At 45.2% G+C, this 144,179-nt stretch overlaps 1 protein-coding gene across 3 annotated transcripts; it reads right to left on the bottom strand.

Moving 5' to 3' along the window:
• Positions 1-2,444: 2,444 nt before the first annotated feature.
• Positions 2,445-86,312, bottom strand: LOC119171667 (serine/threonine-protein kinase SIK3 homolog). Of its 3 annotated transcripts, none has more exons than XM_037422462.2 (15): positions 85,963-86,312; positions 38,535-38,651; positions 38,039-38,102; positions 37,100-37,261; positions 36,059-36,183; positions 30,552-30,675; positions 28,613-28,839; positions 27,118-27,268; positions 23,024-23,166; positions 22,261-22,525; positions 20,608-20,723; positions 19,079-19,185; positions 12,066-12,196; positions 6,599-6,732; positions 2,445-3,962 (listed from the first exon to the last, which is right to left on the bottom strand). In XM_037422462.2, the coding sequence occupies exons 1-15, from the start codon at positions 86,164-86,166 to the stop codon at positions 2,790-2,792; spliced, it is 3,243 nt and encodes a 1,080-aa protein (XP_037278359.2). In that variant the 5' UTR covers positions 86,167-86,312; the 3' UTR covers positions 2,445-2,789. The 3 variants fall into 3 exon arrangements, with proteins under 3 accessions (XP_037278359.2, XP_037278358.2, XP_075748358.1); XM_037422461.2 differs by having other exon boundaries at positions 19,079-19,188; XM_075892243.1 differs by lacking the exons at positions 38,039-38,102; positions 85,963-86,312 and having other exon boundaries at positions 19,079-19,188.
• Between the last annotated feature and the right edge of the window lie 57,867 nt (positions 86,313-144,179).

Consider the following 144,179-nt stretch of genomic DNA (forward strand, 5'->3'; position numbering starts at 1 on the left):
CACTCTAGGAGGACGACTGTTTTGCCTACTCATGAAGTGTTCCTGGATAAAGAGTGGAACAACAATATTCACTTTGAAGCAAGGCTTACTAGTGATTCAGCGACAGACACAAATCCATGTCTTTCAACAAAGTAATTTTCATTTGATAACTTCTAGGCGCCATTGGCATCTTCACTTAATAGCTTTTCTGATGGCTGGCAAGACATAAGACAAAATCTTTGTCACATGGTTTTGCTGTGGTACCATTTTCTATGCCCTGTGAGTTGTAGTTTGTCCTTGAATGCCCCAGTGGCAACAAATGTACTGCCAACCTTACAAACTTCCAGAATACACCTAAAAAGGATGACTACTGCTAAATGAAGCTACCAGAAAATTTTTGAAATTTTTTAAAAGTTCTCTCTATATACCAATGTTACTGCCAAATAACCACTTAGAAATGACATATGTCACCTTATGTAGGCAAACAAACAGTCAAAAACTACAGGATTTGCATGTCACGGCTTGCATCAATGGTATAGCTAAACGCTAGTCTGAAGGTGGGCAGATACTAGATAATGTGGCGCAATCATTCAACGCTGTAAATGCCAGAAAATGGCAAACGAAATCTAGTCACTTTGGTTGCAAACTATACACATCTGAAAGGCGGGAATACATTGCAAATTTCGTGGGAACTTGAACCAATATATCCGACACAGGTTTTTCAACTGACAAGTCTAATGTTGCATCTGGATGCTCAGAGACATCAATTGTTTACCATATTCTTTCGTGCAACATCTCGCCTACCTATAAAACAACTCGTGGACTGCAACATTTGTCAAAATCCCACGGACATGACACTGCGGACGCTTAATTATGGGTGGAAGAGATAGTGTGCACTTCTTGAAGCCCAAGTTCTAGCAAACAATAAAAGAGCTTTGAAAGCCGATTCTGATGGTGCTACGCAATTTCTAAATGAGGCAGGTGCTGCACAGAAAGACGGGACCCAGTGTATCAGCAAGCCACAAGTAGAGTAATCCAGTGATTTATCATTTACTGTCCACCCTTGCTAGACTTGGTGATCATTTTGCTTGCCTTTGATCTTGCTTCTTAGACATGAGAACCTTCTGTTAAAAGTTGAATGCATCATTCTACAAACAAAATTTTAGAGAGCTTACACTTATCCTATCATTGTTCTCGAGTTTGTTACATTCATTTGCAATTTTTTTTCTCAATACGCTGTACCAACTTAAAAACTCTTCTTATGTAGAATATTAAAATGTATAATCTTCCCATTAAGTAACAATAACATATATGAATAGCACTCATAAAACTGAGTTTAGACAATAAGTAACTGTTGATGCTGATTCCCACACAAGTGACCAACATATATCTTCCTGGCCATTGAAAGATCCTTAGATTACTCAAACAACATTCTTCTCTGAATGAAAAAAAAGTAAACACATTTTACAAAAACAATGATGATATTGTCATCTATGCAGTCCACAACAAATCTACATGACTTAGGTTATTATTAATTGCCTTTCACTTTCAAGGGATTGCTTTATAAAATTTAAGAACACGGCTGTGTTCATGGCAAAACATATTTAAAAATGCTTCATTCTTCTCGTCCACAATTAATAGCCCAAATTAATTCTCTTTCTTTGTTGGCCTAATGCAGGTTTCATGCAAACATTACGATTCCTATACCATGCGGCAACATTGCACAGAGGTTTGGTCTCAACACTCGGTAACAAGGCACAAATAAAACAAGTTTGCAAAAGAGCAATGACAAAGCAGAATTAGCCCAGCAGATTTTAAAGCATTATCAAGGGGTCTTTAAACAGAGCTAGACTTGCTCGTAAATTCTGGTAGCTAAAGGTTGCTAAAGAAAATGCAAACATAAAATTTGAACATAGGCATTCATCAGTTTTGGCATATGCCCTAAAGTCTGTTGCTCTGTCACTGTCGATTTAACCTTTCTCAATTCAGAAGAGTTTATAAACAGTCAAAATGTAGCTTTCACTTACCCATTCATCCACACTACTTGCTACAGTGAGGGTTGTATTGCATATGCCCTTTGCTAGTATGGCTCGGATCAAACTTACATTTTTTTTCACTGAGTTTACTGCGCTAATGGGCTTTCCCACACTGCCTTGGACTGTATCACAAAAGGGAAGAAAAACTGTACAGAATCACAAAAAGAATTCACAAATGCAATGAAGAAACATATGTTGAATGTCACATGGTTATTTCCACACTACCCTAACAATAACGTGATACTTCTTGTTCGCTTACTTAATTCAGCAAAGCAAATAATGTATGTCCAATAAAAGATACAGCTTTGTCCTCATTGTCAGTCATATTAACTGACACTAAAACAACAAAAATCAAGCTAATCCACACCAAAAGGGCTCCTTTTGCATTCACATTTACAGACACACACACACACACACGTACCCCTGAGCACACACATACAAAAATGAAAACACAGGAAAGCTTATTCGGCATTCTTCTGACACCACATAGCAATCTTCAGGTGAGGGGCCATATCAACAGGCTGGTTCACTATCGTCAAAAAGAAGCCTTTCAGACTCAAATGGTGATCCCACAGGGTGGCCATGGAAGAAAAAGGTTGGCCAGAGAGGACGCGACAAACGGCAGACCCATCTAATCAAGCCAAGGGCCCAGCACCCAGTCTCGAAAAGTTTGGTGCTGGTGCAACCGCTGTAACGGAGGGCAGGCACAGACGAGCACAGACACGCACAGAGGCACTGGCAGCGCCGCTAAACTGGCGGCAGGCTGTCCCGAGATCACAAGTTCATGCACGCCACGAGCCGCTGGCACAGCTCACTGTACTGAAGACTGTCGCCCGAAATGCGGCGCATCTTAAGGCCACACTCATCGGGGTGCGGTCCATCGCAGAGTTCCAGCTCGATCTGAACACCGGCTGCTGGGTGCTTGAGTGCCAGCCCGCGCTCTGACGGTTGTAGAACGAGTGGCAGCTCGGGCGCATGTGCATCCAAGCGCCGCTGGATGTCCAGCAGAAGGTCGCCACCTGTTCCTCGATAGGGCGAGATGCCCCGACCAAGCAGGAGGCAAAGCGAACCACTGGGACTTTTTTGAAGGGGGGCTTCGCCGCAGCATGCATGCAACGGTGACGGCGGGAGTGCCCAGGCCGTTGCGGGCAGCTCGTCGAGGGGTGTCGCCTGCCAACGTACAGGCGAGTAGGCCAAGTCGAGGGGCAGCAGCGAGGCCTCCGAGTAGGCCGTCGCGGACGAGCATGACGAGGGAGATGTGGTGGACGACGAAGACGACGTCAGGACCTCCTTGCCTAGCTCGTCAGTCACGCTGATGTGTGGCGGGAAGCATCGGCCAATGCCCGGGAATGGCTCAAACACGGCAGGGCTAACCACGATCTCTGGCCGCAGGCCAGGCACCCGCAGCGGACCGCCACCGATGCCACCATTCTCAGTGGCGTCTTCACGGATCATGCCCAGGTTGGGGAGGTTGGGAAACACTGGTGGAGGGCTGTTTCGCGCCAGCTGCTGGGCAACGAGGCTCTGTAGTCGTGGGTGGGCGGCATCCGAGAAAGGGGGTGGCGAAGCACCGGCTGCATTTTGCGGGGACGTACCGCCACAAGGGTATGGCGGCGACGCACTAGGAGACGTGCCTCCGGTGTCTAAAGGTGGCGACCCACCGGGACCCAGTGGATCCGGAGAATATGGATCAGGGCAGAAACCAACGGGGCTTCCCTGACGCTGCAGGTGAAGCCGCTGCAAGTGCTGTGACAGGGTGGCTGCGGGGCTTGGTGGCCCAGCTCCGTGTGATGGACTCTGGTGTATCGGTGAACCAGCTATAGAGGGTGGCGATGAAACTGACGAAGCCATCAAGGATGGCTGCAGATGTGCCATCTGCTGAACATGCAGTGAATGTCGCCGCTGTATTTCAGCTTGCTGCTGGGCATCCATTGGACAGCAATGCCTCTGGAAAGTTGTCAACACAGATGTGCAGGTGTTTACATTTTTTATACACTACCAATAACTAACTCGATGACATACACAGAAGACAACTAGCCAAGTTAGTGCAAGTGCTGCAGGTTTCTTTGATTTGGACTATGTGTACAGTCAGTATCGAAGGAACAGTAAACGGCACTAGCACCAATTCATCTTTATTGCTGAAGCTGAACGTATCTTTATGAATGAAATTTACCATTGCAAACATTTTTGAGTTGGTACACACAGTTTTTAGGTGACGTCACATCCAGATTGCTTGACCTTTGTTTTGCAGCCGCCGCCATAGCATGGCGCCTTCGAATCGTAGTCAGAAAAGCAGTGAACGTAGTGTGTGTTCCAACGGTGCTTTCACAGGTTGAAGAAGTGACAAAGTTGGGATTTTGCTGAAATTAGTTCGACATGCTTGTAATACCAACCAGAGCATGGTTTGAAGCAAGATTAACGATGTGCAGCAGTGTGGACATGTTGCACCTCACAAAAAATGCAACCACTGACCTGGAGTTACTACTACAAATTACCAATGTACATTTTAATTAGGGGTGTGCAAATATTCAGAATTTGCAATATATTTCGAATAGTGTACGCTACTCGACTGCATTCGCACTGGAATTTTACTATTCTAAGAACTGGAACTTCCGAGTGACGAACGCTGTCAACATCCATCTCACAGAGGCCCCTTCAGATTTTCAGTAAGCTTCACCCAATGAAGCCTCGTACTGCGGCAAAGCCGTCTTCCAGCTTTGCTATGGTCGCATATGTATTGACTCGAAAAAAGCTGGTTCCAATTAGAGATGACATATGTGGCCGAGGTGGGGCTCGATTAATACCGTTTTAGACCTGCAGTTCAGGCAGCAAGTTCGAAAAAAAAAAATCAGACGCCAAAGTCTTTTAGCATCCAGAACTTCTGATGTTCTTTCTTTCATATTAACATCTAAGAGGCAGACTTAGAACACCGGACTCTGAGGGAGCACGCCTTTGTCTGTCATATCAGTTGGGCTTTCACAAAATCAACCTTGTCAAAAGAAACACCTTCACAGTTCTATCTCTGAAGAATATGCTTAGGAATTCCATCCAACTTTTCTTTCTGCAATTTTGCTTCAAAGTATTCGAAAAATATTCTAGAAATATTCCTGAAACATTGTATTCGATTGAGTGAAACATTGTATTCGATTCACACTCATACTTCGATATTCGAGTTCACTTTGCACTCAAACTTTTGCTATTCGCACAGACCTATTCATAATCACTTATTTCTGTCAACGAGCTACAATTCTTTGAAACAAATAAAAGCTTAAGAGGCACTGGATGGTCACAATTACTTCATGAGTGTGTTCGTTATGCATACAGCAGCGAAGCAGTTGTCACAATGTGCCATCGAGTGTGAACCACGAGCAGATTAGAACAACTTCCTGCCAGTTAGCACATGCTTATATTTAAAAAAGAAGTGAGATAGTTTCCAATTTTTTTTTTTACTTTGGGGAAAATGTTTTACACACAATCCGCGACAGTTCTACTGTAAGTTCGCAAGGCATGCACAGAAGTGTACCCCAATTTACCATCTAGTGAGTGTAAGCATGAAGAAATTTAAAAGAATCAACAGCATACATATCATAAATATATGTCTCAAGCTGAGTGCTTTAGCAGAAATTCGAGTGACAATTAACATCCGACATATCCCGTCTGCACAAAAAAACAGTCCGTGAATAATTGTAAATGTGCAGACAATGCCGTCTAGCTGTCAATCTATAAAGCCACAAACGAACAATTTAGAATACAGATTATTTGTTATGCGGTTTATTTTTACATAAAGCACTTTCAGCGTTTTCCGGAACCACCTTTATCTCTTATAGAATAGCGACCAGAGATGAAGAGATATTGTTTAAGTCTCCCCTATCAATGCGAGCCAGCCGAACGCATCGCCAATTTTTTGAGTACCTGCATTCTCTCGCATTGTCACTTTATCATTTTAGGCGTACAAAACATGTCGATGTCACACTATTTGTGAGTACACTTCCAACAATATTGCTTCTTCTATGACAGCTGAACTCACCACAAATCAGCACGGCTGTCCCACTTGGTAAAGCACAGAAAAATGTGTATGCACAAACTGCAGCAGAAGGTAGCCGAGACCAGCAAGGAGCCTGATTGATTGATTGAATTGTGGGGTTTAACGTCCCAAAACCACCATATGATTATGAGAGACGCCGTAGTGGAGGGCTCCAGAAATTTTGACCACCTGGGGTTCTTTAACGTGCGCCCAAATCTGAGCACACGGGCCTACAACATTTCCGCCTCCATCGGAAATGGCCAGCAAGGAGCCTAGCTAAGGCGGCTGTGTTCACCGAGAGTGGCTTTGGCGACATGTTGTTACATCCGCAAAACTATGCACTGAATAGCTCCCCTCCCCCCCAGCCCAAAGAAAGGGTGACAAAGAAATAAGCAATGTAGGTTTTGTCTATATTCCGCGTTTCTCTGATTTTACCCATGTTTCAAAACACTGCCACAGTTACGAATGTACATGTGGTTACTTAACTACACTAACACTCCTCTGCTCACCAAATGTAAATACAAGTGTGTGGTGCATACAACACAACAAAAATTTGTACCTGCAGCTGCTGACACTCCTGTTGAAGGGCCTTGATTATGCACTTGTGGTCACCAATGGTCTGATTGTAGATCCTCTCAAGCTGTGTCCGGTGGGGGCTGACTGAGGGGCAGCCGTCACTTGCTCTCCTGGGCACTGAAATGTACATCAATGCAAGCATGACCCAACAAATTTTAATTAAGGTTATCATTCAATATGCCATTGGGGCTCTATCCAGAGTGCATTGGAATTGAATGAATGTATGAAGCTGAATTTCTACTGAACAGTCGAACAGTGGAGGAGGGTGAAAAAAAAAAGGTAATGGAATAATGGCTTGAGAAACCGCAACCTTATTATCCAGCAGCGAAAGAGGTGAGCAATGTGCTCGGTTGCGATGCCCAATGTTTCAAGATACGTCGTGCTTGATTGCAACCAGTCGTCTCATGATAGTCTTCATCATGAGGTCTGAAGTGCTGATAAGCACAACCTTTTGGTGCAGTCAATGTCATATACAGCTGGTCCGAGACACGCTTTGTCATGCTTGATTGCAACCAGTCGTCTCATGATAGTCTTCATCATGAGCAATGTGCTCGGTTGCGATGCCCAATGTTTCAAGATACGTCATGCTTGAATGCAAGCAGTCGTCTCATGACAGTCTTCATCATGAGGCCTGAAGTGCAGATAAGCACAACCTTTTGGCGCAGTCAATGTCATATACAGCTGGTTCGAGACATGCTTCAGCGATGTTCACGACAAGCATGGCGCACAATCGTAATCTGATTACTCAGGTTTCACTTACAGCTGCCAGACTGAAGTGTAAATATACTCTACATGATCGTCGACCCATGCACACAAAAAAAGGGCAAACACGTCACTAAGCAGCACAAATGTCGACAGCTCTGACCTCATGATGCGCAAGCCACAGACGGGGTTCTTTCACAGCGAAGATCGGACCAATGGCGAGGATTTGCTGGAGCATCATGGCTGATGTGGCTAATCGAACGTCTAAGAATGAACTTCAAAACACTCGCTTTTTGTAGGCTTGTTTGTGAATGGAGGACCTAGCTAAAGCGGGAAATTCATGGACGAAAAAATGCTGTAACGAGCTCAAAATGATGGAACACGTTTGCGCCGTAGCAGAGCTCCAACTTTTTTAGAACATAATTCAAAATATGCTAAGAGATCCTCTGCATTTTTTTCTGTATTTTTACTTCAAAGTATTTGAAGATTATTTCAATTCAATTTGCACTCAAACTTTATTATTTGAATTTGCTTCACACCAAGATTTCACTATTTGCACACTTCTAGTTTTATCGAATGCAGCAACCACAAACTTGAGCTGCCAGAACAAGTGGTGCGATCTAATGGCAGAATGTGCAACCAAGCGAATACACTGAGAAGCAGCTGTGGTCTACTTCATCAAAGACGAATGGTGATTCTAGTCTACTCACAAATGCGTTGAAATAGCAGCTATCACTGACCAGAGCTCCAAAGAACATATGCAGGTTGCAACTTCACCCACACGCATGATATGGCTGCTGCGGCATGGTCAACTTTTCCTGGAGTGTCTACTCTTTGGTTCTTTCACACTCCACCCTGGTGGGACTAACCTATCTTGCGCGATTTCCCATTTTTTACCAACTTTTACACCATGCGATCCTTAATGACCAGCAGTTATCTTGCCTTCTCACTTCATGCCCTGTCCATGACCGTTTCTTTTTGATTTCGACTATGATATCCTTAACACCCCTTTGTTACCCGATACATTCTGCTCTCTTCTTGTCCCTTAGTGTACCCATCATTTTCCTTTCCATAGCTAGCTGGGTCCTCCTCAACTTAAGTTGAACCCTCCTTGTAATTCTCCAGGTTTGACTTGCAGAACATGGGAGAGGCCTTTGTCCTGCAGTGGGCGTAGTCAAGCTGATGATGACATCGTGCGTAGAAAGTACTGCTAGGCTGAGTTTCAGTTTCGGTTTTTTTTTCCAATTATTTCAAATTATTTAGCAGTTTGCCAGGTGTTTCTACTGCTGGGCCTATCACAGGAGCGTGTCACCATTACTTTGACATGGTAAAAAAATCACTAAAGTTGTCCCTCAAGCAACATTTTTGTACTATGCTTAATGTTTAATTTCTAGAGCACGTCTTCTAATAATCTTCAATTGACAACAACTACCCAGCACATATTCAAGTAGGCTCTTATGTATAGGCTGTGATTCGGTGCAGAATGTTCTGGAAAATTACCCGTCCAAGTATGACAAGTTTGTGTAGAAGTACACTGAGAGCCGTCACACTGGAATGATAAAGCAGATGCTTAGGCACACTATTTAGGAAAATGAAAGTCAATTTTGTCTTTATATTGTTGAAATTCACCATTCCATTTTTTACAGATAATGTTTCTTATACTTTAACAGTCTCAACCAGTTCATTGTTGTATTAGAAGTTTCCTTTTCTGAATGAACGCTTTTTTCCCACAGAGCTTGACTCCTTCGAATCCAAAGTGCACCCAGTATGAAAGACAGCAAGATATAATACTTTAGCATCAAAACCGCATAGAGCTAGGAAGTAAAAAAAAATGGCAGGTCCCACGAACAGTGGGAATTGATTATATGCGAAGCACGAATGAGGAAGGTGGATATGCCACTCTAAAATCAGCACAATGTTACGAAGTGGAGGTAAATGATGTCGTACATGACTTACGTGCCATGATAATCATGTTCGGATGTGTCGTTTACTGTGGTCTATTCACGTCACGTGATACCAAATTTAGTATACGTGGAGCTAGCGAAACGGCCGCGATCACGCTATTAGAATGGTATGTTGTCATTTTCTTAAACTACACGCTTGTCAGGATTAACATGTTTGCACCAGTCATATACTTTCGTCATCCATTGACGTCACGGAACACCAAATTCGATATATGTGGAGTTAGCGAAACGACCTCGAGCGCAGCATGAAGGGCCCAATATACTACAATGTAGCGTTGACACACACGCACGCTGGGCACAGCGACGCTACGTTAGCAAAACGCAGGCACTCTATAGTCTGACGCCAGGAACGACCGGCGCGACCAGCGTCCGTTGGCGCGGCCCGACAGCAAACAGCGCAAAATGCGACGTGCTGCATTTCGCGTCAAGGCGTTACCCAGACAGCACTGCGTCTCCCTCTTTTCGTGACGGAGGGATACCGGACGCGCTGAAACGCGCATGCGTCAAAGAAATGCAGTGCGGCGCGTGTCTGCGAGTATATGGCAAGACCGGCATCTGGCGTGGAAACACCCGCGTGACACGACAAAATGAACGCTGGCAAGCACGCGCACCGCACCACGTCGAAATGCATTGGCGCCTTGACTGTGGTATGTAGTCATGTCCTCACATGACATGCATCTCATGATTATCTTGTTTGCACCAGTCACATATCTTCTTCATCCGTTGAAGTCACGTAATACAAAATTTGGCATATGTGAAGCTAGCGAAACGGACGCGAGCACATCATTAGTGTGGCATGTAGTCATGTTGTTACACGGCACGCATATCGTGATTATTAGGTTTGGATGTGTCATTTACTTATGCCGTCCGTTCGGGTCACATAATACCGAGTTTGGTACATGTGAAGCTAAAGAAACGGCCGTGAGCCCATCATGAGGGTCGCATATAGTTATGTTGTTACATGACACGCATCTCATGTTTATCATGTTTGCACCACTATCACACCTTCGTCATCCATTCATGTCCCGTAATACCAAGTTTGGTATAAGTGACGTTAGCGAAACGGCCGAGAGCGCCTCACGAGCGTGGCATGTAGTCATGTTGTTACATGACACGCATGTCATAATTTTCATGTTAGGGTCAGTCGCTTGTGTTCATCATGCAAACATGTCATACCATACCAGTTTTGCAACATGCCATGTGAACGAAACCACCACAAGAGCTGCAAGACCACGAAACGTTAATTATGACATTCATGACATACATGTAATGATTTTAATGTCATGACTAGTCAAATATGTTCTTCATACAGTCATGTTATGCCATACCAAGTTTAGTATCAATACCAGTATTGGACCGGCCAGGAGAACTAAAAGTCGTGGACAGACGGACGGACGGACGGACGGACGGATGGATGGATGGATGGATGGATGGATGGATGGATGGATGGATGGATGGATGGATGGATCTGGCTTTTACAGTTTGTTGGTATTCAAATCTGGAATGTTATTCCTTTTGAAATAAAAATGTGTTCCGATTTCACTAAGGCACTAGAAAAACATTATTTAGAGGAATGTACTCATTCATTATTGTTCTGTCATAATCAGTCTGATGACTGTCTTGATTTCAATATGTAAGTAGGTGTTTATTCCGTTTTTGTTCTCTTGTGCATTGTAACGGTTTAGTGCAGTTATTTCATGCACTGTAATGTTTCTTTGCCGATTATTTATTACATTAGATTGTAAAAACTTTAGTTAATTCTTTATTGATATTGTATAACTTCCTAGTTACACTTTTCCGAAGTGCCTTTATAAAATCTTCCTTTTTTGGATTTTGGACCCAAACTAGCCTATGGCTATGGGTCCACGCAGTGTATGCAAATTTTTTGTAAAAAGTGTGACCAATAAAATTCAAATTCAAATTCAGGTAGGTAGGTAGGTAGGTAGGTAGGTAGGTAGGCAGGTAGGTAGGTAGGTAGGTAGGTAGGTAGGTAGGTAGGTAGGTAGGTAGGTAGGTAGGTAGGTAGGTAGGTAAATAGGTAGGTAAATAGGTAGGTAGGTAGGTAGGTAGGTAGGTAGGTAGGTAGGTAGGTAGGTAGGTAGGTAGGTAGGTAGGTAGGTAGGTAGGCAGGCAGGTAGGTAGGTAGATACGCCAAAAGTCGCCGAAGTTCGCTAAGAAATGCTTCACATCTTAAAAAACTAGGTAGTCCACGAGTGCACAGGAACTGTCATCGGCAGGAACCCGTATGTTCCACAGAAATTGGGCAAGCCCTACTACTCGCCAGTAATACACTAAAGAGAGAAGAAGCAATGCGAGCATACACTACCTTCCTCAAGGGCCTCCATGCTTGCACTAGTTTCTCTTCAGGTTTTCTCAGCTTATACGGCTGGGAACACTGTACCCTCCGTACCATATTCCCAGCCGTACAAATAATTCAAGTGCTCTTAGTATCCTCTTAATCAACGCCACCAAACACGAATTTCAAAGCGTGAATCTCCTAGCTGTGGCCATAAAGGAATAAAAAGCTAAACAGAAGATACTTCAACAGATCCCAACTCATGATAAACACTGGGACTGCATTTTTCAGCTTATTTCTTAGCTTTACTGGTTAGCCATCGGTAGGTATGCTTGAGCAGCGTTTTTTCTATGCTCGTAGATGCTCAGCGTAGAAGCTCAGCATTCAGTAAACATAGGCAGGCAGATGTTCAAAGCACCGATTCACATGCAGGAATACTATTGGCCAGCTAAACAATGCTGAATGTGAATGCTGGAATGTATTTCTACCTGGCTGTTTTTCCATGACGGTCAACAGACCAGACCTTCGTTGCCGAGGCTTCCACTGGGCATCCTGCACTTCCTCTGCGTTGCCCATGGCAACCGTATGCCTCCTGCCATGGCCTCGTGCTTGAAGATTCCTGCATAAGGAAAGCCGAAAATGTTGAACTTTCAGAGCATGCCAGCCAACAGCAAAGTTTTTAAAACTTTGCTAAGAGCTCCACAAAACCAGTTCTGACTAATAAAGTGCATATTTCTTCAACATTGTATTTGAGGCGATTCAAATTCTACAGCTGAACCCCTTTATAAGAGACATCCACTTGGGAACAGTTGTTGTCCCTTATGAGGCGACTGTTATAAGAAAGGTACAACCCTCTTTTTTCTAATGAACTCTTATTTTAATATAGGCACACCAACAGAGTCTTCCCTGCTTTCTCTTACGTAAGCGTCTCTTATAGAGACGATCAACTTTATCTTCGCGTTAAAGGGGCCTTGCAATGCTTTTAAATGTATTCATAAGTAGCTTCATTCAAGGTGTCTACCAATATGCTGTTTCAAAATTCCCTGACTTTTCCAGGTTTTCTATGATGATTTGAAGCAAATTCCATGACCTTTACATCTAATGCTTGGAAAGCTCTGTGCACTAGAAACAGACCCTCAAGTGACAGAAAAAAATCAGGTGCGCCTATAAAATAAGTAAATAAATGTACCACAAGTACTCGAAATGTTCCAAGCTGTAAATATGAAAAAAATATGTATATCTGGCCAAAATGAGACCTCCGAGTGAGAGAGCAAGTAAGTTGCCTGTTTAATGTTTGGAAGAACCAGAAAACAAACACACCAGTTAAGGGGAGATGCTACTCGAAGACACTTTTTCTTCAATATTCACCCTAGAGCAATGAAGCTTGAGCTGTTTATGGAACTTTTTATGCTGATTTCAAATATATAATTAGTTTTCTTGCAAGTTTCACACTTTTAGCTCTGCAACATGACAAAGTGAAAACCTTAACCCTTTTGCCACTCCTCTTTTCATCCCTAAAATTCTGTAATTTTTTACCATTCATAGTTTGTAATGCATCAAATAAAGTGCAGAGTGCAAATAACTAATTAGGAAGCACATACAAAATATGTAATACGCATGAAAAATAATAGACATAAAAAGTCCATATTTCACCTACCCTAGTAAAGGCATACATACAATTTTTTTATTATACAATAAAATATTAAAATTTAATCTAGATAATTGCATTTGTCATACTTTGAAAAAAAGTTGGGCAAAATTTCATGCAGATCCGAGCCCTATCAGTGCCCGAAAAAAGAGGGGCACATTGAAAAAAATGGCAAAATTTGTGTTTTGAGAAAAACGAGTTTTGAAGTTAAAATTGAGTTTTTATTTATGAAAGATATTATTAATTCAGATAAATTTGCACACCAAAAAAAAAACAATCTTTTTGTATTGGCCACTGCGGCTAAAATACGCCAGCACCACGAGTTTGTCCCTCTCGGCGTTTTCGAGCCTTCTTCTCACAGACAGGGCCATGAAACGCTTGACAAACTTCCGCTCCATCTGGCAGGCGTTGTGTCTACTGCACGCTAGGAAGAAGTTCGACGGGAGTGCGAAATCCAAACTAAGTCCAGGGTCATGCCATTTTGCAGCCATGTTTGTGCCACATACCGTCGTACATAATGGCAATGTCGTCCCTGCTAAGTTCTCTCACTGTGAGCTCTTTCGACCTCTCAAGATTGGCGCTGACGTCATCCATTGCTACATCACGAACTTTCCGGCTGACGGGTGTGAATGACTTTGATGCATTGGCTTTTGCAAGCCAACAACTGCCGCAAATCGGACCAGCTGCTCGTAGCCTGTTCCTACAGAGCGTGCTGCACAACGGCTTCCACTTGCGAGCAATGCCTTTTTTCATTCAAAACGGAGATAATTACACAAGAAAAGCATTGTTCAGCTGCGCTGCTCGACAAGACATGGACCCCGCAAATACCATATAAACCGGAATATAAGTCAAGATTTTTTCAATAAAATAATAAGCTAAAGTCGCCCCTCGTCTTATATAGCGGTGTCTAGCCGAAAGTTCGACGCTGTCGGGCAACATATGGCTTGCACGTTCTTGTGAAGCCACACACGGTCATATCCGCATCCAAATCTAATCGCAGTCTGTTTTTTTTTTGTGTGTGTTCGTGATTTGCTTCCGATCTGTTCTGAGTTTTCGCTCCGCTTGACATTGCGCTGCATATTTAGTGGCTTTTTTTTTTTTTTTCTTCACTGAATATGTCTAGCGGTGTGAGAAGGCAGTACTCAGCCGTGTTTAAACTAGGTGTTGTTAAGTTCGCAGAAGCGAACGGGAATATGGCTGCTCAGCGTCGCTTTGGTGTATCAGAAAAAAGCGTGCGCTATTGGAGGGCACAGAAAGGGAAGCTGCAGATGTGCAATCCTCGAAAAATGTCGTTTCGTGGACGAAGTGCTGTTCATCCGCAGCTGGAGGATAAGCTAGCGGACTTTGTGCGGGAAGTTCGTGCGCGCTCGCTGCCAGTGACCGTGAATACCATTCTCAAGAAAGCGGAGCAACTCGCTCGGGAAGCTGGGCTCACGAGAGAAGAGTTTCGTGCACCGAACTCTTGGGTGCGTCGATTTATGCGACGCAAAAAATTTTATCTCCGGCGGCACACATCTATCTGTCAAAAGTTGCCGGAGGAGTTCGAGGACAAGCTCATAAACTTTCAGCGCTTCGTAAACCGGCTTGAGCAGAACGACTACATGATGGGGCAGATTGGCAACGCCGATGAGACCCCCGTGTGGTTTGACATGCCTTCGTCGACCACGATCACGCAGCGTGGCGCCAAGGATGTGAAGCTGCTGTCCACTGGCAACGAGCACTCGCGCTTCACCGTCATGCTGGCATGCACGGCAGATGGTAGAAAGCTTCCGCCCTTCGTCATTTTCAAACGCAAGACAATGCCGAAGGAAGTGTTCCCGCCCGGTGTTGTCGCTCGCGTCACAAAAAGGGATACATGGACGAGGCCATGATGCTCGAATGAATACGAGTGGTGTGGAACCGTTGGCCAGGTGCACTGCTGCGTCTTCGCAGCATGCTGGTGTTGGATGCGTTTCGTGGCCACTTGACGGACGCAGTGAAACGCGCACTCGGCAACGGGAAAACGGACCTCGTTGTGATACCAGGTGGTATGAAGTCCACCCTCCAGCCGCTCGACGTTGTATTAAACAAGCCGTTCAAGGACCAAGTGCGGCTGGAATACCAAGAGTGGATGTCCGGCGACAACTCCAAGACACCGACGGGCCGCATATAGAGGCCTCCGCTTGCGACTGTTTGTGGCTGGGTGCTTTCCACCTGGCGCTCCTTGCGGGATTCCATGGTGGAAAATTCTTTCAAGAAATGTTGCATCAGCAACTCGCTGGATGGCACTGAAGACGACGCACTGTGGGAGGCGGCCAGCGACAAACTCTCGTCTCGAGAAGACAGTGGTGCTTCGTCGGACGAATAGGAGCAGTTGCGATAGTGGTAGAGAGGATCTCCGACGATGGGGATGCAGTGCGCCCAATTCGCAAATAAATAAGGTTCGGCAGTTTTGGGTTGTTTTCCTTTTTTTTTCGGTAACCTGAACTTGGGAGGTCGACCTATATTTCCACTCGACCTATAGTCCGGTTTATACGGTAGGCTTCGCAGCACATACAGGCGCGCAGCGGCCACTGGCGGTCCGCGATTTGTACCATGTGATAAGCCAGTCGCGGCGCTCAAAAAACACGCAGAAGAGTGATTCTTTTTATTATTTCTTGCGCTGCATCAGCGAGAGAAACTGTTGTTATTTGTAGAGTGAGGCTCGAATCTTCGACTCATGCGATCAACAATGGCTAGCCGCGGCGCATCATCGGCGGCAAGGTGCTCGAAGACTGCACACTTTCGACCTTTTAACAGGCACCTTGCGCTCTTTAGATGAAATTTTAAAGCATTTCCAGTTAAGTCTCGATTAAGTCTGTATTATATTTTCATAACAGTAGAGGTACTAATCTTATCATAACAGGCGAAAATAAAAAATCGGTAATTTTGAAAAAAAAACTCGCGTTTGTCAACCCACATCTCCCCTTAAAATTAACTTCAGCTAAAAGTTTAAAGGAGCCCTTGATAGTCCTACAATGCAGCCATGGCTGCAAGAATAGGTAGAAGTTGCACTATCTCATGGCATCTGTGTAAAAGGAGGACGCCGGAGCCCGGTCGGTTCTGCCACTGGAATATATTCTAGTTCACTATAATGGTTATGGCCCAGGCCACTTAGGATGTGGATTGGATTGAATCTGATGCAAAATGGACTGCTGTATTTACTGTTGATTTGCATCCCCTCCTAAATTGCACACCTTTTGCATATACTTTTCAGAAAAAAAAAAAAAAGAAACTACCACTCGCGTATTTTATGCACCTTGTATTGAACAATGACTACCGTATTTACTCGTATAATCCTCACACTTTTTTTGACGGAAAACCAATGCAAAGTTGGGGGGTGCGAAAATTAGGCGGGGAAGACTTTCCACGAAAACGTACAGAGCGAAAAAAAAAACGAAGTGGTCGCAAATCGGGATTCTCACACCAGCAACTAACAGCAAGCTTTGAGAAGTACTAATTAAAACTTACCTCAACAGTAAAGGCACAGGTTGAACACAAGGCAAGATTTATTTGAGACACAAAAAGTATGATCAAATAGTCGAGAATTAGAATACCATACGCAAAGCTTGTGGGCGTTACGGGCGTAGCGGTAGCGTTTGTCGCTCAACAGGAGCCCTCAAAAGGTAAGCGTAGAACGTCAGTATTGGGCTGATGGCTGTTTAACAGAATCGTCCGCAGTTTCCTTCTGAAGAAATAAAGTTTACCATCAATCCCAGTTTTAGGCACACGGCAGGCCCAACGCATCTTGGTAGCTTTCAGCTGCCGTCACCAGTAGCGAACACAAAACTCGTAGACTCTGAAGGGCCTACCGGCGATTCTGTTGCCGTTGTTTAGTGCATGATCTATCACTTTGAACTTGAAAGCAGCGTTGTAGCTTCAGTATCGCCCCATAACGTGACAAGATTACCAACACAACATACAAAACACGCCGCAATGCGCACTTTCCACTTTGGCTTGGCTTGGATTGGATCGAATCTCCCTGCAATAATAGTACGATTGATGCTTAAGAGATGGCACGCACTATCATCATCAGTGACTGGAACAAGCAGATGACATTATTGCGGCAGTTTTTGGGGGTGCGATAATTACTCGAGGAAAAAAAAGAAATTGTATTTTTGTTGGGCGATATGGGGGGTGCGAGAATTATGCCAGTGCGAGGATTACGTGAGTAAATACGGTAACAACGTCGCAAGAACGCAGCCTTACTCCATAACTTTCTTTCTTTCATTCTTTTCTTTTCCGCAATGGGCACATGCATGTAGATGTTTTATTTCTCTGGGCTCTGACACTTAGAATTCGACAAAGTCATCAGATGTCTGCAATGAAAGCTAAGGGTACCGTTTACAGTGATGATGTTTGGACATGGACCGGCAAAAAGAAATCTGTCAGGGCGCAACAGCCCCCTCAATTCCATAGATTTATCACAGATGCCAACGATTTAATTTCGTTTGTGTACTCTTTTTCAATTTATTTCGAATAGAATATTGATGTACAATGAAAAATGGGCATATTTATCATGACCTTACTAACCTGCACAATATTTTTTTTAATTGAAATAAGACCACTATGCAAGTGCTTTATTATGTTTTTTTTTCCTGTTGAAAGGAAGTCGAAACAGCTTTGATAAGTGGCAGTATTTGACTTTCAGTAGAGTGCAAGTGATAGCCTGTAAAGTACGTAACATTATTAATTACAGTTAGAGTGTACAAGTCAGTAAAATAAGCTTTTAAGCTTAAAAAATGATCAATGAATTTGAGAATCATATGTTCATTTAAAGGGTTTTTCAACAGCTTTTCAAGTAGTTATGGAATGGATTCACTAAAGAAGCTTATTGCCTCATGAAATAACCCCCGCCAAAGCTTTTATAATCTGTCCAGTATAAGTGGAGTTTTGCGATTTGCCACATGCTGCAATTGCATTCTCTTTTCTTGTACCACAAAAGCACTTAAAGCAAAGCCGGGAGAGATTGCCCGGCGTTCAATATATCTGAGGGCGGCTAAAAATACCGTTCGATATAAACGTGTGAATTTCTATACTTCTACAAAGGAATTTCAAGGGGTTAACTTGCAAGTTCAATATACCCAGAAATTCAATATATCCGGGTTCGATATAACCATGTTAGACTGTATTAGCTTACTGCTTCTGGTCTTACTAATATCCATGTTGCTGTTGGCATTGTTACGCAACTGTAAACAACTGGTTATATCAAACATATGTATAGCTGTTTAATGTATGTCTGTGTGTGAATTTGTACAAATCTGTAGCACCACTTTGCAATTTTTCGTTCAGGAAAACAATTACAACACAGTCACCTTCCCTCCGCATGCTTTGCATAGCATTGATTCCCAAAGTACGTAGGATCTGCTGAATTGTTTTATTACTGGCTGTGTAACACACACATGGACAAGAAAGAAATGGACACCATAGGCACCATTGCACTCATGGTGTCCATTTCTTTCTAGTCCGTGTGCATGTGTTGCACAGCCAGTCAAGAAGCGGTACCAACCAGCCCAATCGTCAGGAATGTTGCAGGTAATTTTTCCATATTTGAGGCCTGCAAAGCTTGATAAATATTAAATGTAGATACTGTGCCCAATTTGACTGTCAAACGAACGAGAATGAAGGCTGTGCTGTGAGGAGGCAAGCAAGATTCACCACCCCTTTCTTCTTCTTGCTGCAAACTTCTGTCAAAGAAATGAAATTAGCAAGCAAGAGCATGACAACTGGCAACATGCTACAAGAAAGCTGAATGAAGTGCCTTTACCAGCGATAAGCCATTGTGTAATAACTCAAGCAGATCAACATTAAGTATTAAAGCAAGCCACTACCAACCATGAGATGGCATTGCTGTCCATCTGCTCTTCCAGATCCTTGCCTTCGTCGCCAAGTGTAGACAGCGGATGAAGAGACTGCGGTACAGCAGAACTCACGGCAGACAGCTTCTGGTTGTAAGAAAGAAGACAGTAATCTGAGAAAAGGAAGTTCAACAACCTCCTTTTCATTTTCACAAGCGCATGCCACGACAAAGACTGCAAATGCATGACTACTGAAGAAGTGCCCACATTCAATTTGCTGAATGGTACTGAGGTATAAGCTTCAGCTATTTAATTTGTACTAATAATAATGAACAACACAAAGGCTTGCACCCAGAAGGCAAGAGAATAGGTGCTTTGTTTTGCTGTTCATGCTGTTCAAGTAGTTCATAACGCTAAATGAGATGTAAAACAAGATGAAGCTATTGTACTTCCCCTACAGCTACCATTCATTGCACATCGTATTTTCTTGTAACTTTTGTAGGAAGCTTTATGAGTAGTTTTGCATGTACAGAAAAACAGACTCGCTATACAGAAACAATTTTATAGAAGTGACTTTTTTGTGTCCTCATGTTTCATGTAATGCATAATAAAATATCACCCATCCAATGTCTTCTCATGGTTGTCCATGAATTTCATATTCTGCACCTCTGACTCTTTGCAGTCATATGCCAAACCATTCCTTATGTACGAAAATAATATGTTCAGATATCTGAAAGTCTTTAAGACATGTACTTGCTTGCACCCACCTATTGTTTTTTTTTTTTTTGCTGATTGTGGTGTTTTGTGGTAGCTCTGTTTCACCCAAATCAAGCTCAACATATTTCTCTAAACCTTTCACATGTGTTTTTCAAGTTGAAAACTTTGATCTGATATGAATAGTAATCGCTGATGCGATTGTTAATAATCAACAATTTTGTTAACTACATCTGCTACACTGTACAGTGGCAGCACTTATACGGAAGCATACACAAAGACATTCGTACACGATTTTCATGACGTGATTGAAGAACCAGAAGGCAGTGCTCTTCCCATGTGCAGCATTTAACCAAAATAATATGCATAAATTTATCGATTATGAGGGCGATTTTAATCTCAAAAAGAAATACATGTCATATTATTTGCATGAGTGGCAAATATCTTTGTTAGTGAACACTGGATAAGAAAGCAAGAATAAAAAAGGAAAAAAAGAATAAAAAATAAAAAATAAAAAGAATAAAAAAAGAAAATGACACCTAGGATAATCGCACATGAGTGCTGCTCATTAAAAATCACTCCCGAGAGAAAATCTCAGCAATAATGAACGCTTTTAAAAATATATGATTAGCAACATGGTTGTTCCCCGCAATGCTCTTACTTTTAAAGGTGATACCTTTCAATTGATACTCGATACAATCTCTATTGTCTGTTTCTGATGCCGGTGTCCATGCATTCAAGCACCTTCCTTCTTTTTGCCATGGATCCCTACAAACTAAGATCCACTTTATGCCACATTCTCAACAAAGAATACTGTTGCACAGCTAGGTGCAGTGCAGCTTTCAGACTTACAGGTGAGAGGAGCTCCTTGCTTGGAGGGTGGCCATACTGCCCTTGACACATATGACGTTGGAAGAACATCTGTATGTTGGCACCACCATCGGAGGCACGCCGGCCAAAGCCCATGACTGTTGGGAGTTGAGAAAGACAAAACACCCGCAGAAAATTTCACGTGAAACATCCAAGAGATTCACTGTGCACAATAAACATGGCTCGCTTCATTCGCATCACAGAAATTTTCATTATTAAAATAAACATGCTTTTTGGCAGTTGACTCCCACCACCAAAAAATCAAGCTTCACGCAATGAAATAATCAGCAGTTAGTGAACAAGGAAAGCTGTAGCCGAGATTACATATGATTAACCAGGGAACTTGTCATATTGTCATAATGCCCTTGTGGGAATGTTGCCTCCAGACTTTTTTTTCTCAGAGGCCACTGAAGATCGCTTCCATGTCTTTATCGACCTGTGATTCCTTCGTATCATAACATCAAATTGCACAATTTATATGCCACGTGAAATGAAATTCAGCATCAATGTACAAGGCTTTCGGGGTACACAAACTATTTCAATGTGATTATCGCACTTTTTCAATTTTTATCTTCGAGAGGCCATTCAGCTAACTGCATTTTACTTGGTTATCATGTTTGGAGCATTTTATAATGTTGTATGATCCCATTAGAATTAACACAATACAATTTTGCTCGTCTCTGTTGTTGCACTGAGTTTGTTTTCTATACTCTTTGATTTCCACATTCTAAACACTGCAGCTACAATGAACAGCACATGATTTCTACATCCTAAACACTACAGCTACAATAGACAGCACACGCAAAGGCTCCTCATTAGTTTTGACCAGTGCTCTTTTAGTATGCAACTACATCAAAGTTGTACATGCTTAGAGCAGCAGGAACCACAGTGACTGTGTTTTCAAGCTTGAAAATCACAGTGTGCTTCGAAATCACTGCTTGTACTCTTATGCCAGCAGCTAGCACAGCTCTGCCCCAACTGAGATTTCTTTGTCATCGTTACTGGTCTCTTCGTTCACGCTGCCTATCCACCACAGCCTACCACAATTGCATAGATTCACTGCTTCTAATTTCACAGCATCACACTTAACAACATTAAGTCACTGTAGCTCCCCAGAAAGTACAGCACAAAATCACTGCAAATTGTAATAGCTTAACATGCTTCCCATGTATACTAGTTGGAGCTATGTTACATTCAGTATTAGAATGCTGTCATTTGCCATTGTAATATACTCAATACTAGTTGGAGCTATGTTACATTCAGTATTAAAATGCTGTCATTTGCCATTGTAATATACTCAGTACAGTTGAACACCTCTACAATGCATGTCTTTGAAATGAAATAGCCTGTATAATGAAGGATTCCTTAAACTGAAAATGAAGCTATACTAAGAGTGTTGCAAGGTGCAACCTTAGAGAATAAACCAACACTCGAAACAAAGTACTATTTCAAATGGACCAAGCGCTTACTCATACACTTAATGAATTTGATTGCAATAATTATTTTGCCAGTCATTGCATATTTCTTCCTGTTAACCAGCTGGGACACCCTCTATAAGCTACAATAATAAAGTGAACAAACATCTTGCATGCAGTGCAGCTAGACACAATGCAGTGCTGATGTGTAATTACTCACATGCTCCCATGGCAGGTGGTGGCTTGAGCAGGTGCTGGTCCTTGACAGAGAAGTTGTGTGGCGGGTGGTGCTGGACACGGGGCAGGTTCTGCGGTAGGTTGGTGTGGGGCAGGGCACTGACAGGCATGGCCCCCACAGGGGGCGGAGGGGGGCACTCTCCCTCGGGGGGATCCCCAGGCCCCACCGTGTGCCGCCGGACCACTGCCGGCTGCTGGTGGTCAGGCCACAGCTCCTCACTGTCGGACTCCAATTCGATCTCCCCAAACTGTGAGTGAGCAGAAAAGGGGCAAGAAGAAGCAATTGACAGCAATCTTAGGGCAAAGTGGCACAAGGACAAGAAGGGAGCGCACAACATGTGCGCTAAATATTGCCTAACGTCTTACTAACAAGGCCGAATTTCTCTGCTTGTGAAGCAATTACTTATGTCTATTCCCATCATTACATAGCAATACAGAATACGATAACAGCATCACATACACCTCTCAATATAGTTGAAATAAGGTGCTAAAGCCACAAGTTGTTTTCCCACGTTCATTCAGATGTAACACTAGGAGAGCGAGATATGATGAACACCTGTTTTACATGTCATATAAATCTATTTTTCATATGCTATTACTAATTGGTTAGTCCTCACGCTTTCTTTAGGGTAGAAAGGGGGGCATCATTTGTGTTGATGCCATGCCAGTACACCTAATTTTTTTACTCACGAGACTAAAGGTTTTCACCCTCAAAAATACAAGAAAGTTATGATTCAATCATGTACCTTCTCTAGCGACTGGTCACCACTCAGCATGGGCTGCAGTTCTGGCATGGGGCTCACGGTCAGCACAGGACTTGGCATCAGGTTTGGCTGTGGTTGCTGCTGCGGCTCCGCATCCCTTTCAACAGGCTGTGGGTTCTTTTCAACTACAAAACACCCAAAGTTGGCAAAATGGTCAAAGGCAGCACAGTAAGCGAATAAGCACCTAAATGTTCACCAGTGGCGGTGTTACAAATATTTACTGCTGTAATTGTGCACATTGCAAAGGCATGTGCTAAAACTAGCAAAAAAAAAAAGACTCCCAGTCATAAAAGAATCTACACTACCCTATGTGGTAAACTTCATGCTGTTTCATTCTAAATTTTGTACGAGAGTTGTAAATGGAAATATTTTAGAGCTAAAATGTGCATTGCAGTCTTATCCTTACGTTAACGGCCAAAAATCTAGTACAATTTCATGTTGTGTAACTAGGAAACAATGGTGTCATGCAGTAGTTCTGTAGGACAGTCTTCCTTTACTGCGGAGCTACAGCCTGAGCATAAATTAGCAACAGTAGATGACTTACATATGTGCGTGAGATCAAGAGAATCCAATTTAACTGGGTCAGTTGTCTAATTCAGACAGTAGCTAACTGGTCATCTATATTCAAGTAAGAGTTTGCTGCCATGAAAGAACTACAAAGTTTTTATTTATTTATTTTATTTATTTATTAATACTGTAACTCTCACTTGAGGGTCATTACAGAGAGGAATATAAACACAAAACAAAAACAATACACAATGACAAAACAGACATTACGTTTCATGTTGCCCGTAGTACAATTCTAGCGAACACTCAAACGCTTTGACATTTGCGCTAGTAACAGCGTACTCTGGAAGTCTATTCCACACTTCTATACTATACGGAAAAAAAGAATTTTTAAAGCCATCCAGACGCGCCCAAAAAGGCCTTATTGGGTGACTATGGTTCAACCGAGCTCCTCGTTTGGGTCCACGTTGTATGTATGTGTCTTTATTTATTCTATATCTGAGCTAAGTCCTAGTTGCTGAAGCTTAAAAATTAATTTGCTATGAGGAACTTTATCAAATGCTTTGGCGAAATCTACACAAATGACGTCTATTTGTTGTTGACCTTGGAGAGATAAATAAAAATCATGAACTGTTTCTACCAGTTGAGTAACAGCTGACAACGCCTTCCTGAATCTGTGTTGATGGGGATAAAAAAACTCTTTTGACTCAAGAAAAATAATAATGTGCCTTGCTATGAAATGTTCTATGATTTTGCAACACACAGAGGACAGTGAAACGGGGCGATAATAGTTCACATGAAGCCGATTGCCAGCTTTGTATATAGGCTTTACAATTGCAGTGCGCCAGTCTTGCAGTAATGAGGACGTTTCAAGAGATTTTCTGAAAATGATTGTTAAATAAAAGGACGACCATTCGGCATACCGTCGTAAGATTTCTCTGGGAATTTCGTCTGGTCCGGTTGCCTTTTTAGTGTCAAGCCCTAGCAAGTGACTGAACACCCCTTCCTGGATGATAGCAAAGGGCTCCATTGCGCAGGCGCGCGGGCAGGCCTGGTCAGCATCCACCTGATCGGTTTCATCTCTAGTGAAGACCGACTGAAAGAACTGGTTGAAAGAATTTGCTATCTGCAGTTTTTGCCTCACTGTCTCGGGTCCAATTTTTATCTGTTCAATTTCTTCTTTTTTATTCCTCAAGTGAAGCCAAAATTTTTGAGGAGAAGACTTCATGAAGTCAGCAAGGGTTTCAGTATAAAACTTTCGTTTGGATTCTTTTAATGCTGTCTTTAACTGTCCACGCAATTGTACGATTGCTACCGAGTTGGTTTTGTTTTTCCGCATGCGTTTTGTTTTTCGTTTGATATGGAAGATTTCCCGGGTTATCCACGGACTGCGGTGTTTCGTTTTCTTTTTACGAGTTGGAACAAATTTATCCGTACAATGCTTTATAATGATTTTGAAATGTTGCCATAACTCTTCTACAGATTCTGAGACAGAAGCAAGTTCAAACTCCTGAAGGGACAATTCTAATTAATCAAGTATAGACGTGTCATCGGCCCGTGCAAAATTTTTAATCTGAACCGGGATAAATGGCCGCTTCTGCGGCTTTGCGTCTAGTTGGATATTAACAGTTATCAGTTTGTGGTCCGATATTCCCTCTTCGACCGATGAAGTGCTATGTGTCACTCTGCGTGATAGGAACACTAAGTCGAGCAATGTTTCTGAATTAGCAGTTACTCGCGTATATTCTTTTACAAACTGTGTTAAGTTATGAGAGAACATTATTTCCAACATTTTATCACCACTCAGAGTATCTATATGTCCAGGTGTGACACTTTCCCAATTTATATGCGGTAAATTAAAATCGCCAGTCAGTATCAACCTCGTGTTGCCATTCTGAAATTTGCACAAGAAACTGTTCAGTTGGTCTAGGAAATCAGGCGTGGTACCAGGGGGCCTGTAAATCGCTCCGACAATAAAAACCACTTTTTCAACGAATATTTTGCACCAAACCGTTTTGGAGAGGGAGCAATCAATTCTTTCTGTCGTAATAGGCGACTTCACAAGAATGGCCACTCCACCACCCCGTGAATCCCTATCCCACCTGTGTACAAGATATCCGGGGGGAATAATACAATCGTTGGGAATTGAAGGGCTCAACCATGTTTCGGTTATGACAGCAATTTGTGGGCTATGTGACAGCAACAAGAATTCGAGTTCCGTGACCTTATTTACAATGCTACGAGCATTTAGTACAAGCAGGCGTAGCTACGATTTTGGTGCAGAAGTGGAAGGGGAAGTGTTTGACGCAGATGCGGCATTCGAGCGGGTAGCAGGGGCTGCTCTGCCATCCCTCTTGCCTTTGCTGTTCGAAATCGCACAACGCTCATTCTTGTTCTGATCCCAAGTGCAGAGCTTATCGTTTATTTTGAGCTTATCGTGAGGTGACGCGATGGGGTTAGGACATCTTCAGGCTTGATTAGGATGTCAGCCAATGGAAGCCATCTTGATGCAATAGCTTAGGCTGTGTTGAGGGGAGGTGCGAGTCGAAAAATGCAAGTTTTCTAGAAAATTACATAGTTTTCTTTTTGTATGCTTTCATAAGTTTAGTTTGTCTACTTTCAGGATAAACAAAAATACCCTGGGGATTAAAACTAAACACAAAGTAGTAAGCTAAAGTAACCATTAAAGGGCACAAGGCTACTAAAAACTAAGAAGAGCTCATTGTCTAGAGTCCCCTGGAAATTGTCACCTGACTCTTTGCCATTGTATTTCACATGAGGAGTTGACTAAAGCCACATGCTCAAAATAACAATGATTGCCAGACTGGAAGAAATCTTCTAGAAACTGTATTTTCTCTCCATAGATGAGCTTTCACTTATACCTTTAAAATGTATTTTTCTCAAGATATATTCTTGAGCAACACGTAAGTTGACTTTGAACATCATGTTTTTAGTACTTCTCATACATCAATTGGGATCAAACAGTGGCCACGTATTTCTTAACATGTGAAGAGTGCAAGCACTTTGTTTGAAACTTGATATCACGTGTATAATTATTTCGAATTTAGAAAGTATTATGGTTTGACGATTTCAAGAATTTTCATGCTACAAATTTTCTTGTCTATTAAAATGTGTTATATGCACTTTCTGAATACTCATTTGCATTTTAAAGTTGATTTGGAGCAATATGAGCCATTAATGGCTCGGAACCATAAGAGCTTATGTCCAAAACGACCTATAACTTACACTTTGTCATGGCACAAAACAACAACTGTGCAACTTACTATGAAACTAAGTGCATATTTTAAATCCTCATAAGAACCTATATATACAGCTGAAATATCATCGACCTTGGCTACAGATTAAGGAAACTATTTTTTTTTTTTTTCAGATTGCATCTTCCCTTTAGTATATACATGTGCATTGCGCCGCCATATCCTTCTCAGCCATCATTCTTTACTTAGTTAACTACCAGCCGCAGCTGTAACAGTGCAGAGCACAAGACCACATAAAAAAAAACCTAGCTAGCACAAATCCAATTGCTTCCACACACACACAGCCTTTCTCACCAATGCCTGTAGTGATGCTCGACTTTCTTTGTGGTTGTGCAGTGAGAGGAAGGTTCTGGGGCAATAGGGCGTGCTTCTGCTGGTTCTGCAGCTTGTCATAAAGCAGGTGGTAGATGGCGCTGTAGTGGTCGAACCTCTTCTCCAGCACAGACTGAAGTGATATGGCGAATGATGAAGCAGTATGAGGGCAACGGAGTGTATATCACAATGCGGGGAATGAATATTTCGGCAGTGCAACATGCATGTGTGTACATACACACACTCAAACAGATAAAAAGATGAAAACAAAGTATGGATAGATGATACAGTGAAAAATTGACCTCCAGGTGTTAACAACACAAGTAAACTACATGGGGAAAAAAAAATCATATTGTTATGGAATCCGCCTTACACACGTGTCTGAGGAAGGCCACTGAAACAACCTTCTTTCACTTTCTATACACTTTTTGAACAAAGAGAATGAAACTTCACATCAATGTGGAACACCTTGCTGTAAAGCTGTAATGCAGTGTGAAATTCAAGCACCACCTACAAACCTTTATGTTACTATACAAGAATGATCTTATTTTTCAGGAACGCCCCATTTCTGAACACCTCGCATAATAGTGTTGCTAGTCGGGTATCCCACACATAGGTATCCTGAGGTAATCTGTAAGGCTGTTCTGCGGCATAAAATTTAGCAATGTTAGAAATTAGACGTTAACTTCAACTTTTATCATGATTGATGGAATCGTGCTGATATGGCTATTGTGAACACCTGACTACTTTGCAGCAAGGGGTGCTGCAAGAAGACTGGATTTCCTGTTGTGTGCTCTTGTGCTTGCATATGTCTATTATATCCATCAAATTGTGCCGTATCAGTGCTTGCCACACTTCATGCCTCTGTCGTTACAACTCTGGGCATGTGGCACGTGACACATGCATTACTAGGAAATGTACTTGACTCACTTAATAGTGGATACACGATATCAACACCTTACAGCTGCTAATGCAAAAAAAAAAAAAGGCTATGAGCCAAAATTTGTGTTATCAGGAAAATGGGAGGCAAGCAAAGCTTGCTGCGAGTGTGCCTCACTTGTCATTTTTCTTTCTTTCTCTATTGCTGTTGCACTGCTCTCTCCTAACTGTTTCCTTGCTTGGCAGTGCAGCTTTTCAGTTTCTGCAGGCAACAATGGCCATGCATTCATATCCAGGCAACAATCAAATATGGCAATATGAAATGAGAAGTAAGCTCAATAAAAGATCAACTTGACACATTAGAAATGGCTCATCATTGACAAGCCCATGATTGAGATAACATCAATTATTGGAAATTTGCACATATCAATGCACAAGTGAATAGCGCACCTGCGAGGGCCACATATTTCATTGTGTTTACAGGCTTCGAGTTTCATTATTTCTTTTTTTCCCCCCAATACGACACAACTGAAATCTGTGAGCTTTAACAAGTTTCGATTGAAAAAACAAGAGTGCTGCAGCAGCCATTACGACATACCTGTTCGATCTGTTCCTGCGTGACATTTGGCAGCTGAAGCATGTGCTGCACAACTACGGGGTCGAGCTTTTCATGGGTGGTGGGTGTGGCTGCCGGTATTTCCATGAGGCGGTCGAATTCGGGGTACGGTGTGCCCATGCGCATCCACCGATGGTGCACCACCTGCCGAATGGACCACCGCTTGTCGGGGTCCACCACCAACATCTGGCGAATGAGCTGCTCACACTCTGCGAGCAAAAGGCGACTACCATTAATATCTGGCACACACAGACTGCCAGGTGCTAACGGCTCTGTATGTCAAACAAAGATACGATGCAATTATCATTGAAAATTTTCTACAGCAGTAAATCTTGATATAACTAACACAGCTACAGCGAATCACTAAATATTATCATGGCAATACATTGCAAAATACTCAAGTACATTGTTAATCTGGTAAGCTGTGGTTTACTCGAATGAAAAACTGACTGCTTTAATATAACTTAAATAGCAAGTCCAAGACTCCACTGGTTACAGCAAAGCACTCGCTTGCTTACCTGTCATTCAGAGTATGCATTTTGGTAGCAAACACAACACTTGAAATGACATTTTCTAAATAGGCATATATCATTTTGTCACTGGAACAGCTTGGCTAGCATTGCTTGCAGCCAGCAAGACAACATGCCAGTAGTATTGAAGTGTGTTACAGAAAATGCGATTAACACTCCCACGCTTGTGTGTGCTTATATGCCCGATCCAAGCAAATTACAGGATGACCACTGACAATCGGTAGAGCATCGGGCACATTATGTGGAGGTTGTAGGTGCTGCCCCTGCTGGCCGTGAGTTGTCTTTTCGTCTAAGTAAACTTCTTCACATACATACCATAATTGCTACAAAACAGAAAAAAAATAATTACTAGTTCCCTACACCTTCCTTAACTTCATTGTCTGTTGGTATTCATTAAGGTTCTAACTACAAAGAAACAGGCACTAACATTCTTTTATTTAGATGCCTTAGTTGATATCTTAGAAGAATATACATCAAGCTTTAGTTAGTGTTTCTCATTTATCTTGGACCTGTGCTACTACACAATCACTATGCCTGTTTTGTCACTGCATCACTGTAAGTGAGCTTGTATTATTGCCAATAAAGATACACTAAAAACATTGTTGCAGTACAAAACTGGTATCGCCACACCTACATGCCACGTGAAATCATCCAGTTAATGTTAAGACTGGCGCCAGGGTTGAAGAGGGAGTGGCACTCTTTCTTTGTCAAAGAAGTCGCCTAAGGGCTGCTGGCCTGATGTTCATCGTGTATTGTCCTTACTAGCCAGAAAGCGAGGCGCCATGTCGTCACATGTCATAAACAGTTCCTCAAGAAGACCACAATGGTTTCCACGCAACATCTTCCTTGGAAAACACAGCGGCATCAGTCCCGACGACAACTCGCCCCGCTAATTGAGCGAGTTGCCGTGTTGCCGCTAATTGAGCGAGCAGTTCGGCAGACCCTTTTGAACTTTGTTGTGGCAGTACCTTTTGATGGACCCTGTCGTCTGAGAGTAGAACCCCTCACCCAACAACACTCTCACAAAGAGCAGCCACGTCCGTGCCGGTTTGCAGTGCAGTAACCACGCCCTAACAGGAGACGTTTACCTGGGTGGGTGAGGGCGTCACCCCCGCTAGCTGTGTGTGACATGTGATTGGACAGTGCAATCTGCACTCATTTCCCAATGTAAGGATCTGGAGAAAATGTACCTTTTATAATGATCCACCTCGTCATCTAGAAAATGAGTGCTCGTCATCTACAAAATGTAAATAAATCCTCTCTTTAAGTTCAACTTCCTCCAGCCTCTCCACCCTTTCTCCAATGTCGCCAGTGCCCCAAAGGCCGGTCGCAACAGTCGCTAATTGCAGCATGCAGAAACATTGGTGCATACGGCTAAAGGCATAACATACCTGTTGTCATGAAGTAAGGTACCCTAAATTTTCCTGAGAGAACACTTGTCCGTAGACTTTGCAGTGTTTTGCCATCAAAGGGAAGGGCACCACACACAAGTACATACAGGACCACTCCCATACTCTGTGGGCAAAGAAGATAAGCAAAGCGAAATTGCAGGAGCGGCATCAACCAACAAGTGCCAACAACAGCAGTGCACAGAGAGCAGGAAAACACAATGGTACAAAAGAATAAATCATATCTTAACTAAAAATTAAGGAATAGTACCATGTGAAATGGCCAACGTTCCACCATATAGGTCTTTAAATGTCACCACACGAAATTTCAAGAAGACGCTACATGTAATTAATAAGGAACTTGCAATGAAGCATGACATCTCTTGTCAATATAATAACAATGGTTCAGTAAAAATGTCTTTTCAAATTTCACTAGACTGAAGAAAAATGTCTGGATTAACTGAATGCCAAATTACTGATAGCAACAAGAAATCAATACATAAAGATATTTGTTAAATAAATCAGGTTCTCGACGAAAACGTAAATGTTGAATTTATTTTGCATAAGAGCAGTGAGCCATAATTTTCCTCATCTTCTGGACTCATTCTCAATGCCACCATGGGCACTACAGGGTTAAATTCGCCTGAAATGTGCTCTGCATCTAATCCTGATTACATACCACCGACACCACCATTTGATGACAGTTCCTTCACACGTAAATTGGCTGGTGACGCATGGTTCATCCATGGTGATGCAGCAAACGAGCTTTATGTCAGCATGCTAACTGCGGCTGAAAGCTTTTCATCGTCAAGAGCGTCAGCCATGTTCGAGTTTTGTGACATTATGCATGCATTGCATCAAGTTAAAACAAAGCTGCTGAGTGCTCGATCCGCGTGTGGACAAAATGTTGGTGACCAACAATAGCCTGGTTACTTAATCACCAAATATACGATGGTTGAATTAACAAGCTTTTACTGTATTCTATAAAATGGTACATGGGGGAAAAAATTCTGGGTCCGTAAAAAGAATTGAAGAATTTAATCGAGGATATATTAAGGTACAACTTGCTTTCGTGCACTTATCTAATGTTACTTACTGCTATAAGAGATGCAATCTTTATAACAATCTCATCATGTTAGCTGTAAAAACGTAAAAAATAATAAGTGCCCTGCTGACTTTGTTATAAAAGCTTTTTTATGTAAAAACAATGCTGTATCCTCCTCAGTCTCACTATTAAACATGTCCCTACACTGAAACCTCATTATAACAAAGTCGTATATTACACAAAAATAACTTTGGTATATCCTCAAATTTATTACAGAGGTTTGTTCTTATATATATATATATATATATATATATATATATATATTGCAATACTTATCTTTCAATTACTTTGTTATAACCAGTATTTCACTATATTCATGTTTGTTATACTGAGGCTTAAGTGAATGTGCATTTTAAAGACACATATTTTTATAGTCATTAAATCGCAGAACATAGTCGCTGCAGAATAAAAATACTAAAAATTGGCCTTAAGCATCAGTTACTTGCAGTTAGTCATTACCAACAGGAAGGGCCATAAAAAAATAATTGGGGGCGCTTGAGCTTCATCTTATTATTTGCAATACTGCCAGTCTCTACTGAGACCGTAGCAGGTGGGCACACTGTACAGATGCTATGATAGCTCATCATAGTATCAATCAGGAATACAGAAACAAGAGTAACATCAACTTGGCACTTTTTACATGAGCAATATTTACACAACGTAATATATAAACAAAATACAAGCGCACACAAAACGGGAAGTTCGACAATAAGGCTGGTTACACGGCTACTTACAGAACATACAAGTAGTACATACTGGTTTCATTACTGATGTCATTGGCTATTTAAAGAAGCTAAGAATTTTTTTTTTCAATTTCTGACTCAAACCAAAACAATGACTCAGTGTTAGTGATGTTAGGGGCCAACTTGTTGCACTCGCAGATGGCAACTGAAAAAAAAAAGTAAATCTTAAAGAGTAGATCGCGATAGCGTAATCGAGCGTCGTGCACGTCACCTACTGAACAGTTGACCTGCCTCAGTTCTCGGTGCATGCCTCGACTGTGCCGCAAGGAAACTAATGACTGTGCGTGCAACTTTGACCGTTTCATGGTATCATTGAATGCCTATTTTAGGTGCAGTTGTTAAGTGCCCACCAATTATTTCTTTTGTGATTCAGCGAAGGGCCCACTTCACACACGTAGGGCAAGACCCGAATCTGTGCAGCTGTTCAGTTGATGGTTCTGTTGGTTATGATGATTAAATATGTTTGAGCACTTAGTAATGGTGGGCCTTTAATACAACCACTCATTGCTCAATTCACATCTTTTGATACCTGGTGTAGTTCTATGCTTTTGCCATGCAATATATAGGTTGTTAAAAAGACTCGTGCCAAGTACATGATGTTCATATATGTAGTGTTTTTTTCTTTTCTTCCAAAGAACTTTCAAGAAATTTCGTGGCTCTGCAGTAGAACATCTGCTTGCATGCACATGGCCTGGGTTCTATCTTCACTCGAACCTGTATATTTTTATTATTGATTTTATGCGCATCTTTTTCAATCACTGACAAGATGATGATTTTTCACTCACAACCAGTGACACCGACGCCAATGCCAGAAACTCTGCAAAACAAGCTCTTTAACACTCTCGTGTTAAAAGCTGGAGTAAGTTACAACCTAAAGATAAATACAAACTCAAGCCAAATCGATTACTGTCCTGGGAGAAATTTTGCATAGATATTCCATCCTGTCACATTTGCTCATTTCTCTCAGTTGATGGTTCTCCTCGTTATGATGATTAAATATGTCTGAGCACTTAGTAATGATGCACCTTTAATACAACCCCTCATTGCTTAATTCACACCTTTTGATGCCTGGTGTAATTCTATGCCTTTGCCATGCAATATATAAGGTGTTAAAAAGACTCATGCCAAGTACATGGCATTCATATATGTAGTGTTTTTTTTTTTTCATAAAACTTCCAAGAAATTTCCAAGAAATATTTGCTTACTTTACACAGTTTTCATGCCGTCAGTGTTCCCATACAGACACACCAACATGTTGCTTGTTTTATGTCCTGGCAAATGTCATCCAAGATTCTGGTGTCACTGCTTAGCAAGAGGTCATATTTGAGGTAGGAATGATGAGCTTTCAGTTTTAGATATGTGTGGCATTCCCATTAGCCTTGAAAAAATATTTATGACTCGACAGGAAACTAACCTGCATTGCTCTCTTACATAGGCAGCTGACAAGTGCATCATAGTGATATATATTTAGAGCTTGCATTTCTTTTTAAGTTTAACTGCCTTCTATATATAGAAGCACTCAAATGAAAAGAAAGATACCGTATTTACTCGCATAATCGGCGCACTCACATAATAGGCGCACCCCTAGTTTGGTCGCGGAAAATTCGACTTTTTTTTTAATTCCGCGCATAATAGGCGCACCCCGAACTTGGCCGTGATCAGAAACGATTCTACCCCCCAGCGGTACAGTTGGAACGCGGTCCCCGTACCCTGAAGAAAAAAAGAAAACAAATCGACGAGCAAATAAAAAAAATTCGAAGTGCAACGACCTAACCAACGTGTTTGTCGAAATAAAACTTGAAAAAAAAAAAGCGTCCATGAGCGAAAAAAAAAAACGGCTGTTCCATCAATTACTGATACCCCCCAACTCGCCGCGCTTTTTGGAGGTCACGTGTACAACGCCGGGGGCTCGATCGCCATCACCACCATCAGAGAAAAAGAAAGAAACGCCATTTTGCAAGCGGTGTGCGTATGTTGTGGTCGTGTATTGAACTTTGGTTCCACCATGGGGAAATACGCGAGCTGCACGGCTGGGTTTAAACTGAAGGCAGTGCAGTACGCGCTGGAGCACGGCGACCGGGCTGCAAGCAGGCATTTCGGTGTTGGAGAAACCAGTATTCGGTACTGGAGGGACCAAGAAGAAAAACTTAAGGCGACGAAGAAGACACGGCGGGCTTTCCGCGGTGCCAAGACCGGCAGGTATCCGAACGTCGAAGAGCAACTGGTCCGGCATATACGGGAGCTACGACAAGACGGCTGTGCTGTGTCGTTGGATATTGTGCAGACTGAGGCGCACAGGATAGCCCGAGCGCAGGGAATCGAAGCAAAAGAGTTCAAAGCCAGCTCCGGATGGACAACTCGTTTCATGCGGCGCCATGGCCTCGCACTGCGAAGGCGGACCACCTTGTGCCAGCGCTTGCCCGCAGCATATGAGGACAAAGTGGTGGACTTCCACAGTTTTGTTATAAAGCTCCGACAGCAGAAAGACTTCATTTTGTCCCAGATTGGCAACGCTGATCAGACCCCCCTTTGCTTTGATATGCCATGGAACACGACAGTGGAGGAGAAAGGTGCACGGAGCGTCATCGTCAGAACGTCTGGCGCTGATAAACAACGATGCACCGTAATGCTGGCGGTGACAGCGGATGGGCGTAAGCTACCGCCTTACGTTATTTTTAAACGTAAGACGCTCCCAAAGGCGAAATTCCCTCAAGGCATCTACGTCAGAGTCCAGGAAAAAGGCTGGATGAGCGCGAAACTCATGGTGGATTGGGTGAAAACAGTCTGGGGTCGGCGGCCGGGTGGTCTGTTGTTGCCGTCCATGCTTGTCCTGGACAGTTTTCGTGGGCACCTAGTAGACCGCGTATGAGATGAGCTAAAGGAGCTGCGCACAGTTCTGGCAGTGATTCCGGGCGGCCTCACATCGATACTGCAGCCTTTGGACGTGTCCTTGAATAAACCTTTCAAGGACAATGTTCGAAGGCTGTACACCACCTGGATGGCTGGAGGACAACATCAGCTGGCTCCAGGTGGTAAGATTAAGAGGCCGCCTGTGGAAATGTTGTGCGCTTGGATCGTAGAAGCGTGGCAGGCGATCTCCGACGAAGTCGTCAGGAAAAGCTTCAAGAAGATGGGTATCTCGAACGCACTGGATGCGAGTGAGGATGACATGTTGTGGGGTGCGGATGATTCGGACACCGAAAACGAATCCCCGCTCGGCGAGGATGAATGTGTGATCTCCGACTCGGACTCCGAATAGGGAAAAGGAGGAACAGCTACGACTTTTGTGTAAATAAATTTTACGTGTGTGTGTGCAGTTGACGGCTCTCGCTTGTTCATTAAAAGGTACGTAGGTATGTTTGTTTTATGCTGAATTAATTGGTAAACGATAAAGTCGCCTTTTACTTGACAAGTGTGCAGATTTAAAGCGCGAGAACCGAATTGAAAAAATTTTCGAAAATTTTACCCCGCGTAATCGGCGCACCCCTAACTTCGAGCCGGATTTTCTGAAAAAGAAGTGCGCCTATTAAGCGAGTAAATACGGTAGTTCCTGAAGATGTCATGCATACCAAAGTGTTCAGAACCATACTGAAGTAGATGTTGTAGGTCACCCCTTGGGTCACCATTTTTTTCAATATCAAGCTTTTCTATACGAGACTCACCCAAATGTCAGCCTTGGGCCCATCATATTGTTTCCCCTCAAAAAGCTCGGGGGCTGCATAGGGGGGACTGCCACACCATGTTGACAGCTTCTTACCCGGTTCAAAGTGATTGCTGAAGCCAAAGTCTGAAATCATCAAAGAATGCATAGCTGTAGTTCCTGCCCAGCTGTAAACAAGCTAACAGGAGAAGTTCTATATGATGCTAACTTAAGGAGGTGCAGAAGAAAATAAAATAAAATTAAAAAGTGATAGCACGGAGATCGAGGTGTGCCCGTGAAAATCGAAAACATACATCTTACAGAAACACTTCCAGAATATTGAAATTTAATACAAGCCATAATACGCTGAATTAACAATGTTACAAAGAAAAAAAAAGCTGCATGAAGCTTTCAATATTTGAGTAGCTACATAATGTTGTAACAGATATAGAGCTAACATGTCCAGGGAGCAAATCATGTCTTCAAGGATGAAGACATATATAGCAGCGGTCAAAATTTTAGACATCACAAGAGCGCATAGAAAACAGCTTCGCTGAACCTCCAGATGGCAGCTTGCAATGCTAGAGAATGTGGAATGCGTCCGTGCCCGTTTTTTTATTTTTAGCTGTCAGCCTGTTAATTCACTTCCTTCAAGTACGTGCACTCTGAAACAGCTGATCAAGCGTAAAGTGCCAGTTGTGCAATAGCTGGGAAAGTTACATGGGATACTTAACAAGGTAGACCTCTTACTGAATTACTATTATTCACAAATATTTTTTGATTACTAGCACAGCTGTTTATTTAGAATAGTTAATGGTACTAGTGCTGGAAGTTTATAGAGGAAAATTTGCAAAAAAGCTGGACATTCTTACAGGATGCAATTAAGCTGCTTCACTGGCTGCAAGCACAAACTTTTTAGAAATAAGCTCCCTGGTGGAAACCATGCTTTACTTGTACTGTACATTTGGCTACATTAACTTCTTAGGTTCTGTGAATAAGAATGCTGCCAATGTATGTTTACCACAATGCTGAAGATGCAAACTAAGAGGCTGAGTGCACCCACCTGCAATCTTGATGTTCATCTCGCTGTCAAGCAGAAGGTTCTCAGCTTTCAGGTCTCTATGTACAACATGCCTCTCGTGGCAGTAATGGACAGCACTGACTATTTGCTTGAACTTCCGCCGAGCAATATCCTCCGGCATTGGACCAGTGGCCACCAAGTAGTCTGTCAATAATGTCAGCATTACGCTCAGTCACCAACAAAGCAACCATTGAACACAGGTACCTTCCAACAGCATCAATTATTACTCTGAGAAATTGACACGTCTGCTGCAGGACCAAGGCAGTATTTGCAAACGAACCAAGTATTCATATAAAGTACTGATAAGTGCAACCTTAAGGGATAAGACCAGGGAAGAGTGAGCCAAGGAACAAGCGTTCCTTAAGCCCATCATAGCTGAAGTCAAGAATGGGCCGGGCATGTAGCGAGGAAGCAAGAAAGTTGAAGCGAGAAACATAGACAAACATAAACATAGAGCAAGAAGGCTGGTCATTAAAAGTAACATGCAACAGAAGGCAAATGCACAAGGGGGAGACAGAAAGTTAGGCATGCAGGCAAGAATAAGAAGTTTGCTGTGACAATGTGTCTACGGTAAACATAGGAGCAGGTTAATTGGAAGAAACGAATAAAAGGCTTTCGCCCTGCAGTGGGCAAACTCAGTTTGCTAAGGCTACTGTGAAATGACCTTGCAATGCTGATGAACGAACTTAAATTCCTCAGAACGTTCATCATGTTTCCAGAAACTGGATTACCTAGCTAAACTGTAGCTACACTGCCACAGACAATATTAGTGTATCATAAATATTTGAACACAATATAATTACCGACTTTGAGCCCTGCAGTTTATTTCTGTAGAGATATATGCCTTGTTGGACTTACAGTAGTCTGCCAAAACATGCTATGAAAAAGGCAAGACAAATACAGGTGATTGCTACCACTTACCAAATATTTCACCTTTGTCTGCATATTCTGTGACTAAATATATCATTTTCTCTGTTTCCATTACCTGCAAAGGTACAAAGAGTCCAGGTGGCTTTATGTGTATCAAAATAATAACGGGATGGGCAACTGTCAAAATAACTCAAGTTCTCAATTATACTCAAGTTCAGGATAATAATAAACTCATCAGTAGCTATGCAATGTTTTTCACTCATAAACAGCAGTGAAACTTCTTAATTCAAGTATAGCTAATTTTCACAGGCAATAATGAGGCCTGCTATGAGTAATATTTGTAATTGAGTAATGAGTAATATTGGAAAAACCACATGCAAGGAAGTAAGCTCTCATGTATATTTAGAAACATGAACACCTCTATTTTACGGCACCCCGTGTTCCAGTTAAATTTCTTGTTCACTGCCACTAGGAGCAAGCAAGGCTACACAATCAAAACATGGTAACACTTAATTGCCTCAAGCATCAACAGTGATGTCCCCCTTACCTGATATAGCCTAATGATATGGGGATGATGTAAAAGCTTCATGATCTGGACCTCTCTGAATATCTTCTTTAGGTTCTCCTCATCTAGATGTGTCTTGTCTATAATCTTTATGGCTACCTGCAACGACAAAACAGAACAAAATATACAAAGTTGAGAAGAGGTAAATGACATGGACATTTGTAAAGTGCACTCGGAAATGAACATCAACTGTTTGTTAAGGTGGCAGTGTCATCCTGACAGTTTATTTGTATGAGGTCACAAACCTGCATTTCCATAAAAGGAAAGCTCTGCCAGTGTCAAAAGAGAGCCTGTATTTTGAGTGTCATTACGAATGCTATCTGGTTCCTGTGAATTATATTTCAATATTGTTAATTAAAAACAATTACACTACACACAGTATAGCACTAACAAAACACAAGAGTACAGCTCACATAGACAGTGAGGTGTGTCAAGCAATAAAAAGCTTTGAGAGCAAGCTTCACAATCTTTTACATATTGCACATAGTCAATGGAATTGATTCTAACCATACAAGACCTCTTGTACATGAGTGTGATCATTTCAAGCAGGACTTGACATAATCATACTAAAAGAAATCTAAAGTCAAATAACATTTTATGTGCAAGTGAAAGTTCAATCTATGACGTCTAAAACAACAATAATATCAACAGCAGTGTCCTACTTACATGAGAAATTAGTGTGAATGCACAAGAACACATGCACTACAAGTAGGACATTCAAAAAATGATCATGATGACGTCAAGAGTTACCGCCTACAATTAATCACTACTAATCAAACTAGCTGCACTGAATAAAGAACTTTGGGTGCATGAAGAGACATAATAAAATGTTCGTTTCTATTTGATTCATGGATAAAATAACCACCGGATGTTATTTTGGGGAATGGAACGAGTGGTTAAAAACTCCAATTTTGACCTGGTTAAACTGGACAGGTCGCGCCATCAAGCGGGGCCCAGTTGAACCAAAACCCGTCCGCCATCTCGGAGCCAATGGCAGGAAATTAATCAATGGCCGTTGTTGCTGCTGTGGCTCCCGCTGTTTTCGTTCTTCTGCTACTAGTGTCGGCGGCCGCGCAGTACAGCCGGGCAACGTTGTGTACGGCAACAGTGACGTGAGACGGACCGATTTCAGGCAGGGGGATTCAAGTGCGCTAACGCAACGAGGATCCCTAAAACGTGATTTTATTTCAAAATAAGCACATCCTTGGCACAAAAGTAGCACTACGAGGTTTCTGAACCGCTATTTCAGGAATCCACATCAACTGAATATTTGCCTTTAGTGTACCTTTAAGTATAAACATTATGGTGCCCCGAAGCTGTTGCAAATTAAACCTGCGCGTCTAGTATGGCTGCCGCAAATGCTTCTCAACACATAAGAAAGAAGAACATGCACACACCGACTCCACTCTCATAAAAACTCGTACTTGCACTTCGTTCAGATCGTAGAATAAGAGGGGGTGGAAAAATTAAGCAGTGCGCAGGAAATCCCACAGGAGTTTGCTTTCGACACCGCCCGGTGCTCAAGTGCACGCGCTGAAAACGTGGCCGTAGCCGCACACGCGGCTTGCATTCGGGAACATATCGCATTGTCCGCGCCATGCGACGGAACTGACAGCCTAAGTTCCTTCTACGCACGCACCTGGGCTGACAAACAAAACAATGACAGATGTGCATGCGCCCAAAAATTCGTGGCTTGGCGCACCTCTCCGAAGAATTACTTCAGGTAAACCCTCTCTGTTACGAACGATATATAATGGCGCGGAAATTGAAACCCACCCGGTCAGAAGCGTAGCCAGAAATTTTTAGAAGGGAAGAGGGGAGTGTTCAAACATACTGTGTGGGTTCAAGCATGCGTTTGTATGTGTGCAATGTACGCATGCAAAATTAAAACTGTCTGGGAGGTCAATTGACCCCCCCCCCCACCACCACCTTACCACGACTACGCCATTGCTGCCCGTGGCGCCATAGAATGTATACAGGCAGAAGGGACCAAGGAGGATAGCTAAACTAAGCGTAACTGGTGGTAAAGCGCTAATACTGTTTACTCGACGTCCCGGGAGTTTCATCACTCAGCAGCACGTGTCGAAGGTCACGGCGTCGCGATCCATACCTTCCGTGCCGAGGCGAAGGACTCACTGATGACCCACGTGCGTCCTTCATAGTAAGTCCGCGCGTGGTTCTCACATCTAACTCCGGCGCGCTCCATAAAACGCCTCGAGTCGTTCGCTGCCCATCAAACTTGTCAGAGGCGAAGAGTCGTTTTATGGCTTCGTGTTTACAACCGCGTAATGAAAGAGATAGAGTGAGCAGTCAAGCCCGCGTTGAGAAAATTAAATGATCCCGACAAGTCTTCCATATTTCCGCATTCGAAGGTGCTCACTTTTATTTAGATCCAACCGCTGATCGCCCGAAGCCATACTTTTTTCAGAAACATTTCGTTCGGGGCTCCAGCTTATCACACAGAGCGGCCGCGCTAATACGACACTCACCCTATAGATAGACACGCTAAATGGGAACGACCGCGAACTTTTTCTGGAATTTCATAAACGGTACCGAGACCCACCTAATTTGAGAAGGAAAACCACGCGCCGATATAACGGAAGAACCCTGCCGGCGATCCCGTCTCTCCCGACCTTTATCTCTCATTTAAGCATATGGGGGCTTCAATTTAAACGCGACACCCTCTCGGAGCTAGAATTCGCTCGAATTTCTCGCTGATTGGTCGGGGTTTGACGGAACAGTCCAACCAGCGAAGCCGACGTGGCGCCGCCCGCAGCGAATCCAGAGACGAGCGCGTTACATCGGGACCACGCGGTTGACTGATACCAAAACGATTCTCGGTTCTCTCAGCGGCAGCGCCGCATGACCGAAGGTCGAACAGGCAAAAAAGGTCAACTGCGAAGCCCCAGGCGATTGCGAGGAAGCCCCGCGCGAACGCGCCCATGGATGGCTTGGCGTGCTTCGAGTCACAACACGCCAACAGCGACCGACGCACTCAGTCTTTGTCCGCCTGCGGGGCAAGGTTGCACCGAAGGGGCTTCTGTCTCCTTCCGCGACCTTGCGGGAGCCGATGGCGGAAGGCGAAAGAGCGAGAACTTCCCCGCCTAGGAGCTGCAGTCAATACGGCATAACTCAGATCTGATGTGCTTCCGTTTTAAGGACACTTGTTCTAGTTTTTTTTTTTTAAATTACGTTTTGACGAACTAAACTGCACTTACTGAAAAGTTGACTCCGGGGACATTCATCGTGCAATGATTTCTCGCACGAAAGTTTTTCACTTTGTACACAGATATATGCACGCACACACACATAGGCGTGCGCGCTAGGGCAGCGGGAGGGGCGGCCCCCTGGTCACCAAAAGAGGGAGAGGCGATATTTGCTCCATACATCGACGAATGACGTAATGGGGTGGGGGGTGGTAATGCACAATCACCCTCCCTGATGGGTCGCACGCCTATACGTTCACACTTACAGACACAAGCACGATTATGCACAAAGAGGCGTCAGAAGCCCCGCACCGAATTATTGGCTACGGCCTTGATCATCCCATTTTATAGACTCAAACAAAACGTGCATTCGCACGAGATGATTGGGATGACTGCTACTGACCTTCCACTGTTCACGACAGACTCACGGTCTGTATATTGCCGTCTCATTCTTGGCCCACCCCTGTTAGCGGGAACGCGTCATGCATGCGGTTCACAATCATCATCACCGACACGTGCGCGCTCAACGAACAAGGCCGTTCAGAACAAGCAAAAGATTGTCATAGTCTAAATAGAAACACCGAACGAAAATAACGCTGCCGTGCCGTCAGTCAAGCAGACTGACAAGACGTCCGAGAAACATGTTTTTTCGCTACATGTTGTTTTTTTCTGCGTTGCGACGTCGACCACATACGGCAGCCTGCCCTTCTAAAGTGCTCCGCTCCTAGAAAATGCCTTGAAATGAAAGGCTTGTGTCAATATACAGAGAAAAGTTTATGTAGAACCATATAGTTCTCAATATATTGCTGACCTGATTGCAAGTTTTCATTTTACTGTATAGTGCTTAAGCGCTAGGGTAACTGTGACTTTAAATGGACGGACGGAAGCAAGAACGGAAGCAAGAATACAGGCCCCGTATGAATGGACGGACGAATGCTTCGCCCCACTCTCCATCACTACGTGGATATGCTGCCATTTTTTTTTCTTTTTTTCCGGTAAGTAGAGCACTGTTGTTAATAATATTGTCGTTTTAGATGGTGCCATACATTTCGCTTTCGCTGTGACTTGAATTGTTAGTTGATTTCTGTGTCCCTTTAACCTATTCTTGCAGTCTACGATTAAATATAGACACTATGGTGACGGAACTACCAGGTTCAATGAGCAGTTTGACGTTCCGATTTCCACGAGCCGCGACAAAAGTACAATTCTTCATTGTTCAGAATGCACTAAGTCGAAAACAAATTTCTCTACACTTCGAACCTATTTTATTTTATTTACGCGAAAACAGAGCATGAATGACGTCAGGATAATTATATATTCAATTACAATTTGGTTAGTAGTAATAATAACACACATTAGTCAGCGCGTTATGAAATCATGTTCGCCATAACATAATATTGAGTGTCTTAAAGTAACATTGCATCAGTTTGACGCATTCACAGGTGATTCTTCGTATAGGTGGTGTCTGAAAGAGTTAAAGGGTTTAATTACATGTCCGTGGCAATAGTAATACAGGCATGACCGCACGAAGGGCAGAAAAGCGTTTGACAACACGTGTTCGTATCCAGAACTGGCTGAAGTACTGCCGTATATCACCATTATAACGCACTGCACCCAACGGCGTCGGCAGGGGACCGGGGGCGCAAAAAGGGCAGTTGCACCTCCAAGCCACATTCTTGCTGATGATCGTGATTCAACCACGGTTGTGCCCACGACCAAGAGGAGGTCGTGGTTGTGCCAGAGCAGGAAGCTGCCGAAGGCCCCGCAGAATCATCATCGCCAGAGCAGCTTCAAACAACGGCTGACGAGGTTCCGAAGAGAACTCCCGGAGAGTCCTGGCCAGTGCCGACGTCTGACAAAGGCGGCAGCCAGCCGGACAACGACGTCGTGCCAACCATAGCCGTTTCGTTGGTCGCTTTCACGATCCCCGCATCTGTCGTCCTCTTCAAGGAACGTCCCCACGAGGCGAGACGCACTTCACCCAACGACTGCCGATACCAGTTTTAGTTGGGAGGCACGGGCTTTATACTTGGCATAAAATAAAGCGCAATAAACGGGTCAACAAAAGGTGAGACAGACGGGACGAAGCGCTTCGTCCCACCTGTCTCGCCTATTTTGCCCCATTTATTGCATTGTATTTTATATCGAGTACGCATCACTTACCGGCCCAACCTTCTATAACTTATTATACTCGTGTAAAGGCGGGTTTGTTGGTATATAGGATGTTTTGATTACGATGGTAGGGTAAAAGAAAAAAAAACACAGGACACAATAAGGCAACAAAGGTAGCGCTGCGTGCGCATTTTTGTTGCCTTCTTGTGTCTGGTGTGCAGGAAGAGAGGAGTCAATAACTATTTATGCATGTTCGTTTGTGCTTTTGTACCGTGTATTGTCCACGAGCAAAATAAAAAAAATCGAGAAGGCGGGGGGGGGGGGGGGGGGGGGACACCTGACTACGCCTATATCGAAGTAAGCAGGACGCAACAGCTTTTAACATTGCATCGCAATGTACGTGCAACGGCAAGGTAGACCTACGAAGCACGCGTGCATGTAACACTGTACCGGAACGGAAGAAGAGACGCGAAAGGAGAATCACATGTTCCAGTACACGATACCTAAGTCCTCGCCACCGGTTTCGTCTTACACATCCGAACGACAGTATAAAGAAGGTGGCTACAGTGGTCGTCTAGCTACACAAGTAAGGCGCGCTGACTCAGTAGAAGAAAATCACACAAATTCCGGCGCTTGTGTCAGCTTGTTTTCATGTCTGTAGTGTCGTGTTCGCACGCGTTAGCGCATGTTATGACGATTGTTCACCGAGAAGCTCAGTTTTCCGTTATCATACATTCGACAGTGAAAAGTAAGCTACATTTGTGTTCTGTTTTTATTGCTTTATGCACGCGTAAACTCCGTCCATACGGAATAAGTCACGTGTTCAAAAATGTTTAGGAGCGCGAAGTATCACCCGCAGAAGGGTGATATCGTTTTTTATATGGTTCTCAAGTTTCTCAAACACATCGTCCACCGTGACAGGCATCCATTGGTTCGCTGCGTAATACTTTTAGTAGGAAAACAAAAAGGGTAGCACGCACCCTTAATTACGCATTCACCTGAGGCAACTACAAAGCAAACGACATTATCTTGTACTCCGTAATTTGCATTGATCTCTCTCTCTCTATGCTCGTGTTTCCGTGTTTGACACAATATTATTGCGTTCTAACAGACAATAGTGCCAAGAAAAGGTAGTATAAAGGAAGTTATTAAACCACATTGTAAAGCAAATGTGAAGAAAGACAAGTGGGTGAAAGGTGAACTTGCCGTGAGCAGGAACCGAAGAACGCGCTCGATGCTCTACCACTGAGCTACCCCACGACACACACACACACACACACACACACACACACACACACACACACACACACACACACACACACATATATATATATATATATATATATATATATATATATATATATATATATATATATATATATATATATATATATAAGGGGAAAAGGTGCATACCTAAGGGCTCGTTTTTCCGTGTTTTAACACAATATTGATGAGATCTAACAGACAGTAATGCCAAGGAATGTACAGGGGAAGTTATTGGAACCAACGGAATGTAAATAAGAGGAAAGAAAAGTGGATGAAAAATAACCAGCCATTATTATATATATATATATATATATATATATATATATATATATATATATATATATATATATATATATATATATATATATATATATATATATATATATATATATATATATCCTGCCTATACTGTTCTGGTGTATTCTGATGGCATCACGCACTGCCTCCGTGTTCTGCCCAAGCGATGATATCGAATACGTGGCGTCATTGCGACACCGCAAATTTCGGTGATCTGTAACATGAACGTCATTTGCGATACCACGAGTTTTCGCACCTTTGCGTCGCGCCGCCAATAGTCAAGTTTAGCGCTTGACGCGGCACCCAAGCCTTCCGTCTTAATAAACTGGCAAGCAAACACCACATTGCAAACGAATCGATTGATCTCTATATGTGGGGTTTAACGTCCCAAAACCACCATATGATTATGAGAGACGCCGTAGCGAAGGGCTCCCGAAATTTCGATCACCTGGGGTTCTTTAACATGCACCCAAATCTGAGCACACGGGCCTACATTTCCGCCTCCATCGAAATTGCAGCCGCCGCAGCCGGAATTCGAACCCGCGACCTGCGGGTCAGCAGACGAGTACCTTAGCCACTAGACCACCACGGCGGGGCAGCCATAACATCGAAAAATCGCACAAAATTCTTTGCAAGTGTGTAGCGGATACCACGCTTCCCCGAAGGAGGCCGAAAGATGGCACAGTGAATGCCTCCCTACTACACAAAAATTATGATTAGTGGCGTAGTGGGTACCCTGCAAGTGTGCTTGTAGAATTTACCCATACAGTGTTTAGAAAAGGCTCTGAAAGGCCACCTTTCCAGCTTTCGTTGTGACCGTGCTGCGTGTTCCGCGCAGGCTTTGCGCTTTTTAGGGGCGAAGCTCCTTATGGCGTGGCTTGTGCGTCCCTCGTAGTACGTAACCACCAGTGGCACATACCCTAAATAGCGGTCCTTACAATGTCTGCTGGATGGGAGCACTTGTATATGATGAATACATGATGAGAAGTTGTGAGATGGCTGCGCTTGAAGTTTTCACTAGACATATGGACGGACGAACAGACTGACACACGCAGGGACGGACAGACAGAGGGATGGCCGCAAAAAAAGATGGACGGACGGACAGACAAACGAATGAACAAACGGACAGATGCACCAAGGATCACACAGATAGGCGGACGCAAGAACGAATGGACAGACAGACTGACGAACGCTGCGCCCCACCAATCATCATTCACTCTGTGGATATGCTGTGATTTTTTTTTTACCTTTCTTTGATCGCTTCAGTTCCACCTCGCGCGCGTTTCGGTGCGCCCTCTAAAGGTACTGGCCCCATGTGCTCCCATCTCGACCAAATCGTGCACGGTGTGCAATACGGCCGCGTGCGTGGAATACGCCCAAGTCTTGTCGATCACGGTGATCCGAAACATCGACGCCTATCACGACAGTCACGTCTGCAGCGGCTAGAAGCGCAGTGAGGTAAGGAAGTGGATGCGGACTGAGTAATCAACGAAGATGCTCTGTGCCTTAGAAATAAAAAGAATGTAGAGCTTAGTGAAAGTTGATTCATCATTATCAATAGGTAGCTCTAAATCACTTAGCATCTATATGTTTTTACATCGTGGCCAACGCAAGTAGTTCCGGTAGCGCGCAGCCAACTGCGGAGGCCGCGTTTAGAAGGACGAAATACAGTCGCAAGCCGCGACTCACACAAGCTTGCATAGCTTCCTCAGCGTTCCACCTGGTATAATAAAATGATTGTTCGGGTTCTACATCTAAGAACCACGATATAATTATAAGGAACACCATAGTGGACAACACCGGAAAATTCGACCATCTGCTGTTCGTTAACGTGCACCTGATTCTAAGTTCATGGGCGTTGGCCATGGTGCATTTATCTAAATGAGGCTGCTGCTGCCGGCAGAGGCGTATCCAGGAGAGGTGGGGGTCAACCTCCTTTCCCCAAAATAAATTTTCAATTTTGCTTGTGTGTATACATACCCGCGCACATATACAAACGCGCACACGAACACACATACAGTATGGTTGAGCCCTCGTCCCTTTCCCTCACCACGAAACACGTTCCTGGCTACGCTCCTGGCTGCCGCGATTCGAACCAACGACCCTCGTGGTTGACAGTCAAGCACCACAGCTAATGCACTACCATGGCGGGTGCTGCACCTGGTTTGTGAAACGGATTACGATGAGGAGCTCTTTCTGATGCGTGGAACTCTGGGTGCGCAGTCGGTGAATAGCGAGCTGCGGAGTCGCTTCTCGGCAGAGGCTGTCCTGGTGCTCAAGTCCGCGGCACAGGCTACCACAGCGGGAGCGGCGCAGAGCACGGTGCAGAAGGCTGTTCTGTTGTATTAGTCCCACGGGAAGGTCTACACCGAAGTCCGGAGTGAGCGGGACCACTTCCGGCCAATGCTAGAGGACGTCGGAGTCCGTTGTCCCAACCCGAATCCAGAAGTGCTGCGAGTGCTGCTCAGGCTCATCTCGCAGATGGCGCTACCCGTACACTTCAGCGCAGAGGTAGACACCGGCACACGTTGGCCCCCCTCCCCCTTTACTGCACTTAAGTGATCAGGCTCAAGCATGTATATAGTATACGTAAGCTTTGCAAATGAATCACGTTTTTGCGAGATCAGTACAGTGCCTATACATCTTGCACGCTCCAAGCATAGTCAATAGGTCTATCCAACATTTCGTGCGCATCGCACGCAGCTAACTGTGCGCGGCCGCAGGAGACCCGAACGGTACCGTGCTCGAAGTGCGCGCCGTGTCGCGATACCTGAACAAGGCCGAGTGGAGCCGTGGACGCAACGAGGCGAGCGGGAAGGCCAAGGGCTACTTCGGGGCCTTATTCGATGCCTTCAACGACAACGGGTCGAGTGCCAGCGTGGATTACGACACGTCTCAGAAGCTCGACAAAGAAGGACTCGCAGCGTTCGTCCTTGCTCTCGAGCGAGCGAACGGCAGCGACGACATCGACTACGCGTCACCGCTATAGGATCGGACTGGACGGCCTGACATATCCAAACAGCGCTGGGAGACCCGACTGCGACAGTACGTTTAAAACCTTTCGGCGTTGCTATATACAGTCCGGTAACCATTTAAGAAGAAATTCAAGCTCCACCTACTGTTATCAATTTCGCACCCTGAAGAGCTTGCACAAGTCCATCCAATCTCATTTGTAAATTTCTGTGAAGTGAAGCACCCTTCGCATGCATGTTTCAGACAGTTGGCAAACCATGCTGACGCACCTTACTTATTGAGAAATGGAGGCCGAGCATGCAGATGAGGTCGAGAGTAATTTTGTGCTAAGTGTGCCACGGTAAAAAGAGAAAGAAACTAAATAAAGCTGGGGGGGGGGGGGCACTGGCCCTGTGTGCCATCTCCTGGCTAAGTCACCGCGTGAAAGTGAAAACGGCAGACATGCATACAACCCACACTCTTAACGCAGATCGCTAATATAAGCGGTACTGTTTGAAAGCGTGTCTGGTGGAGTAATCGTGTCATTAAAAGCAACGCATGCACGCTGCAATCTTTGTCTCGTTGGCTCCATTATGACCACTTTGTCCCGGAAGTCAAAATAGCACGACCGCATCTATTACTTTATTCTCTCTGGGTTGTCTTCAAACACTACTGATTAGCTTGTGGGAGCCGATCAGAGTACGGAGTTGGATACACTTATTTCGTATAGCGAAAAATATTGCGAAGCAAGAAAGCAGTGTAGTACATGGCATAGGAGGTCCAGATGTGCAGTGCTCAACTCGGCTGTCTATAACGACGGAGCGTCGCGCGCGGAACAGCACGAGCGACATCTGCAGTCGCAAATACGCTGATGTGGCAAATACGCCACATCTGAACATGCGCAGCACCAAAGATGTGCCTGCCCTGCAGTTTCCACCCTTCTTTATCTCCGCGGCCGCGACGGCTGCTGTGGCCGTCGAAGCACTGTCAACATCACAAAATCGAAATAAAACAACAACAAAAAGAAATATTCTCGCTCCGTCATATCTAATCACAGCGATAACGGTTTTACTTCGTCTTTCTTTCTTTTTTTTGTTTTTTCACGAAATCGCTCTGGGCGCTTTCGACAGCCAAAGCGGTCGTTGCATCCGCGGCGATAAACAGGGATCACTATTGCAAGGCAGGCACATCACTGCTGCCGCGCATGCTCAGATGTGGCGTATTTGCGACTGCAGATGTCGCCTGTGCTGTTTCGCGCACGACGCTCCGTCGTTATAGACAGCCGAGTTGAGCACTGTATTCAACACAGCCATTTACAGCGGCACGCACATATGAGCCAACATGGATGACGTACGCTGGGTTTCCCCATTGGAGGAGGCAAAGCTTTATCGCAGCCCTCCCTATGACATAAGTGTCTCTTTATAACTGCGTGCCCTTAAATGTAGACATTCACAGCATGGTCTGTTATATGGACATCGATGCATTTGAAGTCGCTGTTTCGTGCAGGCAGGATATTCTCGCTTCGCCGTCCAACGCGACATCCGCGGTCTCCGCACCGGCGACGGCCGTGCTGGGAGCGCTTAGCGCTTTGATCAAGGCTCGTGGCTAAAAAGGACGTCGAGCTGTTCGTCGGCTGGCTCGTGCTGCAGGAGGAGGCGCCACTCACCAGCAAGGACTTCGAGGCAGCGGGGCACGTCGCCGGCCACCAGCAGCGCTGCCTGGCGTTAGCCGATATGCTTCTCGGCAGGGCCGTGCTCGCACCTTTCGCCAACAGCACTGCTTCCCACGCGGTTACACCGTACATCGAGACACGTTAACGGCACAATGCAGAGTCAAGATCATTTTGTAGACACACTCGCGAGTTCTACATAATATAGTTCCACTTGGAGCTATACAACAGACAGCAAATATTCGTTGCAATAATGTCCTCCCGACATCGTTATGAGCGGTAAATTTTAAAGTCGGAAGCTACCAAGAACGGTAATTCCTCATTGCAACAGAGTCAGCGAAGCATCTAATAAAGCTACAAGCGGTGTTTCGTTAAAAACGGAGGAGCTGCGAGAGAATTAGTGTGAACGGGGAAAATTTTGAACGCGTGAGGCCAAAAAGAAAAAAAAAAAGCAAACACTACTATCCGCTGTACAATTCTATATACACTTTCTTGTTTGATAATGCAGATGTGGTAACATAGCTGAATGCTACGGATACATGCGCGATGACACCGCGTTATCAATATATCTACGCGGACTCGGCCGCGGTCAGGGCGGCTTGCCGCACTCCACTGCCGCGTATACCGCTATTTCGTGCGCGTTAACCTTCTATCTGAGCTCGACCTTGTTCTGTGCGGTGTTTCGCCAACACAACACATGCGCGAAGCTATCTCTTCTTTCCTTCTGCGGAACCTCGTAAATAATCATTACCACCACTTCCTTCCCCAATCTGACTGCGCGCCTGAAAACGTAAACGCATATGCATACAGCTGTGTAGTTGGCAAGCGTCGCCTCGGTGCGAAAACAGTCGACGCATACGGTTCTCTTGCTTAACGAATTGCAGAAACACATGCCACATGTAGTCATGCCTAGTCATACCTGTTTGCGGATGATGAATGGGCTATGCGGCAGTAATGCTTCAAATCACACGCGAGGATGCACATAGTACAAGTGTGTCGGGAGCCCTCCCTTTAATGCTGGGAATAGGGGGCAAGCGAAGCTCAGCGTGAGCATGCCAGACGTACTTCCAATTAATTAATTAATTACTTTCTTTCACACTGCTCATTGCTCCCTCCAAACTTTTTCTTCCCTCCATGCCGGCGACTGGAGTGCACTTAGATGCACGTGGCTACCAGAGCAGCACTTCGGTTGCTTCGGGCAACAGCGACACTCATGCGTTGGTTCGCAGGCAAATATGAAATGCGGCAATGTGAAATGACGATGTGACCTCGACAAAATAGACGATTGCCGTATCAGTAACTCCTGAACGCCAACAACCCAACGATCAAGAGAACACCACTTTTAAAAAAACGGCCAATACAAACACGCATGTGGCCATACGCGCTTTCGAAACTTGTTTGTTTGTTTGCTTGTTTTTCCTTGTTTTGCGCTCGCTGGCATCGTGTTTTTTTTTTGCGTACAACACCACCCCCGAAATCCGCTATTCTTAACAAATAATTGAATTGAAAAACGAGGGGCAGCTCGCCTTAACCGCACGAAAAACAGATAGTTGCGATAGCGCGGGGAGTACGGGCTACAGTCAACGTTCACCTGACCACTTCGTTTACGCAGAATTTGACCGTATCCATCGAGAAGGCGTTGCATAACGTCATTACCGGGAGTGAACGGCTTCGCAACTTGAACGCCGGAGAATCGCCCAACGTTACTACAGGTTCCTTCCTCCAGTAAGTGCCACCCGGTGCCCATGGTGTACACTCGACACTGCACATACTCAGGCAACGCGCTCAATGGAGTCTTTCATCATCTTACAGAAGCACGGCAAATATAACGATATCACTCCTACTTTGTTGCTCGTTTGGGATTTACAGCTCCTAATTCGAGAGACGACAGCTCAACACCATAGAAGTTTTTTTTTTTTCAAAATTTACTGTGGTGTTATCACGCATGATTGTTGCTTTTCAGCCTACGCATATTAACGAGGAAGCCGTCGTTCGGGGGACGCGCACTGTCATTGGAACTGGGATCGGCTAAAACGCAACGAGCGAGAAGGGAGGTGCGGTACCGTAATACCATACCGTATTTTGCGTACCACATTTCCGTAACATGCTGAAAGACTGTATGATGACGAGATTTGCCTTGAAGAATGTGGGATGAACTGGCGATGGTAGCGACACCTTACGGTGCAGTGTTCAACTTACATATATGCAGCCTGAGAATTCGTACTGCACTACGATACATACACGCAATATTACAGTCATCAGCTGTCTTTTAGCACGCTGATGCAGGGGCATAATCATAACCATAGTCATAATCATCAGGCACGCTTTAGATGTTTTTATCCATGAGATCAGAACGTCTCCAGTGAACGAAATGGTTTCTAACGTGGAAATTGTTTTTAAATACAGGTTGGCAAGAAGTCGCCATCGTCACCTGCAGTTTCCATTGAAGCCGCGTCCGAACGTTTTCGATACCATTCGCTGTGCCATAGACTAGAACGCTCTGAAAGTTTACTTGGCTACTTAGGAACTCCGTAGCTTCATCTGATAATGCTCCGCCGCTTTTGCCCACTGTGCAATATGAAGAAGAGAGAGAGACACTGAATATGCAGCCGGTCTATACATGTTCCAGGCAAATTTTATCCTGAAAAAAAAAAAGATATTTCGTAGCCCATAAAAAATTCCTTGAAGGGACTTCAAATAAGCGAAGCTATGCGGTACTATTAAACGAATTTGCTATTTTTTTTTTTCGTTTTAAGAAATTAAAACTGAATGCCATTCTGAAGACGTATCTTCATTGTCTCATGAACAGAAAAATAAACGTTCATGTGCGTATAGGCGTTTTGTTACATCACTGTAGTGTTAACTCTCCGTATCGTCCGGCGGCGGAAAAGCAGGAAGACGGCGGAATTCGAGAGCCTGTCGCACTTGGACGCAGCGTACAGTAGGGTGACCGACACGGTCGACCACCTGAGCGAAAACTGGAATCGGTCGGTGCGCAGCCGTCGTGCCGCACCCATCAGCCTGTGGCGGCGCGTGGAAACACTACACGCAGCCAGCGACATCGAGGCGCGTTTTCGAATAAGTTCCCACGCTGGTGACCTATAAATGCTACACCGGATATTGGATAATCTTAGAGATTCAGATTCCTTTTCGGCTACGCAACAACAATCCGCAGACATCTGCATGCGCAATAGTAGACGTATGGAGTCTGCGCAAAAAAAAAAAAAGACGATCGGGAACACAAAGGGTGAGAAAAGCATAAATAAATGATTGATGTGTGGGGTTTAACGTCCCAAAACCACCATATGATTATGAGAGACGCCGTAGTGGAGGGCTCCAGAAATTTCGACCACCTGGGGTTCTTTAACGTGCACCCAAATCTGAGCACACGGGCCTACAACATTTCCGCCTCCATCGGAAATGCAGCCGCCGCAGCCGGGATACGAACCCGCGACCTGCGGGTCAGCAGCCGAGTACCTTAGCCACTAGACCACCGCGGCGGGGCAGAAAAGCATAAACAGGCGCCGGTTCATTCTCTTCTCTCCCTCTGTGTTCCCGATCGTTTTTCGCGCCGTTACAAAATGTATTATTACCAACTCGCCCGTCGTACCACTCTTCTGCCAAAGTATCCTTTCGCGCAAAAACGTTAATAAAGAAAGAAGAAAAGAACGCTATCTAAAGCACTAGTCTGTTTTCACATTTGGCACAGGAACGTCCTGTCCTGCCACTCAGTTGGAATCCGAACCCCACACCACTTGATATCCCTGGAATTCTGCGTGTTTACCCACGTCTGGTCATACATCATGCGACAAGCTCATTATGGAAGAGTACTGAAGGTAGTCGTGCTGCGAGGTAACTAGACAGCATGTTTCACGACGAGAGAACAATACAGAAGGCTTACAGAGATGACGTAATTTCCTATAAAATTGCGTATGTTGGGAACCACTGCAACGGCATAAGTGCGGTAATGAGAATCTAATTAAACAATAGAGTGCGAATCGATTAGATACTTCGCGACAATGGAAATATATGTGACGGTGAAAAACGTGGTGTCAACTTCAATATAAACTCTTGACACGTAACAAAGGGCAAAAAATGGGGGAAGAGTGTACAGACGATATTGGCAGCCATCTTGTTTTATGCAACATTGCTATCGGCTAGTTAAGAATGTGTAAGTCATCTTTTATGGTGATGCATTCGTTATTGCTGCTCTGTCACAACGTCAAAGTGGCAATGGACGGACGGTAAAAGCGGTAACGTTTCTTGACCAAGCGACTATGTCACGTGACGACATCATTATTTATTTATTTATTTATTGATATGATTGGTTTAACGTCCCAAAACCACCATATGATTATGAGCGACGCCGTAGTGTAGGGCTCCGGAAACTTCGTGCACCCAAATCTGAGCACACGGGCCTACAACATTTCCGCCTCCATCGGAAATGCAGCCGCCGCAGCCGGGATTCGATCCCGTGACCTGCGGGTCAGCAGCCGAGTACCTTCGCTACTAGACCACCACGGCTTGGCGACGGGATCATTATGTTACGTCACAATTTTGTTATATGTGACAACATGTGGTGACGTCATCAGGCGGTAATTATTTAGCCATCGCGTTGATGCCGCCGACACTCAATTTTCGCGTTTGGTGCGGAATCTAAGTTTTGTAGCCTTAATAGTCATTTTTACTTCATGGTTAGAGAGCCACAACAGCTTGCTGTTGCAACGGTAGCTGAGTTTGTGACATGTCGCTTTTGGCTACGCAGGGCGGTCACGCATGGTTGGCTATTTTGTCGCCCAGCGCATACCTGGCGTCCACTTACGTAAACGGCGCCCTGGGCTGGCTGGTATACCGCCCACCTGAGCGGAAGACTCGCTTGCTACGCGCCCTCTGGGAGACCGGAAGCGGCACTCGGTCTCGCATGGAAGGTAAACGCTGGCGCAAATCAGTGCGTATGATCCGCTCTGCACCTATACGATCATTTGCAGACCCTGCCCGACCGATAAGCACGCAGTCAACACAATGCCTCGAATCGCATCCTCCACTTAACAAAAAAAAAAAAAAAGCCGCCGGCTGGACCTTGCGCGACGATTAAGCTAGAGATAACCTCGAACTGATACGCGATAGAACACGGCTTCAGCGCTAACGAAAATTGCCTCACAAGCACACGTCGTTTGACTATTCTTTCTCCTTTTTTTATTTCCTTTTAAAAGAAAAAAAAACTTCAAGTGTTTACAGAGGTTCTGAGTATATGGCAGTTCAATTATGATTCATGTATGGTTTGCCTGATATTGTTGAATAGTTGAACATAGAATTGTATAAGGTTTTGAATTACAGTTTCTAAGCTATTTGCGTTTTGTATTAAACTGCTGTTTGTGTGATCGTGCTGCCTGGTGCTAGGGGCCTAGTCAGGCGACTTTGAATGTTGCCTTTTGCCATTGCACCAGGGCAACCTATTTAGTTGCCGAAAAAGTAAACAATCCAATACAATACAATACACGGGCCTCGAACACTTTCGTCTCCATCGAAAATGCGGAATCGCAGCGGAGATTCGATCAGCAGTCAAGCACCACAACCACCGTAGCGGGTGACACATCACGGCAGGCCCCAGACACTCGCTCTTATGTTGACCTCACGTGATCGTCGCGACCGCGTATGCAGGCGTACCGGTCGACCGCTACCAAAGACGTACGCCTCGAAGGTGTGGGGCAGATCTCAGGCGACCAGCCCTTTTTGGTCGCCTTCCTTCACTGCGCCTCCCCTGCAAGCCAGCCCGATGGCGAGTCTTCACGGCATCGTCAACTCCGCCCTGAGGAACGTGGACGGGTTCGCACACAGCTTCAACTGTAGAGTCCCGGTGTGCCTATGAACCCGGATGCACGGTGCAGCTTCTTCTCAAAAGCGCGCATCATCGGCGCGTCCTTACGTGTATACCCGGCGACAACTTTCTGTGGCAGCACGGCCAAGGCTACGTGGGCGGAGCCTATGCACATGTGCTACTGCGCCAAGTAGTCCGACCGCTTCGACGGTTGTTTCGGTTTCGATTTCACCAGCGCATACTTTATCCTTTGTGTGTCCGGTTTCGTCAAGGTAGTCAGGTTTCGTCAAGGTAGTATATGGGTCTGGAAGAATAAACAACAAAAATGAAGCATGTCATCTGCAGCGAAGCGCGGCGAATGCAGCGAAACTCGGCTCGTGTCACAATTATTAAACATTACTCGCGTTTCGGCTCGCGTTTGCTCTTTGCTCACGTTTCGCTGCAGGTTTCGCTGCTCGCGTTTCGCTGCGTTTGTTCGCGTTTCGCTGCTTTTCCTTACTTGCGCGTAAACGTTGTACGCCACCTTCTTGGCCTGTACGGACAGCTTTTGATTTGACAACGCCTGGTACGGCTGCGCAGCTGGTGGACTCGTGGCACGCGGCGGTGTTTCCTCCGTAAGCGACGTTGACGAGTTGTAACCGCCGGACGCCATCTTTGACAGTGAGGAATGCGGTGAGGTAAAAGGGCGACGGAAGCCATAAAACCCCCAAAAAACCTGAGAGAGCGTGAAACGAAATTTTTCTACTGCGCAACGTTTTTATTCACCAATTAAAAAATAAATCCGCGAAAAATGTAAGTGACGAATGGTAAAATCTTAGTTACCCAGAACAGTATACAAACGTTTTCGTTGAGGGACTACATGCTGTGGCGCAGTAAGACAAGCGTGCTTCGGCTCCGTAGCCTTGGCTGTGCTGCCACAGAAAGTTGTCGCGGGGTATAACTATATGTATATATGTGCCACCACTAAGGCCACCTTTGTAGAACACTTTTACGTTTTTTTTTTTAGGGGCGAAGCTCCTTAGGGCGTGGGCTGTGCGTCCCCTGTAGCCTGTATGTAGCCACCTCTAGTTTAGTTCTTGCAGTGTTCACTAGATGGCGGTACCGTCCCCTGTATGTGGCTGTGGAGAGTGTGGTAGAGGTCGGACGTGTTTTTGGAGAGCTCCGGAATGACAACTACAGATAAGTGTTTTTGCATGTTTCCACCTTGCCTCTGTCTGTAGCGTTATGAGCACGTAAGGCGCTAGCGTAAAGCTTGATTAGGTCTATTACGCTGTACGTTTTTTTTAGTATTTTGTACTGTGTCTTTTTTTCTCCAGCCACCACGTGGCTGAGGTCTGCGCGTAGACCGACCACGTGCATGCGCAGGTGCTGTGAAGTGTAGCGTATTTATTTATTATTGTGGTTCTTTTTGGCTTAGACCAGTGTATTTTAGTACAGTTTTCTAACACGTGGGCATCGGTAAACTGAGCTAGCCATGGTCAAAAAGACCGTAAAGTGTTCAGAGTGCGGGGTAGGTTGGAAGGTGGAAGTTAGTGCGGAGGAGAAAGCAGAAGATGACGCCAAGTGTAGACAGTGCGAGTTCGAGGAGAAAATGAAAAATATGATGGCGGTCCAGAGTGGGCTCATGGAGAAAATCGCAGCTGGAGAATGCATTGGCGAAGGAGCGAGAGAAAACGTCAGCCATGGAAGAAAGGCTCCGGTCAGCCGAGAAGGGCCTATCGAAGGTCGTGAAAGGGAACGAAGACGCAGGTGACGGCGGAAGCATTATGGCGACGACCCCCCGTGCGGGAGAGATGAAGGAAACAGGCATGACAAAGGCAGATACATTGGCCACAGGGAACAGCTACCGGGAAGTAGTTTTGAGGGAGGGAGGGAGCAAACCAGCAGCCGTGACTCACGCTAGTCACCTAGTCAGCAGCCAGGTGCAGGTTTCAGAAGGAATGTCTGAACAGGTCATCATCGCCGGTGACTCAAATTTAGTCCGATGCGCAGCGGCAATCAAAGAAAGGGTGAAAGGCGACAAGAGAGTTGCGATAGGGACGTTCCCAGGACAAACGCTGGGGACAGTAGTGAGTCACGCGGGTGAACAACTCGCAGCTAAAGCTAACAATCGTAACCTCGTTGTAATTGCGGGAGGGCTAAATGACGTCCTGAAAAAAGAATCGTCAGAACTAGCGACGACCTTGGCGAAAGGGGTGGATGACATGCGCGCCGTGTCCCCCCAGGTGCAAATTGTAGTATGCACAGTACCGGAAGTACCAGTACGCAACGTCAACCTGCAAAGAGCGGTTGTCGACGCAAACAAAGAGATATGGCGAATTAGTCGAGAGAAGGGTTTCGAGGTAGTGGATTTAAACAGGGAAGTGCACAGGTGGGGTGGATTCCAAAGAGACAAGATTCATTTCGATAAGAGGCTTGGACACGAGGTGGGCTGGCGACTGGCAGGACGCGCAGTAGCTTTTTTGGGGGGCTCACGGGCCCTTCGGAGTCCGGGGTAGCTCGTAACAGGGAAAACAACCAGGAGGACGCTTTGACAGGTAGAATTGCGAAAAACCAGAAAAAAGGTAAAAGAAAAAGGAAAAAGGCGCGTGTTGCAATTAGTTACATAAACATGCAGGGTGGCAGAAAGAAGGCAAAATGGTTAGAGATTGAGGAGCAGTTAAACAAAGAACAGATAGGCGTGTATGCGGTTACAGAAACACACCTTAGAGACTTGGAAGAGCCACCACATATTGAAAATTATGTTTGGGAAGGGTGTAACAGGACCATATCGGAAAGGAAAGGTGGGGGTGTAGGAATGCTAATTCATCGCGGAGCCAAATGGGTTAGAGTGAAACAGACGTGTTCAGAGCACCTCTGGGTTCTGGGCACAGTAGGTGGAAAGGAAACGTGGCTAGGGGTAGCATACTTGTGGACGGGGAATAACTGCAGAGAAAAGAATCAGGAGATAGTGGATTGCATGAGTGCGGATATTAAGGAATTTGGTAATGGGGCCGAAATCATCCTTCTAGGGGACATGAATGCCCACATACATGACCTTGACGGATATTCAGACACCAATGGGAAGTTATTACTTGATCTTTGCGAGCAACATAGTCTCGAGATAGTTAACACGGGGCCTAAATGTGACGGCCAGATCACATGGGAAGTCGGAAACAAGCAATCAAGTATTGATTATTGTCTCATGACTGAAGGAATTTACTACAAACTGACAGAAATTAGGATAGACGAGGAAGGCATTATCAGCTTGGGTAGTGATCATAAACGAATAACATTACAAATGGGATACGAAACTGAAAATATGAGCATGGAATCAAAGTCTGGCAGCTCGTATTTAAATGACAAACAAATAATAAATATAGCCGCAAGAGTCGAGGAAGAAGTAGGCGAAATACCAGGCAAGGACTGGGAGTATAGTGAGCTGGTACATCTAATGACGAAGGAGATAGGGAAAGAGAAGAAAACTGTTTGCTGGAAAGGAAAAAGGAAGCCAAAAAGTTGGTGGAACAAGGAAATCCGGGAGGCGATCGAGAAGCGACGCGAAGCATCACGGGAGCATAGAAAGGCAAAAAAGGAGAAGCGGCCGCAGGACGAAGTCAAAAAAATATGGGCAATATATTTAGAGAAAAAAACCCTTGTACAGAAATTGGTAGAGGCAAAAATTAAAGGTGAAAGTGAACGCTGGATGACAGAGATACACGAAAAAAAGGAGGCCGCGCCTAGGATTTTTTGGAGCCACATAAAGGCGCTAGGTAGGAAGTCTGTCACAACGCAACAACATATTCTAGATGAAGGAGGAAATCAATTGGAAGGGTACGAAGCGCTAGGTTACATCCAAAAGGTAACAGCCGATTCGTTTCAAAAGAGCATCCAGGGGATCTCCCCGGTGAGTAAAAGTGTGGCGGAGAAAGCAACAGAGGAAGAGCTAGTACTTGATAATTTCAACTGGAAAAAGGCCGAAGGAAAAATTCCAAAGCGCACTGCCGCGGGTTTAGATGGGATTCCCGTTAGCCTCATTAACGAACTAGGACATAACACTAAAGAAGCATTGTTAAAAGCAGTAGAAAAAAGCTTAAAGGACGGACAAATACCGGACAGTTGGCGACAAAGTAGAATGAACTTAATCTATAAAGGCAAGGGAGAAAAGGACAAGATTCGCTCGTATAGACCACTAACCATTACATCGGTACTATACAGGTTGGCGATGCAAGCAGTAAAAATGAAAATAGAAACATGGGCCGAACATAACGATATTTTGGGAGAACTTCAGAACGGATTTCGAGTCGACAGGCGGTTAGACGATAACCTGTTTGTTCTCACTCAGTGTATAGAAATATCTAAAATAGAGAATAGGCCCTTGTACGTGGCTTTTCTAGACATCACTGGGGCATACGACAACGTTAATCAGGAAATTTTGTGGGATATATTGAAAGGAATGGGCATGGGCGACGACTGTATACAGCTTTTGAGGGAGATATACCGAGAAAATACAGTTTGCATAGAGTGGGAAGGAATGCGTAGCAAAGAGAACGTTGAGGTTAGCAAGGGTCTGAGACAGGGATGTCCTTTGTCCCCGCTGTTATTCATGCTGTACATGGTGAGTATGGAAAAAGCGCTAGAAGGTAGCAACATTGGTTTTAATCTGTCACACAAACAGGGCGGCATGATGATTGAGCAGAAGCTTCCAGGTTTATTTTATGCGGACGATATCGTCTTATTTGCGGACAGTCGAGATGATATACAGCAGCTGGCGAATATATGCGGAAGGGAAGGTGAAGCTCTTGGACTAGGATTCAGTGTAACGAAGTGTGGATTGATGGTATTCAATGATCCCTGTGATCAGACGGTGTCCATACAAGGCCAAGAAATACCGAGGGTAAGCGAATACAAGTACCTTGGAGTATGGGTAAATGAGAGTGATAGATACATGGAGGTACAGGAAAAAGCCTCGGCAGCAAAAGGAAAGAGGAATGCGGCAATAATGAAGCACAGAGCGTTGTGGGGATACAATAGGTATGAGGTGCTTCGAGGTCTGTGGAAGGGTGTAATGGTTCCAGGGCTTACTTTTGGGAACTCAGTGGTGTGCATGAGGGCAGAGGTGCAATCGGGAATGGATGTAAATCAAAGGACTGTGGGACGCCTCGCGTTGGGTGCTCACGGGAAGACGACAAACGAGGCTGTAAAGGGCGATATGGGGTGGGCAGGTTTTGAGGCGAGGGAAGCGCAGAGCAAAATAAGGTTCGAAGAAAGGCTAAGAAATATGAAGGAGAGTAGATGGGCAGAGAAGGTGTTCCGTTATTTGTATAGGAAGAGCGTGGACACACAGTGGAGAAAAAGAACTAGAAGACTCACTAGTAAATATACGGCTGGTATTGTAAGCCATATGTCAACAAAGAGCGTTAAGGGAAAAGTCAGGGAGGCGGAGAGGATTTACTGGATGGCAGCTATGGAGAAAAAACCGGCTTTGAGTAACTACCGAAAGGGCAAAAATGAAATAAGGAGGGAGGCATTTTACGATAATTCAAGGGGAAGCGCTTTACTGTTTGAAGCGAGATCGGGTTGCCTTAGAACGCGTAGTTATAAAGCAAGATTCAGTAAAGAAGAAGAACAATGCACATGCTGCGGGAAAGATAAGGAAACGGCGGAGCATGTTCTGATTGAATGTGGAGATATCCACCCAGGTGTACGTTTGGGCACGAGCCTACAGGAAGCCTTGGGTTTTAGGGACAACAATGGAAAGCTGAACACACCCGCGATTGAAATAAGTAAGAGACGGTTAGAGTATTGGTGGCAGAAAATTAGAGAGAAAGGACAAAAATAAATATTGGAAAAATAAAATATGGACAGTGTGCCGTAAATGGCAGAGAACTTAAGCTGAAAATTTACCTTTTTTTCCATTAAGATAGAATTTATCGAAGTAGAGGCATTAGGCCAAAATCAAAAAAGAAAAAAGGTTTTTTTTTTTTTTGTCGAGCCTGGTGGCATACTTGTTACCACCCCGTTATAAAGGGGACGCTCATAGCATCCATCCATCCATCCATGTAGCCACCTCTAGTTTAGTTCTTGCAGTGTTCACTAGATGGCGGTACCGTCTCCTGTATGTAGCCACCTCTCGTTTAGTTCTTGTAGTGTTTACTGGATGGTGGTACCTGTATCTGATGATGAAAAGATGCAAGATGTTATAAACTAGAAAGCGGTACTTGTAGTTGATGAAAGACGCGAGATCTTATAAAATAGGAATGATGTCACACATGGCGCGTGTCATTGGTTGAAGGCAATCGTTCGATTTAGTGCGGCGACGTACGCTAGGGGGAGCGATGTAATAAAATCGAGTGGGCAAAATGTACAGAGGATTCATGGTTTACCAGGTTTACCAGATTTACCTCCGGAGCTTCGCCCACTCATCATCATTCACTTCGTGGATATGGCTGAATTTTTTTCTTTTTCGTGACTGTGATTGTACTATGTCATGCACGTTCATAATATCTATGGTTTCGTTCAGCAGTGAACGCAGCACGAATAATCGGACGTGGTATATGTTTGAGTGTGGTGCGTTGTGCATGGTGTGCACCCGTTGCATTTTGCCATTAACATATATGCCAGCTAAGCGGTCCTTGGTGCACAATCTCAACTTCGTCGCTTACTGTGTACTGTTGTGCAGTAACGTAGCGTGCTCATTCTCGATTTTTTTTTCGTTTTTCACTTTTACATGTGTGTATACACGCTTCTCCTACACCAAGAAATTTCTGCCTATACGCTCCTGCTGTTGTTTGATTAGCAGTGTTCACAGATGCTATAGTTAACTACACCGCCATATAAGTCAAAGAGGGAGATTACTTTCGAATACGAGTCGTCTTAGGCGATTGCGTAACACCCCCTCTGAGTTTTAATCGTATTGCTGTCGTTTGTCATTGCCTCCCAAGAGGCCACAATCTGCGCTATCGGTGAGATCGACCGCATAGAGAAGCCGACTCACACACACAAAAAAAAAAAACCCAGAGAGAGATATACATAAATCTGCAGTACTTCAACCTCGCTTTTACCCGGGTGACTGTTTACTCAGCACTTTTTTCTACGTGTTATTTTTATTTCTTGAAAAACGCACGGGACAGCGATACAGACAATCCCAGAGCACAGCTTGCGGCCTCCCCGACACGAGGAAGTTCAATGTTCAGTGCTCGAGACAACGTTCGAAACGGAAAACAGGAGATACCGGCAGCAGTCCTCGTGACCACAAGTCGGAGCCGGGGCGAGTATCCGGCGAGGGAGGGAATCGGCTCTCCTGCTGCGAACAGTGCGATAGGTGGCAGGCGTTATCTATCGAGAGCGCGCACAACCACGGCTGCAGCGCTAGTTATCTAAGCGGCGAGCTTTGGAAATCGTGGGCTCATGTCGTAACGACCTTGACTTTTGATTTCGCCGCAAGAGACAAAAGAACGCATTCCTCCACACGGCATGGAGTGATCAGGGGTCGATTCCATTATGATCCACAAGTGCCTGTAGAGCACTATATTCACTCCGCAGTCCAGGCAGATACGAACGTGAACTTGTATTGCTCATAACCGCCGCATGGTTGTCGCAATGCGTCATGCTATCAGTGAGCAACTGCGCTGCCAATACAACCGCATATTATGGCATATTCCTCTTCTCTTTCCCAACCTCAGACATCAGTCCGCACTGCTTGGCAAGAGTCGCCCGTACAAGATGGAGACTGTGGTGAAGCATGGGCAGCTAATTACCATGTACTGCAGCAAACAAAGCGGCGAAAATCTTGCTGCGTGGGTCATGCCCACAGCGAGGCCTCTTAGAACATGGTGGCAAGAAGTAATCCCTCCGCCACAAGCGTAGTTAAAAAGGAAAAAAAAGCGGAGGGGGGGGGGGACGGGGGGGGACACGATTCCTTCGCTCTAGAATTTGAAGCTCGGTGAGTTCGCTGTAATACGGAACATCCTGGTAGCACTAATTAGGCTAAAAAAATCGACGTAATCAGACGAGATAGAAGAAATACGGGAATACAAGACGTAATGACAATCGTACTGAAATGCATATAAGTAATCGGTAATGTACAGTTGTGCCCCGTGTAGAATAGGTGTAATGTCGGCGCTGAAAAGGAGTAACGAAAAAAAATCACCGTAAAAGGTGTGCGACGAATGCGCATATGCGATTCCGTCAAAAGGCGCGCAAGAATGCGAAGTTGCGTCGACTCGACGCAACCACGCGGAAAGGCGCCGCCGTTGTTTTGCAATGCACGCTTCAGCGCGCGCGCCTTCGGAGCACGTGGGAAGACTATAGTTTTCCCACGCGATTAAATTCTGTATACAAAGTGTAATCGCCGAAATTTCCGCGACAGCCGTCTTTTAACGCGATAGCATTGAAAATGCCGTGCACGCCACGTTTTCCGTTTGCGAGAAATCTCTCAGGATGCCAACAGTTAAAGCTATGGGTTGAAGCCGCAATCGAAAGCAGGCATTTTGCGTGGCAGTCAGGTACTGGACCACATGGAGAGATCGAAGCATTCCAAGCTTCGGCAGTGATGAGGATACGGGCGTCAGTGCAGCAATACAGGCGTCACGTTGAGTGATGGTTAACAATAACAGCTAGACGCATCATGTTTCGTTGCCGAAGCGTACAGAATTACCTTCGCCTTGGTGACAGTGGTTACAATGCTCAGCTGCTCACCTGAAAGTCGCTGATTCGATCCCGGCAGCGCCGGTCATATTTCGCTAAAGGCAAAATGCTATCGGGCCGTGTAGACCAGAAATTTCGAACAGATGGTCGAAATTTCTGGAGCCCTTCGTAACGGCGTCTATCATTTTACGGTAGTTTTGGCACGTAAAACCCGGCATACCTGCATAAGATTATAAGCACAGACTCGCACAAGACATCACGCCCTGTGAACTGCATTACGCAGTATACACATCACACAACGTAAGCCGCGTTACAACTGGTTTAATAAAGGTTGCCTAAAGCCGTCCACCCATTTCGAAGGGTTCAGCAATGCCTCATCATTTTCAGTCACAGTATCGACAAGGAGGCGCTACGCAGGGGCGTCTACAGTCCAAAAGCACGAAACGGTCTCTTCGTTTTTGTAATGCAAATTATCACGCGTAAGAATGAAAATAAAGAACTATAGTACTGTGCACAATGAAAGGGGCGTTGTGTCGTGATAATTACGCGTATGGCTGTGTGACTCAAGAGCACGACACGCGAGAGAGGCGATGCGAACAAGATCCTATAACGCTATTGCCTTCCACTCTTGAAGACGAATCTTAAGCGTGCTCCGATTTTTGGTGTGGTCCTGATATATGCGGTTTTTTTTTAACATGACGCACGTGCGCACGCACACACACACACGCACACACACACACACACACACACACACACACACACACACACACACACACACACACACACAGAGAGAGAGAGACAGACAAGCGGCGCTATTCAGCCGAACGACACAAACGACCTGTGCAAACGTGCCAAGGGACAGGAATATATATTCAATCATTGTCACTACCTGTTCATCGGTTTTACTTCGTTTTACTATCGCGGATTGTTCTACAACTGAGAACACCATGCACGGTGCCGAGGCGCGAGATCTGTAAGGAGTTTCTTACCGGTATTAGAAGCTAATAAACCAGGTGCGGCATATTAAGCTCAAAGGGAGCCCGTCATTTCTTTTCTAAATGAGAAAAAAAAAACTTTCCTATGATGTCGATGTAAAACAGTAAGATTAATACCGTGCATTGCGATATAAGTTCATCGCTGGCAAATAATGTTTACGTTATCGTTACTATTAAAGTTACTAGAAGTGCAACACGCGTCCCACTTTCAGAATCACCATTTGTGCTGGCTTTTGTTCTTACGGAAGCGCCTTGGGTTCTCCAATACTTGTCCTATATATGCTACTTCGAGAATGTGCGTCATACGGTACATTCTCAGTTGAATACTTCGCGGCAACCTTTTTTTTTTTCATCAAGCGCGTAAAAGTGATCGTCGGCGTCAACACGGGTCATGCAAAAAATCATAACATTCGATCCTAGAAATCTGTAACGTCATCGTGACCTCCATACATGACATCGTCGATTGGTCAAGCATGACTCAATCCAGGAGACCCTGCAAGATTACGCGAGAAGCACCAAGTTTCCAGCGTATTCGACCTCGGAGTCTACACGAAATTACATTAGGGCAAAAAGCTCTCGAGGCTGGGGATTCTGGGGAAATCAATTCAACTGACTGACAACAAAAAAAATTGCCCGCAGCTTCCCTCGGGGGAACACTGAGGAGGATGCGGAGCATATAATTGGTTAACGGGGTGTTAAAGTGCGACTTACTTGGGTCGATGGCTAAATTGGTTAACGTGGTTGTGAAATGGGGTGTTAAATTGCGACTTACTTGGGTCGATGGCTAAATTGGTTAACGTGGTTGTAGGAGGGGGTGTTAAATGAGTGAACACGTACACACGTATGCGAAAGGGCGGCGCTGGTCGAAGGGACGTCGATCATTGTGCTTGTGGATTCGTTGGAATTCATTTCACCGCGACCTTGGACGTCGACGCGCCGTACAAACCAACCGACGAGCGGCAACTGAGCGAGCGAGCGCCGACCTTGAGTATATATACAGCGCGACGGCGCATGCACTGTCAGCTGTCGAATGTTCGAGAAGGGGGAGAAGCGCAACGGCGCGTGCGCGCGCGTCAGCTGCCGATGTTCTCGAAGCGCGACGGCGCATGCGCGCGCGTCAGCTGCCGATGTTCTCGAAGCTTGACGGCGCATGCGCGCTACATTATACAGCTAGCGAATGTTCGTGAAGAGGAGAAGCGCACGCGGTGTGTAGAGGAGGAAGGGTGCACAGATGGTGGAGGAGTGAAGCGCGCGCGGTGTGTAGAGGAGGAAGGGATGCACAGATGGTGGAAGAAGGAGGAGGAAGCTTGCGGACAGCGCTGCACTACAAGCCTCGAGTATTAGATGCTCCGCATCTAAAAGAAGAAAAGCAAGAAGATAGACGCCGCCTTCGAGTCGTCTAAAGTGTGTGCATGAGGAACTGCATTTCGTAGCGATGGCAAAGCTGCACAGGCAAGCACGTGGAATGCGCGCACTGACTCAGTGATGCCGGAAAGTGCGCTCCACGGAGTCGGTGACCCGGCCAGACTTCCTCCTCAGCGCCAGTGGTTTCATTTATGTGCGCGCTCCTACCGAAGGCCGAGCGAACGCGTCACTCAGCATGCAGGTCGTAACGCCGAGATCGCATCGTGCACGATGACGTCAATACGGCCATAAGCCAAGTCACTGCACACTACGCCGACGCGTCGCCGAGCTTTTCCGTTCGCACGTCCTCTCTGCTCGGACCTGACCACGCGTTGCAGCGCGTCAGCTTGTGGACTCGGTGTCGCGCCCTCTCTACGCCCTCTCCCTAAGGAAGGAGCGAACTTGCACCTTTGTGTAGCCACTCCACTCTCCTTTCATAGGAAGAGGGCGCGGCACCGAGTCTACACACCTGGCGCTGCAAGGCGTACGTGTGGTCAGACCAAGTTTACCGCGTCTGTCTCTCGCCCTTATCCTGTGCGTGTGCGCCTTCATTGTGTCTTTGTTTTAGGGCGCTTTTACCGCCCTTAATCATAGAATACCTACGTGCCCACATGTCTACCTTGGTCAGCCTTATATGTATGGCAGTGCTTATGTCGGTCAGCTGTCCTTAGCTCACCGGTTTCCGGGGGTTAAATGGGAGTACTAGGAAGCGGTAAACAATTCTTGGAATGCTGCATCAGAATGCTGCATGGATTTATTTATTTTTTCGATCCGATATGTCACCCAAGCTCCCTCGCATTCTGTTAGAAATTGTTGTAGAACTTTCCGAGGATGCGTCCAGTAGCAGCTGTTGTATTCTGGTTCGAGGAGAGGAAAGACACTTCTGCAACCCCCCCCCCCAAAAAAAAAGGAACACGGCGCCGCGCTTTGGGGGGAAATGAAAGGGGAGAAGATAGAGGAAACAAGAGGCCACCTTGTCATTGAATCAGTATCCACAACGCCAAGTGAAGTGCCGGTGAACATCCATTGCCACTCAAAAACCCTGTGGGTGCCCGATGGCACTGGGAATCGAACCCAGTACAACCCGCTTTGGAGGCGCACGTTATCACCCCTTGACCAACGCTGCAGTCTGTGCGTCCATGCAGTGCTGCGCACGGCAATAGCTGACCTTCTCCTGAGCGGGGGGATGCCCTGGTCAAGGTATACATAGAAGGGCGACTATGACCGATTACATTCACTCAAATGACACGTTGGCTGAAAGGATGTAATGCTGCTAGACATGGCTTCCCACACGTTTTGCTGTATGTCGTGGCATTAAAGAGAGATGCTAAACTTTAGTACACTACACGTTAGCATTCTTCCGGGCAGGTATACATTGCGCTGTTGTAAAAGGAAAGAAAGCAGAATGAATATGCTTGACAATGATGGACAACTGGGCAAGCAGGCTGCGCACAGACTTACTTCAGCCCCTGCAGAGCAGTCCTTTACGCAAAAAAAAGAACAATAATGAAAGGCCCGGATGATCTATTGGAGAAAGAGAATATTGTAAGTGACGCCACGGAACCCAACTTGTCACGTACTCCGAAAACGGCTGCCTGTCGACATGGGCAGCAACACTTGTCGGCCTCTGTCATTCTTGCTCCCCGAATAGTGAAACAAACCGTAGCGCATACGTTATTCCTCTCTATTTCGTACACTCATGGCGCAGCCCACACAAGGGCGATAAAGCGCAAGTGCGTCGCAGTTAACTATTGCGCTCGCATAACTGGGTGTAAACGCTATTAAGCTTGCAAGAACGAGGCACGGATACGCAACGTCGCTACTTAGCGTGGTTCTTGTAGGCGAGAGTACGCGAGAAATCAACGTCGAGGTTTCTCTTTTTCTCTCTTTGAAATGAAGCTTGCACAGCCCGCAAGCGCATGAGGATGCGGCCTTCGATGGTGCGCCAGTCACACGCGCAATGCGGTTTTCCAATATTTCATGCTCTATCAAAGGCTTGTCGACGATCAGAAGTTTATGCTACGACGCTCCGATATTCCGCCGATATCGCATGTAATTTCACGTTGCCACATTTCATTGCTGTCTGGATACCAAAGCCTGATCGTCTCTATATACTGCACGCAATATAATATTTCAGGTTTTACGTCCCAAAACTACGACATGATTATGAGAGACGCCGTAGTGGGGGGCTCCGGAAATTTCGACCACCTGGGGTTCTTTCTCTTTGACGCGAACTGACATCGCACAGCACACGAGCCTCAAACATTTCGCCTCCACCGAAATGTGACCGCCGCGGCCGGAACCGAACCCGCGACCTCCGGGTCAGGGGCCGAGCACCATAGCGGACTCTTTGCTGCATGTAGCAATTTGAGCGTTGCGCTGCTAAGCACTTGGATGACGGTCCGATTTCCGCCATGATGGGAGGAAACAGCAACGAAGGGGCATTGCGCGATCGAAAAAAAGACAGACAGACAGACAGACAGACAGACAGACAGACAGACAGACAGACAGACAGACAGACAGACAGACAGACAGACAGACAGACAGACAGACAGACAGACAGACAGACAGACAGACAGACAGACAGACAGACAGACAGACAGACAGACAGACAGACAGACAGACAGACAGACAGACAGACAGACAGACAGACAGACAGACAGACAGACAGACAGACAGACAGACAGACAGACAGACAGACAGACAGACAGACAGACAGACAGACAGACAGACAGACAGACAGACAGACAGACAGACAGACAGACAGACAGACAGACAGACAGACAGACAGACAGACAGACAGACAGACAGACAGACAGACAGACAGACAGACAGACAGACAGACAGACAGACAGACAGACAGACAGACAGACAGACAGACAGACAGACAGACAGACAGACAGACAGACAGACAGACAGACAGACAGACAGACAGACAGACAGACAGACAGACAGACAGACAGATAGACAGACAGACAGATAGATAGATAGATAGATAGATAGATAGATAGATAGATAGATAGATAGATAGATAGATAGATAGATAGATAGATAGATAGATAGATAGATAGATAGATAGATAGATAGATAGATAGATAGATAGATAGAGCACGCGAAGCTTCACTTGCTCCCATTTTTCCGATAGGCCAAGCGCTGCCGAGTTTTTTTTCGCAACACACATTCACGCGAAGACGAATGACACGCGCGACTCAGCGGGGCACTTCCCTTCAACAATTACCGGCCCCAGCGGGAGCGAGTGTTCGCCTTATTGTTGTAAGAGCAGCCCCTTTGTTCTGGCGTAGAAATGTCGATCTCTGGCGATGATGACTTGACAAGCTGGCATGAGGAAACAATGAGTCGATACATCACACTCCGTTTCGCTGCTCCGCGGTCGTTGATAAAGCGCGCTCCCAGAGCGAGCAGGTGTCGGGGGCATTCCCCGTGCACGACTCGCAACTGCGTTCACTTAAAACACAGGTTCGCTTTCATGTGAATGGTTTTCTCCAGCTTTCCAGAAACGCCAGCCGAAGTCGAGTGACACCGTACTCGATTGAATTTCAGTCAACATAAACTGCACAATGTATTCCTTTCTTTCCTTGTTTCTTTCTTATTACCTACAGCAGGCTGACTATAGTTAGCTACCTATGCGGACGGACGGAAGCGATTATTGGATCAATGATGGATGGATCCTGTCAGAGTTCACATTGGTTACTCTGAATTTTGAAAGCTTTGACAGCGTTGTGTGCTTCGGTATTCAGCATTGTTGTATGCGAGTCACGTGAGCTGAAACGTCCCGTATGAGGTCATTAGCAGATTGTGACGTTGACGCCATTTTTTGCAGTATCGATGCTGAAAAAATAGCGAGAACTGCGAAACGGCACGACGTATAGGCTGCTATCCCATCAGTCACCCCGCCGCGGTGGTCTAGTGGCTGAGGAACTCGGCTGCTGACCCGCAGGTCGCGGTATGGAATCCCGGCTGCGGCGGCTGCATTTCCGATGGAGGCGGAAACGCTGTAGGCCCGTGTGCTCAGATTTGGGTGCACGTTAAAGAACCCCAGGTGGTCGTAATTTCCGGAGCCCTCCACTACGGCGTCTCCCATAATCATATGGTGGTTTTGGGACGTTAAACCCCACATATCAATTATACCATCCGTAATACGGGTCAACCGGCTGACACGGGCGAAATAACGTTTCCTATGAAACGCCTGAAAGAAACCTTCCTTTCGATTCATATTTTACGGCGGTGCCGTGACGCCACAAGAGGAGTTTCCGCTCAAGTCACGCATGACTCTTCCTCATGTCACGGCGGCCAAGAGTTTTACAATTCCGCTTCTTAATTTACAGAAACGCTCATGACAGTATATATGATTCGCATTAACAACGAACAGCGCTCATTAATTCATCGAAACACCTGGTAGCGCAATAGCTGCGATGGCAACGCCGTGCAGGTGCACAGGATATCTAGCCGTAAGCGATTTCACGAGACACCTGTTGGGTATGACTGCGGTAGACTATACACAAGCGCACGAGGGAGCAGCGCTCGCCAAGCACCGACGAAGAGACAATGATCGCACGTACTAGGGCTTTCTAAGAAGTAGTAAATCACGTCGAAAATGTCGCGCCTGCAAGCTCATATGGCGGGCCGCGTAATCGTGCGCGTACGCAGAGCACGCCGCGCGTGTCGCTGTGCGCCGTAACAGGTAAGCCGGCCACTACACGAGAGACGAAACGAAGGCACAGGGGCCGTAAGACAAGCCGGTCGTGCCCGCCGAGATCAAGGCCACCGATCGGAGACGATCGCCGCGCCTCGACGCACGGCGTTTCCCAGAACCGCTGCAGCGGTGGATTCGTTGAGCAACGCAACCGGCTTGCCGTACCAGCATCTAGAGTATATACACTGTCGTCAAATATGGCTGTGCATGGAAGCTTCAGCCACACGGAGTCCAGTGCGCCGAACGCCATGTCGGCCTTGAGTAAGGCATTAGTCCCGGTATGTAGCAAAACAAAGAGCACGCATTAAATTACACTAAATGCTAGGGTCCAACGCATCGAAACTAAGGCGGAATTCGCAATTTATTTGCAGGCCCTTGCATCTGTATTAAACAAACGAACCGTCGCCGATCCCTTACACAGTGGGCACGGGACGACGACGTGGACGACGACGACGACGACGACGACGACACCACCACCAACAGCAGCAGCAGCGTATATCTCTTGCCACAAAGCACGAGCATATTCAACTTAGCCAAGTCCTATGGAATGTGCAATAAAAGAAACGGCACCCACTTCTACCACACATCTCTCCGCCTCGTATACGAACAAACAGCGCTGTTTCAATTACGCGGAATCACGAACACTTGTTCATCTCTTTCGATATTGAGGCATCTACGGTGAATATCGGCGAGGCCAGCGTAACCGATCGCATGGCTGCCTTCAAGGAACACAAACACTCGCTTATTTACGTCGTCGGATAACGATAAAATCGAAAAACCGGATGCACCGACAAGAAAAGATGTTTTTCAAAGTGAGACTTTCTTGACGAACGTCGCTGCGCAGGTGCATGGTATGTATAACCACGCGGCAGCAGCTTCGGGCCGCTAACGCTTGATTTGAAAAGAGCGAATGAATGAATGAATGAATGAATGAATGAATGAATGAATGAATGAATGAATGAATGAATGAATGAATCCCGGCGTACAAAGTTGTGTAGTTTACGCATTGTATGCCTGAACCAGAGAATCAATACGAATAATTTTATAAGACGTAAACGAGGGTTTCAAAAGCTGTTTCTCGGTCAGCATCAGAAAAAAAAAGATGAAAAAGAAAGAAATTTACGCAGAGCTGCAACAGGGGAAAAAACGAAAACAACTTTAGTGATCTGAATTAGGACATAGGGACATTATAACAAGACAAATTATGTCGCACAAAAAAAAAAGCACAGCGTGAAGCTTATCGGGTTAACTTTTTTTTTTCCTAGAAGCACTCGCTAATATTGCATAAACGATGGAAAATGTTGACGACTGTTCGCTCTTCACATTTATAATAATGCATAAAAATAGGGAGATCCTAAAGCTTCGCCTTCAGGAGCTGAATGCGATAGCGACATCCTGTTCCTAGTGCGTACTTCAGACACTTAGTGGCATTAAACCTTTTCCAATTTGCTAGGCACCCACTACGTGGTCTTAAAAGAATAGGCGCAGTAGCGTGTGTGCCTTATGTATTGGGGTACCGGCTTTCAACCACGGACCCAGTATTGAAATCACATATTCTAACGCCTGCAGGCAATGGACGTTTGTACCACGTATTATTACTGCAATACTTCATGTTGCATTGTGAAGCATGTATATATAACGCATGTGTTTGTGAAGCATGAGAGCTACTTTCACTGCATGTCCAAGCAGAGGATGCTCTTTTCACCGTTTTCACAAGCAGAGGCGTGGCCGTGAAGTAGAACATCCGCTTGCCACGGAAACGACCCGGGTACGATTTTCGGGGGTGACGGTACGATCACCACTTGCAACCTAAAAACTCTGGTTCGCTCACCACTCTGCTGCAGGTTCTTTTATCATTTATCTGTTTGTTAGCATCGTTCTCGATTTTTCGGTCACGCATAAGACGACGATTTTTCGCTCACAACCAACGACACCGGTATTTCTGCGAAACGAACTCTTTAACTCTATCTGCGTTAATGGTGTAAGGCATATTTACATTTACAGCTAAGCATCTGCCTCATTCAACTGGATGTTTCGCACACTAAATCTCATCATTTCTAAAAAAAAAAACATGTCACCGCCAGTTCCTTTGCCATGGTATACAGTTAACATACGTCACTTCATCATTCCAATAACAGTTAAAAAAAAGAAATCGAAACAACCACGCGATCAGCCACGAGCTTTCGATCGCATAACAGACGACGTATTCGCTGTCACTCGCTCACACGATGATAAACAAGAAATATACATGCCAACAGACTCAGGGGCCGAAATGCGAGCTCGCAGTTCCGTTTACGTAAGCTATAACGCATTCCAAGAGCAAGTCGTAACACTTTTGTTACACAAGCACGGAACGATGAGAAGCCGGCTAAAGCTCATCGAAACAAACAATGCGCGGGGTGGGAAACGCACAGGCGGCAAAGCGCAAAAAGAGGTCAAGGGCCCAGCACGTCGTCATGGCAAATGCCAGGTGGCGTGACAGACTAAACGACGAGCACGGTTGCAGGGCTATATGTGCAATCAGCGCCCCGTGAGAGTTCGTACGTCCTCGATGTAAGCATGTAGTTTTAAGTAGCCACCTCTGGTTTAGTTATTGGAATGTCCGCTAGATGGTGGTACTTGTATATGAATATATGATGAAAAGATGCGAGATGGCGGTACTAGGAGTGTTCACTAGGTGAACGGACGGACAGACGGACGCACGATAAGACAGACAGACAGACAGACAGACAGACAGACAGACAGACAGACAGACAGACAGACAGACAGACAGACAGACAGACAGACAGACAGACAAACGGACGGACGCGGCCAGCCGAAATACGATTCACGGTTTATCGATAAAGCCCTCCGAAGCTTCGCCCCAGTCATCGTCATTCGCTCCGTGAATATGCCGCGATTTTTTCAGACGCTGCATGCCTGCGTAGCCCTTGCGAGGCAAGAGAGGGGAAGGGGAGCGACGGTTTTGCGGTTGCCCTCCTGTGCCGACACGAGACGATAGCATGCGCAGTGGGGGTGTACGGAGGGACAGCGTTACATAGGCTAGTCGAAGAGCTGCTTCGAATATAAAAATTTGACAGGTCTCACGTACCTTGGGGAATCGACGTTATGCGAAGCATGCGGAGGAATCAAGGTTGATTGATTTGATTTGTGGGGTTCAACGTCCCAAAACCACCATATGATTATGAGAGACGCTGTAGTGGAGGGCTCCGGAAATGTCGACCACCTGGGGTTCTTTAACTAGCGCCCAAATCTGAGCACACGGGCCTGCAACTTTTCCGCCTTCATCAGAAATGGAGGAATTAAGCTCTGTTTTAATGAGGTGAACGTTACGAAATCACGCTTACGATATGTACAAATGTACGCACAAACATGTTGAACAGCTCCAACTCGCACATTATCACTACAGCGCAAAGCAGTCACTGGTAAACACGGTCATCCACACAAGGCAAGGAGGGTGGAAGCACGGCACGCTGGTCAGAGACTATATACCAACATTCTCCTATAGGAAAACAATCGCGAAATATAACCACGAGAATTACACTCGCATTGAAGAACTTCGGGTGGTGGAAAATATTGGAGTTCGCCACTACAAGGCATGCCTCATGGCGATATCGCGGTTTGTCACGTAAAACCGTGCAAGAAAGAAGAAGGTCAACCAGACGCGCGTACGGTTTGTTATCCTACGCTTGGGGAAGGGCATCAAGGTTTGAAAACTGAGAAGGACGGGAAGAAAGGTATCCCGTAGTTTAAAGCAGACTGCTGCGTTCGACAGTCATGGAAGCAGGATTTCTGGCGTATCCTATATCACTGTAGACCATCCAGTTATGGTCCCTATACTGAAGGTTTGTAAGCACGGGAAATAGAGCACCCAGTACCTGCTGTACGGACTCCACGTATGGCGATTTCGGCCTGCCGACAAACACGTGAAGGGTGCTTAACAGTGATCGAATCACTACGATGATTGACTCGTCTTCTTCTGGCAACTCGCAAGCCATGCATTCAATAAATCTAACCATCAATCCAAGTACATGAGCGTTTTCTCTTCTCGTTCCCATTGATATCCGGCCGTAGTTACCGCGAACCGAACCCGCGATCTCGTGCTCGCTCCGTGGCGCAACGCCGATGTATGCGTGACAGCAGCGGATGCAATAAGCGTTACGAAGGCTGAGCGAATTTTTCTGTTGTTACGTAGAGTCTCGTTTAACAGAACTGTTCATTCTGATGCACCGAAGAAAGAAAGAAAGAAAGAAAGAAAGAAAGAAAGAAAGAAAGAAAGAAAGAAAGGAAAAGGAAGGAAGGAAGGAAAAGATAGATAGATAGATAGATAGATAGATAGATAGATAGATAGATAGATAGATAGATAGATAGATAGATAGATAGATAGATAGATAGATAGATAGATAGATAGATAGATAGATAGATAGATAGATAGATAGATAGATAGATAGATAGATAGATAGATAGATAGATAGATAGATAGATAGATAGATAGATAGATAGATAGATAGATAGATAGATAGATAGATAGATAGATAGATAGATAGATAGAAGGAAAGAAAGAAACGAGTACCACTATCCATTTCTTGTTCTCGATTGCAGAACCTCGAAAACTGTCGTGGAACTAAGTGAATTAAGTAATACACCCCAGCGCGCAATGCTCAGTGTTGAGTTTCCAAGTAGCGACGGAGATGGGGAGGGCAGTCAACCAGGAATGCACACGGTTTGCCATGTTATCACCATAGGCATCAGCACTGTTGTAGGTGGGGGTTCAGGAGGAATGCCTCCCCCCAAACTACCTAACAGAGGGAGGGCGCAAAATCTGCCCCTTGCATTGTATAATGGGGAAGAGGGGGTGAGGGAGAACCTTGTGGACGCCTATGTTTATCAGATATATGGAATGAGGAAAGAGATCTCTTTCTGTCTCAGCCTCAAGCGCTCGGATGCGTATCAATTGATTGATTGATATGTAGGGTTTAACGTCCCAAAACCACTATATGATTATGAGAGACGCCGTAGTAGAGGGCTCCGGAAATTTAGACCACCTGGGGTTCTTTAACGTGCACCCTCGGATGCGTATCAAGACTGTTGGTCTAGATGTATTTCGCGGCTAAAGTATGCCAGCAAAGGTATTTGTTACAGAAAACGCACCGGCGCTCTCATGTCACTGCTGTCGATTGGCGCCAGTGGCATCGGTCCGTGCAACTTTTACCTCGTCTACACGTTTAATCTATGCTATAGACGCGCTTTCGGACAACGGATTTGAAGAGGCGGCGCACCTTACGTTTGCGTGACTGCGGTACGTGTCGGCGTAGTAGTGGCATCGCGTATGCTGCTGCGACAGCTAGCTGCTGCTGTTGCGATGCGCGGGCGTCGCCGCACTGAACTTTACTGCTACAGCAGGAGTTGTCGCTTGCCGACAGTGACCCCGCCACGCGGCCGCGTTACCCGAAGACACGTCGTTCGTCATCGCGCGGCCGCGAGCGAGGAGGACGTTGATCCCGCCTGCACACTGCAAGGTCACCAACGCCATCGTGCCGCAGTATTCGTTCATCCAGCCACACGTTTTTTTTTTTTCTCTTTTACTGATTCATTTACTTTCTTACTGCATATGTCGTTTAGTTTTATCAGTTTCCCATACCACACTCACACTTGCGCATCAGTTATAGTTCATCGCAGCCTGGGCGCACTTGAAAATTACTGTTTGTACTTTCGTTTCTTCCTTCTCGTCCTTGGCTCGTTTTATATTTTTATTTTTTAGTGGGGCGGGCAGGAAGGAGTGATCTTGCAATCTATGCTTGGCTTTTTCGTTGTTGCTTGTCGTTGCTGTATTTTAATAGATGTCACTGCCCTAAAATGTCAATGTGACGATGATTACACAGAACCAGGCGCTTATATCTAATGCATACAGGCCAAGAAACCGGGATATTTCCGCAATGGAACGCCCGTCTTGGTGTCTACTTTCTAAGCCATATTTTCGTTTTTTTTTTCTTTCTTTACAGAGACATTCTCGTTAGCGTTTTTCGATCAGAAAGAAGTTCTCGTTTCGTTTTGTTTTGCACCTTTCCATTTTTTTTTTCAGTTTCCAACACCATACCACCACAATCATGGTGCTACATCCGCTACGGAGGTGTAGCAGTAATGGTGCCAGATCGCTGACCCGAAAAATCGCGAGGTCGAATCCCGGCCGCATTCTGATGGAGGCGGCATGCTAGAGGCCCGTGTACATGATTGACGCGCACGTTAAAGAACTACAGGTGACATAAATTTCAGGAGACCTCCATTACGTTCCGTCTCTCCTAATCATGGGTGTGTTCCAATACTCACCGTAGACAGCTAAATGGACGGCAGCCATCTCAAGTCTCATTCCAATTCTCACGTAGCCGGCAAAATAGACAGCTCCGAGAAGACCACATCGTAGACAAATACGACGCAGGCTACTTTGCTGTCTAAACAAGATGGCGGCTCAGCGAATCGCTTAGATAGATCGAATCTCGCCTGAATGGTCGTCTGCACACAAGCAGACGCTTTCCCAGACGCTCAATGAGAGTAACGTTTATTTGTTTTTGATTTCAACACGAAATAAGCCAGCAAACACAACTGTTACGTTTGTTTATTTTAGCTTTTTCTTCTCGACGCGAGGTGGCGCAGTCTGCATAGACTGGCGAGATAATTATACTAGGAGACATGAATGCGCACATAGAAGATATAGATGGGTATACCGACCCGACAGGCAAAATGATCATGGATATGTGTGAAAGGCTTCATTTCATCATTTGCAGCAGTGGCGAGAAGTGTGAAGGGCAAATAACATGGGAGGTAGGAAGGCTTCAGTCGACGATAGATTATGCACTGATGTCACATAGGATGTATGATAAGCTCAGGGGAATGCACATAGATGAAAGTGGCTCCAGAAGTCTGGGTAGCGATCACAAACGTATCAAGCTAAGTTTTGGAAGAGCAGTGAAAGTGGGAAGGAGAAAAGATGAGCAACTACAGGAAAATTTTTATCCAGAAAGGCAAATTGAAATAGCCACTAAACAAATTGAGAAAGTAATCACGGAGGATAATAAGACAGTGTGGACATACACGAATCTAATTAGACTCTTTGAGCTAGAGCTTGCTAAGACGCGTGACAAGTCACCCCGGAAAAGAAGACACAAACCCAAAAGTTGGTGGGATGAGGAAGTTAAGAGAGCCATAGCAAAGCGTCAGGAAGCCTCTAGGGAAAACCGACATGCTAAGCAGCGGGGTGAACCGACAGATGATGTTGAAAGAAAATGGGCAACCTTTCTAAGCTGTAGAAGGGATGCATCCCTTCTGATCAATGAAAAGATTAGAAGGAAGGGAGCTCAGTGGCTGGCAGAAGTACATAAAAAAAGATAGAAAGGCAGCTGCGAAATTTCGGAACCATCTAAACTCCCTAAGAAATGATACGAGCCTAGAGCAGAGTTTTATAACTACAGCCCAAGGTGCTAGGCTAGAAGGGGACGAAGCTATTGAATATATAAGAACAAGGGTGACAAAAAAATTTCAACAAAGCAGTACTTTATGCACCACAATAGAGAAGGTCGAATCAAGTGGTGCAATGGCCCCATTTTCACAAGAGTGGGAAAGGGCTGAGAAAAGGGTTCCTAGAAGTACATCAACAGGCCCAGATGGCATTCCAATTAGGCTGATAAAGACATTAGGTCCGAAGTCTAAGCAGGCTTTGAGAGAGGCAGTGAGCACAATAATAATTGATGGTGAAGTTCCCAATGGATGGAAACTTAGCAGGATGAGCATGATCTATAAAGGAAAGGGGGACAAAGCTGACATAAACAACTACCGTCCTATAACAGCGACATCAGTGGTATACAGGCTGGCGATGTAGATTAGAAAGGAAAGACTGCAGGCGTGGATAGAGGACGAAGGGGTGCTGGGGGAACTTCAGAATGGGATTCGGAAACACAGGAGGTTGGAAGACAATCTGTTCTCACTGACGCCGTGCATCGAAAAAGCAGAAAAGGAACACAGGCCCCTGTGTCTAGCATTTTTGGATATCAAGGGAGCGTACGATAGCGTGGTTTAAGAGGAATTGTGGGGAATACTGGACACACTAGGCGTGGAACATGTAGTCACTAATCTTTTAAAGGGTATCTATAAAGGTAACAAGGTAGTTATAAACTGTGAAAAACAGGTATCCAAGCCTGCAGAGATAAAACGGGGGCTTAGGCAAGGGTGCCCCCTGTCACCCTTATTATTCATGATGTACCTAGAAGGATTAGAGGCAAAATTAGAAGGAAGTGGGCAGGGCTTCAACCTCTCTTTAGTCAAACAAGGAAAACTTATTGATCAGGCACTACCAGCATTAATGTACGCGGATGATATAGTGCTAATGGCCAACAACAAGGAAGATTTGCAGAGATTGATGGACATCTGCGGTAATGAGGGAGATAGGTTAGATTTTAGATTCAGTAAGGAAAAATCAGCAGTCATGATTTTCAATGACAACGAAGGTAGTGAGCTTAGAATACAGGAAGTCACGCTAGAGATAACAGATAAATACAAATATCTGGGCGTATGGATAAGCAATGGGACCGAGTATCTGAGGGAACACGAAATATACGTGACGACTAAAGGTAACAGGAATGCAGCAGTCATGAAAAATAAGGCACTGTGGAATTACAATAGGTATGATGTTGTGAGAGGAATATGGAAAGGGGTCATGGTTCCTGGGCTGACGTTCGGCAATGCGGTCTTGTGCATGAGATCAGAAGTTCAAGCAAGACTAGAAATTAAGCAACGTGGAATAGGTAGGCTTGCTTTAGGAGCTCACGGGAATACACCAAATCAGGGAGTACAAGGTGATATGGGATGGACATCATTTGAGGGCAGGGAAGCTAGCAGCAAGATAAAATTTGAGAAGCGATTGAGAGAAATGGGGGAAGAGCGTTGGGCTAGGAAGGTTTTCAGCTACTTGTACATGAAGAATGTCGATACAAAATGGAGGAAGCGAACCAGGAAGTTGACTGGTAAATACTTAAAAAACAGCAGGTGGCCAAACCAAAAAGAACTATCGGTTAAGAAGAAAGTGAAGGAAACGGAGACTGACATGTGGAGAATGGGCATGATTAAGAAGTCCGCACTAGAGATCTATCGAACTTTTAAGCAGGAAATTGCCAAGGAAAGGATCTATGATAATACTCGGGGTAGTTCTCTACTGTTTGAGGCCAGGACGGGAGTACTGCGAACCAAGACATATCGGGCCAAATACGAAGGGGTAGACACAGTATGCAGTGCGTGTGGAGAGGAAGAAGAAACTGCCGAACACTTGATAATGTTCTGTAAAGGGCTTCACCCTATAGTTCAGGATGATGGCGCAGAGTTTTTCAAAGCACTGGGGTTTAGGGACCGGGAGGGCAAAATAAACTTTAAGCGGGTAGACTTAACTAGAAGGAGGTTATCTGATTGGTGGCTAAAGTCAAGGCACGAGTGAAAATTAAACTCTTCACTGCAAAGTACGAATCCTCAAACTCACTTTTTAAGGGAAAAATGAATATAGTTTTTGGTTCATTAGGTATTACGGCTTGGTGGCGCTAGCCACCGCCCGATCTAAAGGGTACAGCCATATCCATCCATCCGTCCGTCTAGGTGGCGTTAGCTGCCGCCCGATCTAAAGGGTACAGCCACAACAATCCATCCATCCATCGTCTATGTGCTGCCTAAGAATTGGAGCACAGCTCATATTGTGGTTTTGGAACGTTAAACAAGAACAGTTCATATTATTATCGACGCAATCGTGCAGTATGAAAGGTGAATGACACGAGTGCAATAAAGTTTGAAGAATCATCATGCCGATTCTGAATGCTTAGGGGGTGCAGTTGAGTTCTCGGGTTTTCACACGACACGTGTTCGTGCGGTGACAGTTATCACACGAGTGGAGCCGACCCTTCCATGGCCAAGTGCGGCGTGACAAATGCAGGGACGTGCGCGAGAAGCGCGTGAGTTCAGTCGCTGCTGTCACCACATGATTTCGTATAGATTTATCAGTTAATCTGAGCGCCATACATCAAGAGTGATTACGGGTAGGTATTGACGATCAGTACATGAGCAATGCGCGCAAATAACATTATCAGATAAAGTCTGTAGATTACTTAAACAAAGCGCTACATGTGCCTGCGCGTGTGCCTACGAAGCATTCGAGGAAAGTTCTAGTACATTTTATTTATTCCATACTGCGGAGTTCGCACAGGTATAGGCAATGCAAAGGAAAACAAAATAATGAACAAACGAAAAAAAAATAAACGTTAATCTCGGCGCAATGGTGTTATCGCAATGGATAAAAAATACAGCGCCTAGCTCAGTTACAAGATAAGGAAACGTGCAGAAAGTTATGTCTTACGTTGTTTCGTTCACTTTTCCGTTAGTGATTGTAATTAGAGCGTCATTAAATGTATATTTGCTTTGGAGTCAATCATGTTCCATTTTTGCACAAAAAGAGAAAAAAGGAAAGGTATATCCGAACAGAAAACAACGAAGGCTCTGCACCTCCTTTAAGCTTGACAGCAATGCCTAAATTTATTTTTTTTTACAAAGGTGCTCGTTCTATTGTTAAACACAAGAGAATAAATCCAGCAGACAGTTACGTTACGCCAGAGAGAGAGAGAGAGAGCCGATTTCATTCATTGTTAAGTTACTCTATTGTGTGTAGAAATTATAACCAATCGAAGCGAATTAAAGCGGACGAAAAATTCCGCTGGCCATCCATAGGATCCGAACCCACAACCTTTAATTTACGCGTCCGATGCTCGAAACGCAGGACTCGTGCGCTGCATTCCGGAACAAGGGCAGTCAGCTGCAGTTCGCTAGACTGAGCGTGACACTTCGTTTTTTTTTTTTCGATGTTTTATCAATTATACACTACGACGCTGCATTCATCAAGCAGATGCGTCAAAACTATATTGAGGATGCGACAAATAACAAAACGCTTAAAAAGCGAACAATCGGGAGAGTGAAAGGGCAAATGGAAACAATCTAACCAAATGTTACAACCCGCGTAGAAGTGATCAATGGGCGACAAGCGATGATTGATGCGCATCAAGCGTGCCCAGTGTTGATATATGCTCCCCATGCGAAAGCACATGACAACGTTTCCCAACCAATGTACACAACTGCTCGTGATCTACGCCTCACAGACGCAAAGCGCTGACCTTTCCAGAATAAAGCATCCAAAAACTACGTTCCCAATAAATTGCGTAATCTGTTTTATGATCAACAAACAACTCTGCAAGAGTTAAGTTGAGAGGTCATGAAAGTATTACTCGACATATCAATGTGTACTATTAGGTGAAAAATAATGAAGAAGGAAGTGGGCATTCCACAGTGCAGCCATTGGCCGCACAAACTACTATTACACACATTATAATTGGTGCTTGTGCGAGCAATTTTCAGTAAGGTATACATGTTGTTAGAGCGCACTTTCGGTTCTCGCATATGCCACGCACTGGCAGCAAATGCAACCGGCAATACACTATATGGTCACTCCTGCAACAACATTGTCGTCATTCTGGTTAGTTGGCAAATGACGCCGTAACCTTCGATGTAATAACTGAATATTACCTTGCGAGACAAAAGTGCCATACTTATTCTTACATCACACCTCAGAGCGAAAAAGGAAGGGGAACTATATGACGTCAACCGAGCCTTTTCCCCTCGACTTAGTTCCGCAACGTTCTGTACAACCGATTATAGCAACCGCTAAGCATTTTGTTCGCGGCAACATACAGATTAACAGCACAAATACAGAAAAAAAAAGTCCTAGTCAATGACCAAGTCGTATAGTTCAATGGTGGCTAACGGATTTACACTCTTCTCCTGTCGCGAATAGGGCCAGCATCCTCTTACCAGAAGATATGGTGAATGGAAGATCACTTCCAGTACAAACTGGCCATAGTAAGAGCTATCCAGCTTGCATTGGGATACAATGAGAGCGTGGTCACAGTGATGAGGTTCCCGGAAGCGTCAGACTGCACCGTGGGTTAGCCACTTAATGTTGAAGATAACGAGGGAATTGTGATTGAGGAGCACTCAGATAACATAGTGTGAAACTTCAGACCTGCACCGCAGGAATTTATGCACGATTTCCACAAAGTGGGATAGGGGTGAGGCAGGGTAACTAGATTGGGCGGAATATAATGTACACCACACACAGTGACAGCTCATTTAGATATTGAAAAAGGGGATGAAAAGGTCATATAAATAATTGGCCGACGGTCCTAGCGCAACAGGTTTAATACACCACTGCTAACTGACGTTAGCAGCAACCTGTAATGGTGGTTATCGAATCTTTGCAGTAACGCCCCCCCTCCCTCTACCAACTAGCTTCTGAATTGACACGGACGGCACATCTAGGGTAGTGGAAAATGGGAGTTCACACAGCAGCACGCGCGTGAAAATTTTCGATTATTCCGCTGAAATCTAACAAAAACCTATTTACTGTAAACACTGAGCACATAAACTTAGACCTACTATAATCCGCAGGAATTTATGCACGATTTCCACAAAGGGGGATAGGGGTGAGGCAGGGTAACTAGATTGGGCGGAATATAATGTACACCACACACAGTGACAGCTCATTTAGATATTGAAAAAGGGGATGAAAAGGTCATAAATAATTGGCCGACGGTCCCAGCGCAACAGGTTTAATACACCACTGCTAACTGACGTTAGCAGCAACCTGTAATGGTGGTTATCGAATCTTTGCAGTAACGCCCCCCCTCCCTCTACCAACTAGCTTCTGAATTGACACGGACGGCACATCTAGGGTAGTGGAAAATGGGAGTTCACACAGCAGCACGCGCGTGAAAATTTTCGATTATCCCGCTGAAATCTAACAAAAACCTACTTACTGTAAACACTGAGCACATAAACTTAGGCCTACTATAATCATAGCACAGTCTACTGTTCGCCAGACGACCGGAGAGAGGCAGACTTGAGCAGGGTCTGAGATCTCCTCGCGGTGACTAATCATGCTATCGAGTGTCATTAAATAATACCTCCGGTGGCAAGCCACTTCGGAACACACCTTCTTCCAGGAAACCTTCCGCAAGAATGTGACGCAACCGTTTAGCAAATAAACGCTGCTGCAGAACGACGGGCCGATAACCCGCTGCCGCTCTCGGCCGCGTTGCAGCAAGCACCACAACCCCAGAGAACTGCAGTTATCTCACAGATAGAAGCCCACAGATCACGGTCACTTCAGTGGCTAGACGCTGAGCGAAAAACACCGAGGAGCGGAAAAACCTTCGGGCCTTTTCACAATCGTAAGCAGCAACCAACAGACTAAAGGAAGTTGCGTCCAAAACGAATGCTCACTGCTGACACGGCGGCGCTGGTTTCGACCCCAGCTTGCAGTGGGCAAGGCGAGGAACAAGAGAAGAAAAGAAAACGAAGTTACGGTAGAGGTCACTATAGTTAAGAGGTAACTGTACATCCCAGACGACTGTACCCTGCAGTGTAACGCCGAGCGCTACATAAGTGGGGCTGTTTTTTCTGCATCCAGTGGCGATAACGAAGCCAGCTCGGGGCTTATCCTCGCCAGCGCGCCAACACTGAGCATACAAACGAGAGAAGCCGGTTGTGTTGAGTAACGCACCTGTTAAGAGTGACGCTGGTGCAAAGGGAGAGGGACAGAGTACTACGTTCTCGAATGCCTGCAGTCGAGTGCGACCGTTGCGACACGCCGACAGGTAGGCAAGTGCACGCGCGCGCGTCCACTATCGGGCGCCACTCAGTCACACACGCGGCGGACGGAATCCGATTAGTAGCCGTGCAAACCGTCTGGCAGTGTTATCGGAAGAGGCCGCGGAACATCGCCACGTCCCTGTTACGGACGAACTCGAGAGGTGGGGGATGCATACGCTAACGGCAGCCGATACAAGTCGGCGGCGGCGATCACGCGAGCTCAGCGAGGCTCGGCACAACACGGGCAACCGCGTTATCTGGCGGCGATCTCGATAGCGAGATGAGACGAGCGCACCGAAAGCATGCTGACTACCACATGCGTGTGTGTGTACGGGGAAGCTCACGAAAACAAAAACAATCTCACAATGCGCCGTCGCACTCGTCACGGCCCCACTCGCTGCATACGAAATCAGGGAAGGATGAAAGCCGCAAAACACCGCCAAGGTGGCGCGCTGGCGTGCGGAACACCTCACGGTGGGCCCACCAACGCCGCCGAAAATTAAGAAATAGCACTGGCGAGGTCAAGGACCGCCGAATCAGGTGTTCCGTCTCAGGTGCGGGGTGATGTTCCGTCATCGACCGCTATCAAAATAAATGCACCGAATGAAGCCACAGTGGGCTTACCTTCGTTTTGGTGATGACATGGTTGGCTAGACGCACCACTGCGAAGTTTCCTTTGCCGATCGTCTTTTCCAGTTCGTAAAATCCGACTCGAACCAGCCCCGCACATCCCGACGCCCTTACCCTGTCAGCCGCCATGTTGTGGCGCGCCGCACGCATGCGCCACACACTTACTCTCGTAGCCGGGCGCTGGGCGAGCTTCCCCATTCAAAGCACCTCGCTACGTCGCGACATGACGCTGGGCATGCACACTGGTCTAGCCGATGTTCGCAACACACTTTCAGCGGGTCACCCATAGTCCTGACGGAGGAGCGGTCGAGCCACCGCCGCACTGTCTGCACGATCTCAGCCGTCTCGACGCTAGCAGACGCATCCAACACATCGGCGTACTGCGACGGAGGCTAGGCGAGGAGAGCGGAAGCCGCCGAACGCGGAGGAGGAGGACGACTGCCTCCTTACGTCACGCTGTCGTGCCTACGATCCGCCAAACACACGTGATGGTCACGGCTTGCCCGGTGATGAAGCGCTGCTGCTGCCATCGCTGCTGCAGCTGCGTTAGTCCAGCAATGGTGTCCGTGACAGACTGCCATCGCATCATTGCGGAACGTTGAGCGGCCTCCGTTGCTCCACGCGACCCGGCTGGCGGACCGAATGCGCGACGAAGCCGAGCAAAAGTGCGGAGAGTCGGCCGGCCGGACGAGCTCCCCGCTGAGACCTTGAAAGCCGCGCGAATGACGTCAAACGGCGTCAGGTCTCCATGACGACCAAGCCGCCGCCGCCGCCGCGCCGTCGGCGATGCCCTCGTTCAGTTCGGGCCGTTCAGTATCGGAAGTGCACAATAGCTGAAAGCCTGCGGCTGTAGACCCAGTGGACCTCCACTATTGCAGCTGCGCAGCGCTACGCTCTTGTCGCAGACAAAGCGGCGCCCCTGGGCAGGAGGGCAAAACAAAGACCGGAAATTAGAGGGCCCGTATCGTTACGTATCATAAAGATCATAACACCGCGCTTTACTGTTATGGGCGCATCGAGAAACCCATCATTTAATGCTTTACAGAAGCCTTCTGCGCATGGCCCGGGTTAGGAGCAATGATATGCGCGTTCAAATAAATTGCGAGTATCGTTATCTCTCTCAGTCGAGGCCACAAAATGATAGTATTATGTTCTTTTGTACCTGGCGCTCCAGGAAATACATTAGGTTTCGAATAGACCATCCATTCTTCTCATATAATTTCTCTATAGTGTTTCTTCGCTACCTGACACTAACTGCATGAACAATCGTTTACATAATGCTTTGTTTGCCCGCACGCTATTCAAACGCACTTTAACGTTCTATTGGAGTAAGTGGTAATCCAGTTTGAATATTGGGAATAGTTTTAGTGGATGCCTTGTATATTTCTTTTTCTTATTACTTTAGTGACAACATAGATATATTTTAATAGTAGGTATATTATTAGGCTTCACTTAACATGACCATATTCCAAACGTGACCATACTCGTGACCGATCAATGTTGCTGAAACTGTACTGAGAAGTAGCATCGCACAAGTGCGCTTCCTGACGTAATGTTTTTTGTCTATTTCTTCTTGCTTCATGATGTGGAATAATACATCTGCGTACTGTGATTAAAGAGCTAGTGCTTTATTATAGATAGCTCTTCGGCCTAATTAAGACGAAGTAGGCTATGACAAAGACGCTGTGCTGAAACTGTGCCGTCCCCCTTCTCCTCCTTTATGCTGCCCGCCATCATTTTATTTCTTATATTACTTTGCACCCGTCTAAACAAAGCATACTGCAAAAGTGCCTACAACTCTTATATTTTATTACCTTCACTTATGTCATTGCTTTGATTACCTATGTGATACATACCAGCGCTTGAATAGTGCAAAAGTGCACCCAGTTGCGGTGGTCTAGTGGATAAGGCACTCGGCTGTTGACCCGTAGATCGCGGGATCCAATGCGGCGGCTGCATTTATATAGGTAGAGGTGGAAATGCTCTAGGCCCGTGTGCTCAGATTTGGGTGCACGTTAAAGAACTCCAGGTGGTTTAAATTTCCGTAGCCCTCTACTACGGCGTCTCTCATAATTATACGGTGGTTTTGGAACGTTCAACCCCACATATCAATCTAAGGGTGCACAAGTGTGATGCGATGTAATTATTTATCCATACTCTTAGCATACATGCCAAAACAAGAGTTCCTCAATCAGGCAAAAGTTCGTGATTTTCAAAAATCAATACATAAAGAGAAAAAATGTCGCAAATTAAAACAAAGTAAAAATTAATGCAAAATGAATTTTAGCAATCTATATACACATTACGGCACAACTCAGCAGAACACAGGTGCAAGTGAGTACATTCGCACTGCTGAGTTCATGATTGAAAGCGACATTACCTAGAACAGTAAATAGAATACAACACTGCATCCTCAAAAGCTCTAACATTGTTACACAATACAGCGTCATTCTGTAGCTTGGTCCACATGTCTACAACAGCAAAAAATAAATAAATTAAATGTAGTCATGTTATACTTAAAAGGGTTCATGGGCTTACTGCACTTTGTCCGCGGCTGTGAAGTGTTTAGGCAGAAAAATTTTGCTATCGTTGTTTTTCAAACATCATGGAATATCTGAAAGAATAATTCCAGGATGTCGACGTTCATTCTTTCGTGCAAAGCCAGGATAGCTGCTATTGTTGCAAGGCTTGCTACTGAATGCGTTTTACAATAAGAAAAATAAATGTAAAGCTCTATTTGGAACCCGTCCACATTTAGCGGTGTTGTCTTGTCTGCATGGCTTACATATCAGGCATGCGTATTCCAGTACGGAAGAACGGAAGTATTGTACATTTGTACGCTAAATGTCTTACTTCAAGAATCGTGTCACCAAGCCTCCTACGAGGCATTCATTTTTTTTTTACTTATCACAGATCATCTTTCGAGGCCTCCAATTCAAGCGATTTGTGAAGTGAACACCTGGATATTTATATTTTGACAGAGTAATGCGTATACAATAAAGATCGCATTCATTCATTCATATTCTGACATTTGGCAGAGCAGTTCATCATGTAAACCGCAACGCAAAAGGTGATGCTTAGTTTTTTAGTAATCGGCATAAAAATGGTTTTTTCCAAGGTTAAACTCCATTTGCCATGTTTTCCACCAACAGCCTATCGTGCATAAGTATTCACCAAGTTCTTTGTGGACGTAGTGAGATTCCACCATTGAGAAGATGACTGCGTCAACCGCATAATGCTTAATAAAAACACCAGGTGAGAAACAACTGTTTATATTACTAATACAAAGACAGAGCCCTGTGGAACCCCTGAACGTACCACCCGTCATGTACTAATGGAGCCTTAAATCCAAATTACCAGCTCTCTATTTGTAAAATAACCTGATTCCAACTTGTGAGCTCATCATTCTGAAAAATTGTGCAAATTTTATGCAGCAATTTCGGGTGCGGTATTTTGTCGAACGATTTTCTTAAAGCAAGAAAAATAACGTCAGACTACTTATTGCGGTGATTAGGCATTTCATTGGGGCTAGGCTATATCGCACATTAGGGCAGTGTCGCAGAGGTAAAAACCAACAGGGCGTGAAGCAAGCGAACTTTGATGAGGTGTTGACACATAAAATAGTCGGGGCCTATTTCACACTCTCTCTATTTTTGCTTTGCACCGATGCATCACAGCTGCAAATAATTTTCAGGGCAGCACCCTCAAAGAAAAGCAGAAGTCTGGCCTTAGATCATGTTTGCTAAGGAGAATAATTTTTGAGGTTTTACGAGCGATACCCCAATACAATGAGGCACGGCATGGTTGGATCTCCGATAATTTAGAGCACTTGGAGTTCTACAACGTGCCCCTAAATTCAAGAACACGGTTACTTTTTTTTTTCATTGCGAAACACACTAATCCGATGCCAGACGCATACATACACAGCAGTATTTATTTATTAATTCGTTTATTTATTTATTCATTATTTCATTCATGCTTTTATTCTTTCATTCTCACTTTCTCTCTGTTTCTTTCTTTTTTCTTTCTTTCTTTCTTTCTTTCTTTCTTGCGCGCAAATTGAAAACTGTCTTATGGAGCCTACTTGTGTAACTTGAAGCAAGCACAAAGCGATGCAAGGCGCGAAGTGTTTCTTTTGATGCGGGAATAAAACCGCGTTGAACTCGGGGATTAGTTTAAAGGCTGGGAAAAAATACCGTTTGGTATTTAATTATTGTGGAATCAGAACTCGTCTACTATGCAATGAGCGTTGATACTTGTAAACGTCTTTGAAGCTGTTCTCTTTTCCGACCATCAGGCGGGAAGTTGTGTTCCTTACACGGAAGGTCGTTCACTCCAGCTTCAATAAAGAAACGTTTATAAAGACAAAAAGAGAGCATATATTTACGCAACGTAGCGTATTTTTTTTTAAATGGGTATAAACTTTTTATGCAAAATTACATTCTGGAAACGATGTTTTTTTTTTCAGATCTGATGGTGGAAACTAGAACTATATGAACATAATCAATTAATCAATCAATAAATCATTTGTTTAACGTGCCTAGAACAACCATGAGGACTTAGTGCGGGTGCACGCAAAAATAAATAATCCAAATAAACAATTATATATAACAATAAAACAATACAAATAATACAATACAGGCACTCTTCAGAAAAAATGAAATTAACCATGAAAATATGCAGAAAAAAAGAAATCAGTACAACATGGAAAGAATAAAAAGACAAGACGAGAATAATAAAAAGGAAGTAAAAAATAAAAGGGAATATACACATCTATGCAATAACCTTCCTGAAAGACGGAAAGAGACGAATCTGCACACTGTGAAATACTTTGTTAAAACAGTGCAGAGCTAAGATAAGAAGAATGAAAGCGGACTGTGAAAAACATCAAGGTCATGAAAATTGAGCATGCTATAAAAAAGAACACCAAGATCACTGAATTCATAAACCTTAAGTAAAAAGCTGTCATTTAATATAGGTGACACGATGGACGTTTTGTGAGATATATTCATGAATTCGGTCTTCAGCGAAATGTTACTGTTGTCACAGCGTTCAGAAAAAGAACACAAATCTGACTGCCGCAGGCGAAAGTCGTTAGCTGAACGAATTCCCTCAAATATCCTAGTGTATTCAGCATATAAGAGAAAACAAACAAATACAACGAATTTCAAAAGAAACGTCGTGAACGTAAATAAAAATAAGAGTATACCTATACCGACCTTTGAGGGACTCCACAAGTGTCTTTGTACAAGGAATAATAATAATAATAATAATAATAATAATAATAATAATAATAATAATAATAATAATAATAATAATAATAATAATAATAATAATAATAATAATAATAATAATAATAATAATAATAATACTAATAATAATAATAATAATAATAATAATAATAATAATAATATCTGGTGTTTAAACGTGCCAGATCCACGATGTGGTTACGAGACGCGCCGTATACGTGGAGGGTTCCGGAAATTTTAACCACCTGCTGTCTTTGACGCGCACTGACTGGAATCGCACAGTATTATCAGCGTCAGATGAAACTCGAACAACCACAAGCCATCGCGATGCTATAGTGCGTGCCGTTAACTTATCACTATATACGAACGGCCACGCATATATGCGCAAAGCTGGATGCGTGCGCTTGTCAATGGTGATAACTGGACGACATGCACTACGCTATCGCAAAGGCTCTCCGCTGTTCGGATTTCATTTGACGCTGATAGTGCATGGTCCTTTACCATTGATAGACGTTTCAATGAAAGCAGGGAAATCCGAAAATGCGTGGAACATGCACAAACATCTTGCAAAAAAGGGGGTTTTTCGCAGGCTTGTCCATTTAGCTGAAATAAATGTTGAAATGATTAATTAGTTCACTCATTCAATTTTACTGGTTCCCCTGGGCATGCACATGGGGGTACAAGTGCCGCCGCATCCGCAATTACTTCATCTTTGCACTGAGGGCTAATCGTAACGGCCTTATTGAGAGCGAGAAGAAAAATAGAGAGATATGGGGGGGGGGGTGCACTGTGAAACTTCACCAATTTATTCATTTATTTATTTATGAATACTGCAACCCCTACTAGGGATTTTCGCAGAGTGGGTTACATGAATTACATGAATGCTCAATATGCAGACGAACAAATTTTCAAATAAGGAAGATAAAACACACAGAAACAAAAGTACGCTCAAAGCAACTCAAAATATACAAAAATTCGAACGTTTATGGGGGCAGAGCTTAATTGGCGTGCTATTTTAAACACTGTTATTGAGGCTAGAAGAAAACAATGCTAAGGATGGCTGTAAAACTTCGGTGTTGGTTAGTTTGTTCCAGTCGCTTATAGTTCGTGGAAAGAATGAATATTTACAGCAGTTGTTACGGGTTGCATAGGGTGTTATTGTGCGCTCATGCCTTTGTTGAGTTGCATATCTGGACGAAAATGAAAGAACTTCAGAAAAGTATGTCTTGTAATGTCCCTTTACTAGTTGATATAGAAATTTTAGTCTAGATAAGCGGTTTCTTTCTGTTAGTGTTGGTAGATTAGCTCGAGTTTAAAGTTCCATAATTGAGGTGCGCTTGAAGCTGCTATAAATAAAACGAATGGCCCTTTTTTGTACTCTTTCTAGTTTGTTAATATTAGTTTCGGTTTCACGACACTCCCCTTCCCCCCCTTCCCCCCCCCAAAAAAAAAATAGAGGCTGCACCCGGCTATATGCTAGCCCAGTAATTACATTGCACGTAATATGGAGTCACATAGACTGCTAGGGCTGGAATCGTTAAGGCAAATATTTGAGCGGGTTATTTTGACATGCCTATAGGGTATGCGGGAGGACTGGGCCGCAATTGCCGCTATGACGCCCGACCGCCGGCGGCTACCTATCTCCCTACACGGACCCCGCCCCGCAACTGCAGCATTTAGCGCGCTTCTCAATCGGCGAGTGAAGGCGCAGCGTGTTACGGCACCATGCAGCATACATTACGTATATTCGTCGCAGCCACCTGATGCAACGGACCAGGAAGGGCGGTCTTCGGGGCGCAACCGTTCCCATGCTTCCGGTTGCCATGCGCGCTTCTCGTCATACACTACGGGACTTGCGCAGTCGCAACAACCTCTATACGCGTGCTCAGTTGCGCCTGCGCATCAGTGGTGGTACAGACCTCGACATTTCATTCTGGAACAGTTTGATGGAATTTGTATGTTTTGCATTGCTACTCTGTTTTGAAGTTGCGGAGTTCCGCAACTTGTGAACGAGACAGTCTAATCGCTACGTCCCGTATATAAGCACATCGCCACTGAATTATCGGATTTGCAGACATCGACAGATTGTAGCACCTTCTCCATCTATAGCCACAGTGTGCTTAGTTACCATAATGATTTGTCTGCGTGATTCGAATGGTCATTCTTTCGAATTACGTGAATTGTGTTCGTCTTCCTCTCAGCTGTCTCGTTTGGGTGCGCTCTTACAGTGAGTTTACTTCAAATAGGTATTTTCTTAAAAGAAGTAAAAGAAAGAAGTCGTAAACAAAAAAGAATAACTAAACAATTAAGGTCTTGTCAATGCATGCACAACCCGTATGAAGTCACCTAAATGACTTGCTTTCGTACTTTGTCTGAACACCCTCACGTCTTAATATTCAGCCTTTCCTTACGATACATCATAGTTTAAGCCAAAGCGCTTCAAGTATATGCGTAATAATTTAACTAACTAAACTTTGGTTTGGCCGAGCTGGTTCGTGGTCAAGCTTACAGATTGCAGCGTTAAAAACAAAACAAAAAAAAACGCACGGACATTGACGTGTAATAGACACGACAGCGCTCATTGCAACCCGAGAGTTTGATCATTGACTAACAGCCCATAAGACTTCTCTCATTAGCTTGGTGTTAAAAATTTCTTAATTACCTTATGAATTAGGGCTGGCGATGTTCGAAGCTGAGATCGAAATGAGTGGTCACGTCTTCGTGCACTCGTTTTGTAATCCATCGACTAATTAACTTTCATGGGTGTTTACTCATGCAGTGATTTGTATTACGATTTATATTTCTTCATAGTATGTAAACCGAACTTAGCCATAAAATTAACAACGCACGAAAAAACTATAAGATGGAAGCATTAGATACACGTTCAAAGCATACGGCACACAAAAAAAAAAATGGCATAAGTTTGTGCCGCATTGGGCTCGGGTGAAGGAGGGCGAACGAGTCGATCACCAAAGAAGCCACCAGGAGTGTTTTAAATGCGAAGCATTTCTTAGCGAACTTCGGCGACCTTGAGCGTATCTATCTATCTATCTATCTATCTATCTATCTATCTATCTATCTATCTATCTATCTATCTATCTATCTATCTATCTATCTATCTATCTATCTATCTATCTATCTATCTATCTATCTATCTATCTATCTATCTATCTATCTATCTATCTATCTATCTATGCACTAATGTTTGGGTGCTCTCGTAGTGACCCCCGTAACTTGGCTTGAACCAAAATTAGCATAAGGTAAGATGGTTTGACGAATATGACGCACTGGTCAATACATGAATAATGTCACAATCCCGTCGCGTTCATCGCCAAACACTTCCCACAAGACAGTGGCACATACCAACAGGTGGTTATGTGCCACTGGTATGCGGGTATGTGCCACAGGTGATTGACACTTATGGCGAATTCCACTGGTAGATCCGGAGTGGCTGCCGAAATCTTGGAGCGAGCACTCGGAGTGTGCCAAACGAGATCTGCGAGTGGAACACGTGAATGCCCCGCATGAGGTCTCTCCGGAAGTCTTTTACGCATACGTCACTAAACCGGTACCGGAAACGATTTTCTTTTCTGCTCTCGACGTTTCAATGACAGCTGGGTCGCCACTGCAAAGCACGCATTTCGACGACGCAGTCTCGCGGAAAGCAGGGCTACCGCTTTTGAATTCTAGGAATGTAAACAAGAGCACAGGGTTACTAGACCGCCTCAAAAAACACTGGGGGCAACCCAGCTGCACGACTGTACCGGAAATGACGGCAACGCATTCTCGGAGTTCCGGCGAAATCCGTCTCTGCAAGACTGAGCTCGCGAAACGCTCCGTTGCGGAGTGGATTGCTCCGAATCTACCAGTGGAAAAAGCGAACTTGCTCCGAATCGACCAGCGAAACGCGGATCGTCAGCTTTGGAGCAAGAAAGCTTGCTCCCGCTCGTCGAGTGGAATTCGCCATTAATATCTACCGAGGAACGACGAGAATACACATGGACAGTTTTAACGCGCGAGCGTTAAGAAATACCCGACATCGGTAGCGTCGACCCGACGAATGAAATGAGTGAATGTCGGGGTCCCAGCTGGAATCGAAATGAAGCATTCTGCGTCGCAATGAAGCATTTTACCACGGAGGTACGCCAGGTCTCGTAACTATTTTTCAAATAGATGCTAATCGATTGAAACCTCAATAGTGGTTGCAATGCTACTTACCCAATTGTATAAACATTACGTATGCACTCCTTTGGTACAGCCGTCACGTCGGGTTAACGTCAATTGTGGTTAGTTGCCATGCGCTGAAGTTGATTTATGTAGCAGTGTCCAGGACCAGCATCCTCGCGAGCATCGGCGCTTCATATCAGCTTCTGGTGTTGCTGATACGCATGTTCTAGTTGGCATCGTTGCGCAAGTACAAACAACTGGTTATATAAACATTTGCAACACTTGAACATATGCTAGTGCGTGCAACATTGTAATTATATTTAGCTTCATTTCATGACGTGTCGCTCAATAAAAAAATTACAACACCGTCACCTTTCCTCCGCATGCTTCACATACCGTCGATTTCCTGGTACGTGGGATCTGCCGAATTTTTTTTTTTACCAAGTTTAGGCTCCAGGCTTGTTTTCGGATCGCTTCCTCGTATATAGCCTTGGCATATAACGCAGGACGGGGTCTTCCCTCAACACGAGATCCTCGGGCACAAAGACTAGCATGCAGCGAGACGAGTGAAATGCCAATGCCGTGCCCCCGAAGTCATCCATCAGTCGTGGTGCATTTCTCTTTTCTTCTTTGATCGCAAGCAGACTGGGCGCACTTCAGCGGGTTCCCGCCTGCGCACGCAACTGTTGCCCGCTCCACTACAGCAACGATGAGGCTTCCTCAGCCGGAAAGAGGATCAAAGACGGCGTAATCAATCGCAGTAGCAAGGAATTTGTTGTGTACGACATTAACGCCCAGACTTTAATTTTAGCCTTCAATTTAAATGAAGCAACTAGTGCTGTCCGGACGCTTCCTTTTGCACGACTTAAATGTGACGCTAATCTAAGCATGAAATGGAAGTGAAACCGAAAGTAAGTGCTCGACTGGAAATGTTCACGAAAGTATGCTTAGCAATCAATCAATCAATCAATCAATCAACCTACCTACCTACCTACCTACCTACCTACCTACCTACCTACCTACCTACCTACCTACCTACCTACCTACCTACCTACCTACCTACCTACCTACCTACCTACCTACCTACCTACCTACCCACGCACCCACCCACCTATCTATCTATCTATCTATCTATCTATCTATCTATCTATCTATCTATCTATCTATCTATCTATCTATCTATCTATCTATCTATCTATCTATCTATCTATCTATCTATCTATCTATCTATCTATCTATCCATGCATTGGCTTAATAAGAAGGAAGAGTGCTGCGACGAACCCTTGCCCCACCTGAAGGGGAACCATGCGCCCCTCATGCTTCCATCTTATAATAATGTTGAAGTATATGTGGGTGTAAATTCTTCAGGCACACATCCTCACGCTAGGGCTGGCTAATAATCTCGTAGTTCAAAGCAAAGTAATTAAAAATAAACGACATTTTTGTTGTTGCGTAAAATTCATTGGAATAACGATAGACCAAATCACAAATAAGTAAAACGTGCGGTGATGACATTTAAAAATGAAAATTATTTTCAAAATTGCTTACATTACAATGTGCTCAGCGTCGCCTTTTTCTGAATCTGCAGTAATTGTGAGGCTTGTGAAATTCACAAACATGTGCGCCTGTGTGGTGAGCAAAACAGCCTGCACATCACTACCAAACTCCAAGGCAGCGCTCTGAAGTCAGACGATTGTGTACGTGTGGTGCTGTCGCAAGGTAGAGCACTGATTCAATGGCGAGGCTCAGCATATTTGTTTGTGAGCGTTCACCAACTGCTGATTCAGAAAAATAGAATAATGCAAGGAGTGAGTCTAACCGTCAGCCAACGAAAAGAAGTGCTTAAAGCGGTTCTCAACTCCCCCCCCCCCCACACACACCTTTTTATTTTTCGATAGAACTGTGGCTGAGGAAAAGATGATGAAAATATTGAATGAAATTTTTTTTCCAGCTCCAGTCCTCGACCAATTTGTAGGGTAATATTAGTTTATGCGTTCCACAGTTCACTTGCTAGATCACACGTTATGATGGAGAAGTCTCAGTCATTCTTGCTGATAAACACTATGATAGTCTCAGACATTGTTGCTTCAGATCAGTGTGACGACGATGATTAATTACAACATGTATCTACTAAGAGAGAACGGCCAATAAGTGGCGGGAAGGATGAAAGATTTAGATAATATTTTTAGGAAAGAAGCAAAGGCAAGAAAGAAAAGTGTTAATACGTGCCAATGGAACGTAATATAAGAACCAACCTATAACCAAACGAAACTGTAATAGCTGAATTAGGAATAAAACACGAACAAGCACTGTATTAACGATCCGTGGAAATAAAATCAATTCACGTGAAATATTTATTGCAAGAGGAAATAGTAAGTGCCAAAGGAGAAAATTGAAGAAAAGTGGCACAGAAGACAACGTCCAAATGACTAAAGCGTATTGCGAAGGTCTCAAAGGAAAGTGGCAGTTGCATTTATAGGCATCGTCCATTTTCATAGAGGGGATCTCGAAAAAATATTTTCTTTGAATATTGCGATGCTAGGATTAATAGAAACTCGGAGTGCTTTAGGAAACTTCCATTTCTTTTGTTGGAGCCTCTGCTTTCGTGTGCGATTTCCAGGTTACCAGGAGCTTCAAGAGTGCACAATGGAAAATGGTCAGCTACTTTAGTAATTTTCCGAAATTGAAGGGGGAAAGTGTAGGAGTATGAATCCGTGCGTCTGTCCATGCATCTGTCTATGTGTCCGTTCGTTCATTTAGTCAACACTCCAAGTATCACCGTCTCGCATCTTTTCATTCCATTTTCCGCATATAGAAGCACCACCATCCAGCGGACATTCCAAGGACTAAACGAAAGGTGGCCCACGCACACTTTCTCACGGCTTGCGCTTCGGGTCTACTTTCCACATTTAACCATCTCGAGTTCATGGTATATACTAGTTCACTGTATTAATGGCACTGTGGCCCAACGCTCGCTAAACCTTTCTAAAACCAAGTAGGTTACGCCCAGCGAGTATAACGTAGCATCCCTTTCTAGTCAGAAAGTGCTCAATGTACATGCCAATGGCTGCGTATGGGGACTGAGAGACAGGAGAATTCGGCTTTTGCTTCGTGTCTACTTCCCACATTTAACCACCTCGAGTTATTGGTATATACTAGTTCATTGTATTCATGGCACTGCGGCCCAACGCTCGCTAAACCTTTCTAAAACCAAGGAGGTTACGCTCAGCGAGTATAACGAAGCAACTCTTTCTTATAGTGCTCAATGTACATGCCAGTGGCTGCTAACGGGGAATGAGAGACAGGAGAATTTGGCTTTTAGTGAACGCGCACGCTGCGAATTTTGTATTGTTCAACAACGCACAGGAGAAATCTCCCACCGGCACCACCTTGCAGGTCATAACGTTAGACTGGTTACGCACTACGACGAGGGACGAATGGGTGCCGCTTTAAGAAGCTTCGCCCCTAAAATACTCAAATACTCAAATATGTCTGGCCCAGGCGGACAGCCCCTGGGCCAGACGGTTTTCCAGTTGAATTTTACTTATCATTTTGGAATGAGCTTGGTACTGTATTAACCGCGGTTATCCGGCGATGTTTCGAAGATGGTGTCTTTCCATCAAGTTTTCGAGATGAACGCATTGTGCTTATTCCAAAAGGTGATGCTTCTTCTGTTAATCCTGAAGATTGGAGACCTATCACGCTTCTTAACGTTGACTATAAGATATTCTCGATGGTGATCGTTCAACGTTTGAAGGCTCTGTTGAACACCCTGGTGGGTCATCACCAGGCTTCATCTATGCCGGGACGGGAATTACACAGTTAGTCCTTTACCACCCGGGATAATATAGCCTATACTCTGTCGCGATCTGCGCGTGGTCTCCTTGTGTCTTTAGACCAAGAGAAAGCATTTAACCGACTAGAGCACACGTATATCTTTAAAGTGCTCACAGCCCTTGGTTTTCATACTTTTGTTGAATTAATTATACATACCTACTCTGGTATAAAAAGCACACTAGTTCTAGATGGTTGGGAGAATGCTGCCTTTTCTATTACACGTGGGGTCCGTCAAGGATGCCCTTTGTCTCCTGTTCTATTGGTCCTCAGCCTTGAGCCATTTTTGTGTGCTCTAGAAGCGCATTCGCATGTCCGGGGTCTTGCGCTTCCCGGCCGCAGTACCGTAAAAGTCACAGCTTTTGCTGCGACATAACCCTATACCTTTCAGATGAAGATAGTCTTTCTCATAGCCTGCGTTTATTCTTCCAGTATGGGGACATTTCAGGTGCCGCGCTAAACCTCTCTAAATCCCGGTATTTGTTCATCGGCTATCCCAACTCCACAATTAGGTCCACATCTCTTCTTCAGCCGGCTGCGTCTCTTCGCATTTTAGGAATTCTATACAACCACTACGGCGTTTGTAACTCTGTTTGGTCAAACGCCCTCGATTAAGTAAGACAAGAAATTCAGAACGCCCGGGAATTCGACTTCCCGCTTCTTGAGCGGAGGTACCTTGCGCAGACTGTGTTCTGCGGTCGCATTCGGTACCTTTCTCACGTGGAACAGCCGCCTTTACGCATCGTGAGGTCATTGCAGTCGGCCTTGTGTTCCTTCTTTTGGGTCTGGTGGCACTGAGTTGGTTTCTCGTGCGGCGTTAGGACAGCAGCGTTCCCAGGGAGGTTTTGCTTTCCCTTCGGTATCAATACGCAGCCGGCTATTGGCCCTGCGCTTCCTGTTGCGCCTCGTACAAGGAGAGGAATCCCCCGCCCGAACTCTGGCATATTATTTTCTAGGCACTCACCTTCGTCGGTATTTATTGCCTAATGTGCGCCTTAATCGGGGCCCACAATCAGTAGTACTTCCTTCATTTTATGCAACAGCTGTCGCGTTTTTTCGTCATATCCAGTCGACTTGCCCTGATTTAGATGTGTTAGACAAATCATATATCGTTGACACAACAGCCGCGTTCTTGCTCCCGTTAGTTCCTCCGGCACGCCGCACCCGCTCTAGTCGTGTGTTTTGTAGCACGCTGACGGCATCATTTCTACCTGGCCACTTCCGGGACTTCATGTGGCGGCTTGGGTGGGGCGTTCTTCCTACCCTTGACCGCCTAGAAAGGTGGAGAATGGTCCAGTCATCAACATGTCCGAACTGCTCCTTACGGGAAACAACTCAGCATGTTTTAAGACAATGCGTCGTTGCTCGTGTCTTCTGGAGGGCTGTGCATGCAGGGTTTCGGGGCCTCGGAGTAAACCGCTTTGTTTCTTCTGGACGTTGTTCTCGAGACCACTTTGCCTGCCTTCTCATTGTTGCTGGTGCATACTGTTTTTGGCGTAACCGTTGTGAAGCTGTTGAAGCAGGTCGTCGCCGCCGTGCTCTCTTCCCGATTTTGGAGCGACTGTACAAAGAAATACTATCTGTGTTGTCGGAGGAACTCTTCTTTCTGGGCGAGGAGGAATTCCTTCGACACTGGTCCTGCCATTTTGTGTTCGTCTGTGAGAGACGTGTAAGGCTTGTTTTCAGACCTGCCTGGTATTGGTAGGTTAATCTTTGTTTAGTACTCATACAAATACCTTGTAAATACTATGTAAACATCTGACATATAGATCTCTACATTTTGTGTGTTCTTCGTTTACCATGTATTGTGCATATGTAGACATTGTTTTTGTAACAATTCCTGTGTAGTTGTGTATGTTGTGTTCCGTTTACATATGAACACATATCTTTTTGTAAACAACTTTTGGTGTGTCTGGGGATGTTGTGTTCTGTCGCAATGTTCTGTTTGATTGTAATTGATGTTCACTGTCTGTGAGAATAAATTTCTCTAAACAAAATACTCAAAGGGGAAAATGCTGACAAAGAAACAATAGCAAAAAAGACAATCCCAATAGGATATAATGAACATGTGCAATGTACTCCTGTCTGCCCATTTACAAGTCATGATCCTAAATATGTTATTCAGCCTAACTATGACGTATTTTATGCAAGAGCCCACAACCCGTGGAGTCCAAGTGACGCCTTTATTGCTAACTTTATAAAAACTCAAATTCCCTTTTTTTTGCAAGTACGTAGCTACCTCAGGTCGCCCATAAAGCATCTATAGACGAACAATTTTATGCTGACCAAGCTCTTCTAATGAAAAAAAAAAGAAAGTAACGAGTGCCACCGCACTGATCGGCTGTATGCAGACTGAAATTCTCAGCCCCATATTTGTAAAAACGCTTTGGCAACCTACGTTTCTTCTGCACCTAGGGTATCATCCAATCGTTTTGCTGATCAGTGACGTACACACTATAAACATCATTATATTTTTCTCCCTCTCCAGCGTCATTACTATGGCCTCGTAGAAGTTACAAGTTTGATAGAAAACAATTCCAAAGTGTTGTTCGAATGCCCCAGATCCCACATCTCTCAATTAGCCCGTCAAACAAACAAAAAAAAGACCGCTCGACACACTTTACTTTTGATTATTCACACACGGGACAACTCGTCGCGCAACGCTGACAGTACGAGCGTACAGCTGCTGTTATTCCGTAGAACACGACCGGGACTGACGTCACAGAGCTGCTGACGTCGGGGTTGTTGCAAAATAGAGCCATGCGAATTATGAGAACGTGCCGTTACGAAACCGAACAAAGCCGCTTCTTGTCTGGCCCCTCTGCGGAGCCCTTTTGTCTCGCACATGAATTGTTGTCGGCATGTAAGCATTTATGCGATCCCGAAAACAAAGTCACTTCCTTCGGAATAAATTATGGCTGCACAGTTTTTGCCTCGCTCGATAGCGGCCGTTATTGCAGCATATATATCTATGCACTTAAACAAGGATATTAGCCTCGCCTGTTCCGTTTCGGCACATGTGCGAGCTGACGCGTGTGTGCGTGTAACAATAAATAATTGCTGGAGTTGTACGTGCCAAAACCTCGACATGATTATGGAAAGCACCGAAGTGGAGAGCTCGAAAATTTCGATTAACTCGGGTTCTTTAACGCACCCTTACTTTGTTTTTTATAGCATGCTACCTTGAACCTGTATATAATGTAGATAAACTCTCTGTTAACCGCACCGGCTCTCTTTTCTACATTTCACCGGACTTTTGCTGGCTCAGGTCTTTTGGGCAGACCCCCCGAACACATCAACTGGTGGCAGCGGTGGGCTAAGTGGAAGGGCTCCTGGCGTTTGGCGCCTCTTATCGAAAATGTAACCACCGCAGCCGAGTCAAACCCACAATCTTCTGGTCAGCAGCCGATTACCGTAATCGCTGCAGCACCGAGGCGCTTGCATATGTATGTATGTATGTATGTATGTATGTATGTATGTATGTATGTATGTATGTATGTATGTATGTATGTATGTATGTATGTATGTATGTATGTATGTATGTATGTATGTATGTATGTATGTATGTATGCGAGTGAGTGAGTGAGTGAGTGACAGGGTGAGTGGCTAAGGGAGTGAGCGTACTTTTAACGCTCGTCGATATATATGTACACGGGTTTCACGCATTTTGCTTTCAATCGTATGCGGCCGGCGTCGAAGGGAGTCGTACCCACGTCCTCAAGCTTAGCAGCGCAATACCTCAGCCGTTCAGCAACCACGGCAGGTAACACAACATAGAACGACGTAGGGTCTTCGGGCGACGTAGATGATAACACGTAATCATTTCCTGTGTTTCATAGTCTCCAACCCAATTACTATATACACTCGTGAAAGCGGAGTTCTTGGTATAACGGATACTATGCAGGCAAACTTGCGTAAGGAACCACATTTTCTCGCCCTTGGGGCTTTCTTACACAAGGGGTAGTTAAGGTAATGACTTGTTACGATAACAAAAAAGCTATGCACGAAGCTAGGAACACGTGTAATAATAACTTCTTTTCCGGCATTGGGCTCCGAAAACGAAGCCAAGAAGCATTTCCTCAATTTCATTGCAGTAGCCCCTCTGCACGCTGTCAAGGCAATCGAAACGAAGTTGCAGCTACCACAGCTTTGAATCCAAGTGTCGTGTAACGGCCTTGCACTTAATTACGATTGGTTATGCAGCCGCCGGTCTTCCGGTTCGGCGATTACAGCGTCCAGTCTTTTGCTTGAAATTACCACCTTGCCAGGAGCAGGGGCTTTCCCATATGAATAAAAAAGTTAAATGTACCGAACTGAAGAAAATAACAAAAAGATGAATTATATAGTTACTCTCATGTATCCCTTCAATAAAGACTCACTTTTGTTTTTATTACAACCCACCTCTCTTGACTGTTTCTAGCAATTTGCTTCCTGAGCAGCCTAAAATATGCCTGAACGGTGATTTGTTAAAGGTAATACTGGTGTTACCGGCATTACGAACATTTCCTTGCTGCAGCGATTTCTGTTGCGCTGATGCTTCTATAATGAGTTTAGATACTGCTTCAGAAATACGCGCGTAAGAATAAGTGCGTAAGAAATGCTATAACACATTTAATTGCACCTTTGGTTAAAATGAACCAGCATGACGCATGAATGGTCCAGCCAGCTTATGATTTGGAGAAATTTTTGTAGCAAGAAAACGTCTCTTTTAGAGCCGATTTGGAGCATGGAGGGACTGTGCGCTGGAGCAGGTTTGAAGTAATATACGCCTAACTTTTCAGCGAATATTCTTATTAGGTCGCATATTGGAAAGGCTGCTGCACGGTGAACAAAAAGTCAAGGCCGACATCCAGAGAGCAGTCATTAATTGAGTTCTTAGCACAAGATAGCATCATTCTGGCTTCATTTGCTTTGCCCGAGATGTGCGTGATGTGCACAAGCAAAGTGTCAGTGACTGGGAAAGCATGGCACATACGGTTTCTTCGAATGACAAGTGGCGTAAGGTCATTCCAAAAAGAAAAGAGAAATCGTCACCAGAAAGGTAGTAGTTTAACGGTTAAAAAAGAAGGCAAAATACTGGTTACAAATTAGAACACACTGTTTGAAATTTGCTGTGTAGATAGTGAATTCAGGAATTGTAGCAAGTCATTGTGGATGCTGCTGCATCATACTTAATAACTATTAGAGTCATGAGAACCAACTGCATTATCATTTAAACTTCAGGGCATTTGGGCTTAGCACTTACTTCAGGATTTTCAAATACTCAAATAAGTATTGTAAAAGATTGATTGATTGATATGTGGGGTTTAACGTCCCAAAACCACCATATAATCATGGGAGACGCTGCAGTGGAGATCACCGTAACTTTCGATTACCTGGGTTTCTTTAACATGTACCAAAATCTGAGCACACGGACATAGAGCATTTTCACCTCCATCAAAAAAAAAAAGACTTCTAAAAGATAAATTCCGTGTAATGAAAATTAGTGAGCGCGGGAGGTGGGTCACTGATGCAGCCGAGTATAAAGGGGGAGGGGGGTGCTGTGGTTCTAGACAAGTCATATTGCCGAAACGCTGGCTTTAGCGACACCACGCGTTCTCAATTTTTTCACCTTAATATGCTGCCGAGTGGTGCTTGTTAGGTATGGGAACATGAGTCTCCGTGCTATTCACATTGTTGCGGCTTCCCACGGACAGGCCTGATGACAAAGAACAACCAAAAAACCAATGGTAAGAGCGCTAACGCATTCTTTCTTTCTGCGGGGGGGGGGGGGGGGATCGAAAATTGATTTGCGAAACAACGGCGACCGCGCTCAGCACGTTCGCAAGAGTAGTTCTCAACAAGTGGAAGGGGATTAGTCGGGAATACTTGCAAACGGGTGATACGTCTTTGAATTTTTATTGTCGATTGACGACAACACAGGCTGTTGACTGTTCGAATGGCGATTTAGACGCGTGTGACCATTTGTTCCGTATTTGTGAGTGAGCGCGCGGCTCAGTTACTACGTATTCCGGCATGCCCACCACGTTAAGCCGGTTTCGCAATCAAGATGTGTGACGAGCTCTTGGATGTTCGCGAACCGCAGTTGCACCACATCGTGCGAGATGCACTGTACGTGGCAATTTACTAGTTATCGTCACGATAGCCATACCGAAGAACATTGCGCAACGCCATCAAGAGGCATCTACTTTTTGCAGAACATCGAACTTTTACCTAGCCGAATCTTCACTTGCATGAATGCACCGTGTATACAGTCCGCAGTGCTGATATCTGCTGCGCTTAGCCGCGGTGGCTACATTATGGTACGTGGAGTGACTCGCGAAAAACAACAACAAAAACTCTCTTCTTACGCGATGGGCTAAATATAATGCCATGACGTGTCTGCAGACACGTCATTCACGGCGGGTTCGCGTTCCTCCTTCAACTGCCCCAATACCGCAGAGTGCGTCAAAACGTTACGTGCGCCGCAAGGATACGCATAACGCGTATACGTCACTATACTTTATCCTTACGTAAAAAAACAACCACGGTATTCCGTCTAGAAAGTGCGAGGGTACTCGCGAGTCGACGAACGAATCGACGTCACCACTGAAGACTCACGCGGTGGGTGCTGTTACGCATTGCAAGTGCCGCATTCCATCGGCATCAAGCGGGGACATAAACGGGGGGCTCCCATTGTTCGTCGGCCTCTCGGCCTCTTCTAGACTTTGTCTTCCATATCTTTTTGCTCGCGGAAGATGTGTAAGGCTCCTTTGTGCGCTGGCGGTCCGGTAGCAGCGTCGTCGCCGTAGGACAGCTGCTGACGCAGAAATGTTCGCGTATCGTTGCATGCGTGTAATGGCACCCATGACGTATAGTCCCGCTCTGAACCACGCCTTCTACGTGCTCTCAGGCCTCGCACCCTCATGAAGGTGTCACCAAGTCTGAAGGTGTCGCTCCATTCATGACAACTTGCTGACGGAGGTTATGTGTCATGTCCATGTGTGGATACAGGACATACCTATAGGAAGAAGGGGGTGGGGGTGCTTTAACCATATAAAGTAATTTAGAGTAATCATGATTATATGGATTCCACAACCAGTGAACATCTATCTCCAATTTTCGCCCACGGATAAAGCCGATTTAGTGGCAATAATGACATACGTAGAAAATTAGAACAGACACAATGTTTATTTTTAGCCTCCATGTCAACAGATTGTCAGTTTGAATGTAGGTTACAAGTAAAAATAAAAAGAAAAGAAACACGCGAGACACTTCATTTGCACATATTGGTGCTGAACATTCTTGACTTGCAAATATTCATTTTGGGGCAGTAAACTCCAACAATTACTATTATTATCGCAAATATGGCTGTCATGGTTACTCACCGACAGGCGCACAAAGTTGTGGAGATGGAGAGAGAGAGTAGTGTTATGAGCTTGTGCGTTCGCCACATAATACGGCCTGACAGAGTGCATGCGAACCACGACGCGGGTTGCCGAGCCATATAGCGCTGACGAATGCCTAGTGTCCCAGTGATCACTTATTTGTTTGCTTTTTGTTTGCTGATTGGCTGTAATATAACTGAACTAAACCAGGACATATTAATTCCAGTTTTCATGTGACGGGTAACAAGAAATATAAAAACATACTTGAATGATATTGAAAAATCGCTTCCACGGTCGCGAAACGCTTCTGATGCGACACGAACAATCTAAGAACAGACTACGTGGCTGATTATTACATATGCGCCATGAGTTGCAATTAATACATCATTGTGTTTAGCCAAAACTTACAAAACCACGAAATCAGCGCAGTATTGTCTAATAAACTACGCAACGAGTACTGTAACGCTAGCCGAGGTACGCGTTGGCACGTTACCATCATAGAGAGGGTGTTACCTTGGCGGAAACCCTCGAGTGATAGTAATAACAAAACCAAAATCAGCTCAACGTTTGACACGAAAGAGAGGCCGCCACATTGTCGCTAAGATAAAACTCGTCGTGCCTTACAGCGGTCGGATTGTGGGCGGAGTTGTGCGTCCAGGAAACTCCTTAATCCGTAGGATCGCTATAGTTCTCACTTCAAAGCCGCTTCACCTAATGACAAAACAAACAATAAAACACAGCAGGGGAACAAGACATGCGGCGGTGTCCGGTAATCAATGTGAGCAGCCTTGACATTTTCGAGGCCCACAAATATATTTCGCGGCAATTGATCAATGGTGCCCGTCGCCCCACCCACATGTGGACTACGCACGCGGGCTTATCCGTGCAGGCTTCAAGCGTCAGAGACAGTTGTTCTCGATCACCAGCCGTTATCTCCAGTCCCGACGTGAAACTAAATAAAGAAAAAACAAGGGAAGCTTCGCGCTATAGTGAAAGGCCTCAGGGAAATGCGAAGCTGGGCAGCCTAACTCTTTGTTTCTCTTCAGTTTCCCTTTTCTCTCCTTGTTTCTCTTTGTATTTTCAAGTTTCAGATTGTGTTTTGCTGTTTCTGTCTTTTTCTTAATTTTTCGACTTTCTTTCCCCTTCTTTCAATTTCTCGCTTCCTTCCTCTTTTCTTTTTCTCAAAGCTTTGCGCGTGATTTTACTTTCTTTAAAACTCTCCGCACTTACGATCATCGTCAAGGCGCTTGAAGAACAAGCGGAAGACTTCGCGCAAGCTACAGATGGCTGCATTATTAGGGAGTTTTAGAATACCGTTTGCCAGCGCTGCGGGCGTTGCGGGCGAAGCAGGGGTTATAAGAGTTTTAGAATATAGCGTTTGCTCAGCTGCGAACCGCAACGCACGATCGCAGCGACACCGTAGCCTCGCAACCAGCGCTTGCTGGCCACATGCGGGCCGCCATCACCGCTCGCAATTTCGGATTTTCTGCGTGTGGTCCGCGAACGCCGACTTGCGTTACGACGATGCGCAGTGGCAGCGACCGCACCGCAAGGGCTCGCCGTGCGCTATTCTAAAATTTCCTACTATGAGGTTTCGCCTGCGTTACGAAAAGCCACGGCAGCATTCGAAAGCATGCTACCTGGACTGTTCTGCACGTAAAAGAAATTTAAAGCAGTGAGAGAGTGACATTGCACTGCGCATGCGCTGTGTTATTACATTGTTATTGCAGTGATCGTGAAAAAAAAATTGCCGATAGTAACCAACTGCCAGCAGACACTATAATCAACAATAGTAAGTACTAATACTTTCGCAGTAACTGTTTCCGTCACAACGAGGGAGGAAGATAAGCGAGCTTCGACAAGCGGTCTTGCTGCAGGAAACCTCTGCTACGAATTTAAGTATGTACGTTGACAGTAAATAACGATGAGAGAAACAGTGTCATGACTGAGGGCGTCTTGAAAGTTAATGGTAGGCACGCTGTTCGGTGCATCAGTTTCGGTTTCATCTGATTTATTCACCCCGCGGTTTGATTGATTTGTGGGGTTTAACGTCCCCAAACCACTATTTGATTATGAGAGACGCCGTACAGTGGAGGGCTCCGGAAATTTTGACCACCTGGGGTTCTTTAATGTGCACCCAAATCTGAGTACACGGGACTACAACATTTCCGCCTCCATCGGAAATGCAGCCGCCACAGCCGGGATTTGATCCCGCGACCTGCGGGTCAGAATCACCCCGCGGTGATTACCAGTGGCCACCTATGAGATATTTTAAAATGGCTATGAAATATTCACAAGAAGGACTCGAACTCACCTCTTTACCTCGACCGCTTATTTCAACTGCCTAAAAACCTAATTTTTACAATTACTGCCGCAATTAACGCTTAATTGTCGTCGGTTCCGTTGCAGATGGACGGCTGTAGTGAAGAGACACCACGGCGAAGCCGCATCTAAAGACCTAAAAGTGATGCCATAAGGCAGTAAAGTCAAGAAAAGTCTACCGGGAAGACATGCTTGTTGCGTTTCACCAACTACTGATGGATTCATAATGATACCTCTAAGATTAAGCGAAATGAAGCTAAAAGCGAATAAGTTACAACGAAAATGCAATTTCTTGTTCCGGATGAAACATGATTAAATAAAAAAAACAAGACATTACTCGTTGTTTGGGCTCACATACGGTAGTATTTTTACACATATAAAAGAAAAACATCAGACTTGACCAGTCTCACTTGAAAAGAAGCTCTCGTGCAGGAGCCAGAACGTCAACTTTATGTACGTATGTTGCCGTGGACACTCGTGTTCCATTTTGTCACGTGACAGTGGGCAATTAAGGATCACCTTTTCTGCTTTAGCTGGCTATGTAATATACACGAGTTTCTTTGAAACATTCATGGACAAAATCAATCAATCAATCAATCAATCAACCAATCAATCAGTGTATTAATAAATACAGGAAGGAATTGCACGTGAACGAATAAATGACCGATTCACTGAATGAAGGAATCAGTCGATGGACTACTTCATCCATACATTAAGGAATAAAGAATTGACTCAATCAGTGAATGATTAAATGACTGAATCAACGAACGATTGAATGAATGATGCTCAGAGCCGGGGGCGTGCCCCCGAGGTAAGGAACAATATAGAAACAGCGATTAGTTCCTTCTGCCTCACGAAAAGTCCGTCCCCGGGAGCTACAGAACTCTGTGTATAACGTAACCGCCCCGTGGTGTCGTGTCGTCCACTGCGGAGGTCAGCGGACGCGCACGGAATGTTCGATTCCTATCTTAGGCTTGGTGGCGCGTAACCGCGCACCGGTGTGACCCTGGGCTGCGGAGAGGGAGGGCCGGCCAGACGGCGTGTTTCTCCCTCGGCCAGTGCGGAAGCAAGGTCGCTGCCGGCGTCGCCGATCGAAGTGCGCGCCACCTGCAGGACGCCCTTGGCCGCCGAGGGCAGGCCGTCATCGAGAGCGCCCCAAGGCATTACCACCGCGAAGCGGCAGCGCTGCGGCCCCACGACGTCGCAACACAAGGCTCAATTTGTGACGAGACGGACAAGTTCGCATGCTTAAGCCCGTATTCACAAACGCTCCTCGACTCGAAACTTGACCTCAAGGGATCATCGAGGACTGTTTCCCGTTGCGATTTCTGCAACGCGAAAAGTCTCAAGCATCTCCTGAGGTCGAGTTTTGAGTCGAGGAGCGTTTGTGAATACGGGCCTTAAATCTGTGGATTGAGACAAGGTGCATATCCGAATCGATTGCGGTGACGCATAAACTTGTTCACTGATTGATTTGTGAGGTTTAACGTCCCAAAACCACCATTTGATTATGAGAGACGCCGTAGTGGAGGGCTCCGGAAATTTTGACCACCTGGGGTTCTTTAACGTGCACCCAAATCTGAGCACACGGGCCTACAACATTTCCGCCTCCATCGGAAATGCAGCCGCCGCAGCCGGGAATCGAACCCGCGACCTGCGGGTCAGCAGCCGAGTACCTTAGCCACTAGACCACCGCGGCGGGGCATATAAACTTGTTCACTAACGCTGCGGGACACTTACTCATCGTCGTTGTCATAATTTATTGATTTGATTGATTGATTGATTCCCATCTGCCCCCACATTTACAACATGGTGGTAGACGGAGGTGGATGAGGCGAAAATACCGCACAAATGCGGCTTCAGGGAAACCTCACCTTCTTCAGTGCAGTATGGCTACATTTAGTAAAGCACATGACACACTTCCTATAATACATTACTAAATGACCATAAAGTATGACAGTTATATAAATAATCAAAAAAAAGAAAAAAACAATTGTTCATTAGATCGCAGATAAAGCAGAAATAAAATAGATAAGAAAGAAATCATTAAAATTTATTGTCCCCAAAGGAGTCACGATTGGGAATTTCGTAAAGGGAGGGTAGCGAAACAGCATTGTATTCAAAGTATTTTATTGTACAGAAAAATGTCACAAACAAGAAGGCACGTTAATGCTGCATAATTTTGTGGGACTGGAAAAACAAAAAATAAAAAAACGTTGTGCGCGTAAATATTTTAGCAGTTCCAAAATACTCAGCTTAAAATGCTAATCAACTGGCAAATACCTCTTTAGTTCGGGTGACATATTGGTATAGTATTGCTGCCATAAAAGTAATAAGACAGCATTAACGAAGTATGCGCTTGACTCCGAACTTGTGTACTGTGACTGCAGAATTCCTCGGCACTGCGGACCACTTTGTTGAATCCTCTTTCCTTGCTTCTTTCTCAAGTAACTTCGTTTAACCACTGCGGATAAACGGAGACCTCGGCCCTTACTACGATGTTTTATAGTGGAGATAAGTGTGAGCACGAAAAATTTATTTCATTTGCAATAACAAAGAAGCAGCACAGCGAGAAACAATTTGTTTCACGCTGAAAAAAAAAAGACGCGGAACCCTTCTGGGCATGCGCAGCAGCTTTTGAGGGTACACGGAAATGAGACATAGACGTGAGGCCTGCGGATATCGGGCACGTGTATCTCGAATTACGATTGTCGTCTTGACGTCATCCAAACCAAAAGAGATGCTTATCAAAAGTGTTGTGGCTCGGGCGAGTTGGTTATCCATGAACTTAGCTTCTATTAGCGCGGTACATATGAAAAGGAAAGAGGAAAGAATACAGAGACGTCAAGACAGGTAGGCGCTAAACTTCCAACTGTTTATTTCATGCCCTTGACACCCATCTTATACATGCGTAGAAACACGACTCATCTTGCACGTGGTGTCATCCCAAGAAACGTCATTTCCTTATCTGTCAAAGCAATCGAAGGTGAACTCACACACAAGTTTCCCATTCTTTCTATTGCCTCGGCTTCTTTGATCTCACGTGTCAGCTGATTGCGAGACCTGCTGATAACGGTGCAGCTATACAGATCAGGGGAGCACCCACACCCCTTGCAGTGCGCCGCCAAGAACCCTCCCGCTGAAAGTTTATTTCTCGCGTTGTAAGCATGTTCCCGTAGTCTATCATTAAGACACCGCTTGGTCTGTCCTATGTAATATTTTCCACACGATAACAAGAACATGTACACAACGCAACACACACAATCTACATATCTAACCTGATGTTTCTTATCACATACTAAGCGAATAGAACTAAATGGGCGGGTCAACTTGCAAAGCTCCCCTAGTTTTTTGGGGGCTGAAAACACCACACGTACGTGAGCCCGCTGGGCTACCTTCTTCAAGTTATGAGAGACAGTGTGCATATACGGGATTACGCCTATTCTGCTGCCCGAACACTCCAACACTTGTTGCCTATCTTTCTGTGAAACTTTGAGGATACGTTCAGCTACAGAGACCTGCAGCAGAACAGGGTACCCTGCTTCGGTGAGACGCTTACACTGAGTCTCGAAACTGTGTGCCATTTTGTGATGACACGATTTTGCTAGGGCGTTTTTAAAACACAAGTTTGCGATTCCTCTCTTTATAAGCTTTGAGTGCGCCGAGACAAAAGAAAGCAGAGGCTTGTTTGCCCGTGGCTCATACGACCAGCAAGTGTGATTTTCCAGAAAAAACAACCGGATATCCAAAAACCGCAGAGAGGCACCTTGGGGAAGCTCGCAAGTAATTTCAAGGGGTGCGAGACATTCCTTAATCGCTGGTAACACTTCTTCAACCTTCGCTTCTAGGTCAACTGGTGTACAGTCCATCAAAAACAGGAAATCATCGACAAAACGAAAAGATTTGCACACTGGAGTGTCGTTTAACGTTGAGGACAAGGAAGTGCTAAGGCTGGATAAAAACAGATCACTAAGAATGGGTGCTATGCACGAGCCGATGCATACACCGTTTTTTTGCAAATACAACGCGTTGTCCCATGAGATAAAAGTAGAGGAAAGGTAAAAGGATAAAAGTTCTAAAAAATGACTCATTGATAATGAAGCTTCATTTTGAAAGCGCGTGACACCGTAATCATCTATGGCATGTTCAATAGCAGACAACAGAGCACCATGAGGTATCGAGTAATACAAGTCTTTTATGTCCACCGAGAAGGCTTGGTACCTATCATGTGTGTGGTTATTCAAGAATTCAATTACCTGATCGGAGTTCCTAATCAAGAAAGGATCACTAACGGGTAAACACGCAAGCTTGGCTTGAAGAAACAAAGCGACTGACTTTTGCCATGTGTCATTTTCTGAAAAAATTACCCTCAAAGGGACGTCTGGTTTGTGGGTCTTAGCGCTGAAGAGAACTTCAAGGTGACCTCGTCTGCTGTCATTGACACTTTTCTTTAGCTTATCAAGATTCAGCCTACTACACAGTTTCTTGGCCTGCGCCTTAACCTTTGTCGGAACGACCTGACGAAGTCAGTCGCTTTGTTTCTTCAAGCCAAGCTTGCGTGTTTACCCGTTAGTGATCCTTTCTTGATTAGGAACTCCGATCAGGTAATTGAATTCTTGAATAACCACACACATGATAGGTACCAAGCCTTCTCGGTGGACATAAAAGACTTGTATTACTCGATACCTCATGGTGCTCTGTTGTCTGCTATTGAACATGCCATAGATGATTACGGTGTCACGCGCTTTCAAAATGAAGCTTCATTATCAATGAGTCATTTTTTAGAACTTTTATCCTTTTACCTTTCCTCTACTTTTATCTCATGGGACAACGCGTTGTATTTGCAAAAAAACGGTGTATGCATCGGCTCGTGCATAGCACCCATTCTTAGTGATCTGTTTTTATCCAGCCTTAGCACTTCCTTGTCCTCAACGTTAAACGACACTCCAGTGTGCAAATCTTTTCGTTTTGTCGATGATTTCCTGTTTTTGATGGACTGTACACCAGTTGACCTAGAAGCGAAGGTTGAAGAAGTGTTACCAGCGATTAAGGAATGTCTCGCACCCCTTGAAATTACTTGCGAGCTTCCCCAAGGTGCCTCTCTGCGGTTTTTGGATATCCGGTTGTTTTTTCTGGAAAATCACACTTGCTGGTCGTATGAGCCACGGGCAAACAAGCCTCTGCTTTCTTTTGTCTCGGCGCACTCAAAGCTTATAAAGAGAGGAATCGCAAACTTGTGTTTTAAAAACGCCCTAGCAAAATCGTGTCATCACAAAATGGCACACAGTTTCGAGACTCAGTGTAAGCGTCTCACCGAAGCAGGGTACCCTGTTCTGCTGCAGGTCTCTGTAGCTGAACGTATCCTCAAAGTTTCACAGAAAGATAGGCAACAAGTGTTGGAGTGTTCGGGCAGCAGAATAGGCGTAATCCCGTATATGCACACTGTCTCTCATAACTTGAAGAAGGTAGCCCAGCGGGCTCACGTACGTGTGGTGTTTTCAGCCCCCAAAAAACTAGGGGAGCTTTGCAAGTTGACCCGCCCATTTAGTTCTATTCGCTTAGTATGTGATAAGAAACATCAGGTTAGATATGTAGATTGTGTGTGTTGCGTTGTGTACATGTTCTTGTTATCGTGTGGAAAATATTACATAGGACAGACCAAGCGGTGTCTTAATGATAGACTACGGGAACATGCTTACAACGCGAGAAATAAACTTTCAGCGGGAGGGTTCTTGGCGGCGCACTGCAAGGGGTGTGGGTGCTCCCCTGATCTGTATAGCTGCACCGTTATCAGCAGGTCTCGCAATCAGCTGACACGTGAGATCAAAGAAGCCGAGGCAATAGAAAGAATGGGAAACTTGTGTGTGAGTTCACCTTCGATTGCTTTGACAGATAAGGAAATGACGTTTCTTGGGATGACACCACGTGCAAGATGAGTCGTGTTTCTACGCATGTATAAGATGGGTGTCAAGGGCATGAAATAAACAGTTGGAAGTTTAGCGCCTACCTGTCTTGACGTCTCTGTATTCTTTCCTCTTTCCTTTTCATATGTACCGCGCTAATAGAAGCTAAGTTCAGAGATGCTTATCATCACAGTGCTGAAAAGGTATTAAATTTGGGAAATACGCCCGAAAGCGGAAGGTGGGCATGACTGCATAATCTGCACAAATATCGCTAATCGAAAAAGCCTTATCACCATTTTTACTTTACTTTAAAAAAGGAGCGTATTGCGAATACGTGCTATGCGCACATCACCATGCTGTGCACGTGGCTATTATATCAAGGTTAGTATATCACCGAGTGACATCATACAGTACGCAACTAGTAATGAGGTCACGTACAAGTACGCCCGTCGCACTGTGATGTATCGAATCACAAGGCAAGTTGGGAAGGCCGTTACAAGGCTTACGAAATCAGACTTCCGGTGACCCGACCGGGTTGATCTTAAAGATAGGGGTTGAGATCGAGCGATAGTAGCATGCGGCAACTTGAGATGTAGCCCCTTATGCGTTCGCATTCATATATCCACATCTGCGAGATAAAAAAAAATAGTTTATAAATGCAGCAAGCAAGAGATGGACACAGACCGAGAAACTCTATTTTTACGTGGAGGCCGATCAAGTTTTATGAGGCATACAGTGATTCCACTGGATCATTGAAGGTGGACAATAAAGCTGTCGCTGTTTGCATTTCATATTTCTCATTACAGTAGGAAACGCCACCATGCGGTGTTCTGTGAACAGCATCATAAACGGTAATCCTTATTTATTACATCACTTCACAGAAACATTATACTTATCTAGATTAACGGATTACGACACTGGAATCGCTAAGCGAATGGAAGTTTGTCGAGGCAATGAAGAAGCTTAATCTGAGGCCATAGGTGTACTAGAGCAACCCTGCATTTTACATCGCTGCTGGAACCTATAATTCTTAACTTCCTGTAGGTTCGGCTCGGCTTCCACTAGTTTATCATTTGTTAATTACTTCTAAAATTATTTTTGAATTACTTTGACGTACATTTTTTTTTCAGTTAGTTGTATTTGATCGTGCGGTCATCGTATTATATCTGACTTGCTGGCTCTTTTTTTTTTGCTCAGCTAATTGTCTTGGTGCATTTTTTTATATTTGGCTGCTTTTGGTTGTCTACGTTAGCATTGTCTCCCTCCTACCCGCCTACTGTAAAACCAAAAGGAGTGGAGGGTAATGAATGAATGAATGAATGAATGAATGAATGAATGAATGAATGAATTGCGTTTGAGTATAAGCCTCGGTTGCAGGCGTGAAACACTATAGGGCTTTATCGCGGACACCGTCGTCTGATTTCGGCAGAGGCGCATTGCTTGGGGCCCCCGTTCTGTGCGACGACAGCGTACGTTAAGAAACACCAAGTGGTCGAACTTTCTGCACACCTACACTACGATGTGCCTCATAATCATGTCGTGGGCTTAACACGTAAAAATACACACATTACTATCACTTATAAGCAGCAACTACCTTTAACTACCAGTGTGAGCTTTTTCAACTCAAAACGGGCCAAAATGTTTTGAAACACTATTATCACTATTGTTGTTGCGATATTGTATTACTGCCGTCATAAGTTCCCTTGTTTGGGTGAAAACTTCAATATGTGAATCTGAATGTTCATGTTCTATTGCATTACAAGACAACCAACCATTCTGCGCACCAACGAAGTTCAACTATTGCTTTAAAAAGATGACTTACAACGCAACATTGACGAAAAGGAAAAAAAGTCTATCGTCCTTTTTTTAGCACAACGCTAGAAATTAACAAAAAAGTAGCTTCGTAATTGAGAAATGATTTCTCCTGTGGCGGCATTGAAACGTGGTACCAACGTCTTTCCGAACAGAGATAATGATGGCGTTGTGATTACTTTCTTGACATCTATTTTGTTAATGCTGTCAGTGTACGAGTGGGGAATGCAAAACTTTATTTCAAATAAACTTTTCGATGGAGGTGGAGCCCTCAGTCTAGGACCGCAGTGGCCTTAGCCATCTTGCGAGCTCTGTTCTTCGGGCTTCGAACAGTACAGCGCAGCCTCACCCTGCTCCGGTGTTGGTGTGCAGTTTCTCGGCACTACCTGCGAGTGTTGTTTATCCAAAGTTTAAGGAATTTCTCTATCGAGGAGCTGACTGGTAGACCGAGGGCGCATTTGTAGCAAAGTGGGCAACTAAGACATGATCAAACTGAATGCAGAAGTGGGCTTCTCCTCGCAGAGGGTGTACTTGTAGCAAAGTCAGCTTTAATGTGCTAGTTTTGCACGTTCGGACACATTCCAAACCACGCCGTTAGCCGCTGAAAGTGTATATATATATATATATATATATATATATATATATATATTGTCACGTGCTTTTCGAAAAGAAAGACAATGACAGTTGTGCATGTGCCATGAAGTACAACGAAATGGATGAAAAAGAAGAACTCTCTTGCGCGTTCTGTTAATAGAACCTACCTGCTTCTGGCGTCTCAGTTTCTGCCGCAAGACCTCTGTTTCGACGTCGTGACACTGGTGGAGGTGCTGGAGCCTACAACCTGATGCAGGACAGTCTTGCTCGGACCCGTTCACCTAGTACAGAGACTCAGCCCCTCGTCACGACTCCAGTGCATCGATTCAGTCGGCGCCTACTAGGCCTAAGTCCAGAGTCCGCACCTGTTCCGCCTCTTTCCAGCATGGCAGCTCCTATGACATCCACGGTTATCCCGCCATCGCAGACCACTCTTCCCTCGCAGGTAACTCTTGAACATCCTCACGTTCCTGAAGTTTTCCGTGGGGAAGAGTACGAGGATGTCGAGGACTGGCTCGAACAGTTCGAACGGGTCGCTGTATCCAACCACTGGAGCAAACAGCACAAACTTGGCCGTGCATATTTCGCACTGGAAGATAGCGCTCGCACGTGGTATGAGAACCGCGAGGCTACACTCCAATCTTGGGAAGACTTCCGTCGAAAGCTCCTCGCTACATTTTTGAACTCGGACCGACGGGATCGCGCACAGCAAGTGATTGAGGCACGTGTGCGAAAACCCAATGAAACAGCCGCCATGTATATACGCAGAGGGTATGATCCGTCTGTTTCGACGAGCTGACCCTGACATGCACGAGTCGAAGAAGGTGCGTCACCTAATGCAGGCTGTTAAGGAACAAGTGTTTGCGGGCCTCGTACGAAATCCACCTACAACTGTAGATGAATTCATAATAGAGGCGACAGTCATCGAGCGCGCACTGCAACAACGACGCCGACACTTTGACCGCCTGCAGAACCACACGGCAGTAAGTGCTGCAGCTCAGAACACTGCCGTATGTGAAAGTTCCCTGCGACAAATGATTAGGGAAATACTGCGTGAGGAACTTCGGGCCCTCTGCATTCCCCCTGCCCAACCGCCAGTCGCATCTGTTGCCGAAATCGTCCGCCAGGAGTTGAGGCAAGCCATTACACCACCCGCGCCAAATCCTGAGCCACATCCAGCGAGCTACGCTGATGTGGTCCGTCGTCCTCCACCGACATTTGTGGCGACGCCCTTCCAGCCACGACCCACTGCCGTACCTTGGTGGCAACGAGATTCTACGAGACGACCACCAGTTCGCCGAACTGACTTGTGGCGCATGGCCGACCGTCGACCTATTTGCTACCGCTGCGGAGAACCTGGTCACATTGCCCTCTATTGCCGTCACGGCGATTCTGGGTTCGGGAACTTTTCTCGTCCCGCTTCTTTCCGCTCCGAAGACCATCGTGCCCACGATGCCAATCAACTATCGCCTGCTCAAGCAACCCCACCGCGTCGCTGGCGATCTCCATCACCTGCGCGTCACCGTGACTTCCCTCAGAGCTACGCGGACGTCACCAGAGGCCGTTGGCCTAGCCCGCGCCGGGGAAACTAACTGATGCGATCTCGGGGGGCAAGGTTGCCAATCGTCGACACACTGAAAAGTTCCCCCAATCATCGCAAGAAGGTATGACGACAACGACGATGAATACGACGACGAATAATAATGCTGATGAAGTTGTACGTGCCGATCTGAGCGTTCTCATTGACGGACATCACGTTACAGCACTGGTCGACACTGGCGCCGACTTCTCAATCATGCGATAAGAGCTCACCGACCGCCTCAGAAAGGTCAAGACACCGTGGACAGGGCCGCACATAAGGAGTGCTGGTGGTCAGCTGATGACACCCACGGGTAAATGCACCACTAGACTTCGCATCGGAGATTCTAGCTTCGTGGCCACTTTCGTCCTGTTGCCAGACTGCTGTAAAGAGTTAATTTTGGGCATGGATTTTCTTCAAGATCATGGCGCTGTTATCAACATCCCTCAACGTATGGTGACGTTTTGCGCTCATCCTTATGCCGACAACAGCAGTGAAGAACCGCGCGGCCGTTTGCGAATAGCCGACGATGTGACACTCCCACCGAGATCCTGCTGCCTTGTGTCGGTGTCCAGTGGGTGTCCTTGCTATAAAGATGTTATAGCGGAGCACATAGTCACTCTTTTGTTCACGCAAGGCATTTCCATCGCGAGGGGCGTCCTGGCGCTTACTGGTGGACAGGCAGAAGTGCTCCTCACAAACTTCAGCAACGAGCTCCGTCAAATCCAGAAGGGTACCGCAATTGCCTACTACGACGATGTAGACCAAGCCGGGGATTGTTTTACCTTGCAACCAGATGACGCGGCTGTCCCCGCCTCGACAGCTTTGTCGGTGGACATCTGCTCTACGCTACCGCCCTCTGATAGGAAGCGCCTGCTTGAACTTATACACCAATTGGAAGACTGCTTTTCGCGTACGTCAAAGGTACAGCAAAACACCATTGACCAAGCACCGCATCATTACTGAAGACAACACGCGACCGATTCGGCAAAACCCCTACCGTGTGTCTCCGAAAGAGCGCGAGGAGATTCAGAAGCAAGTACACAAGATGCTCGCGGATGACGTCATACAACCTTCGAAAAGTCCTTGGGCGTCCCCCGTGGTTTTGGTCAAGAAAAAAGACGGCAGCTTGCGCTTCTGTATTGATTATCGCAAGTTGAACCAAGCCACGAAGAAAGACGTCTATCCACTGCCCCGCATAGACGATTCACTCGATCGGCTGCGTCATGCGCGCTATTTCTCTTCAATGGACCTCCGAAGCGGCTACTGGCAGATAGAAGTCGACGAAAGAGATCGTGAAAAAACGGCCTTCGTGACGCCCGATGGTCTATACGAATTTAAGGTGCTTCCTTTTGGGTTGTGCTCGGCGCCAGCCACTTTTCAGCGTCTCATTGACACCGTACTATCAGGCCTGAAGTGGCAAACATGCTTGGTCTATCTGGACGATGTTATTGTATTCTCAGCAACATTCGAGGAACATCTCAGCCGTTTATTCACCGTCCCCCAAGCCATACGTTCGGCCGGCCTTACTTTAAAACCGGAAAAATCTCATTTTGGTTTTAACGAACTCGGCTTCCTAGGCCACGTCGTCAGTCACGAGGGTGTTCGACCTGACCCGGCCAAAATAGACGCCGTAGCGCAATTTCCTGCACCATGCGACAAAAAGGCCGTGAGACGCTTTTTAGGGTTGTGTGCCTATTACCGGCGATTTATTGAGGACTTTTCGTCTATTGCGGCGCCATTGACACGACCCACACGTGAGGACGTCCCCTTCTTTTGGGGTGAACAACAGCAAATGGCGTTCAATGAACTACGACAACGCCTGCAAACACCTCCAGTCCTCGCGCACTTCGACCAGGAAGCCCCTACAGCACTTCACACTGACGCCAGCAATGTAGGTCTGGGTGCCGTTCTGGTGCAGTGGCAAGACGGCTGTGAAAGAGTAATAGCCTACGCCAGCAGAACTCTCTCTCGCACGGAGGAGAACTACTCGACTACCGAGAAGGAGTGTCTCGCCGTGGTGTGGGCGGTCATCAAATTTCGTCCATATTTGTACGGCCGCTCCTTCAAGGTTGTTAGCGACCATCACTCTTTGTGCTGGCTCACCAACCTTAAAGATCCATCTGGCCGTTTGGCGCGCTGGAGCCTAAGACTTCAAGAGTTCGACATGACCATCGTCTATAAATCTGGGAAGCGGCACACCGACGCCGACTGTCTCTCACGGTCGCCAGTGGAGACTGTCGCTCGTGATGACGAAAACATCGACGCGGCATTCTTGGGAGTCGTCAACACGGCCACTATTGCACAGGAGCAGCGCAGTGACCGCGAGCTGTTACTACTCATTGAATATTTAGAAGGACGACGTAAGGACGTGCAGCGGTTATTTGCCAGAGGACTGCCATCTTTTTGCTTGCGAAACGATGTTCTCTATAAGAAAAACTTCTCACCAACCGGCAACCCGCACTTGCTCGTCGTGCCTGCCTCTCTTCGAAAAGAAATTATGGAAGCGTGCCATGATGAAGCAACTTCTGATCATCTAGGCTACACCCGAACATTGTGCCGACTGCGATGCAAGTACTACTGGCCAAAGTTACCCGCTGATGTTTACCATCACGTGCGAACTTGCACCGACTGCCAAAGACGCAAAGCACCTTTTAGCAAGCCAGCCGGTCTTTTACATCCAGTCCTAGCACCAGCGAAGCCGTTCACCCAGATTGGAATGGATTTCCTGGGCCCCTTTCCAACTTCCACAACAGGTAACAGATGGATAATCGTGGCCACCTCTCCCGTTATGCGGAGACTAAAGCTATGCAGCGCGGCACAGCAGCAGAGGCCGCTCAGTTCTTCATCGAAAACATCGTCCTTCGGCATGGCGCTCCGACAGCAGTGATCACAGACAGAGGACCTGCCTTCACCGCAGAGCTTTTGGAGTCGGTTCTCAGACTCAGCGGTACAGCTCACAGGAGAACAACTGCTTACCATCCGCAGACAAACGGACTGACAGAGCGCCTCAATAGGACCCTCACAGACATGATCAGCATGTACGTTGACACGGAACATAAAAACTGGGATCAGATATTGCCGTACGTGACCTTTGCCTATAATACCGCTCGACAAGAAACCACTGGAATGACGCCGTTCAGTCTGATCTATGGTCGCGAAGTCACGACAACGTTGGACGCTATGTTGCCGCATGAGTGTGACGACATCCATGTGGACGCCGAAGAGTTCACTCAGCACGCCGAGGAAGCCTGACAGCTCGCGCGTGTGCACATCTGTCATCAACAGCATCAAGATCAACAACGGTACGACCCCCGACACAAGTTTATTAGCTACACAACCAGGCGACAAGGTCTGGGTCTGGATTCCGATACGTCGACGTGGACTGTCGGAAAAACTGCTAAGACGATACTTTGGCCTATACAGCGTCACGCGACGCTTGAACGACGTGAACTATGAAGTTGTTCCCGACACTGACTGTAGTTCTAAGCGTCGAAATCATTTACCCGAAGTCGTACACGTCGTGCGTATGAAACCGTATTTATCCAGTTGACGCGACCACTTCATACGCCTGGTAGAGCGCCTAGGTTGCGCATCGGGACGATGCCTCTTTCGGAGGGAGGCAAATGTCACGTGCTTTTCGAAAAGAAAAACAATGACAGTTGTGCATGTGCCATGAAGTACAACGAAATGGATGAAAAAGAAGAACTCTCTTGCGCGTTCTGTTAAAAGAACCTACCTGCTTCTGGCATCTCAGTTTTTGCCGCAAGACCTCTGTTTCGACGTCGTGACAATATATATATATATATATATATATATATATATATTGTGCCCATGTGTGTGTGTGTGTATGTATGTGTGTGAGCACGGATAAGAAGTTAACGGGGCCGTCAATTGTACAACAGAAACCTTTCAGAAAAGCTACGTGGGTTTCAAAAACGAGCACAAGGATGACGTTGTACTTAGATTGAGTGATTTATTTTTGAAGCTTATACACAGCTTTCACGACACGCCCCACACGTTAGGAAGGTCGAACACCAAATGCCGTGCTCATTATAGCGCTGCAATGGAAAGGCACGATCAGTGTTGCCGGGACGAATGTTAGTCCGCAGTCCATTCGATGACACGGGTTTGAAAGTGAGCACTGTAGTCAGTTTGGCAGCTTTCACGGCCCACTCAAAAAGCCGGCTTTCTTTTGGGACAAGGTATTCACATCATCTACCCAATTCGAGCAATGTGAACAGTTTGACGAACTGGGATAGCCCGTCTTAGGCAATGTGAAATACCTGCAATTCTAGCGCGAGAAAAAAATTGCATGACAGAAACGTAATTGAATTTATTCGCATTTATGCACTTGCCGACTGCAGATAAAATGTGCCACGTGAAAACGTGACATTTGATCAAAAGCGCAATTTTACTAGAGCGCAAAATGCTCGGCACAACAAAAGTAACAGTATAGTACTACGGTGGCTAAGATTGGCTGCGCCAGTCAAAACAACCGTAATGTTCGCGAATATCTATACATAGCATCAATCTTTACATACGTATTTGCAACTAAGAGACAAAAAATAATTCAACCAGCTCCGATTGGCGGACTCCAATGATGCAGAAAAGCTGGTGCTGTTCCATTCGTCGGCACGCAAACGCACCAACGGAGAGTAATGCGATTTCTATGCTTTCTTCCAATTTCTTTCAGTTGAAGTTGCATGTAGTGGTGTTTACCCAATTTATGTGTGGGCCTTATGATGATGATGATGCTTTTTGACAGAACGCACAGATGTATGTGGCAGAAACTCGTAGGGAGTCATGGAATTTACCCGATGTGGTGGTGCATGCCCGCTGAAAATGTCCACAAGCGTTACTACGGATAGCGGACCAAGAACAACTTTACGGTTAAAAAAACGGAAAACAAAAAAACATATCGACCAAGGCATGGATTGCAATGAGCCTTTATTCTATATTCCATGCAGTGAAAAGGTTTCTTTCTGCAAGCGTAAATAATGTGAAGGAAAAATTTCTTTAAAGGGCTACCAGGTGCGCAAGCAATAAGGTTCAACAGTTATCAACGCAATTGACTAAACGGTAGCGTATAGGCAAAAACAACCGTTAACGGTGATCGTATGCGCTGCAAAAGATCTTGCAAAGCATGCCTCTCATGCTCCGCATTGTACACGCCGAGGCACGGCACTTTCGTTGACGTCACTGGGCTGTTCCGTGAATGGCGTGTATCAAAACTATCGGCTGCTTTTTAAGGGCGAATGGGGACAAGATTTCAGAGAACCCTCCGCTGCTTCTGCGAAGCCCTTTTCAGAGACGACGAATGAGAGAACGATCCGCCACTGACCACATGACGCAGGTGGCGGTGGTCAGGTACATGCGACCAGCGTGAATCGGTTTGTTTCGTCCTGCCGTGGTGGGCGTGTACATTCGCAACTCAATAATATCGAGCGTCGTCAGCGCTGACGTGGCAAGACGTCAAAACGACGTCATCGGGACATCGTGGCGCCAGCGTACACAGTACCTGGTATCCCGACCAATTTGGGTGCCCCGTGCGTTATCCTAATTGCTGCTCGGTTCGTTCATTATGCGCCAGTGTGAGCGCACTTGTCTCAAAAGTAGGGCGAACGTCACGATGATCGTACAGGCGTAGCGTGTGTTTTTGTGTGCAGCTCGAGTCAACGGGAAAGCTCGCAGTAATCGCTTCATGGTGCACTTTCCGCGTATACGTTCACTTTTTTTTTTATTATTTCAGGATATGTGCTACTTGCGAAAGAAGAATTTTTTGCTCGTCACGTTCCACAGTTCAAACGGCTGTCAAGGTGTAAAAAAAAAAAGAGAAGTGTCACCGTATACTGTAGCTTGCCCTGGAGGCACATTGCCAAAGTGATAGTGGAGTTGAGGGGCGCCTGTGTATGTAGTCCCACCTTTTGGCGTTGCTAAGTTGCGAACAATGCCTCTTTCTTTCTTCTTCAATTTTTATCTTATTTTCTCCGTTTTTTTTCTGTCTTACGTTTATTTTTATTTATTTATTTTGTTTCTTATTTTTACCTCCCTATCTATCCCTTCCGGAGGTTTTTCTACATGGGAAAATGGGAGCAGTGAATGTTCGGCGCGTACCCTTTATTGATTATTGTGCGATCATCTCCCCTGTTTCCTTCTCCTATGCCAGGAAATAAACCTTCATCCACGTGCTTATAGCAGCGCAACACTTCAGTTGCTTCAAGCAACAATGACAGTGATGCGTTAGTATTCAGGCAACAATAAAATATTAGCAAGTTTACTAATAGAAAGTTTTGTGCCATTATTTTATTGTTGCCAACTATTCCAAGCTTCCGCTCTCGTAAACAATAAAACGTGGCAACGTGAATTACCTGAAATCAACAAAAGACCGCGCCGCCGTACCGAAAATGTCCGACCGCAAACGAACACGTGCTCGAGAGAGCGTCAGTTATATTGAAAAACGGCGAGGACAAATACGCAAGCCCGACGCAGCGGAGAAGGTCGCATTCTTCTATACGCTCACCGGCGCCACGTTTTTTTTTGAGTGCGACGCCGAAATCGGTGATTAATCAGAGCGTCGCATAAAACAAGCCGTCGCTTACGCAAAAAATAAAATTTATCTCTTTACCACACGATCAACCGACCATCGGCGGTCGGTTAGTCGTGTGGTCAAGAGGGTTATGCAAGACCACGTGGCGGGTTATATAGTGTACGTTTTGGTGGGCGAAGCGAAATCATAGTTACATTCTTATCACTTTTTTTTGCCGCTGCTCCTACAGGGATTGTTGCGAAACGTACATCGCCACGATGCGACTTGGCAAACACGTGACATTTTAACGCGCCAAATGTGTAGAAAGAGCGTGCTGATCAGTTGCGCAACGGGCCGCTCGCATACAGAAGTTGCGAAGTGAGTTTAATGCGCATCGTTTCACAAGCCTCGCTCAGTACTGTTTAACCCTGCTTCTGTCAACACGCAGCAAAGTGAGGCCCAAATTCTCTTGCTTGCTACAAAACGCCGCCCATTGCGTACAGGTCGAGTTTCGGGCTTGCAGACAGCCGTCGAAACGACTGTTTCGCTGCGTGCAAATAAGATTATTACAAAACGACTCACGCGAGCATTCGATCCTGTGCGGAATGCCAGTTTGTTCTTCCGCACACGAAGCCGAGTGACCTTCGGCGCGCTGACAAAACACGCCCGTTCACCGCGGGCTCGCAAAATGAGATGAAGTTATGACGTTCGTCACAATAGGGAAATTCGACGGGCGTTTATGAGCATCTTTGCGAAATTAATGCGTGTTTTGTTACACGATTAATCGGCTTCCCCTCGCGAATAATCGTTCAGTTTCGCGGCACCCTCGCTTCAAGGTCCTCCGAGGAAATTTGAAAACACCGCGATTCAATCCTGCCTTGTGCCGTCAATGAGTTTGAGAGAGGGTAGCCATTAAGTAGACCCATCGGCTACCTTGCGCAAACGCGTATTTGTGCTTAACGGGTTGCAATATGCAGCGAGCGCTTGTCCGTACGGTTCACGACCCTGTGTTTTACAGCAAAGTTGTTCTTGTGCGAGGCTTTCATGTCCGGAAAATATTGTAGATTGCAGTGGGATTTACAAACAAGAAGTTAGCGAATTTCACTACTGATAGATGTACCCCTCCTCCTCCAACTCCTGCTTTCCACAGCTCACCACTACGCCCACTTCATTCAACTCCGCTGCAGGCCACCAGCTTCACTGTTTCACCAGTGTCCCACAAGTGAAGCTGAAGACTTTTTTTAAAGACGATAGCCTTTCTTGGGGACCTTCGATGCAAAAATTTTTGTGTGTCTGCATGTCTGTACATTTGCCTGTCCACCCTTAACGGTATCCTAAACGACACCTCAAAAGGGCTGACCCCATCCGCAGCGCCCACCAATGTTGCTCAAGATTTAGCCTTCATACTTGTGCGATTGTCAATTGAAAAGCGATTATTGCGTATATCTGATGCAGCATAACAACAGGTTGATATTCTGTATGTGTGCCTTTATTATATGCAACATGCAGAGACAAGGCCAATTTTTTTTATTGAAGCACTATCTGAGAAGCTGTACTGAAGGTCTCTCGAGATAGCACCAGCTTTCGTCAGTTTTTCAATCGACCTCAATAATAATGATAATTATAAGACCCACATCGAAATATATGTAACTCCATGTGAACGGTACACATTCATAGGCGTGCTTGCCGAAGTGGTAAGTGTCAATTTTAAGAAAAAATATATACGCGCACGGTTACCACTCCAAATTCTCAGTACACAGTATACCTTCCCGTCTAGCTAAAACTACAGGGAGCCTTCTTGCACATTGTTATGAATTTGCTCTGTCGCGATGGTAGCGGTGGCGAAGAGCGGCGAGCCGTCGAGCGGACTTCGATGACGCCTTAGCCCGAAGGTGAAACAGGGAGGCAATCCGTTTGGAAAACAGCAACAAAAGTAGCGTTTACTGTAGCAGGTTGTCGTTTGTACAGGGCCGGCCAGCACGACAACGTCGGCTGGGGCAAAATCCACTAACATGGGGCGGGCTCGGCCTTAAATAGCGTCTTTGGTCCATTCTCTCAGACCAGTTCTCGGGCTCGGAGGGGGAGACGTAGCCATACCCGGAACTGCAAAGTGGTTCGGCGGAGGAAACGACTTTATCCCCAGACTGCATGGTTCTCCTGCACAAAAGGCGGCGCTGGGAGGGGGGGGGGAGACAGTTCGTCGAAACAGGGCTAGATCTTGTGAGACGTGCTCCCGAACGAGGAACATGTCTGTGGCACAACAGCACCCCCGCCGCCAGACAATGCATCCGGAGTTTTGAGCCGTCAGCGCGGCTCGGAAGGAGGAATGCTGGTTGACCATCGATACTGTAGCCACTCCGTGGTGATCTTCAGAGCCCTGCAGGGAATCACTGGAACGACGGAGTTGAACTCAAAGCCAAAACACTTTCGTGGAAGCAAGCACCCTCTTAACGTCTCTCATAGCGCCAGACCAAGGCAGCAAAGAGATCTATTGAGTCTCTACTATTGTACGTTTTAAAAAGCACGAGAAAGGTATCCCTTAGAGACCTCAAAACGCTGGCCCTCACGAATGCTGTGATTACACTGCGCAGTCCCTATGCCAAGAAAGGCCACGCGAAACCATCCCCAATGCCATACGAGCGGGTCGGAACCCGCTGAAGCAGCCCAAAACCAATTCTGTGCAATTTTTTTTAACAATTTTACCAGAATGGTAGAGGCTGGGCTTCCTGGTAACATATCAGAGTACACTTCAAACAAAACTACATCTGTTAGTGCAATGCGACATTGTTAATACAGTTTAAATCAAAATGAAATAATAGACGCCAAAATTATGCAAAACACGTCAAACCAGAAGGATGTGCCTCAACTTGTATGAGGGAGCTGGGCTGCACTTCAATAAGCTCTGCTGAGACCATCTGCATTTGTGTGAAGCTTCCCTTTCTTATAGCGCACACTAAAGTTATGGTGCTGAAGCGTCAAGCTCCACCTAAGTAACCGACCGCTTTTAGACGACATGTTGTGCAACCAAGTCAAGGGGCAGTGATCAGTTTCTACTATGAAGCTCGACCCTGAGACGTAACATGCTAGCTTACCAATTGCCCAAACAAGGCAGGCGCACTCTTTTTCTGAAGTGCTGTAAGCTTCCTCTCTGACACTGAGCTTTCTGCTGAGATACAAAACTGGCCGCTCGTGCCCTTCGGCGTCTTTTTGGCACAAAACTGCTCCTAGGCCGCGGTCACTGGCATCACACTGAATAATAAAACTCTGAGAAAAGTCCGGTGCCGCTAGCACGGGTCGTTTTGCGAGAGCGCTCTTGAGGCTCTTGAAAGCATTCTCTTTTCTTGTGTCCCACGAAATGACGGTGGGCTCGTCCTAGCAACAGAAACACCCAGCTGCTCACAAACATCGAGAAGGTCCCTCACTCTGAGCTTCTCCATTGTGTACCGCAACTCGTGCACGTTCCTTTCTGAAATAGCTTTGTCTCAGAAGCTATGTTCTTCGACGTGAAGCAAGTCGAGAACCAGCCAAGCACTAGCCACCTAAAGATCTAAAAGAACATACTTGGCTACTCTGTGCTAACAGGGTCTGACAACAAAAGACGAACGTCAGGCACTCACCCAACTAGAGCGGGTGACTTCGGCCCTCTGGTCGTTGCCGTCGAGCGGTCTCGTGGGTGTCCTCGGGCCTGCCAAGATCCGCTCCAACTTTCCAGCCTTAGAAGTCGGCGTAGCGGGTCCCAGGGCAGCAAAACGATATCACGGTGGTCGTCCTCGGGCTTCCAGGGATCCGATCCAACTTTTCAGCCGTTGAGATCGGGGTAGCGGGTCCCAGAGCAGGAAAACGTTGAGGACAGGGGTCTGATCCGGCGTGCCAAACGTAGGATATCGTATCCCGAAGCTACCAACCACTGTTATGAATTTGCTCTGTCGCGATGGTAGCGGTGGCGAAGAGCGGCAAGCCGTCGAGCGGACTTCGCTGAAGCCTTAGCCCGAAGGTGAAACAGGGAGGCAATCCGTTTGGAAAACAGCAACAAAAGTAGCGTTTACTGTAGCAGGTTGTCGTTTGTACAGGGCCGGCCAGCACGACAACGTCGGCTGGGGCAAAATCCACTAACATGGGGCGGGCTCGGCCTTAAATAGCGTCTTTGGTCCATTCTCTCAGACCAGTTCTCGGGCTCGGAGGGGGAGACGTAGCCATACCCGGAACTGCAAAGTGGTTCGGCGGAGGAAACGACTTTATCCCCAGACTGCATGGTTCTCCTGCACAAAAGGCGGCGCTGGGAGGGGGGGGGGGGGGGGGAGACAGTTCGTCGAAACAGGGCTAGATCTTGTGAGACGTGCTCCCGAACCAGGAACATGTCTGTGGCACAACAACATCCACGTCGATGAATAACCCGTATGCGTAGGGCTTATATAAGCCAACGTACTGCATTTAGAGCCGCGAATTGCGTACAAGTGGCATTTTCCGAATTTCGCTATTTTTCCCCAGTCTTTATTATATACCACATAATTCAGCAGTTTTTTCTGTCCCTTTCTTTTTACACACTCCAGTTCCATCACACCACTGCTTTTAAGAACACGCGCGCTGCTGCGCCTCTCGCGATGAAGTCGCGCAGGCATCGCCCATCATCATCAGCCTTGGGACTCTTGCACGTCATGAGCACGCATCCTATTAGTGCAACCGGCAGCGCAGCCGCCCTTAACGAGACAAGCCCTCTCTATCTCTTTGTCCACACTCGGTAGCGCTGGCACGAACAGCCGGCGCTTTGACGCAGAGTGTTACTGAGCAAATGGCGCCACAGCCTGCGAAGGCATGAAGAGGACTTGAGCGGCGGACCCGACCATGTGTGGTTGACGATTGCCGACATACATGCGTTGTCAAACTCCTTCCTTTCACATCTGCCTGCTCCCAGCTTAGTTCCGTTTTCAGTTGGCCATTGTATACCATTCGATATTCCATCGATTATGACTCTCTCGTGCGTGCGCTTCAACTGATCTTCCTACCTCACATTGTTTCCTTCCTTACTTTTCGGCCTCTATTTACCCCCTCCCCACTTGAGGCCAAAAACCACATATTGTCTTCCAGTTGCCCTCAGTGACTTTCAGTATTACGTTTTATCTCTCTTTTTCTCGACATTCCATCACGCCAGCCATATGAATGCCTGAACGTTAGATGTGAATAACAAAAAAAAAGCTAGCCCAGCTGACATACATAACACATCTTTCAGATGGCCTCACGCGTTATGCCTATGCAAAACGCCACGCATCGGTGAATGTGCATGTTTTTTATAAGACATCATGACGCAAGATAACATGGTTTATAAAGTTTCGAGCCTTGCCAAAAAATAAATAAATAAAAATGCGTATCAGCGTAGCACCTCCCCCCCCTTCACCCCCGCCCCCAAACATGTGCAGGTGCTTACGTCGTGGAAGAAGCCCATCACTCGTAATATTTCTTACCTTCTCCTCTACCACTATACTACCCCCGCAAGGCCTCAATTCTGAGGTCAGTTATCGACACCCACGACACGCAGCATTAGAAAAGAAACAAGACACCCTATCACCACGGATTATGTATGTTATTATAGGTGGCGGGGACTGTTGTCACATCATGAGGCTAATCAAGATACTGACGAACGCATCCGGCACGTATAACAGCGAAAAGTCGTTTAAAGGACATCGCCTTTACTGAACATCGAGCGCGTACACAGGGACAGCTCGCACACGACCATGTAATCTCGTTGCTATAGGTAATTACTCGACACGCAAAACGAATTACCTGCATTTTCACACCGTGTGTTCACCTATATTGCATTTTGTGGCCTTATTATTTTGCTTACTACGTATTTTGTCTTCTAAGTGAGAAGGCGTAGCCGGCGCCACCTTAATGGTACCAACATCTCCTATTTAATCATTTCAAGGGAAAAAATAGCGAAAAAAAAACCGGCCTGTACAACAGTTTCTAGACAGACTGGAATCTGCGGCAATGGTTGTGATGCTTCACTGCTGACTCGAACGTCGCAGGAGCAAATTCCGGCCGCGGCAGCCTCATTTCGATGGAGGCGAAATTCTCAAGTCCCATGTTGTTAGATCTAGGTGCACATTAAAAAAACACCGTGTGGCCAAAATTTCCCAAGCTCTCCACTGCAGCATCTCTCATAATCATAGCGCGGTTGTGGGACGAAAAAAAACCAAGATTCGTTATTGTTATAAGTCAGTCAGGATTACCGCGTACCAATCGCGAGTGTGATTCCCAACGCCGGCAGGACGACGGGAGTGAAGTTGTAGCGGCGCTCGATATGTGGGACAGACTCGACCCTGAGCCACATGCCGTGCACCGTGTAGCGGTAACAGCCGTGCCGCGAACCGCACCACACAAAGCGGCGACCATCAGCACCCCCTCGTCCTTTGCCGCGTCCTCTTTTTCGGGAACGCGGGCCGAATTCGCGCTCCCGCCGACCCGGCCTTGACGTCAGAGGTGACGCTCGTGACGAAGGAGCAGCGCTAGATCAGCCGGCTCCATTGGGGACGTCGTTAGACGACGGGGAGAACAAAAAGGCGACGACGCGGCCTTTGTGGGTGTTTTACTGCAGAACAGTCATGTAAGAAGAAGCAGCAGACCACAAAGGATGCGGCGAGTGAAATGAGAAGTGATAAGATTTTCATCGCTTTCTGACGTAACCAGTGCATCTGCGCTGTAATGCGCAATGAAAAAAACACAGCTGAAGGGCCGGCCTATTCGAATTTCAGTTCGATGGCATTCTTTTTCCACATAACGTTGTGTTATACTACGGTGATTGATATGCTCACATACAACTTTAGTGTTCGCTTAGTAAACGAGAAATGCAACTAACGGTAAAAAATCTGCCGGGCTGGCGATCGCAAACTGGCGACGAAGCAGCTTGATGCGATTCGTGGCCCCGAATTCGTTAGGCCAAATGCACTGCTGATCGCTATTATAAGCTGTCATGATGAACTGCTCAACGATGACCGCCTCCCCGCTGCAGCTTGCGTAAAGAAGCCAACCATGATCAAGAACTTCGATCAGGATTACACTCGATCCCAAACGAAAGCGTCCGTTTCGCACCAGTGTTAAATATGTATTGGGGTAGCCTCGAATGCTCCATTGATGTAAACAATTCATCGAGAACAAAGGGACGTGGTGCGCTGTAGTGATAGTCGTGTTCGATTTTCCGTCACATTTGCTTCATTATTAGCATGCAAGCTATGTCGAATTCACAACACAACAGCCTCGTTTTGTATACCACCGAGTCATGTTCAGTTCAAAGTGTCATTGCGCCTTTTGTCCTCCATAGATTAGTCTGACAAGCGGCATGCCAATCGGACATTTTTTCGGCGTACTGTTAGCTAATTGTTATTGAGACGTGTGATCGGTGCGCAGTCCTCCGGCAGTAATCATGGCTGAGTTGGGTTCTCTATTATTTGCCAATCACGAGTCATCCTGCAGTTTTTGAACGCACAACTGGGTGTGCGTTATGAAATGCGCACACTGGTGGTTTTCTCTCTTTTTTTCTCGAGTGTCCAACATATAAATATCAGCGGCAAAATGCATATACAACTTTTAAAATCTCCACCTAGGCCTTTTAATCAGTGGTGCGAATCCTGAAAAATCACAACGGGGTACACAGATCAGACTTACGGTTAACAGCGCGATAAAAACACTATCACGGACAGGAAAAAGACGGGACAACCTCTTGTCCCGTCTGTCCCTGTCCGTGGCCGTGTTTTAGGGGCGAAGCTTCTAAAGGCGTGGGTCTGTCCATCCCTTGTATATATGCACGCGACCGCCTATAGTTCCACCTTTGCAAACTGCCCACTACTTCATCCTTGCAAACATTCCACTATGCCCCATCACCGATCCACCACTTCACCCACTACAAAGCAAATACTGTTGAGAAGTAGCCAATATGAAATGCAAGATAGTCGTGCACGTGTATCCAGGCGCGCAATAAATAACCATAGATTGTCCCACTGTGTCCATCCCTTGCTTGTACGTGACCACCTATAGTTCCACCTTTGCAAACTGTCCACTACTTCGTCTTTGGAAACATCCCACTACACCCCATCACCGATCCACCACTGGGTGAGATTCCACGAGAGATCGACAGGGGTCGAAAAGTTCATATTTCAGATTTGAGTGTTTATTTTATATTTTGTGCATATACCACCCAGTAGCCCGAAAATGCACGTCATTTTTTTATTACCTGCATAGTTTAGGAGAAAAAAATTATTCACCTTAATTTGTACAGAGGCACGAATTTCGTGTCTTGTAATTTTTGAAAGTTAACGTCGATATAAAAACAAAAATATTAGATTGATAAAGAATTTTCTTTTAGTAAGTGTACGCATAACAAAGAGTGAAGCACAATTGTTTATCAAAATTTGTTTCTGAAAAGTTTCAAAAAAATATTTGAACGTGTGAGATTTTTGAAAAGTTGCTTGATTTGAGATTTTTTCCTCCTAATCTAAACAAGCTAGTGTTTAATAACTTAATGACCTATTACAACATAATGTTTACAATATTGCCTGTCAATACCGTCACGTTACCTTAAAGAATTAATTTTATAAATGGCCTCAAACGTTCAAATTTGTCGGGAGTAAAACCTACTGCAAAACGAATATTTAAAAAAATCATCTTCAATTTTTTTAAATCTCGTAAAAATTCCTCACAGACAATAAAACAGAATATTTAAAAACATATTGCAATACTTTTTTTTGCAGAGACAATATTACGAGTAAAATTTCCAGCTTTTCGGGCATGCACTCAGGCGATAAACGCATGAGAAATCGGGTTCAAGAAAGTGGGCTTGGACCTCTGAGTTGTTTGAACAGGCAGATTAGCACACTGAGGAATAAATTTCCGTAAAGGCTCATTTCTGGTGGGCTTCGCTCAGCTTTAATGCCAGAGGAGCAAGACACAATGACACACACTAAGGCAGTCCGTACATATTTGCAGACAACGCGATGTATCGAAATGCTCTGACACCAGCATAGGACCTCAGAAGGTCCTATGCTGGTGAAGGACCTCAGACATGAACACTTAGAATGACTCCCTCCCCTATTCCCTCTTAAGTTGAGGAATGCATTGAACAAAAGCCATGGTGTGCTCAGAACGCTGCAATTTTTCAGATGACTTACAGCAGTGCTTGACATTGACAAAACACGACCATAATTCGTATCGTTAGGTGAGGTTGACCAATAGCACCGAAAACATAGGCCTGCAACACGTGGCAAAAATATGCACTAAAACAGTCTTAAAGTAACGAATGGTAATCTCTATTTGCATAGAGCATTTTGACATTCTTGAGACATATGGTCTTCTACAACATCATTTCAGATGCCGGCTTAATCACTCCCAAGCTTGCCGCTCTTAGGTGGGAGAGTGAGGTGTCGTGCTTTGCTAGGCTTTACTAAATTATGTTCAGCTAAAATTGCCGATTTCTTACCGTTTTCTGTAGTTGAAACCCGGTGATATCATACATTGCCTATAAGAGGGGACGCGCGTGAAATTGTAGAGCAGGCGACCAGGGGAAGGAAACGCTAAACTGTGTTTAGGTTAAGGAGGCGGCAGCAGCGTTACTAAAACTCAATATTCGTTATGCTTCGGTGGTTCCTCTCGCGAGCCTATTCCCATTTAAGTGTTCTGAACCAAAACGATAAAAGCAGATGACTGTAATAGCTGCCTCATGTAACCGAGGTGAGAGACGGGTGCCGAAAACCCGGGGGTCTCGAGCCTCGGCTTGACACGGCAAATTGAGGTATTTCAGAAGATATGTGATTTATATGTGGGGTTTAACGTCCCAAAACCACCATTTGATTATGAGAAACGCCGTAGTGGAGGGCTCCGGAAATTTCGACCTCGGTATTTTAGAAGGGCGCGCTTAAAACGGTCATTCCCGTTTACCAAATCTTCTTCTCCTCTGTAAATGTGGTCCTGTTCAAACGACTCAGAAGCTCAATAACACTTTTTTTAGCCCGATTTCTAATGCGTTTATCGGCTAAGTGCATGCTCGAAAAGCTGGAACGTCCACCCGTAATATTGTGGCTGCAAATAAAATAATGCAATATGTTTTTAAACATTCGTTTTCTACCATCTGTGATGAACGTTTTATGAGGGTTTAAGAAAAATCGAAGATAGAGTTTTTAAATATTTATTTTTCAAAAGGCTTTAATGTCGACAAATTTGAAAGTTTGAGGCCATTTATAAAATTATGTGTTCGAGGTACAGCCATGGTATTGACAGGAAATTTTATAAACATTAGTTTGTATTAGGTTATAGAGTTTTAAAACACTATGCGATTTAGCTTAGGAGGACAAACATCTCAAATCAAGCAACTTTTAAAAATATCTCCTGTTCAGATATTTTTCAGAAACACTTTGTTTCAGCATAAAATCTTCAAACAATGCTGCTTCACTCTTCATTACGCGTAAATTAACTAGAAAAAAATCATCTTCATCAAACTAATATTTGTGTTTTTATATTGTTGTAAACTTTCGAAAATGACAAAAGAAAAAATTGGATCCACTGTACAATAGAAGTTCAATATTTTTTTTCTCCTAAACTATGCAGTTAATAAAAAAAACGAGGTGCACTTTCTGGCTACTAAGTGGTTTGTGCACAAAATGTAAAATAAACAATCAAATCTAAAATATCAACTTTTCGACCCAGGGTGATATCTCGTGCAATCAACCACTTCAATGATCATAAAGCCGTTATAATGAAGGGAAAACAAAAATGGAAGCAACTGGTAGATACCACTTACAAATAATGAAATTATATATATATATATATATATATATATATATATATATATATATATATATATATATATATATATATATATATATATATATATATATATATATATATGTGTGTATATGGTGGTCAATCAATGACAGTGTAGTGCGTATTATTTTCTTTTTTTATGCTGTCGGATAGATATTACCGGCAGAATTTTGTGGAGAGGCGTGTGAGTGGAACACTGGCTAGGCTTCTATATAAAGTGTTTGTCACGTCGTTGACGACGTAGTGGGTGATATTCCGGGATGGTTCATGCTTTAGCGACTAAACCTCCAGCGCTTCGCCTTACTCATCATCGTTTATTCCATGTATATGCTTTGATTTGTTTTCGCGCTGTTAACGTTAAGTATGCACAACCAACTAGCCCAGTCACCTACTTTATTAACAGATCTGGCCATGGCGACCATTTTGTTTTATACATATTGTATTATTGTTTACAAAATAATCAAATCATGCGTCAAAATAAAAAAGTTAGAAATTATCAAGAAGTTTCAGCTCGAGCAATAGGATTGTTTTCTTCAGTTTTGCCAGCTAAGCCGCTTTTGTTTAGTGTCACACAGCTAAAGGGTATGAAGCATGTGTACACAGTAAAAAAAAAAAAAATCAGCCTTTAGGAAAGTTGAAGGCGCTATACCAAACTGTCAAGTAACTCAAATATACGATCTTCTAAAGCCAAATTTCAAGGGGGGGAACTTGTAAGGAGGGGGGGGGTCCCTTCCTCTAGTATGAAAACAATATACCTTTCTCCCCCTTTCCCTTATGCTTTACGCCAACCCTTCAACACTGAAGCTGGGCCTGTGGCCTTGCCAGTGAAACAGCGAAAATCGCTGCTGTAATAAAAATGGTTAGAATTTTCCGTCCGAAACAATGCTATGATTATGAGGGAAGCCATAGTGGAGGGTTCCCGAAATTTTGACCATCAGCGAAAAGCCCTGAAGCTCTTGTTCACATACATTGAATCTATTGGGTTTCTCAGTAAACACCTATTCTTCAACCAAGCGAATCTCTGTTGTGTCTTCAAGTGCTCTCTTCTATTTTGTTTATTTTTATATGTTTCATTAGCTGTCGCTACATGTCCAAGAATCACCTAGGACAGCTATTACAAGACCTGCATCTTGTTCATTTTTTTGTTAACTGTCTTTCTGCAAACATTCCCTCCCCTGCTTGAATAATATCAAGCAGGCGAATATACGTTGGTTTAACATTGTGCTTTCAATAAAACGTTCTATCTCTATTTCACCGCCTTATCACCCCCCCCCCCCCTAGTGTAGAGAAGCAAAGTAAACACACTAGGGTTAACTTCTCTTTCTTTTCTGTATTCCTTAACTTTCTCTCTCGGTAGCGAGTGCTGCTGCACCAAACTACGCTACAAGAGTCACCTTTTTTTTTTAGGGAAAAGGGGAAGTTGATCCAGGGCCGCGCGACTCGAGGAGGCGATGCGGAAGGAAGGCGCAAATCGCTCGATGAGTCGCGAGAGAGCGAGATCGCTCGCCTGCTCCCCTCTCCACCGTCGCGTCGATTGCGACTGTGTGGAGAACTTGAACCCTTCCCTTAAAGGAACCCGCCAACACCGCCTTGTGGAAGCGTTAAGCAATTCTCTCTTTGCCGTCGTCTGGAGGAAAAACAAAAAGCGCCAAGGAGAGGAAAGGGATTCTCGTCTCGCTCCAAGCAGACGCCATCTTGATTTGTTTGGCCACTGACGTCAATGGCCGCGAACGAGGGCTTAAAAATCAAACACCGGCTACGGAGCGCACCAAGTTCCCTGCTTATTTATTTATTTATTTATTTATATTATTCATACATAAATACCGGAATACCTTTTAGGAATTTTTACAGAACGGTTTAGAAGGTAACAAGAACCCGTTATGAGATGTAACAAATTAAGAAAGCAGTTACATAAAAACATAAAAGCATTAAAAGTTTTGAAGCAAAACGAAACATTTACATTCCGCAGTATAAAACTAATGAGAAGTGTGGGAGGCCAGAGCTTGGTTGTGTACATTTATACACTCTTGTGGACTCTCGAACGCAAATAAATAAATATAAAATAAATAAATAAATAAATAAATAAATAAATAAATAAATAAATAAATAAATAAATAAATAAATAAATAAATGAAAACCTGGGATGGGACCAGATAAATGATTTTGTTGTGTGGAGGGGAGAAAGGGGGGTGTATTACAACAACGAGGAGTTGTGAAAGATATGAGACGCGCGTGAAAAGGCTACAATATCTGTATTTGTGCTGGTTATAGCGCTAAAATATCCCTTTAGCAGCTGTGGTGCTATGTGTAATGCTATTTCCTTTCCGCAGCACAAGATTTTAGTGGAGACTCAAGAGCGAATATGTGCTTGTTGGAATATACCTGAACACCATTAGGTGTGGATTACACATCAAAACATCAAAATCAGATATTGTCGGTGTCTTATTTCTTTTTCAGCGTTTAAAAGAAATCTAGCGATATATTTAATGAAGGCCTGGGGCCCACCCTATTTATTATTTGTAGACAAAGGTGACTAGTGGGTGTGAAAGACGCAATGAACTGTCAAAATCAACGTAAGTGATAAACACCAAAATCACACGTTCAGTTTTTGATGGATGACCATCCGTTCGTAATTTTCGTATTACTTCATTTAACAGCAAAGATAATGGATTTGAGATTGGGAGATGATATAGACTCCAACCAAATGTTTTGAAGAAACCCGACGTTTCGGAACCGAATCGGTTCCTTCCTCAGAGGTGACTGCGTAGGCTACATGGCAGCAGCGCCTTCAAAGCACTCGAGGGGTGGCTAATGACCCCCCCCCCCTCTTTCTCTCTCGTTTTGCCGTGGAGCGCAGTCCGTGTGTGTACACTGGGGGAAGGGTTTCGAGAGAGCGGTTGATGTTATGGGCTGTTCTCTGTATGTGCCACGACTCGAGTAACAACCTTCTCCTCCAGTTCGGCTCGCTTTCGGGGATGGCCGTCGCTCCGAAATTTATCTGGTGAGCTTCCGCACATCGTTGGCGTGTTGCTTCAGTTGTTACGGTAGGTTTTTTGTCTCGCCGATATACGATGCGGGTCACTCGACGCACGGAATTTTGTAAACGACCCCGGGGCTACTGTCCATTGTTGACCGGTCTTTCAGGCGGGGGAGGCGGCGGCCCAGCGTACCAATTAAGGTTGGTCTCGCTGGTTCAGTGAACGTATGAAACCGGTACGCGTTTCGTAGGGCTGCCAATTAAGGTTGATTGAAGATTCTCGCCAACATCTCGCTGGTTCCGTGAACGTATGGAACCGGTACGCGTTTCGTGGGGCTGCCAATTAAGGTTGATCTCGCTGGTTCCGTGAACGTATGGAACCGGTACGCGTTTCGGGGGGCTGCCAATTAAGGTTGATCAACCTTAAGTGGCAGCCCCCCGAAACGCGTACCGGTTCCATACGTTCATGGAACCAGCGAGATGTTGGCGAGGATCTTCAGGAAAGAAGGGTTTCGCATTTTTCGGAAATTCCGACCACCTGAATGTTCTTTAACATGCACCCAAATCTGAGCACACGGGCCTACAGCATTTTCGCCTCCATCGAAAATGCAGCCGCCTCAGCTGGGATTCGATTCCGCGACCTTCGGGTCAGCAGCCGAGTATCTTAGGCACGAGAACACCGCGGCGGAGTTAAAAAAAAATAGAGTTAGGTGTCTCCAATGGCAGCATATTGGGAAAACAGAGATAAATAACTAGGACACAAAGGCCACAGTTCTTGCATGGTATACGCAGGAACGTACACACAGAAACAAAGACATTACCGTCCCAGTGATGGGCCAGTGCACAGAAAACAACCATAAGGGCTGCGCATTGGAGTGGTTGCGGCTAAGAATGCCCATTTCATTCCCCCCTTCCTTCTTTTATATACCATGCAAGTAGCTCAGTTCCTTTGTCCCACTCTGTTCAAGCGTCCCTTTTGTCCGTGAGTGCCTGAATGGCTCCTGTATATTCGGGACACCGCGTAGCAGTGCGCGCTAGAAGGCGTCCTTTGGTCTCGACGCCGTGGTCGTAAACAACGAGGCTTGTGGAAAGGGGAATGAGGCAGCAACAGAAAGGACGACGAAGTGACCTAAAAAAGAAAACTGTGTGCGGGGGGGGGGGGGGGGTTGTGTGCACAGAGCTAATGACCCGAGAGCTACTAGCGACTCCACACACGCACGCACGCGACGGAGCCTTGCCTGACTGAGACGACGCGACTTGGAGGACGACGAGCTCCTAGTTTATGCCAGTGCCGACGACGAAACCCGATCGAGCAGCCTTAGCGGAGAAAGCGGAGAAGCGAAACGCAGACTCGGCGATAACGTTTAACTTTTGGGAAAGAGTGCCGCTCAGGCGATTCAGAAGACGACACGTCTTGGCCAGGCGTTGTCCTGGCACAAGGCTGGCCCTGGAGTGAAGTGGAGGCGATTATGGGTCCAAGGATGGAATCGGGTGATCGGCGGTTTATTAGTGGACACGTGATACGACCCCATCTGCGATCGAAGCACAACGTCGTTTGAGAGCGGACTGGGCTAACCGTTTTTGTTTTCGTCAACATTGTTGACAACTCACTGTTGGCACTATGTCCTACCGCATAGCACACTGCCACGGCCACTAGCCGTGACGCTGCACTCTACTTTAATATTATCACACTCCGTTAAAAAAGGACCTCTAAAATTTTCACACACACACACACACACACACACACACACACACACACACACACACACACACACACACACACACACATATATATATATATATATATATATATATATATATATATATATATATATATATATATATATATATATTCTTGTCCTTGATTCATCAACGCACTTAGCGATGGCACCCCCTCTCCTATATCGGCCGTACGCTCTTCCCTGTTCCCTGAAGGCACGGACTATCTTGCTAAATCTCGAAAGATTGTTGGGCAGCAATACCATGTTCCCTTTTTCCTTGCAATTTTCATGACATGTTATCATAATTATTATTTAAGCAAGTATGACTTGAAATAATTGTTATTCCTGCTCCTATGACCGCGAGGCCCGTAAAACGCTCCAAATGTTTGAAACGTCAGATTTTCCCTGTTCTTTCCCACTCCACGTGTTGTATAGTGAAACGAGCCACAGCTCTGGAAGCATGTCTGCCTCTATCCTTAACTTCCCTCTCTATTTTTACCGTTGCGAAAATAAGTTTACGATGCTGCTGCTCTGTTATGCTTACTTGTTGTTGGGTGAAGCACATAACACCAAGACAGCTAGACAGGAAAGCTTGCCTCTAGCTTTCATCTCTCATGAAAACGCACCGTTAGCGATGCGCTTAAACGAGTCATATCTTCGCAATGAAGCATAGTGATTAAATGAGAAATAACATGGAATGTGTTCCTGAATAAGTTATCAGTCATATACCTACAGGCTAACGTATACTCACACACCCCAATCAATCATTGGTAATACGGGGTTATCGCCCTAAGTACTCTGACTTCTATGTTAAAATGGGGCTAGAAACTTTGTGCACAGCACGTAATTCAATGGCATCAATTATCACTAGTAGTTTTAATAAGATACCCTGCCTAAGAAGTGAGCATAACGATTTTTCGTTACTTCGTGGCGAGTTTTCCGCAGCTCCTATCTACCGAAAACGGACAAAACAATATAATGCACTTGCAGTCATGCCTTTTTGGTACGTTTCTAATGGCTAGAAATGGGCAGCTTTATTTTTTTATTCAGGGACTAAAATCAGTCTTAACAATCAATTTTATTTATGTCTCTCTTAAATTTGTATATTTTACATCTTTAGTACGACACCTTTTAGAACTATCATTGACAGATCAAGCGTATGCGACAGCAGGTGTCATGGCCACCTCAGATAAAAGCATACGAAGAAAAACTTCCCCTATTCTGGAAACGCTGCGGGGCATGAAGCAAGCATACGAGCGGGTATAAGATTGCGAATGTTCCATGTCGAGGATGCACTTCCGGCTGGCGAATGCATTTCTTGGCTTGGGAGAGTGGTCGTGTCTCAAAAGAAATTAGGCTTATGGTTTGTCCGGCAAGAAGGTTTACTTGGCCAATACCATGCTCGTACGGGCGTTATGTTTATACCAATATTTGTCGTTATCGTACGCCATATAAACGTCTACTACACTTTATTCTACGTAGAACTATAAATATGGCGCACCAGTCTCATTAGGCTAATTTATTATTTTGGTTTTCTCCTTATCTGTCGGCTATTCGCACCTCTGTTATATGTGGGCATGTTTGAACTGAGGAAATGGGTGGTGTCGAATAATCAAATTTAATCGTCTTGCTAACAGGCATGTTTACTGGTCTACAACTTACAACATAAGCAAACTTAAAATATTACAATATGGCATGCATTTTGGCAGTGATTACTGCTCGATTAGACAACCTCAGAGCGACAAATAGGAGCCGCTCAATATTACGCTTGATGAGTTCCAAATGTATAATACCCAACGCTACAGCAGGTGATGAAACTTACTGCGTAAAGTTCAGTGTGCAAGCCCCTGTTAGATTATCGGAGCTAAAGAACATTCGAAACAGTCAGGTCACTAGCATGCAGTCTTGGCTGACGAAATGTTTTGAAAAAAAAAGCGCTTACATTTTTGGACTGGTACTGCCCCGTCATGCTTGATGGTAACTAGGTGAAGTATACCATAGACGACATTTGAAGGAGGTACAGATTGCCTGCAAGCAAGTTAGACTGTGCTAAATTTTCAACTGCCGTTTGATCGGTTACAGAAAGAGACTCATAATTATGCACAATTTAATCACGCTAGGTGTTAACTTACATTGGCTTTTTTATTTTAAATTTTACTTCGTAGAGTGATTCTAAGAAAGTTCTTTGTATGTCTAATAAAGTTCTTTGTATGTATGTATGTCATGGAGCGATCTTGGTAAATAAAAATAAAACGTTTATTTATAAGAGAAAACTGGCGGCCATGGCAAGAACTGTGTTCGCTCATGTGATTTTTGTGGATTTACATCGCTGCATCTCGGCGCCTCCTCGCCTTCTTCCTCGGGGGCGTAGGATGTCGGAAGAGTGTGAGTCGCAACGCTCGGAGGCCCCGCGCGTCGGCTGTTTCCGTAAACACCCGCGAGATGGCGGCGTCTATGCCTGCCATATGCTCGAGGAAAACTCCGTTGAATCAACCTATTTGTCAAGTCGTTTGATTTAATAAAACGCGTTATAATATTCCTTCAACACACACGCACGCACTCTCACAGTTACAGACTTTGGCGACTGATAAGAACATATATAGTAAAAATTATTACTCATCAACTCCACAAACTAAGAAAATACCAACTCTCTCTCTCTCTCTCTCTCTCTCTCTCTCTCTCTCTCTCTCTCTCTCTATATATATATATATATATATATATATATATATATATATATATATATATATATATATATATATATATATATATATATATATATATATATATATATATATATATATATATATATATATATATGTGTGTGTGTGTGTGTGTGTGTGTGTGTGTGTGTGTGTGTGTGTGTGTGAGAGAGAGAGAGAGAGGGGTAATGTTGAAATGTAGAACCACAAAATGCCTCAATGCCGAAAGGTGATTACGCCTAAATCTCTGAATATTGTAGTCTTTGAGGCCAATCAGAATACGAACAAATTCTTATTTTTGTTTCTGCTCCTATTGTATTAACTGCTACAATGTGGCTATAGCTTAGAGTGTGTCCCGTTGAATTTGCACGGTCTTCTGATTTTTCCCACAGCCTACGGTCTTTCTTTTTCTTTAGTTATAAGACAATGGTTAGGGAGAACGATGGAATAAAATTCTTTACGTAGTTACATAAAGGCAAAAACGTCATCGCTCTCAGCCCCTCTACCTTTCTCCGCGCCCCTGTAGGCAAAAAAATGCTTACACGGGCGTATGAATATTTAGATATCTAGAGGTAATGCTCGACGCAATACAAAAAAAAAAAACGGGGCCCAAAGAAAGGTGATATGAAGGGCACCAAGACAAGTTAGTTCA

Source organism: Rhipicephalus microplus, chromosome 4, assembly GCF_043290135.1.
Source record: "Rhipicephalus microplus isolate Deutch F79 chromosome 4, USDA_Rmic, whole genome shotgun sequence".
NCBI classification, from domain to species: Eukaryota; Metazoa; Arthropoda; class Arachnida; order Ixodida; family Ixodidae; genus Rhipicephalus; species Rhipicephalus microplus.

Coding starts and splice junctions, on each gene's coding strand:
- LOC119171667 (XM_037422461.2), bottom strand. CDS start 86,166: ATGGGGAAGCTCGCCCAGCGCCCGGCTACGAGAGTAAGTGTGTGGCGC. Junction 20,724..22,260: donor ACCACCTGCCATGGGAGCAT/GTGAGTAATTAC, acceptor AACTCCCAACAG/TCATGGGCTTTGGCCGGCGT. Junction 12,197..19,078: donor GACAGCAATGCCATCTCATG/GTTGGTAGTGGC, acceptor TTCCTTATGCAG/GAATCTTCAAGCACGAGGCC.